The 144,179-nt window shown below is 45.9% G+C and overlaps 1 protein-coding gene and 1 non-coding gene across 3 annotated transcripts; one reads left to right on the top strand and one right to left on the bottom strand.

Moving 5' to 3' along the window:
- Positions 1-65,809: 65,809 nt before the first annotated feature.
- UBE2E3 (ubiquitin conjugating enzyme E2 E3) lies at positions 65,810-140,519 on the bottom strand. Of its 2 annotated transcripts, none has more exons than XM_029072553.2 (6): positions 140,431-140,519; positions 139,017-139,235; positions 137,095-137,145; positions 72,585-72,717; positions 68,726-68,873; positions 65,810-66,445 (listed from the first exon to the last, which is right to left on the bottom strand). In XM_029072553.2, exons 2-6 carry the CDS (start codon positions 139,208-139,210, stop codon positions 66,348-66,350), a joined length of 624 nt encoding a protein of 207 aa, XP_028928386.1. In that variant the 5' UTR covers positions 139,211-139,235; positions 140,431-140,519; the 3' UTR covers positions 65,810-66,347. The 2 variants fall into 2 exon arrangements, with proteins under 2 accessions (XP_028928386.1, XP_028928387.1); XM_029072554.2 differs by lacking the exon at positions 140,431-140,519 and adding an exon at positions 139,700-139,901.
- LOC114814436 lies at positions 91,147-91,284 on the top strand. The gene has a single exon (XR_003762234.1). It is a non-coding gene; the product is annotated as a small nucleolar RNA SNORA7 (small nucleolar RNA).
- Positions 140,520-144,179: the final 3,660 nt, after the last annotated feature.

The raw sequence follows: 144,179 nt of genomic DNA, 5'->3' as shown, positions 1-144,179 counted from the left end.
ACCTCTTTCGGTATTAATATACCAACAGGATGTTCAGACGGATTTGTTCTTCGTACATTTTAATCAGTTGGTAGAAATAAGCATTTGGATCCGTTCCAAGTGGAACATTGCCAAAAAGTCACTATAAATATTATCATCTTTGCATCCCTTATGACTTTGGACCTGACCTAAGGCTATTTTCACATATAACCATCTGCTTGAATTTTTGTTCAGCAAGTTGCCCATCTCCGAAGGATCATCCGTCTCACCAAGGACATATTTTCTACCCACCGTCTATCCTTGGCCGGTTTCAGTTCCCCTAGATTATTCTAGTTTGCGTTGAATTTCAGTGCTCTCAAGAGCACTCTCCAATTCCTCCTCTGTGTATTTTTTCTGCACTTGGGAAATTTTTCATATCGTCTCTTATCTTGCTTTTGCCAGCTTTTTAGATAATCGGGCACAATAGAGGGAAGGAAAAGAATATTGATTGAAATGCAGCTGAAACCATCTTAGTATGCATTTGTGTTTCAAATAAAAGCCACACATTTTCAGGATCTAGCATCCACCAGGGCGAAAGCAAATTAGCAGGACATTTTAAAACATTCTACTTGGGAGAGGAGCAGGAGAGAATGAGATTCTTTAGATCTACCAGACGTTTGGGCAAGGAGTCCCACGTCGGACAGGGACTGTGTCCCACCTGATTATCATGTATCTCCCCCAGTGTTTAGTACAGTGTTTGGCACATAGTAAGCCCTTAACAAATGGCGTAATTATCGTGTTTGTGCTCCATAAGGGGATATTCTCTCAGTGTTGAATAAATGAGGACTAAGAAGGTGGCGGTGATATTTGTGGTGCACTCTCAATACAGCCTGGAAGTCAGAGGACATGGGTTTTAATCCCCGCTCCGCCATATGTCTGCTGTGTGACCTTGGTTAAGTCATTTCACTTCTCTGTACCTCAGTTCCCTCATCTGCGTAAATGGGGATTAAGACTGTGAGCCCCATGTGGACCTGATTAATCATAATGTTGGTATTTATTAAGCGCTTACTATGTGCAGAACACTGTTCTAAGCGCTGGGGTAGATACAGGGTCATCAGGTTGTCCCATGTGAGGCTCCCAATTAATCCCCATTTTACAGATGAGGTAACTGAGGCACAGAGAAGTGAAGTGACTTGCCCACAGTCACACAGCTGACAAGTGGCAGAGCCGGGATTCGAACCCATCACCTCTGACTCCCAAGCCCGGGCTCTTTCCACTGAGCCATGCCGTTACCTTATACCTACCCCAGCACTTAGAACAGCACTTGGCATATAGTAAATCCTTAACAAATACCACAACTATTATCAATTATTATCACCCCACTGACATTTGTGGTGTCAACTGGCTTTTATTGGTTTCTAAACGGCAAATGCCTGGGATGAGGTTGAGGGGTGAGGGTTCAAAGTGGAAAAAGAAGCCTAATTTTGCATTTCAGAATGGTTAGGGTAATTTGGGGTGGGGGTGAGGCGTTGGAGGGAAAGCAGGGAAGAGAGCAGAACGGGGACAAGCTTGGCAAGAAGGAGGGTTGGAAATGGGGGGTCGTTGGAGGAAATCTGACCACCCCCTGGTTTCAGACCGACAACGTTTCGCGTCTCAATGGCAGACCAGTCCCGCCTCCCGGAGAATTCATTCGTTCCATCGTATTTATAACGTTGGTGTTTGTTAAGCGCTTACTATGTGCCGAGCACTGTTCTGAGAGCTGGATGGAGTGCTTGCTGTGTGCGAAGCTCTGCACTAAGCCTTGGGTGAGTACAATATAACAGCGAACAGAAACAATCCCGCCTACACGAACTCACGGTCTAGAGGCGGAGGCAGACATTAATATAAATAAGTCTAGAGATGAATATATAAATGAATAAATAAATTGTAGATACAAAGAGAATTCAGCCACTGTGGCTACTGCTTGCTTTCTCCTTGCTTCTTCCGTTTCCTTCTGTCAACCCTCCTCTGTTGGGGCTCCTGGGGCTGAGCTGGGGCTGAGCTGGGGTTGGGCTGGGCTAGGCTGGAGTCGGGTTGTGTTTGCGACTGGATCTGAGGCAAGCAGGCCTGGCATTGGATGATGATGATAAAGATAATAATAATTCTGGTATTTGTTAAGTGCATATTATGTGCCAGGCGCTGAAGTGCTGGGGTGGATAAAAGCTAATCAGGTTGGACACAGTCCCTGGCCCACATGAGGCTCACAGTCTTAATCTCCATTTTGCAGATGAGGGAACTGAGGCATAGAGAACTGAACTGACTTGCCCAAGGTCACACAGCAGACAAGTGGCCGAGCTGCGTTCAGCTGGCCTGGGGTTGGGCGTGGCCCAGAATAATAACTGTGGTATTTGTAAAGTGCTTACTGTGTTTCCGGCACTGTACTAAGCACTGGGGTGGATACAAGCTAATCAGGTTGGACACAGTCCCTTTCCCACACGAGGCTCACAATCTGAATCCCCATTTTTCAGATGAGGGAACTAAGTCACAGAGAACGGAAATGACTGGCACAAGGTCACAGAGCAGACAAGCGGCAGAGCCGGTTTGAGCTGGGCCAGGCCGGGGTTGGGTTGATTCGAACTGGGGTTGGGGTTATAGTTGTAGCTGGACCTGGGCTGCACTGGACACTGAGGCTGGGGTTGGTTTTCTAGTCTTTAGTGGGGAAGATGGACAGAAAGACGGGGATGTAGTTATTTAAAAGACTTAGATTTTTGTTCAGTGGGGATCACTCGCTTTGATCGGGACTCATTCACCTTTGGATTCTCTAAGTGGCCCCTTACACTGCCCGTTCCAAAAAAACATTCTATCCATTCCATAGCCACAGCAACGACAGAGCACCCTTACACGATATCAGTTTCAGTTCCAGTTGAACAGTCTGTGTTTGTTATGACGCTATTTTTTTATGGGATGTTTCTCTCAGTAAGAAAGTGGAAAAGCACGACATTTGTCAGGCCTGGGATCAGGAAGTGTGGGTAAAATACAAAAAGAGATGGAACCAAAGCTGCGTACTAGGCAACCGACTGTTTCCTCAGTCAATGAGTGGTATTTACTGTGTGCGGTGCGTTGTTCTAAGAGCTTGGGAAAGTACAATATAATAGAGTTTATAGTTATAGATTGTTTACTGTTATACTGCACTCTCCCAACCACTTAATACAGTGCTCTGCACGCAGTAAGCGTTCAATAAATATGATTGAGTGAATGAATGAATGCAATCCCTGTCCACAAGGAGTTTACAATCCATAGATTCTCAGAGACCTAATTATTTGGAATGCAGAGCGCTGAGTGGAGTTTGCATTCCCCTGCTTCCAAATTGCATTCAATTTTATTTAGTTTTCTTTTCATTCCTTAATTATGAGAATTACCAGCATCCTAGAACTCTTGAGTTTAACTGCAAATTTTAATTGGCTTTTTTTTTAATGTCAAGCCTAATAGGAGAACCACTGACCTGTATGAATCACAGAATCATAAATTTCCAACTAAATAGTCACTGAAGCCTGGGACTGGGGCAGAAAAATGCCCTCTTCCTTCCACAGACATCAATAACTCTAGCTTCCTGGCTCTGTTTCACCCTTCTGTGCTCAAAAATCTGTGCTCTAGGTTTTAATGAAGTGATTTTAGAATGGGGAAAAAATATTCGAAGTATTCTTGCCTTTCTGTTCTGAACTCATGAGAAGGAGTCAAAGAAAAATTGATTTTTATAATTGTTTTTCTGGTCCGAACCCATAAGAAGCAAAGCAAATATATTGTAATCATAATAATAATAATAATAATTGGGGTATTTTTTAAGCACATACCACATGCTCAGCACTTTGCTCAGGGCTGAGAGAGATAAAATCAGGCAATATTTACTGAGCCCTTATTGGCATTTAATGCAGGAGACAGGCAGACAACAATCATTTACAAATAGAGGATGTAGGAGGGAAAACAAGGAATAACAAATATGGCCAAATAATAATTGAATGTTTACATATATATTTCTAAGCTGGGGATCGTTTATACCCATAAGCGCTGAGGGTGGCTGTTGGGAACAGAGAAATCGGGAAAGACTTCCTGGAGGAGGTGAGATTTGAAGAAGGCTTTGAAAATAGGCGGTACTGGGGTCTGGCAGATTTGAAGGAGAAGGCAATCGCAAACAAGGGGAAAGGGGTTGGAGTCATTGGAGTCCCAGAGTGATATACTGTCAGGAGAGCTTGAGATAAATGAAGATGGCAAGCCAGAGAATAGCAGGTGAGAGAGGTCTCATCATATAAGATGGAGAAGGTTAGTGGAGACCACAGAAGCCAAAGGTTAGGAATCTCTATTTGATGCATGGGCAGTAACTAGTCTTTGGACGTATCCATCTGTGATTTATTTTCACGTCTGCCTCCCCCGCTAGACTGTGAAATCTCTGTGGACAGGGATCATCCGTACCTACTCCTTCTATCATACTTTCCCAAGCGTTTAGAAGTGCTCTGCACAGATTCAATGTTTAATAAGTACACTGATAAATCGATCGACGTGCCGATGAATAACGGTGGCTGAAAAAGAGGAACTGGGCAGTGGCGGATATAGTATAAACAGAATCGGGTAGAGGCTGGAGCCTGGGAAAGCAGTGAGGAGAATGGTCCAGCTGTCTAATCAAAAGATAATGACAGCTGGAATGGAGGGGGTGGCTACTGGGGCGGCTGAGAAGAAGGAGCGGATCTCGGAAATATCTTAGACAGAATAAAAAAGAAAACGGTAGGATCCAGCCTCTCGCTGAATCTGAGATCTGAAGGCAGGGAGGGGTAGAGGATGATATCGAGGGAGAAGTGAGGTCTCTATTTATTGTTTCGTCTAAAATACATCCTGTGTGGTCAAGTCTCCCTGACCTTTCCACTCTGAAAAAGAATTTGGCTGTGAGAATTTCTCTCACATCTTTCTGAGCCGAGACCAAACTAGAAAAGCGATGGATGCTTTTCGGCTCTCTCCTTTTTCTCTTCTAGTGTGAAAGCAACTAGTGGGAAGGGACAGTATCTGCCACGATCGATTGATCGATTCACTGATCGTGCCCGGTGGGCCCCTTTCCCATCGTTATCACCCACCGGCTCCTTGATTAGCTCATCGGTCACATCTCTCTATCGACAAACACTCAGTTCTGTCAGGATGCGGTTTCGAGAGACGGCAGGATTGGGAAATGAGCTTCCGACAATGAAACGGGATGCCAGACGGAATGATGGCGCAGATGCGAGGGTGGGTATGGGAATGAGGTTGGACACAGTGAGTGATCAGAGTTGAGCTTTCCTTAGCGAGAAAGAATTCAAGAATACATCTTCCAAGTTAAAGGAGGATTTGGCATAAAGGAAGAATCTTTTGATTATAATCCTCAAACTTGTATTTTCCCCCTGTGCTTAGTGTAATTGTAATAATAATAATAATTACATTTGTTAAGCTCTTACTCTGCGCCAAGCACTGTTCTAGATACGGGGGTAGATACCAGCTAATCAGGTTGGACACAGTCCCTGTCCCACATGGGGCTCACAGTTTTAATCCCAATTTTACAGATGAGGTAACTGAGGCCCAGAGAACTGAAGTGACTTGCCTAAAGTCACTTAAGCAGACAAGTGGCGGAGCCGGGATTAGAACCCATTTCCTCTAACCCCCAGGCCCGTGCTCTTTCCGCTAGACCACTTGGCTTCCCTGAACTGGCACATAAAATACACTTAATAAACACTACTGAATGAATGAATGAGCCTTTGGCATCCTTTGTAAAAGTCTTTTTAAGCTCCCTAATTTCCTCTTTGGCCATGACCTGCCGGTCTTTATAGGATTTTTGTCTTTTCACTCACAGTCCAGTGTAATGTAATGCCCATAAGAAAGGATCCAAGGAGGGCACTGGGAATTGCTTTTGTCTTGGTAAATGAACCTTCCTGTCTCATACTCTCAAATGTATGAGGGATGGCATCCAAAAATAATTTCCAGCTTGTAAAACGTGCTCCATTTCCAGCCATATTCACCACTGCCATTCCCCTAGCTTTCTAGAAATCAGACAGGGCTAGGAGCTAGAGAAGAAGGACCTGGGTTCTACTCCTGGCTCCAGCACTCATCCGTTGTGTGACCTTGGGTAAGTCATTTAACTTTACTGTGCCTCACTTCCCTCGTCTGTAAAATGGGGATTAAGACAGTGAACCCCATGTGGGACATCGATGGGGTCCAAACCGATTAGCTTGTATCTACTCCAGCACTTAGAAAAGTGCCTGACACAGAGTAAGTGGTTAACAAATACCATTTTAAAAAAAAATCAGAGAACCTGGGTTCAAAGTCTGGCTCCGCCACTTCTCTGCTGTATGCTCAAGGGGCAAGTCACTTCACTTCTCATCTAATAATAATAATAATAATGTTGGTATTTGTTAAGCGCTTACTATGTGCAGAGCACTGTTCTAAGCGCTGGGGTAGACACAAGGGAATCGGGTTGTCCCACGTGGGGCTCACAGTCTTAATCCCCATTTTACAGATGAGGGAACCGAGGCCCAGAGAAGTGAAGTGACTCGCCCACGGTCACACAGCTGCCGAGCGGCCGAGCCGGGATTCGAACCCATGATCCCTGCTCCAAAGCCCAGGCTCTTTCCACTGAGCCATGCTGCTTCTCTAAAGATTCTTCTAAAGATGCTTCTCATCTGTAAAATTATGATTAAAACGGCGAGCCATATTTGGGACAGGGACAATGTCTGACCTGATTAACTTGTATCTACCCCAGGGCTTAGAACAGTGCTTGAAAACTACCATCGCTATTTATTTATTTTTATTAGCCCTCCAAATGTATAAGGGCATCCTTACTAGACCTAAATCAGGCAGAAAGCTGTTGATTCTAAGAGAAACCATCAGATCAATCAATTATTCAATGGCATTTATTGAGCACTCCCTATGTGCAGAGCACTGTATTAATCACTTGGGAAGGTGCAGTATGAAAGAGTTGGTAATCACATCCCCTGATGACAATAAGTTATCTCAAATCTTGGCCCCAAGCAGCAATCTTACTGAATATATGTCCACTATCACCAGGCAAACCCCTCTCTGGATCGCACCTGGAGAGTTTCCAGTCCTCCACCAGTCCCGGCTAAGGGAGGGAGAGTCAAGCAGAAGCCTACCCATTCCATTCCTAGCTTGGCCGGTAGCTAGTGAGTCGAAGGCAATCTGTGTTTTGACTCACCTGCGTTGGGCAGAAGAGGCACCGGAGAGAGTCGAGGGCGGAGACCGGAGTTTACGGCAGGGGAGAAGGCAGCGGTGAACTTCTTCCCGATTTTGACCAAGAAAACTCTTTGGATACACGATCGGAACAACTGCAGACGGAGAGTAGGGCGTTCTGGGAGAGGTGCGTCCATGGAGTCGCTATGGGACGCCTCGACAGCATAAGACAAGACAGTCGCCAGGCTTAGATGGCATTGCCTTCAGGAAATACATTCTGACTCCCTCCTTCCTTTCAACTGAAAGTACTTTCCTTTGTTTCAAATCACTGTGAGGACTTAGAAACTGCAGGGCCTAGCGGAAAGAGAGGAGTCAGAGGACCTGGCTTCTAATCCTAGCTCCGCCGCTTGCCTGGGTGACCTGTGACTCATCTGTAAAATGAGAATTAAATCCTACTCTCTCCTATTTAGACTAGGAGCGTCATGTGAGGCAGGGATTGTGTCCAACCTGATTATCTTATACCCACACCACTACTTAGTACAGTGCCTGAGCCAGCGGGAGCTCTTTAACGAGTACTGTAATTATTAAAATAGAAACGGTGTGATCTGGTGGAAAGAGGTTGGGCCTGGGAGTTAGAGAACGTGAGTCTAGCCCCGGCACAGCCAATAGCCTCCTGTGTGATCCCGGACAAGTCACTTAACTTCTCTGTGCCTCACTTTCCCCTTCTGTGAAATGGAAATGCAATATCCGTTCTCCCTCTGGCTTAGACTGTGAAACCTACATAGGACAGGAACAGTGTCCAACATGATTATCTTGAATCTACCCCCGTGCTTGACAAATAATAAGTACCTAACAAATACCACAATATTTATTTCTATTATTGTGGAAAAAAAAGATGCTAAAAGAAACTAGCATTGGCCCCGTAATGAATTCTTGGGAGCTTTTTACAGTCTATTGTGAAGAGTAATGACATAATGATAATGTGCCCAAACCTATATTTTCTACTTGATAAACCAGCAATTATATGATTAGATGGTTGGCAAAACCTTAATTAAGCCCACAGTAGAGTCAGGATTGGGGATTTGCTTAAGTGAAATCCTGAAACCAATGTTCAGGCTGGGGGTGGACACTTTGAAAACAGACACCCTCCACAAATTTCATTACCGCTCGGATATTTCGTACATCAGTAGCTCCTCTTTCCTGCTCTCCTTGGGTGTTTATGCCCTTCTCAGTGACTTAGACTATGTCTGTGCCTGCTAATTTTTCGGTCTCTTCGTCTTGGGAGCCCCTACTCAAATTTGTTCCTGCCCTCAGAAAGAAAAGTTGCCCTCCTAAGCACAGTCAGCCTCATTTCTTATTTTATAAGAGTTTACCCTATGTCAAGTCCTGTTCTAAGTAATTGAGTAGATACAAGTTTATCAAATCAGTCAAAATCTGTGTCCCACACGGCAATCACTAAGTGGGAGGGAGAACGGGTATTGAATCCCCACTTTGCAGTTGAGGAAACTGAGGCACAGAGAAGTTAAGTAACTTGCCCAAAATCACGCAGTGAGCAAATGGTAGAGCCGAGATTAGAATCCTAGTCAACCAATCAATCAATCGTATTTAAGTGTTCACTGTGTGCAGAGCACTTTACTGAGCTCTTGGGAGAGTACGATATGCTCTCTGGTCCTCTGGCTCCCAGACCCCTGCTCTTTCCTCTAGACCCTCCTGCTTCCTTCTCCTTCCTTCCTTTCCATTCCTTCTCAAATATTGCATATTTACAGAAATTAAAAAAGGGCAAAGATGTGTTGGATTTGATCCTGTGGAAAATAAGGCATAACCAAGCCGCAAAAGAGGTCAAATCCGTGTGTTTAGGGTATAGTCATTCATGCAATAGTATTTATTGAGTGCTTACTATGGGCAGAGCACTGTACTAAGCTCTTGGAATGTACAAATCGGTAACAGAGGTAACAGTATATAGTATTTGGAGCCAGTGGTAGATCATCAAACATCTTCAAGCTTCAAATAATCCTAAAACACAGTCCCTTCTCTGGGATTTCGGTTTTCAAGATCAACATCTTTAACGGCATTTATCGGGGGTCTCGGCTACGCGGAGTACCGTACTAACATCTCAAACCAGATAACAGAAGTACGAGGCATGGACCTTTTTCTCGAAGACCTTAAAATTCTAAGCAGGAAATGAGTGGATGTGCATAAATTGCTGAAATTAAATTTTGCCAAAGGGTCTTCCACTACATTTTGGAGTCGTGCCTTAAATGAATGTAACCTACATATTTTTGATTCCACCGAGTCTTGTGAATATTCTTCAACATTATGATAAGTATAAATCAGTTATAGCTTAAAGAAATTCCAAAACAGCATCCTATATTTCTGGAAACATAAAAATGTGCTCTGATAAGAAGAAAATAAAAACAGATTCTAACCCCACCTCTGCCACTATGTGACCCACAAAGCTGAAGGATCCATGGGGAGGCCAAATGGATTTTGACTTGGCCCAATGCTCACCCCACAGCATTTAATGTCGGTATTTGTTAAGTGCTTACTATGTGCGCTGTTCTAAGCGCTGGGGGAGATACAGGGTCATCAGGTTGTCCCACATGAGGCTCACAGTCTTCATCCCCATTTTACAGATGAGGTAACTGAGGCACAGAGAAGTGAAGTGACTCGCCCACCGTCACACAGCTGACAAGCGGCGGAGCCGGGATTTGAACCCATGACCTCCGACTCCCAGGCCCGTGCTCTTTCCACTGAGCCACGCTGCACATTACCTTATTAAACTGTTGCTAACCCACTCTCTGCAGTGTGTTTTAATATCCGCACCCCTAAACCCCTTAGAGGAGCAGCAAAGCCTAGTGGATAGAGTACGGGCCTGGGGGTCAGAGGACCTGGGTTCTAATCCCACATGGCTGCAGTGTGACCTCCGGCAAGTCATTTGACTTCTCTGTGCCTCAGTTTCCTCTCCTGCAAAATAGAGATTCGATATCCATTCTCCCTCCTACTTACAAAGGAGAGGGACTGTGTCCGACCTGATAAATCTGTATCTAACCCAGTGCTTAGAACAGTGCTTGACACATAGAATGAGCTCAGCAAATGCCATTTAAAAAGGAGTCCAAAAAATTCTGATTTCTCCCCCAAAATAACAAAAGTGGTCCAAATTACCTCTCACCTGGTTTCCTGAATTTCTGCCCAACCTGTTGAATTTGGAAAGTTCAGAATTAACTCATCTGAATGATAAGCTTAACTGAGGCATCTCTATTGAAGAAAGCGCTGTTGCAAAGCCATAATATGATTTTTTTTTACTGGGGGGAGCATTTTTCCAATAATTTTTCTATCTAAGTGCTTACTATGTGGCTAGCACTGTATTGGGGCTGGGGTAGAGACAAAATAATCAGGTCCCACCTGGGGCTCACAGTCTAAGTAGGAAGAAGGACGGGATTTGAATCCCCATTTTGTAGATGAGGGAACTGAGGCACAGAGAATATAAGTGACTTACTCAAGGTCACACAGCATATAAGTGGTGGAGACAGAATAACAACCCAGGCTCAGTCTCTTTCCACAAGGCCACACTGCTTCCCCGACAATGGATACAGCAGGGTGCGGAGTGGGAAGACATAGTTAACAAATATCACCATTACTGTTACAATCATCTTTATTATTGTTACTATAACCCTGCAGTTGGTAGGCAAAAAGGAATTTGTTCTCTGAAAGAAATTCTGCAGATCAAAAATCATCAATGTGCTCACAAGGGAGTTAGATCAATTCACTTGAATGATCCGTAAAGTGTTATGGGAGGGAGAGTTGAGGAGTCACGGAGGATAAAGTTAAGGGTGTGATGCTTCGTTTTTAGGAATAATAATAATGTTGGTATTTGTTAAGCGCTTACTATGTGCAGAGCACCGTTCTAAGCGTTGGGGGAGATACAGGGTAATCAGGTTGTCCCACGTGAAGACTCACAGTCTTAATCCCCATTTTACGGATGAGAGAACTGAGGCACAGAGAAGTGAAGTGACTCGCCCACAGTCACACAGCTGACAAGTGGCAGAGCCGGGATTCGAACCCATGATCTCTGACTCCCAAGCCCGGGTTCTTGCCACCGAGCCACGCTGAAATGGATGTCAAGGAGGCCCACCATCAAACAGTGTCTCCAAACATCCAACTCCAGCTGCCGGGGCCTGAATTTTGGTCCTGACAGAACACCTGGAACAGATATAGAAAGGTATTATCTTCCCTTCCACCTTCTAGTCAGGAAGCAGTGTCTGTGGCCCACAGGAAAGGACAAGGCCCGGGAATCAGAAGTCCTGGGTTCTAATCCCAGTTTCCCCAGTTGCCTGCAGTGGGACCTTGAGCAAGTCAATTCATTTCACTGAACTTCAATTTTCTCATCTGTAAAACAGGGATTCAGTAGTGGGACAGGGACTGGGTCCAACCTGATTAGCTTATATCAACCCCAGCACTTACTACAGTGTCTGGCACATAATAATGTTGGTATTTGTTAAGCGCTTACTATGTGCGGAGCACTGTTCTAAGCGCTGAGGTAGACACAGGGGAATCAGGTTGTCCTACGTGAGGCTCACAGTCTTAATCCCCATTTTACAGATGAGGTAACTGAGGCCCAGAGAAGTGAAGTGACTTGCCCACAGTCACACAGCTGACAAGTGGCAGAGCGGGGATTCGAACTCACGACCTCCGACTCCAAAGCCGGGCCTCTTTCCACTGAGCCACGCTGCTTCTCTAGTAAGCACTTAACAAATATCATAAAAAAGGGATTCAGTGTGTGCTTAGAACAAGGCAAGCACTTAGCAAATACCATGATAATTATTATTGCCTTCTCACTCTTACTTAGACTGTGAGCCCCATGTGGGATAAGGATGGTGTCCAACCTGATCACCTTGTACTTAAATGAGCACTTAGGACAGTGTTTGGCACGTCGTAAGTACTTAAAAACACCTCACTGTTATTATTAGGGAAGCAGCGTGGCTCAGTGGAAAGAGCCCGGGCTTCGGAGTCAGAGGTCATGGGTTCGACTCCCGGCTCTGCCGCTTGTCAGCTGTGTGACTGTGAGCGAGTCACTTCACTTCTCTGTGCCTCAGTCACCTCATCTGTAACATGGGGATTAACTGTGAGCCTCACATGGGACGACCTGATGACCCTGCATCTACCCCAGCGCTTAGAACAGTGCTCTGCATATTCTAAGTGCTCAACAAATACCAACATTATTATTATTATTATTATTGATTCTATGCGGGGCTTCCTTTCAAAATTAAGAAAATAGATCCTCCTTTCTAGCGTTAAATGGCTATTGGTGTGGCAAGCGATTAGTACGGTGTTCTGCTGGCACAGTAAGCCCCCCAATAATACTACTGACCGAGCAAAGTAAAATTGGGTTGATCATTATGAGGATCAGGGGTGTTTGGGAATGTTTGATTCCATCGCTATTATTCTCGTCCGTCCGCTTCCCCCGATTAGACCGTAAGCCCGTCAAAGGGCGGGGACCGTCTCTATCTGTTACCGATTTGTACATTCCAAGCGCTTAGTACAGTGCTCTGCACATAGTAAGCGCTCAATAAATAGTACTGAATGAATGAATGAAGTCCCTGAACTCTTGCACTGGTGGGCGTGGAGTACTAGAGAGAGCACAGGCCTGGGAGTCATAAGATTCTCATCCCGGTTCCACCACTTCTTTGCCGTGGGACCTTGGGCAAGGCACTTCACTTCTCTGTGCCTCAATTGTCTCATCTGTAAAACGGGGATTGAGACTGTGAGCCCCGCGTGGGACAGGGACTGTGTCCCACTCGATTTGCTCCTATCCACTCCAGGGCTTAATATAGTATCTGGCTCATAGTAAGCGCTTAACAAATACCAGAATTAATAATGGTGGTATTTGTTAAGCGCTTACTATGTGCAAAGCACTGTTCTAAGTGCTGGGGGGATACAGGGTGATCAGATTGTCCCACGTGGGGCTCACAGTTTTAATCCCCATTTTACAGATGAGGTATTCATTCATTCATTCATTCAATAGTATTTATTGAGCACTTACTATGTGCAGAGCACTGTACTAAGCGCTTAGGATGAACAAGTCGGCAACAGATAGGGACAGTCCCTGCCGTTTGACGGGCTTACGGTCTAATCGGGGGAGACGGACAGACGAGAACAATGGCACTAAACAGCGTCAAGGGGAAGAACATCTCGTAAAAACCGATGGCGACTAAATAGAATCGAGGCGACGTACAATTCATTAACAAAATAAATAGGGTAACGAAAATATATACAGTCGAGCGGACGAGTACGGCGCTGTGGGGATGGGAAGGGAGAGGTGGAGGAGCAGAGGGAAAAGGGGAAAATGAGGCTTTAGCTGCGGAGAGGTAAAGGGGGGATGGCAGAGGGAGTAGAGGGGGAAGAGGAGCTCAGTCTGGGAACGCCTCTTGGAGGAGGTGATTTTTAAGTAAGGTTTTGAAGAGGGAAAGAGAATCGGTTTGGCGGAGGTGAGGAGGGAGGGCGTTCCGGGACCGCGGGAGGACGTGACCCGGGGGTCGACGGCGGGATGGGCGAGACCGAGGGACGGCGAGGAGGTGGGCGGCGGAGGAGCGGAGCGTGCGGGGTGGGCGGTAGAAAGAGAGAAGGGAGGAGAGGTAGGAAGGGGCAAGGTGATGGAGAGCCTCGAAGCCTAGAGTGAGGAGTTTTTGTTTGGAGCGGAGGTCGATAGGCAACCACTGGAGTTGTTTAAGAAGGGGAGTGACACGCCCAGATCGTTTCTGCGGGAAGATGAGCCGGGCGGCGGAGTGAAGAATAGACCGGAGCGGGGCGAGAGAGGAGGAAGGGAGGTCGGAGAGAAGGCTGACACGGTAGTCTAGCCGGGATATAACGAGAGCCCGTAATAGTAAGGTAGCCGTCTGGGTGGAGAGGAAAGGGCGGATCTTGGCGATATTGTAGAGGTGAAACCGGCAGGTCTTGGTAACGGATAGGAGGTATCTGAGGCCCAGAGAAGTTAAGTGACTTGGCCACAGTCACACAGCTGACAAGTGGCAGAGGCGGGAGTCGAACCCATGACCTCCGACTCCGAAGCCCGGGCTCTTTCCACTGAGCCACGCTGCTTCCCGTTATTATTAGGCCCGTTGAGGGAAGGGAATGTGTCTGTTATATCGTTATATTATACTTTCCCAAGCACTTAGTACAGTGCTGTGTACACGGAAAGCACTCGATCAATACGATCGACTGACAGAGCTTAGTGCCTGGCACATAGTAAGCGCTGAACAAATACCATTTTTAAAAAAAGAGCTGAAGGGAATTCTGTCTGGGGGTGGCTATGGAGTCTGGAGAGCCAGCTGCAACCTTCCTACATGACAGACCAAACTGCAGCTCCAAAGTCACCAACCGAACTACCCTTGGGGTGCTGCCAACAGACCAGATGCCGCCTCAATACGAATCTCTTCTCTACTTTGGCATCCGTGCCCAAGGAGTAAAGATGATATGCCCTCTAGCTAACACACCTGCAGGGCTCTTCACATCATTAAAGCAAATTTCACTGTGCCTACTCACCCATCCACCCACACAGACGCACACACACACCCAGCTCTGTCTCAAGACATTCCCAAAAGGACCCCAAAATGATGTTACTTTCCCCCTCTTCAAAGCCTTATTGATGGCAAATCTCCTCCGAGAGGCCTTCCCTGACTAAGCCCTCTTTTCCTCTTCTCCCATTCCCTTCTGCGACACCCTGACTTGCTCCCTTTATTCATCCCTCCACCCAGCCCCCCAGCACTTAATGTCCATATCTGTAATCTATTTATTTCTATTAATATCTGCTTCCCCTTCTAGACCATAAGCTGGCTGTGGGCAGGAACTGTGCGTGTTTACTGTTGTTTTGTACTCTCCCAAGAGCTTAGTGCAGTGCTCTGCACACAGTAAGTGCTCAATAAATACGACTGGATGAATTGAATATTTCCCAGCAATGGAGTTGCCTCATCTTTAGATGATGAAACAATCGAACGATACATCGGCTCTCCCGGAGATCAACGGTGTTTTCGTTCTTTCGTTGTTCGTTCAGATCAATTTTCTTAACGAGGGATTTTCAATGCGGGTTCACTCATTCAATTCAGTCATATTTATTAAGCTCTTACTGTTTTCAGGGTTAAGCTCGAGTGCTCCTAGCTGCCAGTAGCCCCGAGCAAGCTGCTGAGCTCAATCCCGTGGCTAGTTGAAGTGAGAAAGACTCTTCCGCCGATCAAGAAGCGGCACTCACTCTGGAGGCCTTCCCGGCTAGACAAAAGGGTGTAATTTCTGCATTACAATCAGGCCTACCCTCTGCGTGGATAATGCTGAGATTGCTCCGTGCCGAAATTACACCCCCTGTTCCTCTAGTGAAAGCTTGGAGGGGAGAGTGTGGGGACTAGGGGCTAGAGGATTGTCTCTGAAATCAGATTAGTTTTGTTATTTCCACTATGTGACACCTGGAAGGTACGTTTTAATCAAATTAGGCGATGGGGAGTGCTGGATGGCAGGGCTGGGGAATATTGGATTCCGCCGGGCTGTGAAGGAGGTCGAGTAGGGATGATGGCAAGGCAGAAGGGGAGATCTACAGCATGCCAAGCTAAGGAGCTGTTGGCTAGGATGGAGGATTTGGTCTTCCAGACTTCATTGTCGTGAGTCAGTTCCAAGATCCCCGGTCCTGTGGATCGCCTGTGATTTTATCCGCAGAGGCGAAGGAAACTCCAGAGTGAGACAAAGAGCACCCACGCCCATTAGCTATTTGAAAAACGTGCCAAAATGGGGCTGTGGCTTTAGTCTCCAAAGAAAAGCTATGTGGAGAAAGCATGTTTTTTGCAGAGCGCTCTGGGATAGGAAATCCAATCTGGGCCCTAACCTGCCCAGGACAGACTGTACCGAGGGTCTATGAGAAGCAGCGTTTCTTAGTGGACGGATAGTGGATAGTGGCTAGAGACCTGGGTTTTAATCCCGGCCCTGCCACGGGTCTGCTGTATGGCCTTAGGTGAGTCACTTCATTTTTCTGGGCTTCAGTTACCTCATCTGTAAAATGGGGATTAGGACTTCGAGCCCCATGTGGGCCAGGGATTGTGTCCAAACCGACGAACTTGTATCCCCCCTAGCACTTAGAACGGTCTTTAAGGCACATAGTAAGTGCTTAATGAGTACCACAATTATTAATTATTATTAGTAGTAGTCCCCAGCGGGTGGCTATGCTATCTCATGCTACCAGGGGTCCCTCTCTGGACCCTGTTCCGCCCCCAGAGAAGGACTTCAGCAGAAGCAGCAATGTGAGAGCTTCACTGCTTCCTATCCAACTTACCTCTGGGGACTAAAGCTCCAGATAGAAGCTGCCCCACCCCCGGACCACTGGGACTCCCGTGGGCCCCCGCTCAAGGCCAAGAAGGCCCCAGACACGGTCAGCGTGAGACCCGCTCAACTTTTAGAAACATCGGAAGTTCCCATTAGGCTGAGTCACAAGGACCCTGAAACCCTGCCGCCCCGTCATACTGACCATCGTTCTCGTGGTTTCTATTTTTCTTTTGTCTTTTCCCTTGCGTCTGTCGCCGACAACCACCCCACTTCCTTTTAGACCCTGAGCCCCTCAGGGATCAAGAACCAAGTCGAATTCTATTCTGTGAACTTCTTCCCCAGCATCTGGTACAGCGCTTTGCACAGAGTAGGCTCTTAGTGGATAACAGTCCTGCTAAGGCAATCTCTAAGTGACCGGTTACCCTCTTAGCCCCTTCACGAACACTCCACAGAACAATCGAATCAACTGTATTTACTGAGCGCCTGCTGTGTGTGCAGACCACTGTACTGAGTGCTTGGGAGAGAGTACCTTATAACCGAGTTGGTAGACACGTTGCCTGATCGCAACAAGCTTACGATCTAGAGAGGGACCAGGCTGTCCTTGGTTTCTTTTGAGAGCAGATGCTCTGGCCTGAAAGCAGGAAGCAGCTTTTTTCCTCACTGCCGCTACTGATCCCACCAAAAGAAAAAGGGATTTGTATCTTAGGCTCATTGTGGGCAAGCAGCGTGTCCACTAATTCGGTTATATTGTATTCTCCCAAGTGCTTAGTAGAGTGCTCTGCCCGTAATAAGCTCTCACTGATTGATTGATTGATTTAAAGGACTTTCGGAACACAGTAGAAGGGGTTACACGGAACCTGCCTCCCCCCTCCCCCCCCCCCCCGGAAGGTATCAGGATACCAGAATTCCCAAACTTCCCAACAGCTTCCACCAGCCAATGAAATGCAGTCCGAGGGAGGTAACGAACCGTCAAAATCATTGTTCGTCAGGGCCTGAACCACACCGTAGCCTAGGGGATCTCAAGCTCAGCAGCAATGAGTTTATAAAAGTAACTACTACTTTTACCCTGCATTGGTTTCCCCACCTAGAAACCCAGCGTTGACATTAAAAACAAAACAGAAATAAAAAAAAAAAACACACAGACAGGGAGGGAGCAACTACCCACCCAGGCTTTGAAAAGCTTTGACTACCCACAACTGCTTCCTGACTGAATCTTTGTTGTAGTTTATGCGATTAGCGGATCGGGGGTGGAAATTCCCCAACGATGTGTGGATTAAAAAGCCATCGGACTCCGATAAATATTCGATGGCTTGCAAATGCACTTTGGTCCCTCATCGAAGGCAATTTTAGGCTAAACCCAACCATCTTCCTAATTAGACCATCTTGGGGAGGGGAGAGGAGCACTGGAATTGAAGGTAAAGGACAGAGGACGAGGAGGTGGAGGTAAACATTTACAAAGCCAAAATCCAATCGACCAGGGATAGAGGTGTCAGCAATTTCTCTTTGGAAAAGTTCGTTACTAGAAGCGGGAAGACGGAACTGGCCAAAGAACTGCTGTTTTTTTTCAAAATTCACTGGTTGGAAAGAAAATCACTAAGTATCTTTTGACATTAGGTTATTAACTTATTGGCTATTCGTTGTATTTAAGGCCACCTTCGTGGCTCAGTGGAAAGAGACTGGGCTTCGGAGTCACAGTTCATGGGTTCGATTCCCGGCTCTGCCACTTGTCAGCTGTGTGACTGTGGGCGAGTCACTTCACTTCTCTGTGCCTCAGTTACCTCATCTGTAAAATGGGGATTAACTGTGAGCCTCACGTGGGACAATCTGATTACCCTGTATCTACCCCAGCGCTTAAAACAGTGCTCTGCCCATAGTAAGCGCTTAACAAATACCAACATTATTATTATTAGTAGTAGTTTGTTGTCTCGCCTACCCTATTTCTGACAGGCCACAAAATCTCACCTTCTCCAACAAGCCTTCCCGGATGAGTTTCCAACTTCCCAAGATATTGGGAAGCCCATTGGCAATCTCCAGCCCTTATAAACATATAAAGCCCATCCGTTAACACTTTTGTATATACATTTATTCAATTGTACATTTGATTATTTATCATGACAACTCTGTTTCTAAATATTTTTGTCTCCCTCCCCTGTTAGATTCTAAGTCCCTTGCGGACCATGTAACTTCTCTCTCTTGTACTTCCCAGGTGCTAGGTACAGGGCATTGTACTGAGTGAGCAGTCAATAAATACTAACAATCAGTGGTATCGATTGAGCAATTACCGTGTGCAGAGCACTGTACTAAGCACTTGGGAGAGTACAACACAACAGAGTCGATAGACAGGTTCTCTGCCCACAACTAGCTTACAATATTATTACTACTAATACTATTTCAAATGTTACTAGGGATCGCATCTTTTTTTCCCCCCATTAGACTCTCCCAAGACTGCTCTGTGGGCGGTAAATTGTTCAGTAAATAAGTGCTAGGGAATGATTTACCGAATGCATAACAATAATAATTATGGTACTTGTTAAGAGCTTACTATGTATGTGCCAAGCATTGTTTTAAGCACTGTGATAGACACAAGTTAATCTGGTTGGACACAGTCCCTGTCCCACATGGGACTCAGACGCTTAATCCCCATTTTACAGATGAGGTCACTGAGGTCAGAGAAGTGCAGTGACTTGTCCGAGGTCACACAGCAGCCAAGTGGCGGAGCCGGGATTAGAACCCAGTCCTTCTGACTCATTTTGACCTGAAACTGTCCCACTTTGTTTTCTGTAATTGTTCAAGATGCCATTTGTTCCTGAAAATTAATGAGTTCTAAATGCTATATCAGAAAAAAAAGAGAGAAAAATCACTTTCCCTGGAGTCATAGAAGATTATGGGTAGATTTTATATCTCACAAATCAAACAAATGTTTGGATAGTCAAATAACCCATGATGCGCTGTTATAACGCTCCCAATAGTATAATAATTTGTTTGTAATTTATTTTAATGAATAATTGAGGCCACCCAATTAATGAATAAACATATGCTGGAAGAAATCCTTAGTCTACTTGAACTCCTCTCGATTTCTACCAACAGAAGAAATCAGAGTTGAGATGTACTCTTGCAGTCATACTTTCTCATGCCACAGAAAATTTTTTCTCAAGAAATCTCTGACTTGTGTTAGAAGGGAATGGGTGAAGACAGCCTTGTGATCTGTGGGATTCTCATCATCATCAATCACATTTATTGAGCACCTACTGTGTGCGGAGCACTATACTAAGTGCTTGAGAGAGTGCACTATAACCGAGTAGGTAGAAACGTTTCCTGTCCAGAAGGATTTTACAGCCTAGAGGGAGAGACAGACGTGGATATAAATAAATCGTGGATATTGTACATAAGGCGGAGGGTGGAGTGAATAACAGAGTGAAATTCCAGGTTTAAGGGCAAGGCAGAAGGGAGTAGGAGAAAAGGAAAGGAGCTAAGCAGGGAAGCAGCATCACCTAATGGTTAGAGCATGGACCGGGGAGTCAGAAGGACCTACGTTCTAATCTGCGTTTCTCCACTTTCTGCTGTGTGACCTGGCACAAATCACTTTACTTCTCTGTGCCTCAGTTCCCTCATTTGTAAAATGGGGATTAAGACCGTGAGCCCCATGTGGGACAGGGACTGTGACCAACCCGATTAGTTTATATCGACCCTAGCGCTTAGAGCAGTGCCTGGTATATAGTAGGTGCTTGACAAATACCATAAAAAAAAAAATGAGGGCTTAGTCGGGGAAGGCCTCTGGGCTTAGTCAGTGTAGGCCTCAAGGGATACACCTTTGAACTTTTCCAGCTAAATTCAGTATTTCAATGTTGCAAAGAATTACGGTACTCTAACTTCCCCTGAATGACTTTTTGATCTCTCATTTGTTTCTCTTCCACCCAAGACAGCTTGAAATCGACAAGCTAGTCATTTCAATAACCTGAACTCTATGCCAGCTCAGTCTAATATTGTAATTGCAGTTACTTTCAGTCTTATTCAAAAGAATTAAGATTTGATTCTAGAAAATGAATCTTGTTAGCATTCCTCGCTCCAACACTGAAATCTCCAACAGTGAAATCTTGTGCTAAGCTTTGATTTTTACAGCCCTGTTACTGTATATTTAGTCATATGATGAAAGACAATCACATAAAACATTATTCTCCTAAGAGCTTAACAAATGGAAACGTTCGTTTTTTTTACTACCCAGGAAGGACATTTTCTGACTGAAATCTTGATCACAAGGAGGCAATGTTCCTTCCATCCAATACCTGCCTGCAAAATGTCACTAGCTGGCATTCATTCGTTCATTTATTCAATCGTATTTATTAGGCGCTTACTGTGTGCCGAGCACTGTACTAAGAGCTTGGGAAAGTACAATGCAGCAATAAAGCAAGAGCCTGTGCTTCACTGAAAAGCGGCAAAATAAGGTGGACGGGTCTAAGTTGGCAGATTTGAGAAGTAACAGGTAAATTACTGCACATTCGGTTCCAAAAAAGCAGTGTCATTGGCACGTTTGTAAACCAAAATTCAATAAAGTCAGTGGGCAGAATGAGAGGGGGTTTGGTGTGCAGGTTTCATGTTGGGCAGGACCACTGTCACTCTGACCAAACATGGGAGGACTTGGCTTTGATCAGGACCCTTGAGGGAGGAAACAGGCCTTCTGCGGAAATAAACGGTCTCGTGATGTTGGGTTGCGGGGAGGGGGTTTTGTGCTGGGGCTGGAGTTAGGCCAGAGAGCTGCGGCATCAAAGCGAGAAACGACGGACTGAAAAAACAGTAAAAACTCATGAAAAATCAAAGGAACATGCTGCGAACCCTGAGTTGTTATTGTTTGTGGACGGGCACAGAAAAGCCAGCAAGAAGGAAAAGTTATTGAAGATAATACTCGTGGTTTTGTTAGCATTTACTCTGTGCCCAACACTGTACTAAATACCGGGTTAGATACAAGCTAATCAGTTGGGACACTGTTCATGTCTCACTTGGGACTTCCAGTCTTAATCCCCATTTTGCAGATGAGGAAACTGAGGCACAGAAAAGTTAAGTGACTTGCCCAAGATCACACAACAGACAGTCAGGGGCCTCTGACTCCCAAGCCCCTACCGTTTCCACTGGGCCATGCTGCTCCTCCAGTAAGGACATTACCTAGCAAAATGCCCCCTGCCCCAAATAATTTCTGACCGGTGAGGCGTTGTCAGGAGCCCTGCCCCTCGGTTTCAGGTAGTAACGTTTTTAGCGGCGCGATCACCTCACCTCGACGAGCGGTGAAGAAGGGTAAACCGACCTACTCTCTGTGTCTCGATCTCATCTCTCTCCGTTCACCTCATGCTCAAACCCTCCCTCCTGGCCAGAACTCCCTCCCACTTCCTATCAGACACACCGCCACTCTCCAAAATCCTACTAAAATCTTATCTCTTCCAAGAAACCTTCCCTGACTAAGCTTTCACCTATTTACCCTATTTTCTCTCCCTTCTGCTTCACTTACGCACTCGAAGTCCACACCCCGCGAGCGCTTTGCTAGTCACCCTACACCCACACGTTTAGCTACCTATCCTGTCACCCTATTGCTTCCTTTATCTGTAATTCATTTCAAGCTCGTTGTGGGCAGGGAATGTGCCCGTTTATTGTGGTATTGTACGCTCCTAAGCGCTTAGTACAGTGTTCTGCACACAGCAAGCACTCAATAAATACGACGGAATAACTACGATTGAACTCAACTGTAAGCTCTTTGAGGGCAGAGTTCTTGTCTGCCACTTTGACTATACTGGACTCTCCTAAGCATTCAGTAAGTGCTCAGTCGATAATCCTGATTGATTGGTTGGTGACCTACCACTCCTGAAAATTAGTGTCCCCGTTTCCATGCTGGGATAACAATGTCCTTCCCCGGTTCCTTCTGGAAAATGGTGTTTGAGAAAGTATGACATCACAGAAAGTGATGTCAAACAACGGATGAGTTTAGAAATAAGGAAAGGCCCTTTAAACCAAATTTCTTATAAAGTACTTACATCCTGCTTACAAAGAAACCATTCGGTTGTCTTCCGGTTATCTTCAAAAGCATATCCAAACATACGTTATAATGTTTTCACCAAACTACAGTTTTCTACAAAGTTAAGCAGGGTCTTCTTAAGGAGAAATCTGAGGTTGTAAAATTAAAGATATCAGGCGCCACAGAAAATCGAAATAAGCAGCTTCCTTGTGGGCTCAATCGTGGTTCTAAACTAGGGCACATTTGCAATAAATATTGATTTCAGTCAGACTTTTCTTCAACAGGAGTAACAAACGGTATAACTTTGTGATTTACTACCCACTGGGAGATCTGCTGTGAGATAGTTCATGCAACTGTCAAACTGAATAGTTACAAAAGTTTAAAACTTTGAAAAATCACAGAAAATCGCTCGTTCTGGTGATTATTACTCACTAATGCTTTCTGTAAATGTTGACTAATACATGGCAATGAATTCAACTTTAAGATGAAATAATAAAATGGGAGTTCTCCGATCTACTTGTGTCACCTAATGCGGAGAGAACATTATTTCTGTAAGTATCCTTTCTTATTAGCCAATATTCTCCAATTCGGCATTTTTCACAGGAAATAGAAGTTGGCAGTGGACCAAAGTCTGACAACAAATCTCCAAAAATGGTCAAGAATCGAAACTACATTTCCTCAGTGATTAAAGTGAATCACCAAGGGAGACCGAGACATGGGCTGAGAGGCAGAGACCGCCTGCCCAAAACAGAGATACGAACAAAGGCAGAGGAGACAGTTACAGACATGGGAACCCAAACAGATAAATCAAGACTGAGGCAAGAAGAGATAGTCAGGTAGATTGTGACTGAAAAACAAAATTGGAGACTGAAAGATAGGGTGAGAAACCCAGAGGGCAACAAAGACAGGAGGTAGAGAGAAGGTGAAAATGAAAAGGACTAGGACAGGGAGAAGAGGAGACAAACGGAGAGCATGGACTGCCCTGGGATGCAGAAGGTCTTGGCACAAGCGAATATCATGATTATAAAAAGAATATCAGAACAAGCACTTAGCGAATATCATAATTATAAAAAGAAAAGCAGCAAGGCCTAGTGGAGAGATCACAGGCCTGGAAGGCGGAAGTAATTTAGCTGGTAATTTAGTAATTTAGCTGGTTTCTAATTACGGCTCTGCTATTTTTTTTTATCGGTATCTGTTAAGCGCTTACAATCTGCCAGGCACTATATAAACGCTGGGGTAGATCCGAGCTGATCGGGCCGGACACAGTATCCCACGTGGGGCTCCCAGGTTTTATCCCCATTTAAAGATGAAGTCACTGAGGCACAGAGGCATGAAGTGACTTACCCAAGCTCACCCAGCAGACGAGTGGCAGAGCCGGGATTAGAACCCACGTCCTCGCACTCCCAGGCCCGTGCTCTTTTCACTAGGCCAGTCTGTTTCTCACGCTTGCCTGCTGTGTGACCTTGGGCAAGTCACTGAACTGCTCTGTGACTCGATTTCTTCATCTGTAAAATGGGAATGCGATTCAACACCTGATCACTCCCTTACTTAGACTGTGAGCCCCATGTGGGACAGGGGCTGCGTCCAACCTGATTATCTCCTATCTACCCCACTGCTCAGAACAGTGCCTGGCACTTAGTAAGTGCTTAACAAATACCACACTTGGCTCAGTGGAAAGAGCCCAGGCTTGGGAGTCAGAGGTCGTGGGTTCGAATCCCCGCTCTGCCACTTGGCAGCTGTGTGACTGTGGGCAAGTCACTTCACTTCTCTGTGCCTCAGTTACCTCATCTGTAAAATGGGGATTGACTGGGAGCCTCACGTGGGACAACCCGATGACCCTGTATCTCCCCCAGCGCTTAGAACCGTGCTCTGCACATAGTAAGCGCTTTACAAATACCAACATTATTATTTTTATGCCGTTTGAACACAAAATGATCGTGTGCCCTTCACGCTGTGATGCCAGCCTCCTCATTGGTTGCGCCCAGTACCCCAGGGGCAACATGAGTGGCAGGCATAAAAGCGTGTGAATGACACTGCACAAACCACTGAGGTTCAGATCACATCTCTCACCCAGGCTCAAGACCTAAAGCAGCAGAATGGCTCAGTGGCTAGAACACGGTCCTGGGAGTCAGAAGGCCTTGGGTTCTAATCCCGGCCCTGCCACTCGTCTGCTGTGTGACCTTGGGCAAATCGCTTAACTTCTCTGGGACTCAGTTCCCTCCTCTGAACAGTGGGGATTGAGACTGTGAGCCCCATGTGGGACAGGGGCTGTGCCCGACCCAATTTGTTTGTACCCACACCAGCGCTTAGTATAGTGCCTGGTACATAGTAAGCACTTAAATTCTTTTCAATATCATTGTTATCATTATTAAGTCTCCTCCTCCGTTTATGCTGGGTGATTCCATCTCATTTTAAGTGTTATTAGAGAAACACTGACCTACCAACACCCAACTATTTCACTTTGGAAATCCACTGCGATGGTCAAAAAGATGTCATTTTTTGGCCGCTATGAGAAAATGCCCGATTCGTATTAATGAGAAGAAATTAGGCATGGCCTAGAGGAAAGAGACGGGTCTGGGAGTCAGAGGGCCTGGGTTCTAATCCCAACCACGCTACTTGCCTGCTCTGTGACCTTGTCACTTCACTTCTCTGTGCCTCAATTTCCTCAACTGGAAAATGGGGATTATCTGTTCTCCCTTCTACTTTGACTGTGAACCCCATGTGGGACAGGGACTGTGTCCACCCTGATTAACTGGTATTTAGCCCAGCGCTTAGAACAGTGCCTGACAAATAGTAAGCATTTAACAGATGCCATAATAATAATAATAATAATAACAGTACTTAGAAACAATGTCTCCAGCATCATTAAATATTGGTAGGCATTCCTTTTTTTTTTCCCAACAGGTTCTCTGTAACATAATGATAGCCTGAGTAATTTTTGAGCCTGGGCCTTGTTTTAAAGAGCAAAGACACTTTGTAAATCAGATAATAGGAGATTTTTTTGCAAAGAGGGTGCGCTAAACAAGATTAGTTTTTATTATAAAAAAGGTCTTTGTATGTACCGATTTGTGAAAAATTTCATCTGAATCCAGTGCCCGCCTTCCAACTATGTGTGTGTGGCTATTCTCTGCAGCTGTTGAAGGAGCTTTTTAATCCACCTACAATATTCTAAAAAGTAAAAAAAAATTCCCTTCAACTGGGTGACAATAAAATTAGTCAAAATCAAATTGAAACTCAATCTATCCGTGGTATTTACTGAGTGCTTACTGTATACAGAGCACTTCACTGAGCACTTGGAGAGTCTAAAAGTTGTAGCAGACATGATATATAGAATAATCAGGGATGGCTTAATTAAAAATGTAATTAAACAGGTTGGGCCCCAAAGGTTCAGTCAAGTGCTATAGCTAAGCTTCACAGTTCATGGGTTTTAGGGACATTTACTAGAAGTAACTAGTAGAAAGAGCAGGGGCCTGGGAGTCAGAAGACCTGGGTTCTAATCCTGATTCTGCTATTTGCTTGCCCTTTGACCTTGGGGAAATCACTTTGCTTCTCTGTGTGTCAGCTGGCTCAATTGCAAAATGAGGATTCGATACGGGGACTGACTTTTTTGGTCTGAACTGTTTAATTACCCATTTTCCACTCCATCTTTATTTTACCTTCAGCAAGTTTGAGCTAAAATTTACCACTTCCACAAAGCCAAACACTCATTACGGTACTTTTTGGGCAGGCAGAAGATGGTCGGGGCCCTTACCTATAAATTGCATCTTAAAAACTATTTCTTCACATTCATGTCTGTCTTCCCCTCTAGACTGTAAGATCACTGTGGGCAGGGAATATCGCTACCCCCTCTGTTATAGACTACTCTCCCTAACACTTTGTACAGTGCCTTGCACACAGTATTTACTCAGGAAATACCACTGATGATGTTGCAAAAGAGAAAACCGTTGTTTTGTAAATGAATTTAAGGGATTTTCTTCCCATTGGGTTCTAATGAACACATTCTGGCATCTTCTTCAGAGAAGAGGAAACGGCGAACAGCTTGACTCCTGCTCACTCAAGTGAACTCTTCCTAGGGCTGAGGCCTGAAGGAGACACAAAGCCTCCATCTGGGGAGAGCCACACATTTTATTGGTTTGAATTAGCATCTTAGCCTCCAAAGCAAGTGCTTCCCAAAGAGGAACCTGTTTCACAGATGAGGAAACTGAGGCACAGATAAGTCAAGCACTTACCCAAAGTCACACAGGAGGCAAGTGTCAGAGCAAGGATTAGAACCCAGGTCCTCTGGCTCCCAGCCCAGGGTTCTTTCCACGAGGCGACGTTGCCTTCTCGGCCCCTGTTGTTTTTTCTTTGTATCTGCTCTGCGAAACCTCATCACCATGACAACTCGGGGAATCTGACGGTTGCTTTGGGTGTAAACTAGAGAGAAAGCGATAGAGCGGTGGTGAGGAGAGTGGTTTCCTGTGGAGACAAGGTATTTTATGCAATTCAGAAATGCCATCCTCTGTGGGTACATTCCCGGTGCCCGATTCGGGTCACCTACGGGACTAAAACCGAGAAGTCAAAGGCAGTTCAGCACCGTGAAGACTTTCACCACATCTGCCACACAAAAGGGTTAAGGGATGGTCGTCTGACTCTGCTTAAGTGGGAATATTTTCCATCTTTCCCAGTTTGGTGACTTTTAAAGCCCCGAATGCAACAGGAGAAAGGAACAGAACCCTACTTGAAACGGCACGGAGAGTTAAATCAAACTTTAATCTACTTCCCCTTTAGGAAAGTTTTCTAGCGGCAGAGCTAACAAACGAGCCGAGCTCGTTCTGCCGTTCGGCCCCTCTTGAAAGGTTGGTATTACTGTCTGTGGAAAGGATCACGTCGCCAAATACGCTTGATGATCCAGAAAGTTCAATGCCATTTGAAAACCAGATTAGGAGCTCTGGTACCTGGGTCTGAATAGACCCGGTAGGCGGAAGGTCTGGAGTCTACGCGGCCCGGGATAGAACTGTAAGAAGCTCTTCACAGGCAGGGATCATTCTGTCTACCAACTCTGTCAGTCAGTTGTATTTATTGAGGGCTTAAGGTGTGCACAGCATTGTACTAAGCGCTTGGGAGAGCACAATACAACAACAAACAAATACATTCCCTGCCCATCGACGGGCTTACGGTCTAATCGGGGGTTTCCACCCCGCACTAGACTGTAACCCCGTTGAGACCGTCTCTATCTGTTGCCCATTTGTCCATTCCAAGAGCTTAGTACAGTGCTCTGCACATAGAAAGCGCTCAATAAATACTATCGAATGAAACAGAAATAATCTAAATCAATACGTTACAGAGATATGAATACATAAACGCTGTGGGGATAGGAGGGGAGATGAGTAAAGTCAGGGCCACGTAGAAGGGAGAGGAAGAGGAAAGGAGGGGCTTAGTCAGGGAAGACCTCTTGGAGGAGATGGGCCTTCGGTAAGAAGAGTGGGGAGAGTCATCGTCGTCTGTCGGAGATGAGGAGGGAGGGCGGTCCAGGCCAGAGGCAGGACGTGGGCGAGAGGTCGGGGCCGAGATGCATGAGATAGAAGCACCGTACTCTCCCAAGTGCTTAATTAGTAGGGTGATCTGCACACAGTGAGCGCTCGATGCATATCATTTATTGACTGACTGACAGCAGAAGCCCCGGAGAGACAAGCGGGGATTTCTGAGGAGCAGCTAAATTGCAGGCACAAAGTAGAGATGTTGAAAGTTCTAGGCGCAGCTGATGCAAGGGGAGGTTTCAGTGTGCTCCGGCACCTCTGTTATTTCCTGGATTCTGACAGAATGAGAAACAACGGCAAGTAGAGAAGCAGCATGGCCTAGTGGATAGAGCACGGACACGGCAGTCAGAAGTATCCGGGTTCTAATCCCGACTCCTCCGCTGGTCTGATGTATGGCTTAGGGAAAGTCATTTCACTTCTCTGTGCCTCAGTTACCTCATCTATAAAATGGGGATTAAGGCGTGGCTCAGTGGGGAGCAGCGTGGCTCAGTGGAAAAGAGCCTGGGCTCCGGAGTCAGAGGTCACGGGTTCGACTCCCGGCTGTGCCACTCGTCAGCTGTGTGACTGTGGGCGAGTCACTTAGCTACTCTGTGCCTCAGTTCCCTCATCTGTAAAATGGGGATTAACCGTGAGCCTCACGTGGGACAACCTGATGACCCCGTATCTCCCCCAGCGCTTAGAACAGTGCTCTGCACATAATAAGCGCTTAACAAATACCAACATTTTTTTTTTTGGATCCCTAAATGGTTCATGGACCGTGTTTGATTTGATTAGCTGGCACCTACCCCAGAGCTAACTATTTTTTTAATGCTATTTGTTCAACACTTCTGTCCCAGGCACTGTACTGGTTGAACGAGTCTGTGTCCCACTTGGGGCTCAAAGTCTTAATCCCCATTTTACAGATGAGGTAACTGAGACATAAAGAAGTTAAATGGCTTGCCCTAGGTCACACAGCAGACAAGTGGTGGAGCCAGGGTTAGAACACAGGTTTAACCATTCGTTTTTTTAATGGCATTTATTGAGCACTTACACTATTCTGAACCCTGGGGTGGGTAGAAGTAATTAGGTCATTTAGCCCACATGGGGCTCACAGTTTAAGTAGGAGGGAGAACAGTTATCCCCATGAGGCATTTGAGAAACATGAGGCACAGAGAAGTGAAGTGACTTGCCCAAGATCCCACAGCAGACCAGTGGCAGAACTGGGATTAGAACCCAGGCCCCTCTGACTCCCGAGCCCACGCTCTCTCCACCAGGCCACCCTGCTTCTCTTGGGAATGTCGAATCCTTCTAGACTGTAAGCTCGTTGTGGGCAGGGAATGCGTCTGTTTATTGTTATATGGCATTCAAGCATTCAATCATATTTATTGAGCCCGTGCTGTGTGTAGCAGCGCGGCTCAGTGGAAAGAGCCCCGGCTTTGGAGTCGGTGGTCATGGGTGCGAATCCCCGCTCTGCCACTTGGCAGCCGTGTGACTGTGGGCGAGTCACTTCACTTCTCGGTGCCTCAGTCACCTCATCTGTAAAATGGGGATGAAGACCGTGAGCCCCACGTGGGACAACCTGCTTCCCCTGTGTCTCCCCCAGCGCTTAGAACGGTGCTCGGCACATAGTAAGCGCTTAACAAATACCAACATTATTATTATTACTCAGCGTTTGGGAGAGCTCAATATAATAAAGATGGTAATAATAATAATAATGGCACTCTTAAGCGTTTACAGTGTGTCAAGCATTGTTCTAAGCGCTGAGGTAGATACGGGTTAATGAGGTTGAACACGGTCCCTGTCCCTCATGGGGCTCTCAGTCTTATCTCTATTTTATAGATGAGGTAACTAAGGCACAGAGAGGTTAAATGGCTTGCCCAAGGCCACACAGCAGACACGAGGCAGAGCCAGAATTATTATTAATAACAATGGTACTTGTTAAGTGCTTACTCTGTGCCAAGCCCTGCTCTAAGTACTGGGGTTGATACAAGATAAAAGATTTGGACATAGTCCCCGACCCACATGGCGTTCACTGTCTTAATCTCCACTTTCCAGATGAGGTAACTGAGGCACAGAGAAGTTCCAGGGCTTGGCCAAGATCACACAATAGACGAGCGGTGGAGCTAGAATTAGAACCCAGGACCTTCCGACTCCCAGACCCGTGCTCTATCCACTACCCCACGCTGCTTCTCTAACTATAGACATGTTCCCTGCCCACGGTGAGCTTACAGTCTAGATAATAATGATAATGTTGGTATTTGTTAAGCGCTTACTATGCGCAGAGCACTGTTCTAAGCGCTGGGGGAGATAAAGGGTCATCAGGCTGTCCCACCTGGGGCTCACGGTCTTCATCCCCGTTTTACAGATGAGGTAACCGAGGCACAGAGAAGTTAAGCGACTTGCCCACAGTCACACAGCTGAGAAGTGGCAGAGTGGGAATTGGAACCCACGACCTCTGACTCCCAAGCCCGGGCTCTTTCCACTGAGCCACGCTGCTTCTCTAGATGAGGAGACAGACGTTACTATCAATGAATAAATTACAGTTACGTACATAAGTGCCGTGGGGTTGTGGGTGCAAATCCAAGTAGAGGGATGAAACAGAAGGGAGTGGGAGAAGAGGAAATGAGGAGAAGGCCTCTGGGAGGAGATGGGCTTTTAAGAAGGCTTTGATGGTGGGGGGCATGATTATCGGGTGTGAAGAGGGAGGGCATTCTAGGCCAGAGGCAGGATGTGGGCGAGCAGTCAGCGGCGGGTGAGATAGACGCGATCGAGGCACGGCGAGTAGGGTGACATTAGAGGAGCAGATTGTGCGGGCCGGCTTGCAGGAGGAAATCAGGGAGGTAAACCTGGAAGGGACGAGGCGACTGAGCGCTTTAAGGAGAAGCCGAGACCACCCATTCATTCATTCAATAGCATTTATTGAGCGCTTACTGGGTGCAGAGCTCTGTACTGAGCGCTTGGAATGGACAGATCGGCAGCATGTCGAGAAGCCTCATTCGAACTCTGTCCCCCGTCTACCCAGATGTAACCAGGGTCTGGTTGGCGCGATGGGGTGTAGCCGGGCCTTCCCGCTGGATTAGAGGTGTGTTCCATTATCCCGCAATAGGTAAGAGCGCTCAGTACAACGCCCCAGGGCTTAGGTCAGTGTCTGGCACAGAGTGAGCACTTAAATACAATAATTATTACTAAATGAGGGCTATTTTGGTCGGGCATTTATGGACTGGTCTGATTCCGGCCCATAGGGCATCAGGCAATGCCAGGATTAGAAAAGATTTCCTTTTTGTGATTTACTTCTCTACAACTAATCATCATCATTTACTGTGGTCTTTGTTAACCGCTCGTTATATCAACGTTGGTATTTGTTAAGCGCTTACTGTGTGCCGAGCACTGTTCTGAGCGCTGGGGTAGATACGGGGTAATCGGGCTGTCCCACGTGAGGCCTCACAGTCTTAATCCCCATTTTACAGATGAGGTCACTGAGGCACAGAGAGGTTAAGTGACCTGCCCACAGTCACCCAGCTGACAAGTGGCAGAGCCGGGATTCGAACCTATGACCTCTGACTCCCAAGCCCGTGCTCTTTACTGTATGCCAGACGCTGTTCTGTGAGCCGGAGAAGATGATAATGATATTTGTTAAGCGCTTACTATGTGCAAAGCACCGTTCTAGGCGCTGGGGGGATACAAGGTGACCAGGTTGTCCCACGTGGGGCTCACAGTCTTCATCCCCATTTTACAGATGAGGGAACTGAGGCACGGAGAAGTGAAGTGACTTGCCCAGAGTCACCCGGCCGACAAGTGGCAGCGCCGGCATTAGAACCCATGACCTCTGACTCCCACGCCGCTTCTCAGTTTGGACACAGTCCCCGTTCCACACAGGGCTCACAGACGGGGTAACAGAGGCCCAGAGAACCGAAGTGACTTGTCCAGGGTCACACGGGAGACAAGTGGCAGAGCCGGGATTAAAACCCACGTCCTCTGACTCCCACTAAGCCGTTGCCGCTTCTCTACAAGAGCAACTTCACGAGCAAACTGGCGTTCGGAAACGCCTAACCTCTCAGTATCAAGGAGACACAAGAGACAAAACTCTCTCAAAGCAGCATGTGGTCTCCGAACTGAAATTTCGGAGTTTCATCTAAATCGGGGTGTGGCTTCAAACTCCTGGCAGGGGCTGGGACGCTAATCATTACCAAGTTCCCAGGCCATGTAAGCACAGAACTTCACGCTCCCGGTTTACTTCTCACATCCGTTTCCCGTTCTTTTAAAAATAAAAAAAAAAAAGGCCGACGACAGAATACGACTTTATAGAGGTATTGCAAAATTATTCCATTGCCGAGAGGTTGTGCTGCCCTTCATTCGCACCTCTAACAGGTGGTGTTTGAGGTTATAATTTGCACCTATTAAAGATCATTCAAGACCAGTTGTAACCAGTTAATAGTGGAAGGGGCTATAGTTCGGGAGCTGTCAAAATATGAAAATAATGAAGGAAGTCTATAAATCGTGCAGGGAGTGCTGTGTAAAGGTTGTTATGACAGGAGCGACTTGCGCTGCCTTGAAAGAACTTGGATCTCAGGGAAGGGCTTCGTTAGAGCAGACAAAATCAATCGATGGTATTTATTGAGCGCTTACTCTGTGCCAAGAACTGTACTAAACACTAGGGAGAGCACAACAGAGCTGGTAGACAAGTTCCCTGCCCACAATAATGTTGGTATTTGTGAAGCGCTTACTATGTGCGGAGCACTGTTCTAAGCGCTGGGGTAGACACAGGGGAATCAGGTCGTCCCACGAGGGGCTCACAGGCTTAATCCCCATTTTCCAGATGAGGTAACTGAGGCACAGAGAAGTTAAGTGACTCGCCCACAGTCACACAGCTGACAAGTGGCCGAGCCGGGATTCGAACCCATGACCTATGACTCCAAATCCCGTTCTCTTTCCACTGAGCCACGCTGCTTCACGATGAGCTTAGCCACAACGAGCTTAGAGTCTTCAGGGGGAGACAGATATTAATATAAGTGGATTTTACATATCAATTAGAATGAGTTTATTGCCTTGCAGGGATCTTTATGACGGAAGGGTTGTTTCACACTCTGTTAAGTGCTTAGTACAGCGCTCTGCACATAGAAAGTGCTCAATAAATACCATAGATGATAACGAGCTAATCAGCCAGTGGTATTTATTAAGTGCCTACTCCAGCAGAGCAATGTACTGAGCACTTGGTTAACCTAGTAAATAGATATGATTCCTGTCCTTAAGGAGCTTCCAGTGTGGCAGGGGGAAAAAAAAAATATTGTTCTTTCTTCATTGTCTTCCGGCCTCACCATCCGTGCCGGAGGACTTCCGTTTGCCTCCTGGTAACTTCAAACTACACTAAGAAAAAATGTTTTAAAGTACACTAGTGTCAGGGACACAGCCCGGCCTAGTGGAAAGAGCACGGTCAAAGAGTGTGTATTCTAATCCCAGCTCTGGCAGCTGCCTGCTCTGGGACCTTTGGCGAGTCACTTGGCTTCTCTGTGCCTCAGTTTCCTCATCGGTACAATGGGGAGTCAATACCCGCTCTCTCCTACTTAGATTGCGAACCCCACGTGTGTCAATCCCGAAGTTTCGTGAAGTGCTTCGCACACAGCATCCAGGCCCGTGATCTAGCCACTGGTCCCCACTGCTTCTCACGGCCTGGTAAGCTTAATAAATACCACGGATAATCATTATTATTATTTAGGGCTTTTGTGAACAAGTGACTGCAATTGGACTGGGTAGGGGTGAGCCAAAGAATCCCTTTCATTCATTCTATTCATTCAATCGTACTTACCGAGCACCTACTGTGTGCAGAGCACCGGATTAAGCGCTTGGAAAGTACAATTCAGCAACGAAGAGAGACGATCCCTGCTCGCATCGGGCTCACAGTCCTCAAGTGGGGAGACAGACATCAAAACAAGTAAACAGGCATGAGTAGCATCAATATAAATTAATAGAATTATAAATATGTACACATATACGCAAATGTTGTGGGGCGGGGTGGGGGGGTAGAGCAAAGGGAGCGAATCGAGGCAATGGGGAAAGGAGGGGGAGCTGAGGAGAAGCAGCGTGGCTCAGTGGAAAGAGCACGGGCTTTGGAGTCGGGGCTCATGAGTTCGAATCCCAGCTCTGCCACTCGTCGGCTGTGTGACTGGGGGCAAGTCACTTAACTTCTCTGTGCCTCAGTTCCCTCATCTGTAAAATGGGGATTAAGACTGTGAGCCCCACGTGGGACAACCTGATTCCCCTATGTCTACCCCAGCGCTTAGAACAGTGCTCGGCACATAGTAAGCGCTTAACAAATACCAACATTATTATTATTATTGAGCGCTTACTACGTGCAGAGCACTGTACTAAGCGCTTGGAATGAGCAAGTCGGCAACAGATAGAGACGGTCCCTGCCGTTCGACGGGCGCACGGTCTAATCGGGGGAGACGGACGGACGAGAACGATGGCGATAAATAGAGTCGAGGGGAAGAACATCTCGTAAAAACAGTGGCAACTAAACAGAATCGAGGCGACGTACATTTCGTTAACAAAATAAATAGGGTAATGACAAAATAAATAGGGTAATGGTACTCTTCCAAGCACTTAGTACAGTACCCTCCAAGTAGTAAATGTTAATCCGATTGATTGATTGCTCCGCACGTAATAAGTATTCAGTAAATACCATTGTTTGATTGCTTTGATTGCTTTACCCCAGTTCCCGGCACATAGTGAGCACCATTAAAAAAAGAAAAATCACAAAACCAGTATTAGAAACTGAGAAGCAACATGGTCTAGTGGATAGAACACCAAAGAAGGACCTGGGTCCTGCTCTGTGACCTTGGGCAAGTCACTTCGCTTCTCGGGGCCCCAGTTATCTCACTGGTAAAATAGGTAAGATTGTAAGCTCCACATGGGACAGGGACTTTGTCCAAACTGATTAGCTTGTTTCAGCGCTTAGTACAGTGCCGGGCACAAAGTAAGCACTAAACAAATACCATAAGAAAATGATGCATGAATTGAAGATAGTGCCTTTTTATCCCGGTTCTGCCCGTGTCCAACCCCGAATACCTTGTACCTACCTGGGCGCTTAGAAGAGTGCCTGGCACATAGTAAGGGCTTAACAAATGCCATAAAAAAAACCCTTTCCCCCAAGGTAACTAATCTTCAACTTGGACAGTACTAAAAACTTCAAAGCCTTATTGAAGGTACATCTGCTTCCAGAGGCCTTCCTTGACTAAGCCCCCCGTTTCCTCTTCTTCCACTCCCTTCTGCGTCTCCCTAACCTGCTTCCTTTTTTGACCACCCCCCAGCCCCATAGCAACTTATATGCATATCTGTAATTTATTTATTTATATTCATGTCTGTCTCCCCGTCCCTCTAGACTGTAAGCTCACTGTGGGCAGAAAATGTCTGTTTATTGTCGTATTGTACTCTCCCAAGTGCTCAATACAGTGCTCTGCAGACAGTAAGCACTTAATAAATACGATTGAAATTATGAAAATGAAATGAGGAAAAGACAGGCAACGATCCTAATGAAGCCATGGGGAATCGAACTAAACATCTGCCACCAACATTTCGGGTCTTCCTCTTAGTTTCTGAGCGAAGTCTGGCATTCTCTTTTCATGCCTCAGCTTCAGACCGGGCATGGAATTTGCTAGAACACTCCCGGCTTGGCTTTGTAACAAGACCCTCTTGTTCCACGAATGGCGTGGTCGGTTCGCTCGTGCGGTTCCCAGATACAAGGTGGCGAGAGTTGATACTCGGGAGTCGATGGAATCGATTCAAATTTTTCTCACCGCTGTCGGAGCCTCATTTTTATGCTCCGTGGAGAGCGGGATGCAAATTAATTATTTCTGACTGGATGAAGCTGGCTAAATACCAAAACGTTTTGTAATAAATTTTCTCACAATAAATGGGCACACGGCATCCGTCGTGGAGAATTGGGTGACAGATCTGGGCGCTGTGTCGAGTCCTGCCATGCCACCCATCTGCAAGAGGGAGGGCGCGATCGTGCCTCTTTATAGTTGCTGAATTCAATGTCGTTGCCCTGGACTTCCAAGTGGTCCATCAGGATGTTCCTCTGAAACGTGAGCAGTTCCTTTCCCACACGGAAGCTCCCTGAATGATAATTAGAGAAATATATCAGTAGTTTTAAATGGCAGGATAGCGGCAGCGTTGTCGGGGGTAGATAGAAGTCATACGACTTGCCCCAGGTCACACAGGAGACAAGTGGCGGAGCCAGACTTAGAACCCAGGTCCCCTGACTAGTGGGCCCAGCCTTCATCCAGGCCACTCTGGTTCCCTAACGACTTCTAGCTTCGTTTTCTGGGCCCAGTGCTTACAACCTTGGAACCAACCATGGTTCTAGTATCTAACATCAAGAATCCCAACAGTCCCAGCATTCGGTGTGTCACATTCCTTCCCTGCCCACTTCTAAGCACTTAGATCGGTACCCGGCACAAAGTGAGCGCTTAAGAGATACCATAAAAAACTTGGAGCACCATTAGCGGGTGCCATAACAAATGGCGACTCTAGGCTGTAAACTCGTAACGGGCAAGGGAACGTGATCGCTGATTCTGTTGTACTGCACTCTCCCACGCGCTTAATACATTGGTCTACACATATTAAGCTCTCGATAAATACCATCGGTTGGTTGATTGATCGAGGATTCCCTTTCATTTGGCCCATGGGTGACAACGTCTAGCTGCAAGGCGAGGAAGGGCGCCTGGAAATCCACATTTCCATTCACTCTCGTCTTTCCTTTCCCTGAGGTTTGACTCGCAAGTTCCCTTTCAGGCAGAAAAAGGACCTGAATCAAACGTAAACTCCATTAGCGTAATCTGCGATGGAACTCCCAGCACAGTGAATTTGAAACTTGGCCCAATTCACAAATTACTCTCCAGTGCCACTTTATAGATGATTGCTGAGAGTGATAATAAATCATTCTTACTCAAAATTCTTCACTGCCTCAATCATTCTTAGGAATAAGAGAGGGATCTTCAGTAGAGGCATTAACTCATTTTTTCATATCTACTCGCTCTACTCTAAGCTCCTGAGTGTTTAATACAGTGCTCTGCCCACAGTAAGAGCTCAGTAAATACCACTGATTGATTGTCTAACATGATCGTTATTCACGTATATTAATGCCTGTCTCCCCTTCTAGACTCGAGGCTTTTTGTGGGAAGGGTATTTATCTACCATATAGTTATACTGTATTCTCCCAAGCACTCAGTTCTGTGTTCTACCCACAATAAGCACTCAGTAAATACGATTGATCAATTGATTGAGTATTCCATATAACTGCAAGCTCCCATCCGGCCTGAAAGCTCGTTGCGGGCGGGGAATGTGCCTACCAACTCTGTTATACTATTGTACTCTCCCAAGCACTGAGTACAATGTTCTGTACACAGTAAGCACTCAATAAATATGATAGATTGATTGACTGACTGACTGGCTTAGTCCCCACAACTTCACAGGGACCCCGAAAGAAAACTTCCTAAGCTCCTGGATATCCCCAAGAGCTAATTAGCCTAACTAGCCGAAATTGGACAGAATCGCAGACAACTCGAGAAATGTTTTTAACCTTGGGTCACATCCTTAAATCCTAGAGGACTGCCAGTGCATGCAGAGCAGGCACTAATCTTTAAAACAAAAATCTGTATAGGTGGGTGTCCCTTCAGAGCCACTGTCCCATTGGATAAGCAGGATTTAACGAAAAGCACCGAAAAGATTGAATTGTAAAATAGAAGGTACCTAAGTGGGTGTCAGGAAGGTAGACGGTAGAGGAGAACATATACTCACTCTTTCAAATGTCGTGATGTAAAATTTCCTATATTGTCGCGGGGGCTTTATTTCCGGGAGAAAACATTAGGGTCGCTAACGCGCTGGAGGTGTCTGAAGCCCGAGTAACACTGACGATTTGTAACTCAAAATTACACATAACATTTAGCTCCATTTAAAATTACAGCACCAGGGGAAGTCAAGTCGCGTGGCATTTTCATTACACAGAGAGGTAAACAATAAATAATAAGCACTACATGAATATGAAATTAACAACACTATAATTGCCTTAACTCCTTGAACGGGAGCAGTTTGAAATCCTCAGATAAACACTGACTTAACCCTCTTTCTCACCTACGCCACTTGCTTTCATCAGACTCAGAAGACCTCCCAACTACCTGAATTAAAGAAAGTAACCAAAATAGGGAAATGCCTGTCCTGTCTCTGGAAAACTCTGACACAGAGAAGCCGAGGAACTTTCTTCTTGCACATCCCAGCGTGGGTGAATGAGCAAACGAGGAGGGCCAATGAAGAATTTCAAACGTCCCTCCTTTCAGGCCTTTATTATTTTGCACATTATAAGAGACTTAACTACTGTGCCAGCTCTTTAAGGACTCTCAGCTAGATAATCCATGTAGCGTCCTAGGGAAGTGCTACCTTCCTGCTGAGAGAAAGTTCAATCCTTCTCCCTGGCATAGCCCCCTGCTGACTTGTTGTATAACATTTATGCAGGAAACTGTTAAACCTCATTTCAAGGGGGCTTTTCTTCTGACAGACAGAAATCTCCTCTCCTGCTGCTGGCAGAGTGGTCCATTAATCTGGGTCTAAGCAAGGGTGGCCTAGTGGAAGGAGCCCGGACCTGGGATTCAGAGGACTTGGGTCTTAATCCCAGATCTGCCACTTGCTTGCTGCGAGACCTTGGGCAAGTCATTTCGCTTCTCTGTGCCTCAGTTTCCTCCACTGTAAAATGGGGATTCAATCCCTGTTCTCCCTCCTATTTAGACTGTGAGCCCCATGGGGGACAGGGACCGCGTCTGACCTGATCGGCATGTCGTGTTTTACTGTCAGAGAACGGTGCTCAACACATAGCACTTAACCAATGCCATAATTACTCATTCTTATTACAGTAGAGTTGGTAGACACGTTGCCACTTAACTTCCTCAACTGCAAAAATGGGGAATCGATACCTCTCTCCTTCCTACTTAGACGGTGAGGTTCACTTGGCGCAGGGACTGTGTAAGGTGGTGGTGGGCTGGGAATGTGTCTACCAACTCTGTTATACTATTTGGTACTCTCTCAAGCGCTTAGTATGGTGCTCTGTACACAGTAAGCAGCGTGGCTCAGTGGAAAGGGCCTGGGCTTTGGAGTCAGAGGTCATGGGTTCGGATCCCGGCTCTGCCACTTGTCAGCTGTGTGACTGTGGGCAAGTCACTGAACTTCTCTGAGCCTCAGTTCCCTCATCTGTCAAATGGGGATTAGCTGTGAGCCCCACGGGGGACAACCTGATGACCCTGTATCTACCCCAGCGCTTAGAACAGTGCTCTGCACATGGTAAGCGCATAACAAATACCACCATTATTATTAAATGTGATTGATTCTTATATGGCACCCTCCTGAGCGCTTAGTTCAGTGCTCTGCACATAGTAAAAGCTCAATAAATACCACCGATCGACTGATTGCCCAGATTAACTTGTGTCTACCCCAGTGCTTAGACCAGCGCTCGACACACACAGTAAGTGTGAAACGTATGCCGTTTAAAAAGAAAAAAAAGGCCCTGAATTTCACCTATCAGACAGGGCTTCTTCATTTCAATCAGTTTCTGAAACTGATTCATTCGATGAAAAGATGAGTGTTAAAGGATATAGTGAGGTAGCAGGAGTTTCCAAGAGGCCAGGGTTAAAAGGTCATCAAGTAACAGTCCTCTTCCTCATCGCCCAGGTCGATCTGTCTCGGTCACTTGGAGAGCCGGATCTGAGGATCTGTAAATGTGGGGTGATTCCCGCCTTTCCAAATAGAAAGGTCAAATCCTGCAAAGATCCAGCAGTGTTGGTTTGATACATTTACAACTCTCCCTGGACCAGAAGAGGGAACTATTACGATGCTGAAATCAAGTTAACCAAGTCAGCCCATTAGCCATTTAATAGAACTAAATTCTAGCCTCCCAGAGAGGAGATGAGAGACAGCGTCTCTCTACAAGTCTGAACTTCATCTGAACAAAATGGGTAAAGTTAGAGCCTGGAGCTTTTATGCCATTATGGGGAGGCTCTGTCAGCTGAGCACTGTAACCTAATTACTCTTGATGCGGCAAATCGACAAAACCACTACTGGTTATGACCTCTGCCAACAGCACTAAAGAGCCAGACAAATGAAGCTTAAGATATTATTAGTCGTTCTGCTGCAAAGTTCCAGGCCCGATATGACAGGACGTTGTGGCATGATTTAGACGTGGGGTCTCCAGATGGCATGCTGCAGTGGCTTGTGGCAAGGCTCACAGGGTTCTTGGCACATTTTCTCTGTCAAAATGAAAGTTTTCTAATTATGACGAGATAATGTGAAGAGATGCAAACTTAATCTCCTGAACAGAGGCCCATGTGGCGGTGGGGGGCAGGGGAGAGAACTCTAAGGTTGAGGACAGAGGTTCTGCTGCGAGGCCCAAATAGTTTACCTTTCCTCACACGACCAGAGAATCGGACAACGTCTGAAATGCTTCCATCATCCGAGGGATGGATTTAGTGACTGATTTTTCCTTAATGCCATTGGATTTATTTATTAATACTAACTACTATTGCACTTAGAAAAGTGCTTGACACAGAGGAAGTGCTTAAGAAATACTCTTAAAAAAAAAGATAATTGTAACAACGGTCTAAATCGTGAGGAAAATCAGGAAGACACACTGAAGTCACATAATAATAATAGTAATGGGATAATTGTAGTATTTGCGAAGCGCTTGCTATGTGTCAGGCACTGTACTAAGTGCTGGGATGGATACAAGCAAATCAGGTTGGAAGGAGTCCCTGTCTCTTAGAGGATAATAATATCAATAATAATAATCATAGTAATAACGGTAATACGAATTGTGACATTTCTTAAGCATTTACCATGTGCCAATCACTGAGTTGGGATAGAAACAACGTAAGCAGATCCCACAGAACCCTCACGCGAGAACTCGCAATCTAGGCGCTTTACAAGTGTGGCTATTTTCTTTTACGAATAAAAAAGCGGAGGAGAGGATTTTCTTCTTCCTTCTCCCCCAGCCCCCCTTCACACTCCTTCCAAGAAAGAGTTTTGAAGCCTCGAAATCTGCCTACTATTAAAGGTAGATCTTCAGACGTCATAAAACTTCATTAGGGAGGCTGAAGATGTTAAATAGCCATGGGGTTAAGAAGATAACACTTAATCTCACCCATCAGTGCTAGTAAAATTTAGGTACCGGATCTCCCAGCGTTACTAGAGCTGTGGAAATCGAGGGGAAAGGATTTTGAAATAACTAACCTCTCAAGGCAAGTCAATGAGTGCTTTGTTACATGGCTTCTTAAGATGGTAAACGTGTATTTACACCCTGAGAAACAGCCTGGAACAAAGATGGAAAATGGATGCACATCTATTGCCGAAAACCCATCAGGGATACTACATAAGGTGAATCAATCTTGGCTGTGACCAGAATGTGATCAGCAGTGCCAATGTAACACGAGAATTCCGTCAATTCAATTACCCCAAATTTCAGATTGATTTAAAATGCAAATGGTAACAATGAAAAAATGACTGATACTAGCAAAGCCCTTTTAATATTTATGTCATGTTCCTTTTTGACTTCACGGAATGAGGTTTGATTAATAAACACACACACAAAATAAAGTCAGGATCGTTATCCAGGCTGGATTCAAATGAAAGATTGCCGATTACTAAGTAAATTTAAAAGGTACCCCATGGGCAGAAAAGCTCACATGTACATCGTGGGCAGAGAATGTGTCTGTTTATTGTTACACTGTACTCTCCCAAGCGCTTAGTGCGGTGTGATTGAAAGAACGAATGAATGACTCTTTCGATACCTATCGTTTTCTCCTACCTGAAGTTGATTTTATTGTCTCTCTCTCCCAGGAGACTGTCCGCTCCTTACAGGGCAGAGATCAGGTCCATTAATTTGATTCTCCCAAGCAATTAGTCAATCTCTGCACTCAATAAATAATATCTATTGAATTGATTTTAAATACAAATGTTATTTTGATACTTTAAGTGGACACTTGACATTACAAGACATCTGGTCAGGGTACAGGGTGGTACCTGACATTTGAGGAGAAGCAGTGTTTCCTAGTGGGAAGAGCAGAGAAGCACAGAAGAGCGAGAAGACTTGGGGTTGAAATCCTGTGGGTCCAACACTTTGGGGAAATCACTCAACTTTTCTGGGCTACCATGGACTGCCTAAAAAAACAAACAAATGGGTTTTGGAGCAGATTAAGCCAAAGTGGGGTTTGGAAGGCTAAATGACTCGATTTAGATTAGCATATTTTGGACAAACCATCGGGAGGACTAATTCTCTGGAGAAGACATGGATGCTAAGAAGAGTCCAGGGAAAACGTGGAAGAGGCAGACCCGCAGCTAGATGGAAAGACGATAACGAAAGAACCATCAGCAAGGTTGATGGTTTCTCCAGGTTTCTCCAGGACATTCTGGAGAAAATCTACCCATGAGAGTGGCTATGAATCAGAAACGAGTCGACAGCAATTGATAATAACAATAAAATGGGGATTAAATACCTGTTCTCCCTTCTCCCTTAGACTCTGAGAGGGGAGGAACCGAGACGATCTACTTATCCTGTATTTCCCCAGGGGTTTAACACAGTGCTTGGCACATAGTAAGCACGCAACAAAAAACACCATCGTTATTATCAACCTCCAGCAGCCGCTTCCTGACATTTTCATCAAAAGTAGTTAAGGAAGAGTTGCTTTATAACTGAAGATTCAGCCCCAGTGAACAAAGTGGGATTATAAATCCCGAGTAGTCTCAACGACAACATTTTAAAGATCAGTAAATCAGAAAAACATATCAGCAAGCTCTTCGAAACAGCCTGAAACCTCCACGGATTCCTACGGAGAAGTTCACATTTCCAAGTGATGAGCATTTTTAAAAAGTCACAACGGCAACATAAAACGGCGTGTCACAGCTGTTGTAAAGCTCGACATCAGTTTTACGTAGGCTCAACTACTAAACACCAATCACAACGACATCCCCTAGGAAGCATTTATGGACTCCGGAGCATAGCAATTTTAAAATTAAGCAACAGAACTCAAGAAGTTTGCAGTCACCCGGGCAGAATACACCGGCTGCACTACCATCTAGTGGTTTAAAAGCTTTTAATCTGATCTGGTCAACGAGGAGACGTGTTTTCTTGTTCCAAGAAAACGGTAGGAAAATGTTCATTAACGGATCAATCGATCAGTCCTATTTCTTGATCGTGCAGAGCGCTGAACTAAGCGCCTGGGAGAGTCCGACGTAACCGAGCTCGTTAGACAAGTTCCCTGCCCACAGGGAATTTATTAATGCCTTAGTTTCCGAGAAACTAGTGATGCTAACACTGGACCCTCGGGTCATTATAGAAATTAGAACTATGCTACTATAGCGGAGATGCTGAGGATGAAGTCATTTCTACACAAAGATGTAAAGAGAGCAGAGCGTGTGAAATAGCATCTTCTACAAAGCGGTAGAGCAGTAAAATATTAGAGAAGTCAGTAAAAGCAAACTATGCGGGTCAGGAGAAGAAGGATTGTTTATCACCACTAAAAAATTTGGGAAAAGGAGACTTAATAATAATAATAATAATGGCATTTGTTAAGCACTTATTATGTGCCAGACTGTTCTAAGTGCTGGGGTAGATACAAGGTAATACAAGGACTTGTAAGGGACCTAAGAGAAAATAATAATGTTGGGATTTGTTAAGCGCTTACTACGTGCCGAGCACTGTTCTAAGCGCTGGGGTAGATACAGGGTCATCAGGTTGTCCCACGAGAGGCTCACAGTTAATCCCCATTTTACAAATGAGGGAACTGAGGCCCAGAGAAGTGAAGTGACTTGCCCACAGTCACACAGCTGACAAGTGGCAGAGCCGGGATTCGAACTCATGACCTCTGACTCACAAGCCCGTGCTCTTTCCACTGAGCCACGCTGCTTCTCTAAAAAAAAAGAGACCAAGGCTCAATAAATATCATTCATTGATTGATTTTTATGCTATTTGTTAATCTATCAGTGGTATTTATTGAGCACTTCCTGTGTGCCACTAGCATGGCTCAGTGGAAAGAGCCCGGGCTTCCGGGTCAGAGGTCATGGGTTCGACTTCCGGCTCTGCCACTTGTCACCTGTGTGACTGTGGGCAAGTCACTTCACTTCTCTGGGCCTCAGTGACCTCATCTGTAAAATGGGGATTAACTGTGAGCCTCACGTGGGATAACCTGATGAGCCTGTATCTCCCCCAGTGTTTAGAACAGTGCTCCGCCCATAGTAAGCGCTTAACAAATACCAACATTATTATCATTATTACTAAGCGCTGGGTTAGATACAAAAAGATTGGTTTGGACACCGTCTCTTTCCCACATAAGGCTCATGGTCTTAATCCCCATTTTACAGATGAGGTAATAAAAAGTAATAATTGTGATATTTATTACACAGACGCTGCGTGCTAAGCACTGGGGCAGATACAAGAGAATCAGGTCCCTATCCTAACATGGGGTTCACAATCTAAGAAAACCAAACGGCGTTGAATCCCTATTTTACACTTGAAGAAACTGAAGAACCGAGAAGCTAAATGAGTTGTCCAACTTTACCAAGCAAATAAGTGACAGATCCAGGATTAGAACCCAGATCCTCTGACTGGATTTCCAGACCAGCGCTCTAGAAGCAGCATGATCTATTGGAAACTGCACAGGCTTGGGAGTCAGAAGACCTGGGCTCTAATCCCAGCCCCGCCACTTTGTCATCTGTACGACCTGGGGCAAGTCGATTCTCTTCTCTGGACCTCAGTTCCCTCATCTGTAAAGTGGGGGTTGAGAAGCAGCATGGCTCAGTGGAAAGAGCACGGGCTTTGGAGTCAGAGGTCATGGGTTGGAACCCCAGCTCTGCCACTTGTCAGCTGTGTGACTGTGGGCAAGTCATTTAACTTCTCTGGGCTTCGGTTCCCTCATCTGTAAAATGGGGATTAAGACCGTGAGCCCCACGTGGGACAACCTGATTCCCCTGTGTCTACCCCAGCGCTTAGAACAGTGCTCGGCACATAGCAAAGCGCTTAACAAATACCAACATTATTATTATTAAGACTGTGAAACTCATGTGGGACAAGGACTATGTCCAGATTAATTATCTTGTATCTACCCCAGCCCTTAGAACAGTGCCTGGCGCATAGTAAGTGCTTAACAAATACCACAGTTACCATGATTATTATTTCCACTAGGCCACAGTTGAGGAAACAGCTTGAGGTGCCCCAAGTTAGGCTAGTTTGTCACTGTCATGACCTCCAAATGTCCATTGATTGCTACATTCTACTGTTTGAGATTGCGCTTCGCTGTGTAATTAAGTAATGTTTTCAGCACCCCGGCTCACATGTTCCCAGTTTCAACTGACCATACAGACTCTGCTTGGGTAATCAACCGTCCTCCACTCTCTTCCCAAGACCTGACCAGTGGTTCTGTGTTGCTGTGAACATTATAACAGGTGACACATTTACACTTTCCAAATGAAGGCATTGGGCATTTTTTACTAGTAAAATGTGAATTTGCCTCTGAGAGAAGCCCACCCTTCCACCAAAATGTGATTCAGATTTTCCATCTACCAAGTTCACAATATGAATTCCCACCTGATGGAGGTTCAAATATATATATATATATATTTACAGTATTTGTTACCTGCTTACCCCGAGCATGGCTCAGTGGAAAGAGCCTGGGCTTCGGAGTCAGAGGTCATGGGTTCGACTCCCGGCTCTGCCACTTGTCAGCTGTGTGACTATGGGCAAGTCACTTAACTTCTCTGTGCCTCAGTTACCTCATCTGTAAAATGGAGATTAACTGTAAGCCTCACGTGGGACAACCTGATTACCCTGTATCTACCCCAGCGCTTAGAACAGTGCTCTGCGCATAGTAAGCGCTTAACAAACGCCAACATTATTATTATTATTATGTGCCAGACACTGAACTAAGAGCTGGGGTAGCTACGGGCTAATCAGGTTGGGCACAATCCATGTCCCACCTGGAGCTTACAGTCTTAATCCCCATTTTCCAGATGAGGTAACTGAGGCACAGCAAAGTGACTTGCCAAAAGTCACAGAGCAGACAAGTGGAGGAGTTGCGATTAGAACCCAGGTCCTTCTGAGTGGCGGGTCGGGGCTCTATCCACTAGGCCATGCTGCTGTACCCCAGAGCAAGAAAGATCACAGCCCCACGCTGAAGAGCTACATATGGAACCCCCAAAATGGAGGAAGAAGGCAAGTGATCTAGACGATCCCAAAACCATTGATTCAATGGTCATTAATGGGTTACGGAGGACTTAACGTCGACCGCGTCGTTATCAACGGTAACAGTAATGATCACTGCGGTATTTGCTAAGCGCTTACTGTGAGCCGGGCACTGTACTTAGTGCTGGGGTGGATACAAGCGAATCAGGTTGGACAGAGTCCCTGTCCCACATGGGGCTCCCAGTCTCGATCCCCATTTTCCAGATGAGGTAACTGAGGCCCAGAGAAGTGAAGTGACTTCCCCTAGGTCATTAGTCACGAGTGAGCGCGTACCGTGTGCAGAGCATCGCGCCGAGTACAATACAACAAAGTGGGTAGGCACGTTCCCTACCCACGCAGACAAGCTTACAGTCTAGAGGGGGGCAGACATTCTTCCATGTAAATCCCTACCTCACTGTTATACCTGCTACTAGAAGTGGAGAGGCTGAAGAAGCAAAAGAAAGAGAGACCCAAATGTCACGTGTGGTGGAAGAAAGGAGTAAAATCCAGGAGTCATTTTAATGACGACGGGGTTAAGCTGCAGCCGCAGTGCGGCTGGTGGGATGGAAACGAGGTTCTCCCAAAAGATCTGAGTTGCCACAAGTTGGTGCAAGTAGATTCCGTGCTAGACCAAGACAGTCGGCCAGGAGAGAGCCGTCAGGCATTCTGCTTACCTAATGGAGACTCCCAAATCACACCCACGCCAAAATAAGCCCAGATCCGTATCTGCAGCTCACCGCTGCAGCAAACCAGCTTAATCGGAGCCCCAGAATGAAGAGTCGGGCTAAAATGAATCTGCTGAAATTGAGCAATCTCAGTCTCTCTCTTTTATCACAATCTGATTAGATTTTCCTGGGATTTTGTGTCCGTGGAGGAACTGCTGCCGGAAGATGTGTGGATTTTTTTCCCTGCCCGTTGTCTGGTTGACAAATCTTTCCCATTATTTAAAACTTGCCTGATCACGGGATCATCTTCTCTGCCTTGTGCAAGGAGGCACCCCCCCATCCCACCACTTGATAGCAAGCTTGAGAAGTAGGGTGGCCTAGTGGAGTTCGAAGAATGAGGTCCGTGACATTTAGGATTAGTCATTGCTCCGCTCTAAAGATAAAAGGAGCAATGGCATACCCGATCACATACATAAACACAGTAGATACACTATACCAGAAAAAAATGAAAAAAGTGTCAAAGGTTGCAATGATAAGCAAAAACACAGAGTTCTTAAGGAAAACCCTACTTAAAGCTCACCTCCTCCAAGAGGCCTTCCCAGACCGAGCTCCCCTTTTCCCTCTGCTCCCTCTACCCCCCCTTCACCTCTCCGTAGCTAAACCCTCCTTTCCCCCCTTTCCCTCTGCTCCTCCCCCTCTCCCTTCCCCTCCCCTCAGCGCTGCACTCGTCCGCTCGACTGTATATATTTTCATTACCCTATTCGTTTTGTTAATGAGATGTAAATCGCCTTGATTCTATTTATTTGCTATCGTTTTAATGAGATGTTCATCCCCTCGATTCTATTTATTGCCATCGTTCTCGTCTGTCCGTCTCCCCCGATTAGACCGTGAGCCCGTCAGAGGGCAGGGACTGTCGCTATCTGTTACCGATTTGTTACATTCCAAGCCTTTAGTACAGTGCTCTGCACATAGTAAGCGCTCAATAAATCCTACTGAATGAATGAAAATGCCAGGGTTAATATGCAGAAAAACCTTTTTAGAACATTCATTCATTCAGTAGGATTTATTGAGCGCTTACTGTGTGCAGAACACTGTACTAAGTGTTCGGGAGAGCACAAGAGAACAATAAACAGACACAGTCCCTCCCCACAATGAGCTTACGAAAGCAGTACGGAAAGTTAGAAAAAAAAAATTCTTACCACGACGCTGGTGGTCTCGTCAACCCCTCCTGCCAACACCCTTGAAGATTCCACCACCTGTTTAGGGATTTTTCCTTGTTTTGGAGGTGAGTTCGGGTTGGTTCCATCTCACTGCCAGCACTGTTCAAAACCCTTGATGTGCTTCTTAATTCTGACATCGGTCATTCCCGAACAGTATCCACGGGGGAAGTGGAAATGAACTTAGTACAAATTACTTGGGTCATAGGCAGCACCGGAAGTTCTTCTTCTGTTAGCGTGATCCGGAAACAGGCAATCAGACCAAGATTAATGAAGCGGCATGGCTTGATGAAGCAAAGTGGCCTAATGGAAAGAGCAAGGGCCCGGGAGGCAGAGGACCTGGGCTTGTATCCACCCCAGCGCTTAGTACAGTCCCTGGCACATAGGAAGCGCTTAACAAATACCACACATTATCATTATTATTATTCCAGCGCTTAGTTCAGTGCCTGGCACAAAGTAAGCGCGTAACAAATCCCATAATCATTATTCTAATCCCGGCTCCGCCACTTGTCTGCTGTGTGAATTTGGGCAAGTCACTTCACTTGTCTGTCTCTCAGTTCTCCTTTCTGTCAAAAGGGGATTAAAAGCCCCAAGTGGAACAGGGATTTATATCTATCTGGCACTTAGTACACTGCCTGACACATAGTAAGCATTTAACAAATACCATGAAAAAAAGGGCAGGGTAATACTCAAATCCCCAGGAGCACCACTTATTCACATCACCGACTGTCCCGTCAAGTATGCGTCAGGGCGTGGCTTCAGTGTATTAGCCAGGGACATCGATTTTCCTGGTGGCCACTCTCTTGGTTTGGAGGCAGGAGAAGACAAATGAAACTAGTATATCATGACAGGGTTGAAGACCTCTATCAGGGCACTTTTATCCCTTGCAAATCGGAGCGAGCAAGATTTGCTTCATGCAAGTTTTGAATTAGAACACAGTTAAGCCATAAAAATCAATAAGCACTTTAATCACCTGCTTAAGTTCTGAAATCATTAAAGTTCTTCTGGTAACACCATCGTCTTGCATTGCTTTCAAAGCAGACCCAGGGTAACGTTCTGAGAGGGGCACCGAAAGGCCTCCTGGTCATTCCCTCTGAAATCCTCCTGGAATTTGGGCCAAACCCCCCATTTGCACTGAAAATTCAAATTCAGGAACGGTCATGATAATAATAGTAATAATGTTGGTATTTGTTAAGCGCTTACTATGTGCAGAGCACTGTTCTAAGCACTGGGGTAGATAACAGGTTGTCCCACATGAGGCTCATAGCCTTAATCCCCATTTTACAGATGAGGTGACTGAGGCACAGAGAAGTTAAATGACTTGCCCAAGGTCACACAGCTGACAACATGAAATGTACACCAAAGGACAAATCATCAATTCATGAAGCCTAGGTACTAGTCTCGACTACGGGAGGGAGAGTCAAGCAGAGGCATTTGCATTCCATTTCTAGCTTGGGCAGTGGCTAGCGAATGGAAGGCCATCTGCTCCAAGTCAAAACTCAACCTGTGCCGGACAGCAGCGGCATGAGAGAGAGTCGAGGGTGGAGATTCAAGCTTACTGTGCAGAAGAAGGCGGTGGTAAACCCCTTCCATATTTTCGCCAAGAAAACTCTGTGGACACACTCCCAGAACGACTGCAGATGGAGGCGGGACGTTCTGGGAGAGATGTGTCCATGGCGTCGCTATAGGTTGGAGATGACTCGACAGCATAAGACAAGTCAGCCAGGGTAGATTACTTTCACCAATTTGACATTCCGTTCCACCTGAATCCGTTTTCCTTTTCCTAAGAGTCAAAATTGTTCCAAGTGGAGACAGGGCCAGGTTGGGCGAACACTCCATTTTTCATCTCGTACCTGCAGAATCTTTATTTCCTTTCAGATGTTGTCCTTGGACTTTCAGCTTCTTGAAGCAGTGGGGCCTAGTTGAAGACCCCAGGCCTGGTAGTCAGAGAATCTGGAATCTAGTCCCAGTTCTGCCTCTTGCCCGGCTGTGTGACCTTGGGCAAGTCACTTAACTTCTCTGTGCCTCAGTTCCTTATCTGTAAAATGGGGATTCAATCTGTGTTCTCTCAGTCTGTGAGCCCCACGTGGGACAGGGACTATGTCTGATCTGACTAATTTGTTTCTACCCAGTGCTTAGAATGGTGCATGACATATATTAAGCACTTAATTATTATTATTGTTGCTATTATTATTATTGTATCTACCCCGGAACTTAGAACGGTGCTTAGCACATGATAAGCACTTAGCAAATGCTAATATTAATAATAATAAGGGCAGTTGCTAATAGTGTGGATGACTAAGACTTTCTTGCTGAGCTGGAAAAAAGCACGAATTCTGAATTTCAAAAGACCCTAAAAGTGGGATGAAATTCATTTATTCAACAGTATTTTTGAGCGCTTACTATGTGCAGAGCACTGTACTAAGCTCTTGGAATGTACAAATCGGTACAGATAGAGACAGTCCCTGCCCTTTGACGGGCGCACGGTCTAATCGGGGGGAGGCAGACGGACGAGAACAATAGCAATAAATAGAATCGAGGGGATGAACATCTCATTAAAACAATAGCAACTAAATAGAATCAAGGCGATGTACATCTCATTAACAAAATAAATAGGGTAATGAAAATATATACAGTTGAGCGGACGAGTGCAGTGCTGAGGGGAGGGGAAGGGAGAGGGGGAGGAGCAGAGGGAAAGGGGGGAAGAGAGGGCTTAGCTGAAGAGAGGTGAAAGGGAGGTAGAGGGAGCAGAGGGAAAAGGGGAGCTCAGTCTGGGAAGGCCTCTTGGAGGAGGTAGAGTTTTGAAGAGGGGAAGAGAATGAGTTTGGCGGAGGTGAGGAGGGAGGGCGTTCCAGGACCGCGGGAGGACGTGGCCCAGGGGTCGACGGCGGGATAGGCGAGAACGGGGGACGGTGAGGAGGTGGGCGGCGGAGGAGCGGAGCGTGCGGGACGAAATGCTTTTCAACCCATCTATTCATTTCTTAGAGGCACTTCTGCAACCTCATTTCTTAATTACAGCAAAATGAAAGTGATCTGAGCTGCCTCACCAATTCTTCCCTCTGATTGGAGGGATTAGATTGTAAAATCTTTGAGGGCAGGGATTGGACTATGTCTACCAATTTATTCCCTTGCATTATACTCTCCCCAGAGCAAGAACTTAGTACAGTGCTCTGCACCCAGTAAGCGCTCAATAAATACCATTGATTAATTGGTTAGATCTCAACGACTGAACTTCCAAACCCTATACTTTCCCAAGAAGGAAACTCTGTTCTGGGAATCTGAAATGTCTAAGTCATCAGATCTGAGATGTTTAACTTTTTAAAAAAAAATACTCAGGATTATGACTTCGCATCTGCATCCGTGTATGTGTGTATATACATGCCCTTCTAATATTATTATTATTATTATGCTTGTTAAGCACTTCTGTGTGCCGAGCGTCGAAGGTTTGGGGTAGATAGAAGTTAATCAGGTCAGACTGAGTCCCTGTCCCACATGAGGCTTACTAAGTCTTGTCTGGCACATAGTAAGCGCTAAACAGATACCGTTACTTATTTTGTTGTTGTTGTTTTTCCACTGACCCTGGGTATTTAGCGAGAAGGTACACGATTTAATCTCAAGGTCAATCGCCTGGGACTCAGCTGACTTGGGTTCTAACAGCGAGTACAATCCCGCCAACCGAGATTAGGTATATTTGAGCATCTGATTGATGTCGCTCCTCCGCTCGTCTCATCATGCAATGGGACGAAATATCCTGGCCTAAGGCAACTCACGGAAATACTGAGGAGCGATGGGAGGGTGAAGGCGAAACTGGAAGCCGCGTCGTAACAATTCATCCTTCATAGCGTCCGAGTAAACACAGCCTGCATCGTTTGGGAGAAAGTAATAACTAAAATCGTTTTCCCGAGACAAGTCCTGCAAACATAAGCACCCCTTGAAGGAGACAAGTCTCCAGGGAGCTTATTGAACGATTTTCCTCAGTGACACACTGACATCTAGTGGAAATTTATTTTGCCGGGGGGATAGAGTACGCTCCCATTCTCAACGCCTCCCTTCCCCCGTACTGCGCAACCATTCGCTCGCTCCACAAGGCCTTCCTTTCGGTGGCCCGAAGACACCGAAACAGATCTTCTCCAGGGGCCTCGTAATGTAAAATAATGACTTAAATAAAACCTCCCGGCAACAAAATCCAGCAGGCCCCTCTCCTCGGTGTTCTGCGCTGGAATGCAGGGAGGTTGTGACCCTCTCAGAAAAGGACAATATGCAACAGGGAAACATGTGGTACAGGGTGGAAAACAGGAAATGCTTAGCCTCACAAAGTCCAGGTGATACTTTTGAAACAAAAGAAGTGAAATGATGGGCCAATCTATAAATTCGTTTCTTTTTTTTTCAGTGGCGTTTCCTAGGTGCTTACGATGTGTCGAACACTGTTTTAAGGGATACAAATAATTAGGAGATACAAATTAATTAGGTTGGACACAGTCCCTGTCCTGCAAAGGGCTCACGGTCTAAATAGGAGGGAGAACAGGAGAATTGAAGCAGCAAGGCTTAGTGGGTCGAGCATAGGCCTGGGAGTCAGAAGGGCCTGGGTTCTAATCCCGGCTCCACCGCTTGTCTGCTGTGTGACCTTGGGCAAATCACTCAACTTCTCTGGGCCTCAGTTACCTCATCTGTAATATGGAGATTAAGACTGAAAGTCCCATATGGGACAGAGACTGTGTCCAAGCCAATTTGCTTGTATCCACCCCAGCGCTTTAGTATAGTGCCTGACACATAGTAAGCGCTTTACAGATGCCACAATTATAAGTGCAGCAGACAACAACTCACAAGAAAAATGACAAGACTTTGCCCAAGGTCTCAAAGCAAGCGATTGGCAGAGCTGGGATTAGAACCCAGGTCCTCTGACTCCCAGGCCCGGGCTCTTTCCACTAGGCCCCGTTGCTTCTCAGAGGACAGATCAGGTCAAAAACAGCCTATTTTGGGCATGCCAAGAACAAGTCGAAGGTTAAGCAATGAATAGCAACCAAAAACATTGCAGCGGGAGACAGACAAGTATTTTTTTTGAACCCGCCAGAGGGTGATACCCAGGTTCTTTGTTTACTATTGTTTAGAACTATTTTGGAGGGTAAGCAGATTCCCCTAAATGAGGCCTCAACGGAACAAGAGATAAGCATGGCCTTGAATTTCGCTTTACGCAGGTGTATCGCAACCTCATTCAGGGCTAGGGGAATAACACCGTTGGTTGGGTGGGTTATTCGAAGGCATTTTGTGGAGAAGCAGCGTGGCACAGCGGCTGAACCACGGACCTGGGATTCAGAAGCTCCTGGGTTCTAATCCCAGATCTGTCACCTGTCTTCTCGGTGACTTTGGGCCAGTCACTTCACTTCTCTGTGCCTCAGTGACCTCATGTGTAAAATGGGGATTAAGACTGTGAGCCCCATGTGGGACAGGGACTGTGTCTGACCGGATTCTCTCGTATCTACCCCAGTGCTCAGAACAGTGCCTGGCACATAGTAAATTCTCACCAAATACCATTTAAAAAGCTTGTAAACGGAAGGATCTCCCTTTCGGCCCAGTCTCGCACCCCTGGATGTGAAAATGTGGCACCATCTGAAGTCCTGAGCAGAGCAAATCACACTCAGAAGACCATTGTGTCCAATAAAGTGTTTTAAACCACTCCACTGCAACCTTGAATGCCCATTCTTGACTAGAGATGTGGCTAGAAATGCTTTATGAAGGAAAATGAATGAAAATGCAAATACAGCCAAGTGCGATACGGTTATAAAGAATTTTGCCCAGAAAGAGAGTGAGGATTCTTGACCATATCGCGAACAGCTATTCTCAGCCGTGAGTACATTAAAGCACTGCCATTCTATGCCATTCTTACTCTGCCCAAAGTTGTGTTCAATAAATAGCACTGTTTAAATGTTGGACAACCTTTGAGGACATAACAGCTGCTACTGGCCACAGAACTGAACGACGTTCTAAGCACGGATTAAGTTCTAAAGTTTCTGCATCTGGTATATTGAAGAGCCCCTTTAAAAAAATGGTATTTGTTAGGCGCTCACTAAGTGCCAGGCACTGTACTAAACGTTGGGGTTTATATAAGTAGCTTGCACATTGTCCATGTCCCACGTGGGCTCACAGTCTTAATCCCCATTTTACAGATAAGGTAACTGAGCCACAGAGAAGTTAAGTGATTTGCCCAAGGTCACACAGCAGCAACTGGAAGGGTCGGTATTAGAACCCAGGTCCCGTGATTCCCAGACCCGTGCTCTTTCCACTAGACTACACTGCTTCTCTGCATTTACACAAATTCTTCTGGCATGTGCCTTCTGCCTTCAAATTTTAGGAACTTTAGAATCTGCTAAAGCCCAAGTTTGGGGGTCTACCTAGCCAAGGCAAAATTCACGTTTTGAATTTTGATGTCACGCCAGTTGGCACTGAGAGGAGTGATGGAAGCAGGGTGAAGAAAAATTCCATCAGCGGGATATTCCTGGAGTGCTGATGCCAGTCTTTCAAGGCTTTAGGTGCTACAGTGAACAATTGCACCGATGCAAGAGAAGAGGTCTGAGCTGCTGAGCTACAGACAATTAGCAATTCTCGCAATAAGTCTATCTGGATAGAATGCAGTACGCCGTTGGAGCGTGCGTTTGTGCAGGGCGAATTAAAAAGGCATGCTGGACTGGGGGAAGCAGCGTGGCTCAGTGGAAAGAGCCTGGGCTTCGGAGTCAGAGGTCATGGGTTCGACTCCCGGCCCTGCCACTTGTCAGCTGTGTGACTGTGGACGAGTCACTTAACTTCTCTGGGCCTCATTACCTCATCTGTAAAATGGGGATTGACTGTGAGCCTCACGTGGGACAACCTGATTACCCTGTATCACCCCCAGCGCTTAGAACAGTGCTCTGCACATAGTAAGCGCTTAACAAATACCAACATTATTATTATTATTACAGCTTTTCTTCAATCGATTGTATTTTTTGAGCACTTACAAATGTGCAGAGCACTGTACTAAACACTTGGGAGTGGAGTTTGTCAAGAACACCGTAGGAGAACATTTTAGAACTGAGCAAACATATCAGTCAAGAGTTTGAGTGTCTACTGAGTGTGGAATAATATTCGGAATACTTAGCAGACACAATCCCGGTCCTCAAAGAACTTATATCCTCATGAGGAAGACAGACATTAAAAGAATTACAGATGGAGTAGGTAATGGAAGATAAAGATATACTAGACAGTAGGCCATTATTATAGTATAAGGGCCCACTAGATTGAAAGCTCTTGGAGGGAAGGGTACTCTTTCAAGTGCTCAGTACAGTGCTCAGCACACCATAAGCACTCAATAAACGCCATCGATGGCTTGATTGAAAGGTTCATAGGTGCTACAGGGAGTTGGGAGTATCAAAGTAATTAAATGGTGCAGAAGTCCTGAAGTGGTACTTGGGAAATTACAGGGTGGAGATCAGGATTTAATCAGGGAAGGCTTCCAGGAGGAGGCCTTTTTTAAATGGTAATTGTTAAGCGCTTACTAGGTGCCAGGCACCGTTCTAAGCGCTGGGGTAGATACCAGTTAGGTTGGACGCGGTCCTTGCCCCACACTGGGCTCACATCTTAATCCCCATTTGACAGAAGAGGGAACTGAGGCACCGAGAAGTGGAGTGGATTGGATTGGGAGTGGATTGGGAGTGGAGCCCATCGTCATACGGCAAACAAGTGGCGGAACTGGGGTTAGAACCCAAGACCTCTGACTCCCAAGCCTGTGCTCTTGCCACTAGGCAACAGGGTTTCTCTAATTTCAGAAGGGCTTTGACGATGGGAAGGGCAGTGGTGTGGCTCAATGTGAAGGGGAAGGGAGTTTCAGGCAGAAGGGAGGGGGAGAGCAAGAGGTCGGCGGCAGAAGAGACAAAGATGAGGCATAGTGAGTAGCTTAGCTTGAGAGGAATAGAGTGTGAGCTGGGGTGGAGTGGAAAAACGGAGTGGGGAGGGGAGGTTTAAAGATCAAAACTCCTTCATTCCCGTTTCCTCTGCTGCTTCTCCAACAGGCTCCCGGTGCCCCTTTACTAACTTGGAATCAGGCTAGAGCTACTCGATGGACAAGTACTAAAGGAGGGAGAATAATAATTATGGTATTTGTTAAGCGCTTACTATGTACCAAGCACTGTTCTAAGCGCTGGGGTAGATACAAGGTAATCAGGTTGTCCCACGTGGCGCTCAGTCTTCATCCCCATTTTACAGATGAGGTAACTGAAGCTCAGAGAAGTTAAATGGCTTGCCCAACGTCACACAGCAGACAAGTGGCGGAGCCAGGATTAGAACCCGTATCCTCTGACTCCCAAGCCCATGCTCTTTCCACTAAGCCACACTGCTTCTCCAATGGGTCATTTAGCCCCATTTTACAGAGGAGGAAAACGAGGCCCAGAGGAGGTCAAGTTGCTTGCTCGTGATTAGAGCCGGGATTAGAATCCAGGTCTCCAGCGGTTCCAATTCTGTGCCCTTTCCACTGGACTTCACTGCCTCCCCGACTGCCACAAGGACAAATCCTTGGGAATTTTCCCAGTAGTCCAGTGGGCCAGATGAGAAATGGCAAGTTTTTAACACCTCAAAGAGCACAACCTCGCCCTGCATAAACCTTTCCCTGCCATGGGTATTTTATGTGATTATAAGAGTCCCAAACCCTTCACTCTCAATGGAAGAAATGAGCCAAGAAAAATTATGTAATGTTGGATCACTGAAGGACTGCATGTGTTTTTTAAACCGTACAATTCAAGAATCAATCATCAGAAGATAAAGTGTTTGAGACTGGCGTGATTCATCTTCTAGTCTATCCACCTAAGAACCGTTTCCGTGCTTCCGTTCCCGCAAGGACAAAAGGCAGCCGTATATTAAGACACTTATTCGATTATTCGTTTGCCTAATCTATAAAACTCTGAAGTACCACTGCTGATTGAAAGATGGTACTGTATAACATAATTACCCTTCATACTTTTTGCATCATTTATTTATACTCTGCCTTAATAAGAAGACAAACATTTCACCATGTTACGTGGGGGTCACGCTGTTAGAATTCTGACCAGGGACGCAACCTAAGGATAGATTCAATTTGTATAGGACTAACTACATTAGCCTCATCCATTAAGTTCAATTTAATTGGATATCTGCAACAGTAAAATTTAATTAGACTTAAATATGGCCCCAAAACATAGTCATATTTATACCGTCATTAACAAGGCACGTATAGAAAAATTAACGTCACCTCGAATATCTTTAAACGCCCTTAATACCACAGGATAAATAAAGCATCAATGCTTCTAGTACCTAGGGAATAAAGATTCACATCCTCCAATTTTCAATGCATGGTCCAGAGAACTCCTGATCACTTTAACCACTAGAATATTTTGCACAAACAAACAAGGATATAAACTAGCTCTCTACTAGACCAAGTCAATGGGAAGAAAGTCAGTGACATTTAACAATTTCACTTATTTCTATCTAGCCAATCAGTACTTTCCTCAGCATTTTACAAGAACGCCAATGTGTTCTCATGAGGTGACAGAATCTATAGAAGGTTATGATCATTAAAGAAAAAAAAAAATGGAGCATCGCAAGGCTCGCTATGGGCACGGAACACGTCTACCGTCTCTGTTATATTGACCTCTCCCAAGCACTCAGTACAGTGCTCTGCACGCGGTAAGCCGTCGATAAATACTATCGATCGATTGATTGATGTACGGCATATGTCCCCCCAAACTTTCCCATGTAAAGTAGCCTAGGGAAATAATAGAGTAGTTTGGCATTGGGGATAGAGCACGGGCCTGGGACATGGGTTCAAATCCCGACACCACCGCGTGTCTGCTGTATGACCTTGGGCAATTCGCTTCTCTGGGCCTCAGTTACCTTATCTGTATAATGGAGATTGAGACTGTGAACCCCACATGGGGCAGGGACTGTATCCAACCTGATTTCCTTGTAGCCACCCCAGCGCTTAGTACAGTGCCCGGCACAAAATAAGTGCTTAACATATACCACAATTAATAAAGAGGGCAGACAATAATTCACAAGAAAAATGACAGCAATTCCTTTTCGTTTTTTTAAAAAAAAACAAATTAAGCTTTTATTTTAGAGTCCCTTTAGAAATGTATGAAATAAAAATTGAGTCGATGTAAAAGCAATGGCAAGTTTAAACATGAAAGATGGAACCTTCCCATGCTCCCAAGAGAAAAATCGATAAATATGAGTGGGCGACGGGGATGACAAGAGTGATCCGGGAAGGGCTAGCTACTGGGTAGGAATTCTACAAATAAACACTCTTCTGGCTTCCGCTTCTGGCTTTAATCATTCTTGTCACAGAGCAGCTCCTTAGAGGTCATGAGCCTCCATCCCAATCCTTCATGAAGCCGGGAGCTAATGTTTCCTTTCTACAACGATTCCTCTCAACTAGTTCAATGAAAACAGAACGGTACACCAAAGAGTGTTAAACCAAGTATCATTTCCCAGAAGAAATAACGTGAGTCCATTGATACACTTCCAAGAGCCAAAAAAAGACCAAAACCAATAGAGACCTATTTTTAAAGTAATAAAAAATATAATAAAAGCTGTAAGATCAAATGTTAACGTAAATATACCGGCGTAAGATTTTTCCAAGTTCTCCAAGTGTTATCTCACACAGTCTATTCGGCAAAAGGTACTCTGTGCTAATCTACCATTGCTTTTATGCCAAAAGGAGAATAAACAGCATTTGAAAGGGTTTTTTAATTCCTGTATTCATGTCGGTTAAGGTATTTCATAGGCGGGGTAAGCGCCTAAGTGTGAAAAGAGAGAGGTGTTTGAACCAAGGTAAACTTGGCCTGGGTTGCGTAACCAGCCCGTCATTGCCAAACCTCTCAGAAAATTCAACAGGGCCACTGCAAAAGCGTCAAATGAAGCCCAGAATAACGAGGGATCCTAAAGCGATGATAACAGCGATGATATGAATAACTATGGAACACGTTAAGCACGTACTACGTCCCAAGCGCTGTTCTAAACACCGGGATAGATCCAAGTTAATCGGGTTGGACACAGTTCCTGTCCCACATGGGGCTCACACTCTTAATCCCCGTTTCACAGAGGAGGTAACTCAGGCCCAGAGAAGTAACTTGCCCAAGGTCACACGCCAGATACGTGGAAGAGGCAGGATTAGAAGCCAGTTGCTTCAGACTCCCAGGCCACTGCTCTATCCACTGAGCCACGCTGCTCGTCAATGCCGAAACGACGCAGTGAAATTTGAGGATCTCACGCTAAGACTCGGGGCGGGGAAACAGAGGAGCTCCGCGGGACTTGCAATTCGCTAAGAATTTTCTGGTCACTTGTGATCTTACGTTCTCTCCTTGTTTCCGTCTAATCGATTACTCCCCTTCCTTGTCCCTCAGAATCCGCGTGGGAAGCAGCGTGGCCTAGTAGATACAGCACAGGCCTGGGAGTCAGAAGGCAGTGGCTTCGAATCCCGACTCCACCGCGCGTCCGCTGTGTTGACTCCGGCAAGTCGCTTCGCTTCTCGGTGCCTCAAATCCCAACGGAGATTAAGACGGTCAGCCCTTTGTTCGCCAGGGACTGTGTCCAACCTCGGAGGATTAGAACAGTGCTTGGCAAATAGTAAGCGCTTAACAAATACCAAGATTATTCCGATCACTATTATATCTCTAGACCGTAAGCTCGTTGTGCGAAGGGAATGTGTCTGTTCATTGGTGTCCTGTACTCTCCCAAGAGTTTAGTACACAGCTTTGCACAGAGTAAGAGCTCAATAAATACGATTGAACGAACCAACTATCCACCTGGCCCGTACAACGCCCGGACATACGCGTCTCGGCCTCCTTTCCCGCCCCTTCGGGGAACTGAATTTGGACTGCAGTCACACGTGTTCAGCAGAGCTCCTTTCCCTCCTGTTCATCTCTACCCCACTTCACTTCTCTGTGCCTCAGTTCCCTCATCTGTAAAATGGGGATGAAGACTGTGAGCCCCACGTGGGACAACCTGATTCCCCTGTGTTTACCCCAGCGCTTAGAACAGTGCTCTGCACATAGTAAGCGCTTAACAAATACCAACATCATTATTATTATTATTACCCCGCTCCCTGTGCCTAGCAAAGGGTGACTCCGAATTCTGCATTACCTATGCAAATTAACTCCAATTCTTCTCTCTTAATTGCAAAGAATGTGAGCATTGATGGGAAACCCGGATGATCCTGCCGTGGCTGCGGACCAAAGGTTTAGAGTGGGCCCAGTAAATCAGAAGGAAAAATCTGAAATCTGAGGCCCCAAAACTCAAGGATCTGATTGAAAAATATGCTGGAAGAAATCCTCTTGTTGAAGAGGGAGAAAAGTGCTCTCCTTCATGGCTTAGTGAGGGGCAGTCACTTGACTTCTCTGCGCCTCATTTTCCTCATCCGTAAGAAGGAGATTCGATACCTATTCGCCCTTCTACTTAGACTGTAAGCCCCATGTGGGATAGGAACCTGATTAACTCACATCAACCCAGTGCTTGGCACATAGTAAGCACTTAACTCTTTTTTGAGAAGCAGCATAATCTAGTAGAAAGATCAGAGGCCTGGGAATCAGAAGGGCCTCTGCCACCTGTCTGCTGCATGACCTTGGGCAAGTCACTTCACTGCTCCATTCAGTGGAGATTAAGGCTTTGAGCCCCAAGTGAGACAGGGACCGTTTCCAACCTAACTTGCATCTACCCCAGTACGTAGAACAGTGCGTGGCATATAGTAAGCACTTAACAAGCACCGTTTTTTTTCAAGCTCCTGGACCACCGGTACATTACTGTTAAGGTCATTCTCTCAGTGGATTCTGTGGAAGCCTGAATTCACTTTTCAAACACACACAGTTCCCTCACCGGTCCAAATACGCCTGATTTAGCTTGCCAAATAAGTACTGCCCACTTGCCCACCCCAAATCCCGGCTCTGGCCGCTTGTCAGCTGGGTGACTGTGGGCAAGTCACTTTACTTCTCTGTGCCTCGGTTCCCTCATCCGTAAAATGGAGATTAACTGTGAGCCTCACGTGGGACGACCTGATCACCCTGTATCTACCCCAGCGCTTAGAACAGTGCTCTGCACACAGTAGGCGCTTAACGAATACCAACACCTTTTTTTATTTTTATAATACTTGTGGCATTTACTATGTGCTTACTATACGCCAAGCAAATCGGGTTGGACACAATCCCTATTCCACATAGGGCTTGCAGTCTTAATCCCCATTTTACAGATGAGGTTGCTGAGACACAGAGAAGTTTACAGTGACTTGCTCAGGGTCACACAGCACACAGGTGGCGGAGCCGGGACCAGAACCCAGATCCTTCTGCCTCTCAGGCACGTGCTTTATCCACTAGGCTACGCTGCTTCTCGCATCTTCGCTGCAGATGGCTGCTGATCCCCTTCCCAGGACCCCAGAATCCACCCACTTTCTCCTACTTCCTTCAGTGGTATTTACTGAGCGCTTACTTGTGTGCAGAGCCCTGTACTAAGCATTAGGCGAGTACTGAGCATGGGAGGACCAGCCACCCATCGAGACTGTTCTGCCTGCTTGGGGAAGGATACCAGTGGGGGAGGAGAAAGTCCCGCGTCTTGCACCATCCACCAAGGACATCCTTCATGAAGCAGGGAGGCTCAGGGGAAAGAGCCTGGGCTTCGGAGTCAGAGGTCACGAGTTCGACTCCCGGCTCTGCCACTCGTCAGCTGTGTGACTGTGGGCGAGTCACTTCACTTCTCTGGGCCTCAGTTACCTCATCTGGAAAATGGGGATTAACCGTGAGCCTCACGTGGGACAACCTGATTACCCTGTATCTGCCCCAGCGCTTAGAACTGTGCTGTGCACATAGTAAGCGCTAAACAAATACCAACATTATTATTATTACTCATGCCTATTGGCAGTTCCCATCGGTCCATATGTCGTGGCGACTTTCGGGTTCGAAGAGCAGATAATAATAACGTTGGTATTTGTTAAGCGCTTACTATGTGCAGGGCACTGTTCTAAGCGCTGGAGTAGACCCAGGGGAATCAGGTTGTCCCACGTGGGGCTCACAGTCTTAATCCCCATTTGACAGATGAGGTAACTGAGGCCCAGAGAAGTGACTTGCCCACAGTCACACAGCTGACGAGTGGCCGAGCCGGAATTCGAACTCATGACCTCTGACTCCGAAGCCCGTGCTCTTTCCACTGTGCCACGCTGCTTCCGGGGTTTGAACTGAGATAGATGAAATCTGGTCCAGGCAAGTCAGCGATGAGCCGCAGCTGTGACTAGCACCAAGTGATTCATCGGCAAAGTGGAAATTCAAACCCTGTCCTCCCCGCTATTTAGACCGTGAGCCCCATGTGGGGCAGGGACTGTGTCCAACCTCAATGACGTCTATCTACCCCATTGCTTAGAACGGGGCTTGGCAAATACTAAGAGCTTAACAGGTACCATTAATATTATCTACCCCAGCGCTTAGGACAGTGCTCAGAAAATGACCTTAATAAACGCTTAATGAACAGCCCAATTATTTTTAATATCATCGTTACCATTAGCACACTTCTTACCTGGTCTGGCAAAGATTTCTTAAATTGAAAGCTTCTTTATTCCATCCTTCCCCAGCACCAAGTAGGTGCTCAATAAATACTAATATTATTACTGAAAGTTACTCCAGCCTTAAAGGGCCTCGGTTGGCCTCAGGAAAGTGGCCAGAAAGTGGGATTTCCCCTGACTTCAATGCCGTAACATAATAAAAATATTAAGTGCGATATTTGTTAAGTGCTTACTGTTCTAAGCGCTGGAGTAGATTCCAGGCAATCAGGTTGGTCACGGTCCCCGTCCTACGTGGAGCTCACAGTCTCAATCCCCATTTTCCAGATGAGGTAACAGAGGCGCAGAGAAGTTAAGTGATTAGCTCAAGGTCCCACAGCAGGTACGTGGCAGAGCTGGAATTAGAAGCCACGTCTTCCGCCTCCCAGGTCTGAGCTCTTTCCACTAGGCCTCGCGGCTCGCACAAACCTTCCGTCAGGTTACCAACAGATTTGATAGCCTTAATTTCACTCTAATTCAGTTTCTCGTCTCAAAGTAGACACTGCTCTTACCTCCAAATTGGAGAGGCACTCAGGGATCATTTGAGAGTCAAGAATGAAGACCTAAGAGCAGCAGATTATCTGTTCCACTCCTGACATTTAAATAGAGCCTTAGTGTTTTTTCCTTCGCAGTAAAAAGGCCAGGAACTATGACAGAGTTACGACTACGTTACCTCCTTATAAGCCAAAATGCTCTCCTTCCAAGAACCACTTACTATATCATAAACTGGGAATTTTAAACCAAAGGATACGAATTCGTAGGAAGAAAGTGGAGTTTTTTTATGGTTTTGAAGTGCCTAACTATAGGCAAGGCAATTTACTAAGTCTAAGGTCGACAGGTTTGACAGTCGCTGTCTCAGACAGGGCTCACAGTCTTAATTCCCATTTTAGAGATGAGGTAACTGAGGCACAGAGAGGGTAAGTGACTTGCCCAATTTCACACAGGAGATAAATGGCAAAACCGGGATTAGAACCCAAGTTCACCACTCCCAGGTCTGTGATCTTTCCACGAGGTCTGCTTCCCCTGATAATCCAACAAAAACTAGGTCCTGAGTATTGGGAGGGAGACTCGGTTCAGCAGCGATGCCTTCCACATGACCCGATACAATATTCACACCATTCCGACAAATACACGTGGGAATTGTTGCTGAAAATCATTTAAGGCTTGAAATGGGATTTGAAAATCTAAGACTGCACTGAGCACGCTTCACTGCCTTATTGTCCCAAGCGCTTAGTACAGTGCTCTCCACACAGTAAGTGCTCGATAAGTGTGATTGATTGATTGATCAGTGCCACAGAGCCTTACTGTAGGAGAAAGTGAGTTCGGTCTCTAAGATCGTACTGTGAGGCAGTATGGTCTAGAGAAGAAAGAGATGTCATGGGTAGGGAAAGCGTCTGTCCTTTACTCTGTACTTTCCCAAGAGCTCAGTACAGTGCTCTGCTTGAGCCTGTAAGCGCTCAATGCGTACAACAGATCGAACCATGAAACCAGGGCCTAACAGTGTGTGCTCTTGGGCAAATCACTTCCTCTCTGAGCACTCATTTCCTCATTGGCAAAATGGAGACAACATTACCCGCACCTCCCAACGTACAGAGTTGTTTTTAATAATAATGGTATTTGTTAAGCGCTTACTGTGTGCCAAGTACTGTTCTAAGCGCTGGATAACGGATGGAGAGGCAGCCGGGCCTAGTGGAAAGAGCACGGGCCTGGGAACCGGAGGACCTGGATTCTAATCCCAGCTCTGCTACTCGCCTGCTGTGTGACTCGGGGCAAATCATTTAACTTTTCTCAGCCTCAGTTTCCTCTTCTGTCTACTGGGGATTCATTACCTGTTCTCGCCACCATTTAGAAGTGAGCTCCATGTAGGACAGGGACTGTATCCGATCTGATTCATTTGTCTCTACTCCAATGTTTAGTACAGCTTGGCCCAGTGGATACAGTATGGGTCTGGGAGTCAGGAGGACCTGGATTCTAATTCCAGCTCTGCCACTTTTCAGCTGTGTGACCTTGGGCAAGTCACTTCACTTCTCTACACCTCAGTAACCTCATCTGTAAAATGGGGATTCAAACTGTGAGCCCTATGTGGGACAAGAACTGTGTCCAACCTGCTACATCGTAAGTGCTTAACAAGTACTACGATGATTATTATTGTTATTATAACTACTACAGTGGTAATGGTGAGCAGTTAAATACCACCGTTATTCTCACTGTCATTATAAATGAGATCACTAATGTCAAAACTTTATGGAAAAATACCACAAATTAGAGTGGCAAAATATTTGATAAAAATGCAAGACTTGGAACAGGTGCGCAGTCAAGAGTAATTTATAGAGAACCCAGAACAGTTGACAGATGATATTGAGTTTCTGTCACAATTGACAGAAATGGATGGAAATTAGAGACGGGCAGGCGACGGGATCCAAATCACATCACTTAAAAACCCTGAACACCCCAAGACCAATTACATTTTCTCTAACCTACGATATCACCGCTTCCTAACCCGCTCGGGTCCAAAAATCAACTGCAAAGCAGCAGCATGGCGTAGCGGCTACAGTCCGGGCCTGGGAGCCAGAAGGTCATGGGTTCTAATCTTGGCTCCTCCACTTACCTGCTGTGTGACCTTGGGCAAGTCACTTCACTTCTCTATGCCTCAGTTACCTCATCTGTAAAACAAGGATTGAGACTGTGAGCCCCACACGTGGGACAGGGACTGCGTCCCACTCGATTTGCTGTATCCACCCCAGCGCTTACAGTTCTTGTCTGTCCGTCTCCCCCGATTAGACCGGAAGCCCGTCAAAGGGCAGGGACTGTCTCTGTTACCGATTTGTCCATTCCAAGCGCTTAGTACAGTGCTCTGCACATAGTAAGCGCTCAATAAATACTAGTGAACGAATACAGTGCCTGACACATAGTAAGCGCTGAACCAACACGACGCTTACTAATTACTATTATTATCGCCTTGCAGAAACAGTTGCTAAACTCATTCCGATCAGGGGAATCAAACCAGCACTCGGAGAGAGAGGTCTGCTGAAAGTTAAAAATCATTACTACATAATTGGACGCTTCGGGCTTGAATCGTGATCTTTATACGGGGCCATCCGAGATGCACTTTGTATCAATATTTAGCTCCCTTCGGTAGGTTCGGTTAAGTATTAAGACAAGGAAACTCCCCTTCCAGGAACATGTTTATTGTGTTTGAGATGATACATTAGGTGCTCTCTGAGCTACAAAGGGAAAAAGGAAATCCTTTCATTACAAACCGACGAAGGTAAAAGATAAAACGGTTCTCACAACAGCATGTATCACATAATCGGAAATAGATCTGGGTTGAATACAAATGACATAACTTCTAGCCATCTACAGCTACCTTAATAACTTCATACAGATAATGAGTTAGGCTAAAATGCACTATAATATTTGGTTGACTTCAGGAACAGTATCCTTAATACATCACAAAATACATTTTGATATCCCAAAGAAGCAAGACTTGCAAGTAGGCATTTTAAACATAACTAATCTACAGCTACAAAGTTCTACCCTTCATAGCATTTACCTTCCTGGGGAAGCACCCCAGTCTTCAAAGGACAAAAGCCGAGAGTAGAATCAGTATAACATATACACAGAAGTCCGTATTGTAAAGGCTATAAAGATCTGCCGCACAGGGTAAAGACGCCGTCTGCTTCCTCACGCTGCGCAAAAAGTTACGGGGTTTATGTCGCGTATCTCTTGGTCCACTGTCTGGCTATCCTGTCGTGTTCGGCTCTGTTGGTCAAATACTGAGTGGCTATGCTTCCGACCAGGGGATCAGCTGCGAAGGAGGGGGCGGAAAGAGGCATTAGAAGACGTTCTGATGAAAGCGCTCGCTGCGGGGGGGAATGCGGAATTCTGCTCGAAATGGAAACACGACTCAGCGGCCCCCTGATATAATAACTGCACAGATATCCCCTTTCAAACACAGTAACGATGACCACAAAATCAGGGGAAGATTCTCAAGACTCCAGTTTTTGAGACAAATTCAAATCGCCTTACCAAGAGGCCCAGGGAGGAGTGCGTACCGATTCTGATTTTTTTAAGCCGTGAGAAAAAAGCCCCTGACGCCCAAAAGCTCACTTTCCCACTTCTTTTCAATTTGGGAATCCTTTCCTACAAAAAGTACAGCAGTCAAATTCATTTCAGGCCTCACGCTAGATTCAATTTTCTAAGTGCACTTAACAACAACAACAAAAAAAACAGATCCTTCAACTCACATAGCTTTAAATTATATATTATAAATTACTTATTTACTCGAATTAATGCCTGTCTCCTCCTCTAGACTGTAAGCTCCTTAGGGGCACGGAGCGTGTCTGCTAGTTCTGTTGTACTGCACTCTTCCAAGCACTTAGTACGGTGCTCTGCACATAGTAAGCGCCCAATAAATGCAATTGATTGACTGAATCAAGAAAAATCTTCGACTCCATTTATCTTGACATTCCCCGTTGTTTAACACAGAGTTAGCTCTTTACAAATACTACAACTGTTTTTAGCAGTACTATCCGGCAAATTCAAATGCCACACGCCATAAAATGTTCCGAATATTACGTTGTATGATGACTTTTTCCTCTGAAAAGGACTGTAGGCTCAATGTGGACGTGGAAAGTGTCTGCAAACTCTGTTGTACCGTACTCTCCCAAGCAATTAATCCAGTGATCTGCACACAGTAAGTGCTCAATAATTATCACTGATTCAGAGATGAAAAGCATTCTCAAAGCTAGCCAGTGCTTCTCCGCTGTGCATCTAAAAGGAATACACATTTTTTCCAACACTGTCATCCAGCATTATTAATACTGTGCGTTGAACAGCAGCAACGTAACTTGGACTTCGTCGCATCAGCATCTTAGCATTTTTCCTCGGACTCACCTGTTCACTGTTTTGGTCTGAGTCCCCACTCATTCTTGCCAGCGAGAGAGGGTGAGGGGAACTCTGCTCGGGAGAAGGGGACAGCCATGGAGACCTGGCAGCGGGAATATTATTCCTCTATCCATTCCCGCTTCCCCGGGGCTCGGCTTAACACAGTTGGTTCAGGGAAGAGGAGCGACGCTTGCGAGGGAAGCTGCGGTTTCCCACGGTACTGCTCCCACAAGCGAAAGGTAGAAGAGGCTGATGGGAGGACCGGACTAATCTTGTCTTTCGATGTTAAGCCGGACAATATTCCTCCGGACACTTTCTTCAGGCAAAGGCGGGTGGGTGAAGGGTCGGGGGGAGGCTGTGGTGGGAGGGGGGACGGGTTCAAATTCTCTCCCACCTAGTCGTTCAGAGCAGCGAAGAGCTTCTACAATTCCACCCGGGGCGTGGATGTTCTCACCGTGCTGCTTCACTCACTGAACATGCTAACTTCCTCCCAAATCTATCTTCTAAACCATAAACTCACTGGGGGCAGGGAATGTGTCTATTTTATTGTTGTATTGTAGTCTCCCAAGTGCTCAGTACAGTGCTCTGTCCTATTAGCCCTCAACGGATGATGCTCTCTGTCGAGCCTAACATTTTTTTGAAAGGTGTTGGTTAAGTGCCTACTAATTCTACTATTAATAGCAACTGTGGTATTTGTTATGCACTTACTATGTACCAGGCACTGTACTAAACCCTGGGGTGGACACAAGCAAATCGGGTTGGACACAGTCCCTGTCCCACATGGGGCTCACAGTCTTAATCCCCATTTGCCAGAAGAGGTAACTGAGGCCCAGGGAAGTAAAGTGACCGGCCCAAGCTCACTAAGCAGACAAGTGGAGGAGACGACATTAGAACCCAGGTCCTTCTGACTCCCAGGCCCGAGCTCTATCCATCAGGCCGTGCTGCTGACTAGACTAGACTAGACTAAGCGCTCGGATAGACAGAAGCTAATCGGGTTCTAACCAGAAATGAATTCCCGGCTGCCTGTTGGCCCCTTTCCCTCCTCCAAATTTGTATTCTGAGCTTCTATCCTTCCAAGGAGATCTGGGGAGATCGAAGGGTTCAGTGCTCTGCACACGGTAAGCCCTTAATAAATACAACTGAATGAACCAAATGAATGAAAGTCCCGAAGTGTATTTTAGGATCATCGGAAGGTCCTTACCAGGGTTGCAATCTGTCAGGAGGGAACAGATAGACAGCAAGACTTTTGAGATCGTCAGAGCGGGACTCCAGTTGTCTTTCAGAATATCCAAACAGATGACTCCCTGACTGTTGATGTTGCAGTGATAGATTCTGGTTCGGAAAGTAACCTAGGCGTAACGGGGGGGAAAACAGGGTGTCATTTCTTGCGGCGATCAAATCTACATCCGACGGAAGGTTCAGCCGTTAATGAACCGGTTGTCTAAACAGAAATGGAGCACTTTTATTAATGGCAGGCATGCTTGCTACGCGTGATAGGAATTTTATCAGATCGTTGCCCAGACCAGCAATCGGTGAGCAATTCTGACTCAGGAAATACCCAATCGTTTATGCTGCTTGTTTGTGTGTGTGTTTGTGCGGGTCGGGGGTGGGAGGGAGGCTAGGAGGGGGATAAACCTCCAACCTTTTTCAGGACTAAGACAGCAGCTAGAATTCCACAACGCAAGAGATAACAGAGTGGCCTACTGTCCTTGCAAAAAGACGAAGCGGCACGGCCCGGTGGATAGAGCAAGGGCCTGGGAGTCAGAAGGATCTGGATTCTCATCCCAGCTCCGCCACTCGTCTGCCGTATGACCTTGGACAAGTCACTTCTTTGAGCCTCGGTTACCTCATCTGTAACAATTTAGGAAGCGAGACGGTGAACCCTACGTGGGACAGGGACTGTGTCCAACCTAATTATCCTGTATCTATCCCAGGGCTTACAACAGTGCCTGGCACATAGTAAGTACTTAACAAATTCCATTATTATTATTATTATTATGACGATGATGATCAACCTGGTTAGCCTGTATCTTCCCCAGTGCTTAGTACTGTGTATAGTGTAGTACAGCCCCGAGATGAATTATCCAGCAGGGAAAAATAAATCAGGGTGCGGGGAAATTGGGAATTTTAAGTAGCAGAAAATCTGAACCTTGAGTAAATTGCTTAAGAAATGCCTTTTTTTTTAAAAAAAGGATAGCATGCATTCTCCACTTCATTTATGCTGTGTGTGTTTGTGTGCCGAGACTGGGGGAGTGTAGAAGGTAGGACAAAGACAGCAACTAGAACTCCGCGAGGCAAGAGATGACAGAGTGGCAAACTGTCTCTGCAAAAAGATGCCTCCAAAGTTATAAGACCATGTGTCCTCCCCACCTGCCAGAACATGCTGATGAACAGCTTACGGAACATCATAAGAGACTGCAGAGAAAAGACTGCAGCGCTCAGCACAGTGCTAGGCCCATAGTAAGCACTCAATAAATACGACTGAATGAAGGAATGAACTGCACACGTGAGTTCAGACAAGAAGTTCATCCTAACTCAGAGAACCCAAACCTCAGTTACTGTCAAACCCCACCCGAGGAACCTCTTTCGCGAGCAGCAATCTTCGATGTTGTTCCTGCCCCTGTCTTAGCCACTCATTTCTTCGCAGAATATACTTCTATCCTCCAAAAACGAAACGGTAACAAAGGAACTTCCAAATAGTAAGAAGGCGACTACCTCCCTTTACTGTGATTTCCATCTGGTCTGCCCTTCTCGTTATGACTAGTGGAAACCGCGTCTTTCGATAGCCGCTCCCGCTTTTGGATGCCAGCCTGCTGGCACTGGCTCTGCTCCATAGCCTCTCTCTGTTCCACCCTTCTTACCCCTCCCTCTCTACTCTGCCAGGATCATGGCACTGGATTTGGGAGCCCTAAAAGCAGAAGGAGAGAGGGGGGCGTGGAGGAGGAAGAGTCCTTCAGCCGCCTCGAGTTTAGCAACCGGGGCTTTGCTTCAGAAGTGGTCGGGTATTTTTTTCTGGAGCAAGAGCCTGTGCATGTACCCACGTGTATGGTGAGCGTGTGGGTGTACGGAGAGATGTGTCAGTGAGTCTGCTTAGCACGTGGCTTTGCTCTTTTCCTCAGAGGAAAACCCTTTTGTTTTTAATAGTATTCGTTTGGCGCTTACTATGTGCCGGGCACCGAATTAAGTGCTGGGGGAGATAGGACCAGTCAGGTTGCACGCAATCGCTGTCCCACATGGTGCCCCCCAGTCTTAATCCCCATTTCCCAGAAGAGAGAACTGAGGAATAGAAAAGTGAAGTGACTTGGCCAAAGGTCATACAGTATGTGGCCAAGCTGGGAGGAGAACCGGGATCCTTCTGACTCCCAGGACCGGCGCTCTATCCACTAGGCCACGCTGCTTCTCCCTCCCTTCTCCATGGCCTATGCACTTGGGTCGGTATTTCTTAAGCAGCGTGGCCTCGTAGAAAGAGCCGGGGGCTGGGAGTCACAGCACCTGGGTTCTAATCCCAGCTTTGCCACATTTTGCTGTATGACCTTGGGCAAGTCGCTTCAATTCTCTGTGCCTCAGTTTCCTCATTCAATACCGGTTCTCCCGCCTAGACTGAGAGCCCTTTGTGGAACAGGAACGGTGCCCAACCTGATTATCTTACACCTATCTCAGTGCTTAGTACAGTACTCGGTACACAGTAAGCAATTAACAATTATAACAATTATTATTAGTATTCTCAACCCACCTCCAGACAAAAAGCGATTTTATTCCTATCTTTAGCCTCTCCTTTTGGCCTATCCAGAATTTATGTTAATATCAGTCTGACCAAGTAGAGTCTAACCAGCTTGAGAGCAGCGATAATGTCTACTGACTCTATCTGTATTAAACGCCTACAGGTGCTTAGTACAGAGCTCTGCCTAAACTGAATGCTTAATAAACATTACTCATCAACTGAACGAAAAAGATGCAGAGAAATAGACTTTCTGTTGCCTTGAGGTTGGGGGTCAGGACAGCAATCAATCGAGCAGTGGTATTTACGGAGCGCTTACCGTGTGCAAAGCACTTTACTAAGCGCTTGGGAGAGTACGATACAGGAGAAAGACAGTTGTCGACAAGTTCCCTGCTCGCCAGGAGTTGAGAGTCTAAAGGGGAGAGTGGGAGCTTTTAAACATCAGTTGTGGCATATCTGGAAAATCTCTAGTAGGCAAAGAACTTGGGCACAATTAAAGCTCCAAAACCAGGCCTATTCACTTCATAATATAGTGGATTTAACTATATTGTCTTCATTGTGGAATTTAGGTACATTCAGGGTTACTCATCTACTGCTTTAGCGATGCATTATTTACAGAGCAAATGGTATTTTTTTTTACCACTGACTGACTTATCTGGGAAAGAAAATATTTCCACGCTTTGAATACAGGAGTCACTGTTTTCACTGAAAGCAACTCAATTCGGTTTTTGCTATGAGATTGTCTTTTACACCGAAAGGAATTATCCTACTTGATTTATATCACTTCCGACTGGACTTCCTGTTTGCAGATCTAAGGTATCTTGCTAAGTGCTCAGGGCAGCGCTTTGCACATACTAATTGCTCAAAAGAGACCAGTTACTGAATGTATCAACATACAGTGGTCCGTTAAATACTTTTTATTCTTATAATGAACTGTAAACTCGGCTTCTTAAAATGCGAGCAGCCAGAATTCACAGCCAAGCAGTCACAGAGATACCAGCATCTTCAGAGATGCCACCATGGATCTTTATCCCAATCACAAATCCCTTTTTTTTTTTTACATATGTAATCAATAATTTTGGGAATTTCTGCTCCCGAAATTTCCTTCCCTTTACATGCCGATAAACAGATTATTTGTAAAATTACATTCCAAAGTTATAATTGATCCCGGAGTTTTGTTTCTGCAGAAATCTGGACAATTCAAACATTATTCAACGAGATAAAATCACCTTTTTTAAAAGCGATTAGATCGATAAAGCGTCGTAGTCACTAGCCACCTGAAGGGAATTGAGTATCAGTGTGCAAAAGGGAAAAGAAGAAACAAACTCATCTGTAGCCTTACCTTTGGTGGTTTAAATGGATAATCCGATGAAAACGTGATATCCAGAAAAAACACCCCTCCTTCATAGACGGAACCTGGGGGTCCCAGAATGGTTGACCTCCATTCATAAATATTATCTCCTTTAGGGCCAGCACTGTGGGAAAGAAATGAAAAATGACTCGCACAGCTATGAACAGCACATGGTGATCTACTGGTCTTAATGTCAACTCTTTGTATGTGCATACTTAGAGGGGGTACATAAATTAATTCTTTTCAAAAGCAATCAGCGCCAGTGGTGAGTTCGGTCACTATCTACCTCAGGGCCACCTCATCAGACAAATGCAACATCTACAAAAAGAAAGAAAATACAATTTGATTCTTTTATATCCTGTGGATATACTTCCTCGTGGGGGATTAGGGATCCTTTGGCTTTCATGAAGAACAGCATTTAAAAGAACAAGCGACCCCTTTCTGCTTCAATCCTCCAATCTTCCCCATTTTTTCGCTTTCTAGGAGGGAGAGGTGCATATAAAAATGTGAATTCAGGCCCACCGAGTAGAACCATTAACTTATTCATGCAATTTTGTACCGCCCCGAGATGAATTACCCGGCACGGAAAAATAAATCAGGGTGTGGGAAATGGGGAATTTTAAATAGCAGAAAATCTGAACCTTAAGAAGAGGGAGCGTGATGCCACAAAGTCAAGGTAGGGAGATTCCTACTGGGGTCATCACCGGCAGGCGGTCACGGGTCTCCCATTGAAGCGAGAAGCAACGTGGCCTAGTGGGTACAGCACGGGACTGAGGGTCAGGGGGACCTGGGTTCTAGTCCCAGCTCCGCCACTAGTATGCCTTGTGACCCTGGGCAAGTCGCTGGACTTCTCTGTGTCCCAGTTAGCTCATCTGCGAAATGGGGATGAAGACTGGGAGTCCCACGTGGGACAGGGACTGTGTCCAACCTGATTAGCTCGTATCTACCTCAGCACTTAGTACAAAACCTGGCACACGGTAAGCGTTTAACAAATACCACCAAAAAAAGATCAAAACACTCCCGATCCAAGTGAGAGTCCACGATGCCGTCACTCCCAGGCACTGAGCACTTCCGGGTTCCCGATGGTCTCCTTCGAGCCATATCCAACGAACTCTTTCCCAATCCTCCTTGGATTCTCAGCAGCCTTTGACATAGCGACTTCCTTCCTCCCGACATCCCTCGCTCCACACCCTTTGAGTTATCCTTCCCTGGTCTAATCAATCAATCAATCAATCAATCAGTGATATCCACTAAGTGCTCACTATGTGCAGAGCACTGAACCAAGAGAGTCGGTAGACACGTTCCCTGCCCACGATGAGCTTACAGTATACAGGTCCCAACTTGCTCATCATGGACAGGGAATGTGTCTACAGTGCTCTGCTCACAGCAAGCTCTCAATAAATGACTGACTGACTTGGAATCCAGGGTCTGTCTCTCCTTATTGCTGTATTGTACTTTCCAAGCACTTAGTACAGTGCTCTGCACACAGTAAGCGCTCAATAAATACGACCGAATGAACGAATCCCTGACCTTAGCCCACATTTCCCCTATCTCGTCCGCCTTCTGTACTGTTTGCAGTCGGAGCCGGACCCTTTAACAATAATGATAGTAATAATGATGTGGGCATTTGTTAAGCGCTTACCATGTGCAGACCACTGTTCTAAGCACTGGGGTAGACACAGGGGAATCAAGTTGTCCCACGTGGGGCTCACAGTCTTAATCCCCATTTTACAGATGAGGTAACTGAGGCCCAGAGAAGTGAAGTGACTCGCCCACAGTCACACAGCTGACAAGTGGCAGAGCCGGGATTCGAACCCATGATCTCTGACTCCAAAGCCCGTGCTCTTTCCACTGAGCCGCGCTGCTTCTCTAAGAAGAGAAGAGAAGCACCTCTTATTCACCCCACCTTCGGCCCCACAGTAAACCACTCCCTTCCCCTTCATAAATGACAGATGTTCACTCTCCCCCCATTCAAAGCCTTATTAAAATCACATCTCCTCCAAAGTGGCCTTCCCTAATTAAGTCCTCATTTCTCCTACTCCCTCTCCCTTCCGTAACATCCTTGCACTTGGATCTGTACCCTCTCCTCACCGCATCCTCAGCCCCACAGCACTCACGTACCTACTCATAATTTATTTTAAATGCCCGTCTCCCTCTCTAGACGGAAAGCTTCTTGTGGGCGGGGAACGTGTCTACCAACTCTTCTGTATCGTCCTCTCCCACGCTTAGTACGGTGTTCTGCCCACACTAAGCATTTAATAAATACCATCAATGATGACAAAATACGGTTGGTACACACAACCCTTGGAAACGTTCAGTCACTCATTCATTTAATTGTATTTATTGAGCACTTACTGGATGCAAAGCACTGTACAAAGCGATTGGAAAAGTACAATATAACAATAAACAGACACATTCCCTGCCCACAGTGAGCTTTCAGTCTAGATATCACTTATGAGCCATGAGACTCATCCTGAAACAGAGTGAGATTGTGTGTTTAAAAGTGAAATATTGGATATGAAGTTAGGAGCCGGGGGCTAAGAACCCAAAGGTCAGGGCTAAAATAGGATAAATGGGTTACTGCACATATGGGACCAACATTTCTCAATTCCCTTAGAAACACAGTGAAATTGCATGGGGAAAACCAGTAATTTGGCTTCTGCAAAAGCATATGAGCATATGCCTTAGAAATCCCTTTCAATAAATTGGATCAGACGATGGGAATCCAATTGCCAATCAAGCAATCCATGGTATCTGTAGGCCTACTGTGTGCACAGCACTGTATTAAGCGCTTGCCAGAGCAACCCATAATGGAGTAGATATCTAGAAGGATGTTGGGGAAGCAGCGTGGCTCCGTGGAAAGAGTCAGGGGTCATGGGTTCGAATCCCGGCTCTGCCACTTGGCAGCTGTGTGACTGTGGGCAAGTCACTTAACTTCTCTGGGCCTCGGTTACCTCATCTGTAAAATGGGGATTAACTGTGAGCCTCATTTGGAACAAGCTGATTACCCTGTATCTACCCCAGCGCTTAGAACAGTGCTCTGCACCTAGTAAGTGCTTAGAGAAGCAGCGTGGCTCAGCGGAAAGAGCCCGGGCTTGGAACGCAGAGGTCATGGGTTCTAATCCCGGCTCTACCACTTATGCGCTGTGGGAACTTGGGCAAGTCACTTAACTTCTCTGTGCCTCAGTTACCTCATCTGGAAAATGGGGATTAGACCTGTGAGCCCCAGGTGGGGCAATCTGATCACCTTGTGTCTACCCAGCGCTTAGAACAGTGTTCGGCACATAGTAAGCGCTTAACAAATACCAAATTATTATTATTACAGATTTGAAGTTCGTTACGGGCAGGGAACAGGTCTGCTAGTTCTGCTGTATTCTCCCAAGTTCTTAGTGCAGTGCTCTGAACATAGTAAACACTTGATAATCCCCATTTTACAGATGAGGTAACTGAGGCCCAGAGGTGAAGTGACTTGCCCAAGGGCACACAGCAGACAAGCGGAAGAGCTGGGATTAGAACCCATGACCTTTGACTCCCAGGCCCACGCTCTATCCACTACGCCACGTTGCTTCATTTTACGATGGTCTTACTCCACTCAACAGACACTATGCAGTAGCTGAGGCTAGATTAAAATTTCCTATTAATAATAATGTTGGTATTTATTAAGCGCTTACGATGTGCAGAGCACTGTTCTAAGCGCTGGGGTAAATACAGGGTAATCAGGTTGTCCCACGTGAGGCTCACAGTTAATCCCCATTTTACAGATGAGGTAACCGAGGCACAGAGAAGTGACTTGCCCACAGTCACACAGCTGACAAGTGGCAGAGCCGGGATTCGAGCCCATGACCTCTGACTCCCAACCGCGGGCTCTTTCCACTGAGCCACGCTGCTCTAAAACCAAGGTGATTCCTTTTAACTTACCGTATGAGTCTGTGCTAAATTTTAGAATAAATGCTTCTTCCAAGTTTGTGAAATAATGTCAAGCGCTTAGTACAGTGCTTTGCACACAGTAAGCACTCAATAAATATGACTGAACTGAATGGATGAATGTCACCTGCATTTCCGCTCTGTGATTCCGGTAGATTCCTTTTCATTCACACCTTTGGAAAACGAACTAGCGGCACTAAAACAGCCGGATCAATAATCATGCTAAAAGCCAATCTCGGCTTCTGAAATGTTTTAATTCATTCTTGACATTTGCCAGGCTTCTAATTAGGCTTACGTCACAGATCAAATTTCTAAAAAGGCTTTCAATTGAAGAATTTATTTAGCTAAATGATTATTTTACAGTTTGGACTCGGCATTAGGTTTCAGATATGCCACTTCCTTTCTTTCCTTCACCTAAGATGGCTAGATGAGATTCATTAAACTAACAGCTATCTGAAATGAGACGGATTTCAGACTCTAAATTAGTCACAATTCAGGGGAAGCAGAAAGCAAGGCCGGCGTCCCATTAATAATCCAGCACCGATTAGAAATCTGTCTAGATGATAAGCCTTTTGAGGGCTGAGAATAAAAGTTTTTCTTCCTTATGCAGTACTCTCCCAAGCCCTTCATACTCTGACCTGAACTCTGTGTTGCCCGACAAACACGCCGATTGACTGATCTAGGGAAAAATACATTTCCGAGACAGGTTCCGAAATTCACGAGGATGTGGCTGCAAAGAAAATGCCCAGAAATCTCAACGGCTTTTATAAAACTGTTCCGTCAGCCAACTGTATTCAGTGAGCGCTTCCTGCGTGCAGAACGCTGAACTCCGTGCTCAGGTGAGCACGACAGAACAAGAAGCAGACACATTCCCCGCCCGCAATGAGCTTACAGTCAAGAGGGAGAAGCAGCAGCGTGGCTCAGTGGAAAGAGCCCGGGCTTGGGAGTCAGAGGTCATGGGTTCGACTCCCGACCCTGCCCCTTCTCAGCTGTGTGGCTGTGGGCAGGTCACTTCACTTCTCTGTGCCTCAGTTCCCTCATCTGTAAAATGCGAGTGAAGACTGTGAGCCTCACGTGGGACAACCTCATTCCCTTGTATCTACCCCAGCGCTTAGAACAGTGCTCTGCACGTAGTAAGCGCTTGATAAATACCAACATTATTATTAAGAGGGGCTCAGTGGGCCTCACTGCTTTGATAAAGCAGAAGCTCAATAAATACCATCACTACACCTACTATTGCTTGGAGGTTCATAGGAGTTCCACCCCAGCTGCTCTTAGTCTAAACAGTCTCAAGCAAGAAGCAGATGAGAAACAAATTCAAATGTTAGGTTATCACATTAAAGCAACCACTCACCCTATCCCGCCTGGATTACGGCATCAGCCTCCTCGCTGACCTCCCAGCCTCCTGTCTCTCCGCACTCCAGTCCATACTTTACTCTGCTGCCCGGATCATTTTTCTTTAAAAACGTTCAGGACGTGTCTCACCACTCCTCAAAAAGGCTCCAGTGGTTGCCCGTCCACCTACCTCCGCATCAAACCGAAACTCCTCACCGTTGGCTTTGAAGCACTCGGTCACCTTGTTCCCTCCTCCCTCACCTTGCCAACTCTCCTACTACAGCCCAAGGTCACCCAGCAGACATGTGGCGGAGCCAGAATTAGAACCCAGGTCCTCTGACTCCCAGGCCCGTGCTCTATCCACTACGCTACGCTGCCTCTCGCCAGGAAAAAGAGGAAAAAGAAGTGTTAATGGGAAAATAAATGTATTTTTTTCAAAACATCCTTCATCAGATACTCCGACTGTGCATCCGTCCACCTGGGGTAGCTTCCAGAAAGCCAAGTGGAGTTGTGAGGAGAAACAAATGTGAAAAGCAAAAGTGATCATTTCCTGGGAAATAATATTACATGGAAAAAAACGAATATACTCGTACAAAAGCATTAAATACATAAACAAGTCACTACATTCCAGGAGTTAAACCCACTCAAGAGAAATGAACAAGAGTTAATAACAACTTACGGTATTCAAGCTTACACTAAATCTGGCTTTAAAATGTTGGCTTAGAAGATACTATTCTATTGTTTATATCAATCAATCGTAATGGACAGAAATAGAACCTGAAGTATTATCCTGAAATAACACCTCTCATCATCCTAAGTACTTCTGGGCAAGCCACATTTAAAATTATAATAATACATATATAGTAATGGAGTCTTCCAAAATGTGGGTATGTAAATCTCTTCTCTCTCTCTCTCTCTTTATATAAATATATATGTAAAATTCAGGAATGAGGCATGCATTTCACACTTCAATCATATTTATTGAGAGCTTATTGTGTGCAAAGCACTGTACTAAGCACTTGGGAGAGCACAATACTATTTTACTGCTGTCTGTGGTACCAACTGACACAACTTTAACAACGTCCTCTCTTGCACATAATAATCTATCCTTCCAAATAAGTAAAATTTCCACAATCCGGTGGCCTTCATTTTCGCCCATCACGCTAAGACTTTTCATATAACTTCTCCCTTTCCATGTGCCGTTTCTGACCAAGGAACATTTAGCTCCTCTTTAATCTACATAATAGTAATTATAATAAACTAAAACAACAATTGTTCTTGTTCTATGTTCCAAGCACTGTGTTTGAAGCAATGCATTAAGCACTGGTGTAGGTACAAAATAATCAAGTTGGACATAGTCCTCATCCCACATGGGGCTCACGGTCTAAGTTGGAGAGCGCAGGGAACGGGGCTGCCAGCTCCGTTATACTGCACATGCCCAAGCGCTTAGTACAGTTTTCTGCACACCGTAAACAATAAATAACACTGAATGCCTGGTTAAGCACTTACTATGTGCCAGACACGGTACTAACTGCTGAGATAGAAGGTTGGACACAGTCCATGTCTCACATAGGGCTCACAGCCTCAATTCCCATTTCATAGATGAGCTAACTGAGGGACAGAGAAGTGAAGTGACTTGCCCAAGGTCACAGCAGACAGGTGGCGGAGGGAGCATTAGAACCCAGGTCCTCTGACTCCCAGGCCCCTGTTCTTTCCTTAGGCCATGCTGGTTCCTTCCGTCTCCCTGTAATTCTTCCTCTTGGTTCCTTTGGATCAATTTACGTTTTCTTTCCTCCCTTCAATTTCCTAATGTTCTTGTGTGGCTCAGGGGAAAGAGCCTGGGCTTCGGAGTCTGAGGTCATGGGTTCGACTCCTGGCTCTGCCACTTGTCAGCTGTGTGACTTTGGGCAATTCACTTAACTTCTCTGTGCCTCAGTTACCTCATCTGTAAAATGAAGCAGCGTGGCTCAGTGGAAAGAGCACGGGCTTTGGAGTCAGGGCTCATGAGTTCGAATCCCAGCTCTGCCACTTGTCGGCTGTGTGACTGTGGGCAAGTCACTTAACTTCTCTGGGCCTCAGTTCCCTCATCTGTAAAATGGGGATTAAGATTGTGAGCCCCACGTGGGACAACCTGATTCCCCTATGTCTACCCCAGCGCTTAGAACAGTGCTCGGCACATAGTAAGCGCTTAACAAATACCAACATTATTATTATTATTATTATTAAAATGGGGAATTAACTGTGAGCCTCACATGGGACAACCTGATGACCCTGTATCTACCCCAGCGCTTAGAACAGTGCTCTGCACATAGTAAGCGCTTAACAAATACCAACATTATTAATGTTCTTCCCCCAAATTTTCCCATTTGTTTCCCCTGGGGCTACCATTAGCCCCTTCCCAAATCTCTTAATCTATTTTATTAAACTTAAAATCTCAGAACTCCTGGGTCCCTCTTAACCATGTGCAAATAAGGCAGTCATGTTTCTCAAACTTAATAACACTCTGCCCTCTTCCTGGTACCAGCTTCACAAGGTTATTTTTTAATGGCATTTGTTAAGCACTTATTATGTGCCAGGCACAGTTTTAAGAGCTGGGTTAGATATAAGATAATCGGGTTGAACTCAGACCACGTCCCAAGCAGCGCGGCTCAGTGGAAAGAGCCTGGGCTTCGGAGTCAGGGGTCATGGGTTCGACTCCCAGTACTGCCACTTGTCAGCTGTGTGACTGTGGGCAAGTCACTTCACTTCTCTGTGCCTCAGTTCCCTCATCTGTAAAATGGGGATTAACTGTGAGCCTCACGTGGGACAATCCGATTACCCTGTATCTACCCCAGTGCTTAGAACAGTGCTCTGCACATCGTAAGCGCTTAACAAATACCAACATTATTATTAATTCCCACTTTACAAGATGAGGTAACAAGCACAGACAAGTGAAGTGACTTGCCTAAGGTCACACAGCAGAAAAGTGGCCCGGGAAATTAGAACCCCGGCCTTAACTATGTCCAGACTCACAATTTGATTTATTTATATTAATGTCTGTCTCCCCCTCTAGACTGTAAGCTCCTAGTGGGCAGGGAACATGTCTACCAAATTTATTATACCGTACTCTCCCAGGTGCTCGAACAATGCACTTGCATCCTGAAAGTGCTCAATAAATACCACTGGATTGTTTACTGCTGAACATACTTTGCCCATGCAATTTTTACATTAAACAAGGGAATACCCGCAGAAAAAAATGGAACTCGGGCAAACCACACAATGAACTTCTCCCTTGGTTTTTGCAATCGATAACAATAGTTCTCATGGTCCGATTTTACTCTTTCCAAAGCAAAAAGAGGCAGAAGTACCGGATGTGATTACCCTTTAATACTGAGATGAATTGTAATCTTTTTTTAAAGAAGACTCTTTATACCTCCCCCTGCCACGTCTGACTCAACAAAATTCACTTTCTAGACTGACAAAACGATGTGGAGTATAGACAGCCTGTCAAAGTAGTTTGTACTTTTGTGGCAGCGTTCTTTTTTGTCCCATACAATCCTCAACTGTCATCATGAAGGGAACTGTCAATTGCTTCCAGAATACACTGGATCCATTCATGAACAAGAGGAACCAGAATGGTTTGCTAGAGGGTAAATTAAGTACATCCCTAACCAGGAGGATGGATGGAGGGGGACCCAGGAAGGCGATTATCATCACACTGTCCCCTTAAGCTTCTTGTTCCTACTGACAAACGCAGAGCCTTGAATTGAACAGAGAAGCAGTGCGATTTAGTGCGAACAGCAAAGGCCGGGGATTCCAAAGGACCTGAGTTCTAATCCCAGCTTCGCCGCTTGCCTATGTGACCTCAGGCAGGTCACTTGACTTCTCCGTGCCTCAGTTACCTCAATTTGTAAAATGGAGATTAAGACTATAAGCCCTATGTCGGATAGTGTAAATACTTAAAAAATACCACAATTACTAAATTGCCCATTTTCTCCTGCAGCCTGATTTTTAGCCCCCCAAATCTGCTGATTGATTTCTTTCAGAACCTGACCAGGTGATAAAGGCACAACTGTTTGACAGCCAGTAAGCAACGATCAAAATGTTCTCTATAAAGTATCCCCAGATGAGGGATTCGGGTTACAAAAGCCAAAGTTCCATTTGTAAAAGAAAGCTGAAGCTGTGAACACTTCCCATGTCGCTGAAGGATATTATTGTCAAGGGCCATAAGGAATCCCTCTCTTCTCCACAACAGCACCCACAGTTCAAATACTTGTGGAGTGTTCGCTTCATGTGATACACTTGAAAACACATGGTTAACGTACAAAGACCTTCCGTTAGCAAGTTTACAGCTACGCCGCCAAAAAAAAACTGCAGATTTCTCAATTAAATCTAGTAAAGTCTCTGTTACAAAGGGAAGGGGAAAAAATAACAGTTTATCTCTTGGTGCACAAAAGCTAGGCTCTCCTCTCCCACCCGCTCAGGACTACAGGTTACCAGCTAGGTTTAGATCCTCGGGGAGTCAGTCAATCGCATTTACTGAGCACTTACCGTGTGCAGAGCATTATACTAAGCACTTGGGAGAGTACAATATAACAGACACAACGCGCTTACGGTCTAGAGGGAGGTTCCGGGAGTCTTCGTAACTGCGAACATTTTACCCGGAGTTGGGAGGTGCCTAAATCTCACCTCTCTCCAATTTCTGTTTAACATACTTTACCGGGGCATTTAAATTGATTTGCATCGTTATTATCGCTGTCGTTTTGTGGCAAATGTTGAGCACTTACTTACTGGGGTAGATACAAGGTAACCAGCTTGGACCCAATCCTTGTCCCACTTGTCCCACAGTCTTCATCCCCCTTTTACAGAAGAGGTAACTGTGGCACAGGTCAATTAAGAGACTTGCCCAAGGACACACAGCAGACAAGGGGCGAAGGTGGAATTAGAACCCAGGTCCTTCTGACTCCCAGGCTCGTGCTCTAGCCACTAAGCCATGCTGCTTCCCTTTCCCAAGTGCGTAGTACAGTGTACTGCACACACTAAGCACTGAATAAATATGATTGATCAATCGGCAATTAGTATTACATCACTAACTTTTATCTTCTTTGCACTGTCTCATTCCCTCTGGCCTGCAAGAAAGACATTTTCCACACACTACCTCCAGCCGCCACTTTAAGTTCAATATGTCGAAAAAGGAATTTATCTTTACCACTCCAATCCTTTTCTCCACTTAACCTTCCCATCACCACCATTTTCCCAGTCGAGTTGGACACTGTCCCTGTCCCATGTATCCATTCATTCCTTCAATAGCATTTACTGAGCGCTTACTATAATAACGTTGGTATTTGTTAAGCGCTTACTATGTTCAGAGCACTGTTCTAAGCGCTGGGGTAGATACAGGGTAATCAGATTGTCCCACGTGAGGCTCACAGTCTTAATCCCCATTTTACAGATGAGGTAACTGAGGCCCAGAGAAGTTAAGTGACTTGCCCACAGCTGACAGGTGGCAGAGCTGGGATATGCAGAGCACTGTACTAAGCGCTTGGAATGTACAAATCAGCAACAGATCGAGACGGTCCCTGCCCACTGACGGGCTTACAGTCTAATCGGGGGAGACAGACAAAAACAATAGCAATAAAAAGAATCGAGGGGATGTTCATCTCATCAAAACAATAGCAATAAATAGAATCAAGGGGATGTACATCTCATTAACAAAATAAATAGGGTAATACAAATATATACAAATGAGCGGACGAGCACAGTGCTGAGGGAAGGGGAAGGGAGAGGTGGAGGAGCAGAGGGAAACGGGGGGAAGAGGGCTTAGCTGAGCGGAGGTGAAGCGGGGGTAGAGGGGCAGCAGAGGTAGCAGAGGGAAAAAGGGGCTCAAGGTCTCAATTCCCATTTTACGTATGAGGTATCTGAAGCCCAGAGAAGTTAAGTGACTTGCCCATGGTCACACAGCAGAAAAATGGCAGAGCCTGGATTAGAACCTACGACCTCCTGACTCTCAGGCCCGTGCTCTATCTACAATGCCATGCTGCATCATGCGTTCATTTGTTTTTATTGTGCGCTTACTGTGTGCAAATCACTGTGCTAAGCCCTTGTGACAGTACAACAGAGCAATACAACTGACACATTACCCGCCCATGACGATCAGAACCTGCTATGACCTTCAATTTTCCTTTTCTTAGATCTGAGCATTATTATTAGCGATAATACAAACAAGATCATTGATTCTGGCCTCGATTTGATCGTGTTAAAAAAAGACAAAGCTGTCTGTCGATCCTATTTATCGAGCGCTTACTGTGTGCGGAGCACTGTGCCAAGCGTTCGGGAGAGTCCGATACAACGGTGAACAGAGCAGAGTTCTGTGTGTTCCCCTATGTTCTGGTGGTTAGCAGAGCCTTCTGGAATGGCATTTTGATTAGATCCCTAGAAGGCTCTGAGGCTTGGAGACTTCTCTGGCCCAAGTCCAGGGTGTATTTTTTTTTCCCCCGGAATGAGCTGACCCACGCAGCAGAGTTCCCCAGAAGCCAGTTTAAAATAGCCGTGCTCCTCTGGCCGAATTACAGCACTGAAGAGGAAGTCCCCGCCCCCGGCATGACCAAGCCACAGGGATCCTGCAGAGGATAATAATAATAATTATGGTATCTGTTAAGCTCTTACTACATGCCAGGCACTCTTCTAAGCGCTGGACCGTTCTAAGCTCTGGATCTCTCCGGGAACCGAGAAGCAGCATGGCCGAGCGGCTACGGCACGGGCAAGGGAGTCAGAGGGACCTGGGTTCTAATTCTGACTCCGCCGCTCCTCCGCTGAGTGACCTTGGGCAAGTCACTTTACTTCTCTAGGCCTCCGCTACCTCATTTGTAAAATGGGGATTAAGAGTGCGAGCTCCATGTGAGACCTGGACTTTGTCCAGCCTGATTAGTTCGTATCTACCCCAGCGCCTGACATACAGTAAGCACTTTAATACCGTCATTATTATTATTATTAATTCTTGTGGTTTTTATTAAGCACTTACTCTGTGTCAAGCACAGCACTGAGTGCTGGGGTGGATCCAAGACAATCAGGTTGGACAAAGTCCAGGTCTTGCGAGTCTAACTAGGAGGAAGAACAGGAATTTAACCCCCATCTCATCTATCTCACCGCCAAACCCTCTCCTAGGTCCTTCCCCTAACCCAGAACCGCCGTCCTCCCCAAATATACGCCAGTCCACCGCTCTCTCCACCTTCTAAGCCTTATTAAGGTCACGTCTCCACCGAGAAGCCTTCCCTGATTAAGCCCTCTTTTCCCCACTCACTCTCCCTGCTGCTTCATCTCTGCAATTGTATCTGTGACCTTTGGACATCTGATACTCACCCCACCCTCAACCTCGTAACGCTTATGTACATATCTTTAAATGAAATACCATATGTTCTTTATATTAATGTCCATTTCCCCCTCTAGGCCGTAAACTCATTACGGGCCGGGAACGTGCCTACTAATTCTGTTGCACTGTATTCTCCCAAGTGCTTAGTACAGTGCTCTGCACATAGTAAGCAGTGTGGAGAAGCTGCGTGGCTCAGTGGAAAGAGCTTTGGAGTGAGAGGTCATGGGTTCGAATCCCGGCTCGGCCACTTGTCAGCTGTGTGACTGTGGGCAAGTCACTTCACTTCTCTGTGCCTCAGTGACCTCATCTGTAAAATGGGGATGAAGACCGTGAGCCCCACGTGGGACAACCTGATTCCCCTGTGTCTACCCCAGCGATTAGAACAGTGCTCTGCACATAGTAAGCGCTTAACAAATACCAACATGATTATTATCATTAAGCAGTGTGGTGTAGTGGATAAAGCACGGGCTTGGGAGTCAGAAGGTCATGGGTTCTGATCCCAGCTCTGCCACTTGGCTGCTGTGTGATCTTGGGCACGTCATTTCACTTCTCTGTGCCTCAGTTACCTCCTCTGTAAAAGGGGGATCGAGACTGTGAGCCCCATGTGGGACAGGGACTGTGTCCAACCCGATTTGCTTGTATCCACCCCATTGCTTAGTACAGTGCCTGGCACATTGTAAGCGCTTAACGAATACCATCATTATCGTTATTACTATAGCAAGTGCTCAGTAAGTACCATCGATCGATTAACTCCCATTTTACAGATGGAGAAAACTGACTGGTGAGTGGTGGTGTGGCATATTTGGAGGGGGAGGGAGTTCCAGGATAGGGGGAGGACGTGGGAAAGGAGTCGGCGGAGAGTTAGACGAGATCGGGGCCCGGTGAGTAAGCCGGAGAGAGAGGGCCGAGTGTGCGGGCTGGGCTGGAGTGGGAATACCACAGCCGATGGTAGCTGATAACCGGAAAAGGAAGACGCCAGATTTGAGCAAAAGAGTGATGGAAACGGTTGCTTTAAAGACTTGCTCAGGTCAAGGCTAGAAGCCATGGTCTGCGGGGACATCCTTGAAAAGAGTGGCGGGAGGCAGGAGAGCTATTTTGGGCTTCGTCAGGTCAAACGTAGCAGGGGTCATGCCTGGGTCGCCAGAGCAGGTGGCAGGAGGAGGATGACAGACGGGGAGAGAAAAAAACAGAAAAGCCAATTTTGATTGGCAGGACGTTCGGTCTAGCGATTAGCGAGCAGGTGGCCAGAGGGAACGACTCGACGCCGGCTCCGAAGCCGATTATTTGAATGGCGTTGGGCTGAACAGGGGCGAGAAAGGAAACAGAAGGTCTAAATGAAATCGCACACTGACACGCTTTCAACTTTGAATAAACTCTAGATGCTATTTTAGGGAGTACTGAAGTGTGAAGCACCGGGGGATGGAAACCGACGGGGAACGTTTCCTTACTTTCCTTACTTTTAGCGGCTTCGGTGTGAAGCATGGACCTGCAGGCTGTCAATCGATCAGTCAATCGATGGTATTGGTTGAGTGCTCGCTGTGTGGAGAGCACTTGGGAGAGTACAAGAGAAGAAGCGTGGCCTAGAGGACAGAGCACAGGCCTGGAAGTCAGAAGGACCTTCGTTCTAATCCCAGCTCTGTCACTTGTCTGCTGCGTGACCTTGGGCTAGTCGCTTCACTTCTCTGTGCCTCATCTGTAAAATGGGCATCGAAGACTGCGAGCCCTGTGTGGAAAAGGAACTGTGTTCAACCCGATTACCTTGTACCTAACCCCGGTGCTTAGAACTGTGCCTGGCACCTAGTAAGCACTTAACAAATACCACAATTATTACTACAATACCATAAAATTAGCAGACATGTTGCCTACTTACAGTCTAGAAGGGGAGAAGGGCGAAGTGGGCAAACTCTAGGCGCATTACGGGCAGGGAATATGTCTGTTTATTGTTGTAACATACTCTCCCAAGTGCTTAGTACAGTGCTCTGCACACAGTAAGCACTTAATAAATATGACTGAATTGAATAAAAGACAGCCGGTTGGTTAGAAATAAGGGTCATGGCTCCTGGAAACAAGAAGTCTATACTAAATGGTCTCCTGATGGAGTCAACTCAGAGTTAGGGATTTTCTTTTTTAACGGGGAATTCGAAGATGTTCCCTGCTCACGTGGAGGATACTTTATAATCCCAAAGCTTTTTATTCTTTAGTACAAATGTATGGGTTCTGCAGTGCATGCTACAACAAAAACACATACGACTTCGTTTTTCATGGATTTTCTTGCTACCTTGCATTTGAAACCATCGTCACTATAAGCCTAACTGAACATAGCACGATCATAAAATATTGATACCAGAGATATTAGAGGCAACAGACCTAATCTTCTAAAACACTGGGTTTTCTTGGCAAAGTCTGGGTTTAAAAAAACGCATAAAAACAAAACTTTTGCTGTACCATTCACAGCATCCAGCACCATACACACACGCTGGACCACTGGTTTCCTGTTTGCAAACACGTTCATGTCCTGCTAGAATCCTGTGATTTCCTGATAACGTTCTAAGTCAAATTTTGCTTTGGGATTAAGTAAAAATAAATAATGCATGGGAGTTCTAAAGACCACCTAACCAGATAGCAAACATCTTTGATAGGCTGCTCATTATTCTGCTTTCCCCAAGACAATCCAATATTCAGTTAGTCTGTTAATCAGGCTGTTCCGATATTAGGCCGGACCCCTTTCCGTCTGTTAGTTTGATTTTAAAGTAACAGGCTCCCACCGTCTCTGCTTCTGCTGCCCAGAGTTCACTGTGGGCAGAGAATATATCTGTTATCATATTGTACTCACCCAAGCGCTTAGTACAGTGCTCTGCACACACTAAGCGCTCAATAAATACGACTAAATGAATGAGTTCTGCAGCTCAGAATTGTAATTTACTCTGTCTCAGTGGTCAGTTTGGTGCATTGCCCACAGTATGCATTTAATAAATAATATTAATATTCCTATTATTACTACAGAAGCAGCTTCTGTGAGCAGTCATCGTTCCCCCTGTAAGTCCGTCAATGGGCAGGGACCCGTCTCTACCTGTTACCGATTTGTACATTCCAAGCGCTTAGTAAAGTGCTCTGCACATAGTAAGTGCTCAATAAATACTATTGAATGAATGGATTGCAAGCCCGGTGTGGGCAGGGATTGTCTCTCTTTTTTGCTGAATTGTACTTTCCAAGCGCTTAGTACAGTGCTCTGCACACACTAAGCACACAATACATATGACTGAATGAAAAGGGGACACAATTTTCCCTCTGCCAGAGCAAAGGGGAAGACTGGTAAGGAGACAAACTAAGATATGCAGATTTTTTTTTTTTTACGGCATTAGTTAAGCCTTTACTGTGTGCCAGACACTGTGCTAAGCCGTGGTGTAGATACAAGCTAATCAGGTTGGACACAGTCCATGTCCTACGTGGGACTCAAAAGCTGGGGAGAGGCATATCCTGGTACCCTTGTTAAGAGTCCTAATAGTTAAATCACAGCCCCCCGACCCGCTCTGACTTTTCGATTTGGTTTTTCGATGAGGGAAACAACCTGCAGCCATCCCTCTTTATAACGTTCTTCCTTTGGCACTTTTGGGCAATAGAAACTGTTGAATTTTACGGCAGGAGTTTCTCGCAGCGTCTCACTTCAAGATAGCTCTCGCTTTGGACACGCAAGTGCTCTGAGCAAGATGCGTGTGTTCTAGGCGACGGCTGTTACTGTGGACCAGCCACACCGTTCCTGGTGCTTTAAAGGACACGAGAGAACCAGCGTGGCCTAGTGGAAAGAGCCAGAGGAACTGGGTTCTAATCCCGGCTCCGCCACTCGCCTGCCGTGTGACCTCGGGCAAGTCGCTTCGCTTCTCTGGGCCTCGGTTTCCTCAACTGTACAATGGGGATTCGACACCTATTCTCCCTCCTATTCAGTCTGTGAGCCCCATGTGGGACAGGGACTGTGTCTGACCTGATTACCTTGTGTCCGTCTACCCCAGCGCTTAGAACGGTGTTTGACACATAGTAAGTGCTTAAATATCATAAACAAATATTATCCTTCAAATAAATACAGTCCAGTGCATCCTGCTAATGTTGAGAAAACACATTAGAAGTTATTGACTGGCACTTAAACTAGTTGTTTTTAAACATCTGGACTCGGTGAATGTCAATTTCATGTATATAGGCTTAGAGTATGGTGAGGACTCTTTAAATTTATTTGTACATATTAGCATTTAATTGTTTAAATTCACATTTCATTTTTGGTCTACATTTACACTGCTATTTCATCATCTAAGTTAATAGCGTCAACTAAATTTATTGTGTTTTTTAATCACTTAAAGAAATATTCACATTGTCTCCATCAAATTTCGGGATCTTGGGAATGCATTAATGCATTTTACATGCTACCCTGAGGAAAACTGTATTTTATTAAGGGCTCTTTGGCTTAACACACAATTTTCATGGAACCAATTAAGAGCACTCACCGGAGCTTTTCAGTACTATATAGTCAAATCTGATTAATTCAGACACTACTAATCTGGAATTCAGCTCAGAATCTACCTTCTGCCTTATTCTCTGCTTGATCTGAAGTATTCTCTATCTCGGTCTGACTTGTCAGACTGATACTTTATCAAAAATGTCAAAATAAAATTCTGTTCTTTAAAAGTAAGGCAGTGGAGAGGTAGGCATTACAGATACAATCAATTAGTGAAGACCTAACTGGGGAGGTTTCCACTGTGTATTTAGTGAAAAATCTATACTGAGGAAATAATTTTAAATGCCGTTTCACTCCAGTATTGGGGAGATGGCAGAAGGTTTCCTTGAATATGATTACCCAGGATGAAGAGTGGGCACTTTTAAACAAAATCCAACAGGAACAGAAGAAATCACTTTGCAAAAGCCTTCTTTAGCACGGACATATTGCCTACCACCGAGAAAATAAAACCATACCCCACAACCATCCATGTGCTCAAATTGCCCTCCCTGGTACCCACAAGGCAGCTCTTGCTAAACAGGAAATAAAAGTAAAAGAGCCAAGTAAGAGCCTTCATTTTGAAACTGAGACGATCAGTATCGGGGGAGTTATTTCCTTAATGCTGCCACCGAGAAAGAGCAGGGCCAACAGAAACAAAATCTCTTTAGTCAGAGATGAATGGCTGAGCCATAATGGCCACCTGAGGTCAAGCGGCGATCAGGCATTCTCACTGTTTCATCTACCAACTGGAAACCGATAACTCCTAAATCCACTTCACCATCTCCCCCACCTCTCTCTTCTCTGTAATTTCACCACTCCTCTTGCCTCCCGAAAATCTTTACATGGATGCCTGCCTGGTACTTCTACCTTAGCCTATTCCTAATTTAAGCCTTCATCTTCCTTTCATATCTTCTCCTCTTAACTCTCCCACTGCTGTTGACACCATAACCATCCTCTCCAACTCTCATGCTCAGAACCTTGGCATTATCCTTGGCGGTTCTCTCTCTTCCTACCACCTCGATGCTCAAGTCTTTCACCAAACGCTGTCACTTCTTCACAATGTTTCCAGAATCCGCCCTATTCTCTCCGTCTAAACTGCCACCGGGCTGGGCCCATAATCCAACTCAACTACTCAATCAGAGTCCCTGCAGAATACCTTTCTTTTTTTATATGGTACTTACCATGTGCCAGGAACTGTACTAAGTGCTGGGGTAGATATGAGGTAATCAGGTTGGACACGGTCCGTGTGCCACCTGGGGCTCATAGTCAATCCCCATTTTACACATGAGGTAACTGAGGCAAGTTAAATGACTTGCTCAAGTCCTCAACTCTTCTCCTTGAGGCAGCAGGAAGCAACCAAGTAGGCACAACAGCATCTTTACTTATTAGGATATTTTCCCCGTCCATTTCTTACCAACTGAACAAAAGGATCATTTAGATTTCCAGGACACCATCTCCACGGGCACCTCTCAGGCACACCCCTGGAGAGTTTCCAGTACTCTTCCAGTCTCGACTCTGGGATAGAGAGTCAAGCAGAGGTATATCCATTCCATTCCTAGCTTGGCCAGTGGCTGGCGAGTGGAAGGCCATCTGCTACAAGTCAAAACTCCCCTATGCTGGGCAGCAGTGGCATGGGAGAGAGTCGAGGGAGGAGGCTCAGGTTTACTGCGCGGAAGGAGGCGATGGTAAACGGCTTCCGGATTTTTGCCAAGAAAACTCTGCGGATACACTACCAGAACGACTCCAGATGGAGGTAGGGCGTTCTGGGAGAGATGTGTCCATGGTGTCGACAGTATAAGACAACAACAACAATCCCCTTGGAAAGGTCGAAATGAGTCAATCAATCGATGGTATTTATTATCGCTTACTGTTGCAGAACACCGTACTAAATGCCTGAGACAGTACGATACAAGAGAGTTGGTAGATACAGTCCCTGCCCACAATGAGAAGCAGCGTGGCTCAGTGGAAAGAGCACGGGCTTTGGAGTCAGAGGTCATGAGTTCGAATCCCAGCTCTGCCACTTGTCAGCTGGGTGACTGTGGGCAAGTCACTTCACTTCTCTGGGCCTCAGTTACCTCATCTGCAAAATGGGGATGAAGACTGTGAGCCCCACGTGGGACAACCTGATTCCCCTGTGTCTACCCCAGCGCTTGGAACAGTGCTCTGCACATAGTAAGCGCTTCACAAATACCAACATTATTATTATTATTATGACCCTACAGTCTAGAAACAGCAACAATGGCCATGCCACCCGCGTCCTCTTCAAAGCCTTATCGAAGGCATTTATTCATTCAATCGCATTTATTGAGAGCTTACTGTGTGCAAAGCACTGTACTAAGCGTTTGGGAGAATACAACAGACACATTCCCTGCCCACAACGAGCTCACAGTCTAGAGGGACATCTCTTCCAAGAGGCCTTCCTTGAATAAGCCCTCTTGTTCTTTTCTTCAACTCCCTTTTGTACCATCCTGACTTGCTCCCTTTATTCATCCCCCATCCCAGCCCCACAGAACTTACATAGATGTCTGTCTCCCCCGTCTAGACTGTAAATTTACTGTGGGTGGGAAATGTGTCTGTTATATTGTACTCTCCCAAGCGCTTAGAACACTGCTCTGCACACAGAAAGTGCTCAATAAATACGACAATGAATGAAGAGGTGTGTTCTTTCTGAGTGCTTAGCATGGGGCTCTGCACACAGCTTAATAACTAGAGGTCTGGACCATTCCCCGCCAGGGATAATTCTACTCAGCCGGGACATAAACGGAGGTATTGCCTCCTTTCAGGTTTCTGAATGATGATGATACTGATAATTATGGTATTTGTTAAGTGCTTACTATGTGCCAAGCACTCTTCTAAGAAAGTGGTCATTTTACAAATCTTTATAAAACTAACGGTTGTCCAGAAGCAGTGCCAGACGGGAAGTACTGCCTGATACTGGCAATAGTAGGAATTGTACCTAGCAACGGAGATGGATTTGGGTCCGACTTTTCTTTGCTTGATGGTTGTTCTTGAAGGAGCAAGGAGGAGAAGGGATTTTATCTTAAATGATGAATTCTTGGGGGGGAAAGGTGTGCCAAAGAAGTAGGCAGACACCATTGCCTCTGGGCTAATAAGGCCCTGAAACTCTGGGAAACTGTCAGCTTGAATGACGGAGAAGTAGGTGAGGACAGGAGGAGGGCTATATATATGGCTTGTAATCGCGGTGCAGCTACATGTCTGCTGTGTGACCTTGGGTAAGTCACTTCTCTTCTCTTGGACTCAGTTACCTCATCTGGAAAATGGGGATTAAGAGTGCGAGCCCCATGTGGGACAGGAACTTTGTCCAACCTGCTATAAAGTAGTATTTGGTGCCAACCGCACATCACTTCCAGCCTTGGCTTCCAGTCGAACAGGAAGGGACTTTGACAGTTCCCTTTTTTGTGTCTTCCTCATAGCCCCTCTCCAGGGAAGGATTTAGAAGGAGCAGAAAAAAGAGCTATACAAAGATGTACTGAGAACTGAGGGATAATGAGAAGGCATAAGGAGTGGGAATACAAGACAAAAAAAATCCTCAGTAGAAATTCATTCCACTTTTATAACCAAATAAAAACCGCTGGCAATTTCAGTTTGAAGAAATGCCAGGATCTTTGACCAAAATGGACCTCTTTAGCTGAGCCAAAGTATTCTTCTTCAGCTGAGAAAATTCTTCCAACACTTTACTTACAAAAAAAAATTTGAGGTTTACACAACTCATTTTCCCATGAGCCATGATAAGACTTTAAGAGCTTCAAAATTAGGCTAAAGAAGATCTTTAATATTAGATAAGGCCATGAGCATTAAAAAGAGTTAGATTGAAGGCTCACAATTTTTCCTTCGAGGAATTCCTGACAGGATTTCTCTCTCCTTAATGGACCTTACGCCTCTCTAGTTCGTTGCCACAGATTTTAACAGAGGCTTTGGTTCCCAGGCCCCATTTGAAAATGAGCACTATATCTTGCCCCTAATATTTGCTAAAGTCTAGTCAGAAAACCAGGGTAAGGTGTTGAGGCAGGGGTGGTTCTGCTTTGGGCTACGTTCTGATTTCATTCAAAAGGTCAACTTTACTCTATTACCAACCTAGAAGACTGGGAAGCAGCATGGTCTAGTGGATAAGAGCAAGGGCCTGAAAATCTGAAGGATCAAGGTACAAGCTCCGCCGCTTGTCTGCTATGTGGCCTTGAACATTTCACTCCTCTGAGCCTCAGTTCCCTCGCCTGTAAAACGGCGAAGAAGATTGTGAGCCCCATGTGGGATTGAAGTGTATCTAATCCGATTATCTACCCTACAGTTTAGAAGAGTGCTTGGCACATAGTAAGCACTTGACAAATACCACAATCTTCGTCAAGGGAATAACTCCTGATGGGAAATGACCATGTCTGCCACTCTGTTGTATTGTACTTTCCCAAGTTCTTAATACTGTGCTCTGAACACAGTACACACTCAATAAATGCCATTGAGTGAATGATTGATTAAAAGAGGCCAACCCTGTGATGTTTTGTAAACAACTTGAGGTCCTAGAATCAAACTGTTGCTCAAGCTGCTGGTCTTTCCTACGACTTTTTTTTTGTTTTTAGTCAGGAGCTGTCAGAGGCTTAACTGTTATAATTGCCTCTAATTTAGAGAGAATATCCCTTTAGTAACCTATGGTTTCTTTAATGAAAAGTTGAATTCCTTCAGGTTTCACTTAAATGTCACCAAGGTTTGAGGTCATGCTCGGCTATTGCTTGAGACAGCATCATTTATATACGTAAACAAATTCAGAGAAAATCTTGTTCTTCTTAAACCTGAATCTGCTCTTTGTGTCCTATTTTGAAAATTACTTGCATCAATTTTAACCATCTTGAGATTAGTGTTCACCTCGAAAAATGAAAAAAATTGTACATCAGAGAGGTTACGATGAGCAACTGCCCTTTTTATGATTAAGATTATAACATAGACTGTCACAAGTGATTAAGTGTAGCTAATAAATGTGGGATCTTTCCAGATAGTTTATTAATGGTCGATAAAATTGTTAAAGATTTCATGAAATTTCCACAGTGGCCCCATATTTCAAGCAAACCTATGGCAGACTCAGCATCATACAGCAGCAGTTACTTAAACCGGGCGAACAATATCATTTAGCAAGATTTGGTGCTATCTTGAAATGTAAACTTTAAAATTAAAAAGGCCAGCCTTTCATTCTATATCTCTAGCCAGCAAACTCCTACCAGCACAACCAATAATAAAGATAAAAGTTGACAGTTCTGCAGAACTAAATTCAATGCAGTTTGGATCCTTAGTTCAAAAGACAAGTTGAAAATAACACCAATAGTGATCATTCCAACTTGAGCTCTCAGGCAAAAGCAGTATTTTTGAAATATCAATGACCATTTATCTTCTTTCATTTGCAGCAAAATTAAAGCAAGCATTTTGAGCCTGTCTTCACTAGATCACAGCGGTTACAATCATAGAAAAGACATGGTTCTAATGTGATGACGAGAATACCAATAAGCATAAGAATTATGGCATTTGTTAAGTGCTTACTATGTGCAAGCACTCTTCTAAGTGCTGGGGTATATGCAAAGTATTCAGGTAGGACACAGTCCCTGGGAAACACGCAGAAATTAAGTGTCCGGTCCAAAGTCACAGAACAGATACGTGGCAGAGCCGGGATTGGAACTCGTGTCTTCTGACTCCCAGGCCCATGCTCTTTCCACTAGACCATATTGAAAGCCTTACTAAAATCGCATCTCCACCAAGAGGTCTTCTCCAACTAAGCCCTCATTTCCCTTACTCCCTCTCCCTTCTGCATCACTTACATACTTGAATCCCTTTAAACATTTGCTATTCACCCCTCCCTCAGCCCCAGAGCACGTATGTACATAAGCGTGGCTCAGTGGAAAAGAGCCTGGGCTTCGGAGTCAGAGGTCATGAGTTCGACTCCCGGCTCTGCCACTTGTCAGCTGTGTGACTGGGGGCAAGTCACTTCACTTCTCTGTGCCTCAGTTCCCTCATCTGTAAAATGGGGATTAACTGTGAGCCTCACGTGGGACAACCTGATTACCCTGTATCTCCCCCAGCGCTTAGAACAGTGCTCGGCACATAGTAAGCGCTTAACAAATACCAACATTATTATTGTTATTATTATTATTTCTTTGAATTTATTTATTTACATTAGTGGCTGTCTACCCCTCTAGATTGTAAGCTCCCAGTGGGTAATAATAATAACGATGGTATTTGTCAAGCGCTTACTATGTGCAGAGCACTGTTCTAAGCACTGGGGTAGATACAGCGTAATCGGGTTGTCTCACGTGAGGCGCACAGTTAATCCCCATTTTACAGATGAGGTAACTGAGGCACCGAGAAGTTAAGTGACCTGCCCACAGTCACACAGCTGACAAGTGGCAGAGCCGGGATTCGTACCCATGACCTCTGACTCCCAAGCCCAGGCTCTTTCCACTGAGCCACGCTGCTTCTCATAATGTAGGAGACATTTCTACAATTCTGTGGTATCGTACCCTCCCAGGCACGTTAGGACAGTGCTCTGCAGCACACAGTAAGTGCTCAATAAATACCGTTGATTGATTTAGCTGAAATCAATGACCCCTGACCACCCCAGAAACTATTCATTAGGTCCATATTACACCAAGCAAGACCACCCCCTCCCCAGTCAATAAATCAGTGATATTTATTTAGCACTTACTGTATGCATACCACTGTATTCAGAGCACTGTACTATTCACTTGAGAGAGTACAGCAGACTGGGTAGGTATAACCGCTACCCACATGGTACTTATAATCTAGCAGGCAAGGTCAAACTTAAAAAATAAATTACAGGAAAAGAACAGAGCACCTTGGGAAAGCCACTTTCCTTCTCTGGGCCTCAGTTCCCTCATCTATAAAATGGGGATTAAGACTATGAGCCCCATGTGGGACAGGGACTGTTTCCACTCAAATAACCTGGTATCTACCCCAGTGCTTAAAACAGTGCTGGGCACAGAGTAAGCGATTAACAAATACCAGCACTGTTAAAAGGATATGTATTAAGAGCTGTGAAGATGATGAACACCGGCATACCTAGGGGGGTTGGACTCCTCTAAGTACAAGGGGTGACGCAGAAGGAAGGGAAAATAGGTTTGGGAGGAGGGGGGATAATCCGGGAAGGCTTCCTGGAGGAGATAAGCTTTTGGTAATGGTCTGTCGGCTAGAAGAGGAAAGAGAGCAAAGGGTCAGACTCTGGTGAAGGGTATCTTCACGTTACATTAATTCTAATCTCCTTACAGTCTTCAAGGAAATGACTGAATGGAATTTCAGCATGAAGGACTTCAAGGAGGGGAAAGAGAGTTTAGATCAAAGCTGATATTATCGCTACAATCCAAAGCTACCTTCTGCTCAATGTCTAAAAATGACTCTCGGAGATGATCAACTCAGAAAAGGCTGAAGAGGGGCAAGTTCAAATGTTAGCTTCCACCTAACGGTTCCTTGATTACTCTTAGAAAGGGTTCCTGTGGGCTGGGCAACTCGGCAAGCGTTTACATTAGCCGCTCTGCCCCTCTCGAATACAAATATACGATTGAAAGAACCGGAAGAGAGGGGAGGATGAAGGATGAGATGTCTTTCCACCTCCGATGAAACACGGAGATGAAGATAACAGTTATCTGCCCCTAATGGTGACCATTAAATGTCCACCAAAATGATGCATTCACTGCTCAATAGGGCATCAAGACATCTTTCTTCCACCGGTATCATTAATCTTCAGAACAAACTTGCGAGGGGTGGCGGCACTGTTTGCCAGATAAATTTGAGATAGACAAAGTAACTTCTAATGGTTCTCTTGCGGCGTGTTTCATTGCGGTTCTGATGTCATCCACCACATCTGACAACTAACTGGAGGATTTGATTCCACTGCTTCCTGTTTGGAGGCAGAGAAGGTACCGGTACCAGTCCGAGTTCGAGCGGAAGGAGAACATTTGCGCTGAAATCGGCCCGCAGTCCGCCTGACGGACAGCTGATGTCCTGACAAAGCAGTTCCTGCCTGGGCTCCTCCAAGAAGCCTTCCCTAAACTCTCACTTCCTCTTCTCCCAATCCCTTCTGCATCACACTGATTTGCTCCCGTTATTCACCCCTCCCTCAGCCCCACAGCACATATGTCCATAACCCTAATTTGTTTATTTATATGAACGTAAGTCTTCCCTTCTAGACTGTGAGTTTCTTGTGGGCAGGGAGTGTGTCTACCAACTCTGTTATACTCTCCTCTCCCAAGTACTGAAGCAGTGTGGCTCAGTGGAAAAGAGACTCACTTCCCTGGGCCTCAGTTCCCTCATCTGTAAAATGGGATTGTGAGCCCCAAGTAGGACAACCTGATGACCCTGTATCTGCCCCAGCGCTTAGAACAGTGCTCGGCACATAGTAAGCGCTTAATACCAACATTATTATTACAGTGCTCAGCACAAAGGAAGCGTTCAATATTTATGAGGGAGGCTGTGAACTGGACGGAGTTTCCACGGCGGTGGGACTGTACCTGTCATACTGCATAATGTACCTTCCCAAGTGTTCAGTAAAAATAATAACAATAATGAGAGTGATGGTATTTGTCTAGAGTCTAGGCAGTCTAGAAGGGGAGGCACCCATTAATATAAAGAAATAGATGAAATTATGGATCTGTACATAAGCGCTACGGGGCTGAGGCACGGGTGAATAAAGGGTGCAAATCCAAGTGCCAATCCTGGGGAGGAATGGAGTCAGAAGGCGAGAGAGAGAAGTTTATAAAAAGACCAGGGCCAAGATGTAAGGATCAGATCCTGCCTGTTCACCCACAGGGCTGTTCGGCAGAGTAAACTGTCTAACGAAGACCCACAGATAGCACGAGCTGTAGCTTCTACCGAGAGAAGGGGTGTAGAGTTTCGGGAGCAGTGAGAATCCCTGAGCCGATGTGAACAAGCGCAAGATCGTGGACAGTATCATCTTAATAATCATAATAATAACGATGATGGTATTGGCAGCGTGGCTCAGCGGAGAGAGCCCGGGCTTGGGAGTCAGAGGTCATGAGTTTGAATCCCAGCTCTGCCACTTGTCAGCTGTGTGACTTTGGGCAAGTCACTTAACTTCTCTGTGCCTCAGTTCCCTCAACTGTAAAATGGGGATTAACTGTGAGCCTCACGGGGGACAACCTGATTACCCTGTATCTCCCCCAGCGCTTAGAACAGTGCTCGGCACATAGTAAGCGCTTAACGAATACCAACATTATTATTAAGTGCTCACTATGTGCCAGGCACTGAACTAAGGACTGGGGTGGATACAAGCAAATGGGGTTGGACACAGTCCCTGTCCCATGTGAGGCTCCTAGTCTCAATCCCCATTTTCCAAATGAGGTAACTGAGGCCTAGAGAAGTGAAGTGACTTCCCCGAGATCACCCAGCAGACAAGTGGCGCAGGCAGGATTAGAACCCATGACCTTCTGAGTCCCAGGTCCATGTTCTATCCACTACATCCTGCGTTCTCGCATCTGACTTGAGGCTCCATGGCACAACTACAGCCATTCAGGGTCCCTCTTACCCGCCCACACGCCGACACACCGAGGGAGAGGTCGCTGGCTACGGAAAAGAGACGCTTTGTTTAACGGATGTTTACGGCTTGGAAGCCAGACCGTCCTTTAGTGTTCGCGTACGGGTGTGTGCCTGTGTCCCTTAAATTTTGCTTCTGACGAAGAGGAGTTCACTGGCTTCTTGTCGAACTGCACGGTTTCGAGCCAAGCAGTGAGGCGGGCTGATAAGATCGTCTCGGAAAAATTTAGAGGGTTTCGTTCAGTCGGAACATTTTCAGTAGTTCACGGACTGCTTCGTCTGGATTATCTATCGTCTCTGATTGTGAAAGCGGGGTATGTCTCTCTCTCATACACACACACACACACACATAAATACCACCACCACCTTCTTAAAACTGAATGTGCACGTGTGTTTTGCCGAAATGAAAATATTCACCCATATGCGTCCACCAACTGCCTGGAACTTTCTCTTCCTCCAAATGTGCCAAGCCAGGGCTCTCCCCAGTTTCAAAGCCCCCTAAAAACCCTTCCTCCTCCAGGAAGACTTCCCTGATTAATTCCCTAAACCACGCCGCAATAATCCGACAGCCTCTTAAAGTAAGCCTCGGTACAGTGCTCTGCACATAGGAAGGGCTCACCAAATACCCTTGATTTACTCTACCGACGCCTAGCGCTTAAATATAGATATAATTAATTACTTATTCATCTATTTCTTCCGGCATTTTGCTTAATTACTAATAAGCAGCATGGCCAAATGAGAAGAGCACGGGCATGGGAGTCAGTGGACCTGGGTTCTAATCCCATCTCTCCCATTTGCCTGCTGTGTGACTGTGGGCAAGTCGCTTGACCTCTCTGGGTTTCAATTACGTCAGCTGTAAAATGGAGATTTTACATTAGAGTTGTCCCTCACTCTTAGGCCGTGAAACCCACGTGGGCCGGCCACTGCTTATAGTTTACGCCAGTGCTTACTGCTTTGCACATAGAGCTTATTAATAATAATAGCATTTATTGCACATAGTGAGTGCTTGTTATTACAAGTAATAATAATGGTATTTGTCAAACACTTACTATGTGCCAAGCACTGGGGTAGATAAACGATAATCAGGTCCCACATGGGTCTCACAGTCTAAGTAGGAGGTAGATCAAGTACTGAATACTCAGATAAGGGAACTGAGGCTCAGAGAAGTGATGTGACTTGCCCAAGGTCACACAGCAGACGAGTGGCAGAGCTGGGATTAGAAGACAGGTCCTCTGACTCCCTGGTCTGTGTTCTTTCCATTAGACCATGCTGCTTCCCAAGGTTTCCTTGGATTGAAGGAAGTTGTATCTGAGCTCACCGGGGTTATTTATCTGATTTGTCGGCAAATATCTTCACAAACACAGCTCAATCCATCCACAGAGGTTTCATTCGAATTTGGGATTTGAATCAATCTCTGTATTGTCTGTGCGCTTGGATCTGTAGCCTCCGGGCATTTGATATTCACCCCACCATCAGGCCCATAAATAATCTGTAAATTATTTATATTAATGCTTGCCTCGCCGTCTAGACTGTGAACTCCTTGTGGGCAGGGTATTCATTCATTCAGTAGTATTTAGTGAGCGCTTACTATGTGCAGAGCACTGTACTAAGCGCTTGGAATGTACAAATCGCTAACAGATTGAGACAGTCCTGTCCTTTGACGGGCTTACAGTCTTTGCCTACCAACTCTGTGGTATCGTTATCTTCCAAGTGCAAAAGTACAGTGCTCTGCGCACGGTAAACGCTCAAGAAATACCACCGATTGATCGATTTGAAAAAGCATTTCCAATCCTCGCTGTGGCTGAATGGGCAGGGACTTTTGACCACTCTGGGCACGGTGGATGACTTTCAAAGGAATGTTAAATCCAGTCTGATAGAGGAAAGGTATTTCAGCAGAACCAACCGAATTCCTCGTGTGTTCCACGTGGACATCAACATTCGCTTAGTGCACACACGCACGCACACACACACAGACACACCACAAACGAAACCATGTTGGCACAAACAATCACGGGAACACTCTGATCCACTTTATCTCTAGACGGAATCTAAACGGCTGAATATCTCCCGAACTACGCCTCCATCCCAAAAGCTCCAGTCTACTTCTTTTTCGGTTTATTATGTCTTCCAAACAGCCGGATGTAAAACTGTAAATTGTACTTTCCACGTACGTTTACTCCTGCGATTTTTAATGGTCCAGAGACCTAAAAACTGTGGCAGTTATAAGAGAGATTTTCCCAAAGTCTTCGGCTTTGGGGTTGTTTCTAAGACAACCAGCGACAACAGCGATGGACGCGAATAAGCTGCCGTAACTCTCTGCGCCACAACTACAGACGAAGAAGCTCCTGAAACAGATCACTCTCCAGTCCTGTCATTTTGCCCAATTAGAAATCTCTTTTAGACCCCCGTTTTCCTGGAGAGATGGATAAATACAGAGGTTCAGGGCCAAGGACTACAAGATCATTAGATACGGCCGTATTAAACTTTTTTATCGACGTGGACATACATCAAGTCGGTGGGGTATGTGACAAAGCTGGAGTATGATGGATTTGGGCATAGGCACCGAAGAAACTGCGAAATACGAATTTCAGACGTATTCTCCAGGGACAGAGCCTTGTTTTCCCCCTTCTTAACTGTTCTGGTTCCTAGAACTCTACAGTATTTTTATTATACTCTCAAGTGCTTACACACAGAAAGCACTTAATAAATATCACTGATTGTCTGAGAAAAAAAGAAATCCAATCCAACAGAGGGGGAAAAAAACCATATGTCAATAAATCAGAGAAGCCGCAAGGCCTAATGGAAAGAGCACGGGTCTGGGAGTCAGAGGACCTGGGTTCTAATCCTTGTTCGGTCAATGGTGGCTCTGCCGACTGCCTGTAGTGTGATCTTGGGCAAGTCACTTCACTTATCTGTGCCTCCATGTAAAACTGTGTTCGACCTAAATGACTTGTACCTATTCCAGCACTTAGAACAGTGTCTGACGCACAGTAAGTCCTTCACAAATACCACAAAACAAGATCCGTGCGATCTCGGCCAGTCTCATGTCTCTGGGCCTCAGTTTCCTCATCTGTAAAATGGGGATACGGCCTCCCGCGCTCCAAGTGGAGGGCGCACGTTGCGAGGACAAAAATGAAATAAGTGAGGGGAAAAATCAGTATCTGACACCATGGCCAACTCTCTGGCTTCAGGGGAAACCCTGGAAAAAACAAATCCAAAATCCGGACCAATCCAGGGCCAGGTTCGGGCCTCCCTGGGGGATTCTGGAGGGGGTGGGGAGGGGAGAGTGGGGTTAAGACTGGAAGTTGGGGGTACCGTCACACAGCTGAGATGCCGCTAACTTACATGAGTGACAGTTTCCATACTGTTTGAGAGTGTAGTCTTGAGCTGAGGAGGAGGTCTCCCCTGAATAGGGGAACATTGCAGATACAGAGTCCGACTTCCACTGCGAGGTGTGTCTGGGCTCTCTGATGGGGGAACATGAAAGTTCCAACATTTCAATCAATATTATTAACTGAACGCTTACTATGGACCCAGAGAAAGAGCGTGGCTCAGTGCAAAGAGCCCGGGCTTGGGAGTCAGAGGTCATGGGTTCAAACCCCGGCTCTGCCACTTGTCAGCTGTGTGACTGTGGGCGAGTCACTTAACTCCTCTGTGCCTCAGTTACCTCATCTGTAGAATGAGGATTAACTGTGAGCCTCACGTGGGACAACCTGATTACCCTGTATCTACCCCAGCACTTAGAACAGTGCTCTGCACAGAGTAAGCGCATAACAAATACCAACATTATTATGCAGACACATGTGCTAAGTGGTCCCTGTACCATCAGAGACCAGTCCCCTGCGTCACTGAGAAGCAGCGTGGCGTAGTGGTAGAGATCGAGCCTTCGAGTCAGAAGGTTATGGAGCTCTAATCCCTGCTTCCCCACTTGTCTGCTGTGTGACCTTGGGCAAGTCACTTCACTTCTCTGGGCCTCAGTTCCCTCATCTGGAAAATGGGGATGGAGATTTTGAGCCCCTCTGGGACAGCGACTGTGACCACCCCAATCTGCTCGTACCCACACCAGGGCTTAGTACAAAGCCTGGAACATAGTAAACACTTAACAAATACCATCATTATTACTATTCTCATCCACTGTGTTTTCTTTACTTCGCTACTCTCCTATTCCAACCCAACCCACACATTTCGCTCCTCTAAGGCCAGCCTTCTCACTGTATCTCAATCTCATCTACCTCGCAACCAACCTATCGCCCACATCCTGCCTCTGGCCTGGAAACATTCTCCCGACAATGACTCTCCCCTCTTCAAAGTGTTATTGAAGGCCCATCTCCTCTAAGAGGCCTTCCCTAACTAAGCCCCCCTTTCCTCTTCTCCCACTCCTGCCTCACCCTGACGTGCTCCCTTTATCCATCCCCCCTCCCAGCCCCACGGCACTTATGTCCATATATCTGCCATATTATTTACTTATTCACTTTATGATTTACTTATATTAATATCTGTCTCCCCCTCTTTTTTGTAAGCTGGCTGTGGGTGGTTAATGTGTGTTATACTGCTATACTATACTCTCTCAAGCGTTTGGTACAGTGCTCCCCACACAGTAAGCATTCAATAAATACAACTGAATGCATGAATGACCTGCACACAGTAAGTGCTCAATAAAAACGATTGACTGACTGACTTTACTTCTCAGTTGATTAGCGAGAACAGGAGGCAACAAGAAAAGATGTATTTGGGGGGTGTTTTTTGGTTATTGTCTGCTCGCCTGATAATATTGAACATTCAGAAACAGATTCTCAAAATGCTCAACTGTCTAGTTCCTAATTGATTCATCCCGGCTTCTACAGAAAATATGTTCTCCCCCATGGCCTCTACTGGAAAGAATTGGCATGCTTGGCACACGGTCAGGGCTCGATAAATACTACTGATCGATCGACTGATCTTTCAGGAAAACTCTCTATTCAGGATCTAAATAAAATAACTTTAGGTTTCATCAGCAGGTTCAAGACCATGAAGATAAAATGTCACTTCACATTAATACGCAATGCCTCCCAGCGATTATGGAAGAAGATAAAACGCATTACCTTGAACTCAGTTACAATGATAAATGAAATTTTGGCATTATGCTTTTAACCCAAAAAGAGGCAGTGTGACAGTTTTCGAGATAGACCTCCTGACCTGGATGTCACCTTCACTGATTAAAAAAAGATGAGCCCGTGTAAAATCCTTCACTGTCCAACCGTTTTACGAATCAAGTGTGAAAAGAATAATGAATTCAATTTAAAACATTATAAAAATTTGACCTCCCTCGCACGAAAAGGCTACTAAATGATTTCAAACATGGCAAGCCAATGGAGAACTAGGGTATGGAATAAGAGAACAGTAAATCCAGCTAAGAGATGGCTGAAATATTTATTTCCAATCAAGGGTATATTAAAATAAAAGAATACCCACATGAGTTATAATTAGTCGGTATACACAGGGCACGTTCTTAAAAATCAAACAAAATTTGAGGCCTTTTATTTCAATTACAGCCTCTCAGCGCTCGCAAAGACAGGCTATAGAAGCCTCCAGACGGAAGCAGCACCATGGCCTTAAGATCAATTGTTTTTCCGCCAACTGTAGCAAAAGACTTTTGCGTAGAGATTGATGGGGCCGCGAGCTGGGGAAATCTAATTGACAGGTGGGAAACCATGTCTCTTTCTTGCTTTTTTCTCTCGCACATTTTGTTTACGAATAGTGGAGATGAAGAAATCAAATGCCATATGTCCATGAACAGGAAACTGGAAAAAAAGGGGACAACTGTTTCTAAATAAGGAACAATTTTCAGCCCTAATCACTTGCTTCTCCTAAAAGCTGTTAAAAGACCTAGTTGCTCCTTCTTCTGGAGAGGTCGCTCCTGTGAGAGAGTGGGCAACCCCATAAATAAAGGACTCACGTGACCCAATCAATCAATTCCATTTGTTGAGCGCTTACTCTGTGCAGCGTACTGTACAGGCGATTGGGAAAGTACAATTTAACAGATTTGGCAGGCGTCACCCCTGCCCACGAGGAGTTTATAATCTATAGGAAACCTTCCGAACTTTCCCAGAGATATTAGGATGCATCTTACATTGGGTGAGCCAGGGCAAGTGTCGGGGGGCTGACAACTCCCTCCCACCGCATTTGCCTTTCTTCCCCTGGGCCTAATAAGGGACTGTTTTCAATCCAGCAGCGGATAGGAGACTGTCCAGTGTCGGTATTTCCAGGGCAATACAGTGGTATTATCATTATTATTACTGTTGTTGCATTTATTAAGTTCTTACTTGGAGAAGCAGCGTGGCTCAGTGGAAAGAGCCCGGGCTTGGGAGTCAGAGGTCATGAGTTCGAATCCCAGCTCTGCCACTTGTCAGCTGTGTGACTGTGGGCAAGTCACTTAACTTCTCTGTGCCTCAGTTACCTCATCTGTAAATGGGGATTAACTGTGAGCCTCACGTGGGACAACCCGATTACCTTGCATCTACCCCAGCGCTGAGAACAGTGTTCGGCACATAGTAAGCGCTTAACAAATACCAACATTATTATTACTATTTGACGAACATGCCTGTAAACGCTAGGGTAGATTTGAGTTTCCCCTTTAGACTGTAGTAACTCCTTGTGGGCAGGGACTGTGTCTAGCAACTTTTTTTATTTACTTATTTTTTAAAATGGTAACTGTTAGCACTTATTATGTGCCAGGCACTATGCTAAGCACAGGGGTATATACAAGATAATTAGGTTGGACACTGTCCATGTCCCAAATGGGGCTCACAGTTTTACTTTTACAGATGAGGTAACTGAGGCACAGAAGTGACGTGGCTTTCCCAAGGTCACAGAGCAGACAAGTGGCAGAACTGGCATTAAAACCACGGTCCGTTGACTCCCGGGTCTGTGTTCTTTCAATTAGGCCAAACTGCTCCTCGATCAATCAATCAATGGTATTTATTGAGTCCTTACTGCCTGATTAGCACTGTCCTAAGCACTTGGGAAAATATAATTAAGCTCCAATACCGTGTCAAGGGTGGTCAGCCTGGGAGCGCTCCCGATTCACTTTCCTACCAAATCTGTGGGGGCTTGGCTTTGTTGTTTCTGTTTCCCACCCTTTCAGGAAATCTTAGGTGTCAATCAGTCATATATACTGAGCGCTACTATTTGCAGTGCACTGTTCTAAGTACTGGGGAGAATAATAATAATAATGTTGGTATTTGTTAAGCGCTTACTATGTGCGGAGCACTGTTCTGAGCGCTGGGGGAGATACAGGGTAATCAGGTTGTCCCACATGAGGCTCACAGTCTTCATCCCCATTTTACAGATGAGGGAACTGGGGGACAGAAGTCAAGTGACTTGCCCAGAATCACACAGCTGACAAGTGGCAGATCGGGTCTCGAACCCATGACCTCTGACTCTCAAGCCCGGGCTCTTTCCACCGAGCCACAGGCCGCAAGCTCGGTATGGACAAGAACGCATCTGCCATTTCTGTTGCACTACGCTCTCCCAGGCGCTTAGTACAGTCCTTTTCACAGAGTAGCTAGCGCTCAGTATATATAAATGATTAGTGGGCAAATTCCCTGGCCGTGACGAGCTTACAGGCCTTCACCAAACTCCTTCCCACCCTGTTCTTAGATTGAGGACTTTTAAAAATCCAGGAACCTTGTCTAATTCTCTTTTCTATTACTTTTTCCCCAGTCCATATCACAGTGCTTTGCACACAGTAGCCGCCAAATAGATACTATTACTACCTAATGGATGCTGTCCTTAGAGTTCTTGGGAGGGCTGGGGTATTTAATGGTATTTGTTTAGCACTTACTAGGTGCCCGACACTGTTCTAATCCTAGGATAGATACGACGTTATCCGGTTGGACACAGTCCCTGTCCCACACGGGGCTCACAGTCTTAATCCCCATTTTACAGACAAGGAAACTGAGGCACTGAGAAGTGAAGTGAGTTGCCCAAGGTCACAGAGCAGACAAGTGGCAGAGTCGGGATTAGAACGCAGGACCTCTCGACTCCCAGGCCCGTGCTCTAACCACTAGGCCATGGGTGTCTGTATCCTGCATATGTACCTGTGGTATTGCTGTACTTTCCCAATAATAATAATAATGTTGGTATTTGTTAAGCGCTTACTATGTGCAGGGCATATTCTAAGCGCTGGGGTATACAAGGTAATCAGGTTGTCCCACATGAGGCTCACAATCATCATCCCCATTTTACAGATGAGGTAACTGAGGCCCAGAGAAGTGAAGTGACTTGCCCACAGTCACACAGCTGACAAGTGGCAGAGCTGGGATTCGAACCCATGACTTCTGGGTCCCAAACCCAAGCTCTTTCCACTGAGCCACGCTGCTTCTCTCAGTATAGCACTCTGCACACAGTAAGCGCTCAATCAATAAGATTGATTAATTGACCGATCGATGCAGACTCTCTCCCCTCAAAACTATCACCCTCACCGACTTTGAGTTCGGAATGCTCCCTCCCCTCCCTTTCACCCAACTTCTTCACAAATATTCGGTTAAATTCGACATCGGGAGTCTGGAATTTTTTCATGTGGACGTGCCAAAGAAAATAAAATCTTTGAGCAGTTGGTTTGCAAAGGAGCTGATCAAAAATTTAAATAGAAGCATGGTGGGAGGAGGAGGAGAGAGCGGACAAGAGGGGGAAAGAGAAAGAAAGAGCGAGAGAGAAAGAGAAAGAGAAAATGAATAGGCAAATTCCTGTTTCCTTTGGGATGGGGGAAGGGTGACCGCCGGGCTGTTGGTCCTTTTCACTCCTCCTCATCCTGCCTTCTCAGTCAAACCATCACTGATATTTTTTGAGCGCTTACCGTGCGCAGAAGACTGTACCACCTAACTGCTTGGTAAAGTGCAATAAACCAGTTGGTAGACACGTTCCCCGCCCTTTAGGAGTTCCTTATGGGAAGCAGGACGACGTAGTGGAGAGAGCACGGGCCTGAGAGTCAGAAGGTCACGGGTTCTAATCCTGGCTCAGCCACTTGTGTGCTGTGTGGCCCTGGGCAAGCCACTTCACTTCTCTGTGCCTCAGTTACCGTTATCTGTAAAATGGGGATTAAGACTGTGAGCCCTTTGCGGGACAGGGACTGTGTCCAATCTGATTTGCTTGTATCCACCACAGCGCTTTGTATAGTGCGTGGCACGTAGAAAGGCCTCAGTTTCCTCATATGCAAAATGGGGATTCAATATCTGTCCTTCCTCTTACTAAAACCGTGGGACAGGAATGCGTCCGACTTGTCTCTAACCCGGTGTTTACTGCAGTGCTTGGAACATAATGAGTGCTTAACAAATATCACTATCCTCTACTAAATGGACTAATCAAGCAATCGTAATTACTGAGCGCTTACTATGTGCTTAGTAAATCATATTTACTAAGCGCTTGGGAGAGTACCACATGACACATTCCCTGCCCATAATGAGCGGACAGTCTAGAGGATGAGTTGGCAACCTTGAAAGGTTACCCGTAAAGCAAAATTCCCATATTGAAATAATCCTTTCCCCCCAGACCTCGTTTTCATAATCGGAGATACGATTCTGCGTGTGTGGGGGTGAGAAGGAGAGAAGGAGAAAGGGATAAAGGGCGGGATTAGACTTCTCAGACTGAAGATTTTCAAGCCGTTATCACTGTCTCTGAGCGCCTCAGTCTCACATCATCTGCAACAGCTTAAAAGCCCGGGGTCTGTGTGGTCTAATTCCACCCCTGGGTCTTCATTCTAGTAGGGAACTTATCACATGAGCCACGGCAGGGAGATCAATAGCTTCCATGGGTTCTGATCCGTTCAATTCCATTTGGGAGCAGGAATCCCAGAGGGGTAATGCGAGGGGTAACCCCCAAAAGTGGAGAAAACTCCATGGTCGACAAGAACCTTACCTCCCGTCGACCTTAACGCTCCAAGAACACAATCGGGAGGCTGATAATGAACTCCTTCCCTAATTTAGAAGTTACAATGGAGACAGCTTCCATAATTTGGCCAAGACAACCGCAAAAGGGAAAACAATAGCCCATCACTGTTTTGTTTTTAACATCTGAGTATTACGCTCAAGGAAGGCGCGCTGAGTTATTCTGGAGGAAATAGCAAAGTTTTCAGTTTCACAACAGAGGACATCAATTTATGCAGGAGACACAGTTACACTCGATCCCTGGAAGCATTAGCCCATCGTACTTTTGAGTGACTGCAAGGGGGGAAAAAAATCAACAATACCTCTGAGCGAGTCAAAACAAATATTTAGAAAAAAAGGTACAAATAGCTACCATTTGCTACATTTAGTGCAGTTGCGAATACTGAGGGAACCAAAGGGGCCCACACTTCAGAAATCTAATGATTCTGAGTTTGAGTTCCAGATTGATCAGAGCTCCCTACTTTTTCTTCATTCTGTAGCAGTTTTTGAAGAAGGGCTAAAATTGGTCCTTTAATCAATCAAGGAGTCGTATTTACCGACTGTTTACTGTGTGCAGAGAGGGCACTACTAAACGTAGAGTTGGTAGACACATTTCTTTTTTCCTTTTTTTTTCCAAAGCAGCATGGTCTAGTGGATAAAACACGAGACTGGGAGTCAGAAGGACCTAGATTCTAATCCTGGCCCAGTGTGTCACTTTGGTCAAGTCACTTCACTTCTCTGTGCCTCAGGTACCTCAGGCACAGAGGGGATTATATTTGAGGCCCAAAAGGGACAGGGCATGTGTCCAACCTGATTAGCTTCTATCTACCCCAGCGCTTAGAACACTGCCCGACATACAAAAAGCACTGAACCAACATCCTGCACACAAGGAACTTACGTTCACCCACCAAGAGCAGGAAAGACCAAACAGGGTAAAGAAAAGAACCAGCATTCCCCCGTCCCCAGCCTGGGGCTGGGTCCACAGGTGTCCAGGAAAAGACACATGGAGAAGCCAGCTCGGAGCAACGCCGTGGGTCCAGAAGGGCAGCATTTTGGGCTTACCCCAGGGATTCCCTGGGATAAGAGAAGTCAGACAGTTCATCGTATTTATTGAGCGCTTACTGTGGGCAGAGAGCACTGTACTAAGCTCTTGGGAGAATGCGATACAACAATAATAATAATGGTATTTGTTAAGCGCTTTCATTTATTCAATAGTATTTATTGAGCGCTTACTATGTGCAGAGCACTGTACTAGGCACTTGGAGTGTGAAATTTGGGAACAGACAGAGACAATCCCCGCCCAATAACGGGCTCACAGTCTAAACGGGGGAGACAGACAGCAAAGCTAAACAGAACAAAACAAGCAGTCTGGCGCAGAACTCATCAAGATAAATAGAATCATAGAGATATACACATCATTAACAAAATAAGCAGGGTAATAATAATATATACAAATATGCACAGTGCTGAGGGGAGGGGAAGGGGAAAAGCAGAATGCGGGAGAGGGGGCAATGGGGAGGGGAGGAGGAGCAGAGGGAAAAGGAGGGGCTCAGTCTGGGAAGGCCTCCTGGAGGAGGTGAGCTCTCAGTAGGGCTTTGAAGAGCTTATTATGTGCCAAGCACTGTTCTAAGCACTGGCGTAGATAAAAGGTAATCAGGTTGTCCCGCGGGGGATTTACAGTCTTAATCCCCATTTTACAGATAGGGAACTGAAGCACAAAGAAGTTAAGTGGCTTGCCCAAGGTCACACAGCAGACAAGTGGTGGAGACGGGATTAGAACACACGACCTCTGACTTCCGAGCCTGCACTCTCGCCACTAGGCCAAGTCGAGTTGGACACGATCCCTGTCCCAAGTGGGGCTCACGGTCCCAATCCCTGTTTTACAGATTAGGCAACTAAGGCCCAGAGAATAACAACGGCGATGATGATGAGGGTATCGGTTAAGTGCTTACTAAGTGCCAGGCACCGTTCTAAGCACTCCGGTAGATACAAGATAAAAGATTTGGGCACAGTCCCTGTCCCACATAGGGTTCACAGTCTTAATCCCCATTTTACAGATGAGGGAACTGAGGCACAGAAAAGTTAGATGACTTGCCCCAGGTCACACAGCAGACAAGGGGCAGAGCCGGGATTAGAACCCATGACCCTCTGACTCCCAAGCCCACGCTCTAGCCACTATTGCCACGCTATTTCGTCAATAAACAGACACATGCCCTGCCCGCAACGAGTTTACAGTCTAGAGGGAAGCAGCATGGCCTAGCGGAAAGAGCAGAGGGCCTGCAAGGCGGAGGACCTGTGTTCGGATCCTGGCTCCACCACGAGCCTGCTGCGTGACCCTGGGCAAATCGCTTCGCTTCTCTGGGCTTCGGTTACCACATCTGCAAAATGAGGATTCAATACCTGTTTTCCTTTCTACCTAGATCGTGAGGCCTGTGTGGGACTGGGATTGTGTCCAACCTGATTATCCTGTATCTTCCCCATTGTTTAGATCAGCGCCTGACACATAATAAGGGTTAACAAATGCTATTATTATTATTATTATTCCCACCACTCACTTATAACAGAAGTTCCACTTTCCGCCTGGCCCCATTCTCTGTGGCCAAGTCGGCTCTAGTGAAGTGGAGAATTGAGTCAATTATCCAGATAAAGCAAGCTAAATAAAAACGCATTTGTTTGAAATGCAAAGCAAACATTATTTTTGGCTTCTATTGCCTGAGTAATTGCCTCAATTCGCCTCTTCCTTTGGATAGGGTAGCTGAGACCGGGGATTCTGTGACCATTTTTGCCTAAAGTACATTTTAATGATTATACCTACTTTCTAATTCCTATTTTGTATGTGCTCTTTTATATTTTAGTTTATTTCCCCCCCAAAAAAAACCAGATTGCCAGGCATCCAAGAGACAATTTAGTAAGAGATATAAATCAATTCATTAAGGAACCATTGGCATCTAGACTGTAAGCTCCTTATGGGCAGGGAATGTATGCTGATTACTATATTGTACTAGCCCAAGCACTTAGACTCAATAAATATGAGTGTGCTTGCTCAATAAATATGACTGAATGTACTTAACGAGGGCATATTCATTCATTCAATCGTATTTATCAACCACCGCACAAAACAAAAACTTCTCACTCTAGGCTTCAAGGCTGTCCATCACTTTGCCCCCTCCTACCTCTCCTCCCTTCTCTCTTTCCACTGCCCACCCCGCACACACCGCTCCTCTGCGGCCCACCTCCTCACCGTCCCCCGTTCTCGCCTATCCCGCCGTCGACCCCTGGGCCACGTCCTCCCGCGGACCTAGAACGCCCTCCCTCCTCACCTCCGCCAAACTCATTATCTTCCCCTCTTCAAAACCCTCCTTAGAGCTCACCTCCTCCAAGAGGCCTTCCCAGACTGAGCTCCCCTTTTCCCTCTGCTCCCTCTACCTCCCCTTCACCTCTCTTCAGCTAAGCCCTCTCTTCCCCCCTTTCCCTCTGCTCCTCCCCCTCTCCCTTCCCCCTCCCCTCAGCACTGTACTCGTCCGCTCAACTGTATATATTTTCATCACCCTATTTATTTTGTTAATGAGATGTACATCGCCTTGATTCTATTTATTTGCTATTGTTTTAAGGAGATGTTCATCCCCTCGATTCTATTTCTTGCTACTGTTCTTGTCTCCGATTAGATTGTAAGCCCGTCAAAGGGCAGGGACTGTCTCTATCTGTTATCGATTTGTACACTCCAAGCGCTTAGTACAGTGCTCTGCACATAAGCGCTCAATAAATACTATTGAATGAATGAATTAAGCGCTTACTGTGTGCACAGCACCTTACTAAGCACTCGGGAAAGTACAGTACAGCAAATGTATGTAGAGCATTGTATGATCGTTTACTTTGGGAGACGGTTCAAAAGAGTTGGTAGACTTTTCCCTGCCCATAATAAGCTTACAGTCTAGAGCCCGGGAGAGACATTAAAATAAATTATGGATATACAAAATGCCGTGAGGCCGAGAGTGGGGTAAATAACAACAGCTTAAGGGGCATCAATATGAGGACACGGATAAAGCAGAAGAGAGACGGAATAGGGGAAGTATTTAGTTGGGGAAGGGCATTTGGAAGATGTGTGGTTTTTAAAAGGTTTTGAAGGTGAGAAGAGTGGAGGTCCACTGGATATGAGGAAGAGGGAGTCCCAGGCCAGAGGCGGGACGCAGGCAAAGGGTGGGTGGAGATAGGTCGTTGAGGGTAGGGATCGTCACCGTTTATTGTTGTATTGTTTTTCCCAAACGCTCAGTACAGTGTTCTGCACACAGTAAGTGCTTAAAAGATACTACTGAATGAATTAATTGAGCAACAGAGAGTACGTTGGCATTAGAGGAGTCAAAGATGGACAATAAGTCATTTGACATACTTTATTCATCTGTCCACTAATAGCCAACTCCCAAAGCAACAAGCCAAACAACAAAATGCATCCCCTTAAAAAGAGTTTATATCTTATTTGTATCCCAAGTTTGTAAGGTTTCAAGGAAGCTACACTGTTGGCTCGTCCCTCTATATTCTAAGCTTGTCAGGAACTGAGATTGTGTTGGCTACATTGTTGGGTGGAACTGTCCCAAGTGCTTAGTATAGTGCTCTGCACACAATAAGCACTCAAAATACAATTGATCGATTGAGGGATGGAATATGAAAGAAGAAGGAACGCCAGAATTACAAAAGTGGAACTCCCGACGGGAAGAAGTATCTATAGATCTATTAAAAAGACTCAAATTCACACTTGAGTCTTTAATTTACACTGGAAACATTTTCTTCATAAAATAGAATTGATTCCTTCAGTCACTTTATTGAGCGCTTACTGTGTGCAAAGCACTGTACTTTGCGCTTGAATAATCTATTTTAAGACCTGATATACAGCAAACACTGGGCTAAAATTATACCACTGACAAAAGGCCAGGAAGATACAAAGGTCCTGGCTGTCACTGGCTATACAATACACAATATATGGCAATTTGGGCAGCCAAAAGGGAATACATTAAATAAACCATGAAGTATTACAGAGATCCTTTAATAAAAAGCAGAGGGATTCTGAAACACTTCAAAAAACAACTGTCTGCTGAATCTGTCCTACAAAATAAGGTAGGAGGCAGATGCATATTCTGAGGGCCAGGAAGTGGAGCAGACAGGGTCAGAAGAGGAGGTGGAAAGAGCCCGGGGCCTCAGAGTCAGAGGACCTGGGTTCTAATCCTAACTCTTCCACTTGCCTGCTGTGTGACCTTGGGCAAGACCCTTCTCTTCTTTGGGCTTCAGTTGGTTCATCTGTAAAATAGGGATTCAATGCCTGTTACAGTCTCGAAAACGTAAGTTCGTTGTGGACAGGGAATAAGTCAGTTTATTGTTATATTGTACTCTCCCGAGTTTTAAGTACAATGTTTTGCACACAGTAAGCGCTCAATAAATGAGGCTGAATGAATTAATGAAAATTCTCCCTCCTACTTCTCCATGTAGGACAAGGATTTGTGAATGACCTGATTATCTTTCACCTGTTCCAGCGCCTAGTACAATACTTGGCTCAGAGGAAGTGCTTAACAAATAACACAGTTATTATTCCTTACACTGTCCCATGAGGGACAGGCACTGTCTTTGAGCTGCTGATATTACAGCTACCTTAACACTTAGTACATTAGTAGAACAGATACTAAATCCTCATTTTACAGGTGAAAAAACTGAGGCCAGAAAAGTCAAGTGACTTGCCCAAGTCACACACCAGGCAAGTGGAAAAGCCAGGATTAGAACCCAGGTCACTCATTCAACGGTATTTACTGAGTGCTTACTTGTGTGCTGAGCACTTTACTAAGCGCTTGGGTGAGTAGAAAACAGAGTTAGTAGACGCATTTCCAACCCACAAAGAGCTTGCAAAGGAGAGGGGAGACATACCAGCAGCCACATGTCTCTGTGTGACCCTGGCCAAGTCACTTTACTTTTCTGAGCCTCAGTTATCTCATCTGTACAATGGCGATTAAGACTGTGAGCCCCCTGTGGAACAGAGAGTGTGGTCATCCTGATTGACGGTGTATCTACCCCAGCGCTTAGAACAGTGCTTGGCACATAGTAAGTGCTTAATAGGTACAACGATTATTATTATTACCAGAACTGTACATGGCTAGCTCTTTCACCTACATCTTGGAGAGGCCTTTATTTCAAACCAGACAACTGGAATGAGGAGTCTCTGAGAAGTAACTAGAATCATAACAAAACATTTGAAAATTCCTCTATCCCAAGGTGTTAAAACATGGCTAAGTCCAACCCCTCTTTAGCTGAGGGAACAAATGCCAGCAGAGCGTTTATTAGCCCCTCTTCTGACAGACCCCTTTTTAATAATACCCTATTTATTTTGTTAATGAAATGTACATTGCCTTGATTCTATTTAGTTGCCACTGTTTTTATGAGATGTTCTTCCCCTTGACTCTATTTATTGCCACTGTTCTTGTCTGTCTTCCCCCGATTAGACTGTAAGCCCGTCAAAGGGCAAGGGACTGTCTCTATCTGTTGCCGACTTGTTCATTCCAAGCGCTTAGTACAGTGCTCTGCACATAGTAAGCGCTCAATAAATACTATTGAATGAATGAATAATAATAATAATGTTGGTATTTGTTAAGCACTTACTATGTGCAGAGCACTGTTCTAAGTGCTGGGGTAGATCCAGGGTAATCAGATTGTCCCACGTGAGGCTCACAATCTTCATCCCCATTTTACAGATGAGGGAACTGAGGCACAGAGAAGTTAAGTGACTTGCCCACAGTCACACAGCTGACAAGTGGCGGAGCCGGGGGTCGAACCCATGACTTCTGACTCCAAAGCCCAGGCTCTTTCCACTGAGCCACGCTGCTGCTTTTTCGGATAGACTGTAAACCCCTTTGAAGGCAGGGATCGTGCCTGCTGATTAAATTGTACTGTACTCTCCCAAACGCTTAGAACAGTGATCTCCATATGGTAATCTCTCAATATGAGTGATTGCATATAGGATTGTATATCACATCCAGGCCCCTGAGGTAGCTAACCTTTGACCCAAATAGCTCCACACATCATCGCAAATGACTTTACACATACGAATGGCTGACGATACAAAAATTACGAGTTCGGAAGGGGATTTCATTATTTAAAAAAAATAAAAATTAAGCAGACATACGAGCCACGGCAACCAGACAGAAAAGAAAGATTTGTGAAGTTTCACACACGAATTGACTGCTCCACAGTAGCAGGCTTCCTCACTTCAAGGTTCTTTTGAACAACTCAGAGGGAAAGTAACAAGCATATAAACTGAACACTACTCCTGATTTCATTTTAATATTAAACAGATTTAAAAACTTGCTTTAATTGGGCTTCATCATGCTTTCATGCTGAGACAATACACAATTCCCTTCTGGATAATGTTCCTAAAAAGGAGATACACAGCACAAATTCAACTTTCACAGCTCCACTGCTGTTGGTTTACTGACTAACCCCATACAATAATAAACTCACCGGTATCTCATCTTTAAGATCAAAGTTAACCAGTTGTAAATACCCCTTTTGAAAACAGGCCCCAATGGATGATTCCCTCCTTAAATTGTAATATTTGTTAAGTGGTTCCTGTGTGTCGAGCACTCTCCTAAGTGCGGGGGTAGATATGATATAATCAGGTCTCTCGTGGGACTCACAGCCGGAGAGAGAACAGGTACTGAATACCCATTTGCAGATGAGGAAAGTGAGGCACAGAGGAAGTGAAGTGACTTGCCCCAGGTCCCACAGCAGGTAAGCGGTGGGGCCGGATTAGAAGCCAGGACCTCCGACTCCCACGCCCCCGCTGCTTCCACTAGGCCAGGCTGCTTCTCAATTAAATGAAATTAAATCCAGGAAATCATTTCAATGGTCTTTCAGAAAAGGGGGCGAAATAGCTCTGAATTCATCCATTCTGAAAACCACACTAGAAAGTTTACTTCAGAACCCTTTTGTGAACACTCTAAAATTCTTCCCAAAGATAATCGATGTATCTATGCTTCTCTCTAATCATAGATCTAAGATAGTGATATTTGATAGGCACCTATGTATCAAGCACTGTACTAGGCACTGGGGTAGATACTAGGTAAATCAGTTGGAACTCACAATCTAAGGGGGAGAGAGAACGGGGATTGAATCCCCATCCTGCAGATGAGAAAACCTAGATAGAGAGAAGTCAAGTGACTTGCCCAAGGTAACGCATCAGACGAGTGTGGGAAACAGCAAGGACTGATGGAAAGAACACAAGCCTATGAGTCTGAGGACCTGGGCTCTAATCCCGGTTCTGCTGCTTCTTTTCTGGGTGACCTTGGGAAAGTTTCTGGGCCTCAGTTACCTCATCTGCACACCGGCGGTTAAAGATTAAGACTGTGAGCCCCATGTGGGGCATCGACTATGTCCAACTTGAATAGCTTGTATCTATTCCAGCACTTGCCTGACATACAGTCAGCACTCTGGCACACAGTAAGCGCTTAACATATACCATTACAAAAAAAAAGTGGCAATGCCAGGATTAGAACCCAGGCCTTCTGACTCCCAGACCTAGATTCTTTCCACTAGGGCAATGCTGCTTCTCTCTCTAGGACAGAGCACTAGTCATTAGGCAGTCAATCATATATACTGAGCACATACTGTGTGCAGAACACTGTACTAAGTACTTGGGAGAGTACAATTTAACAATATAACAGACACATTCCCTGCCCACACAACCTTACAGTCTAGAGAGGAAGACACACGTGAATATAAAGCAATTAATTACGGATATGTACAAAAGTGCGGTGGGGCTGAGGTGGGGAGTGAATAAAGGGAGCAAATCAGGGTGATGCAGAAGGGAATAGGCGAAAAGGCTTAATCAGGGAAGGCCTCTTGGAGGAGATGTGCCTTCAGTAAGGCTTTAAGTGTGGGGGCGGGAGGGGGGAGTAATTGTTCATTCATTCATGGTATTTATTGAGCACTTACTATGCGCAGAGCACTGTACTAAGTGCTTGGAATGGACAAATCGGTAACAGAGACAGTCCTTGCCCTTTGACGGGCTTACACTCTAATTGGGGGAGAGGGACAAACAAGAACAATAGCAATTGTCTGTTGGATATGCCTAGGGAAGGCATTCCAGGATGTGGGCGAGAAGTCAGCAGTGACACAGATGACACTGAGGTACAGACAGTACATTTGCAACAGAGGAGCGAAGTCACAGAGAGAAGGAGAAGCCAGCCATTGATGGCCAATCAACGGTGTAAAAAAAGCGCTCACCTTAGTGACAGGAAGTGCCATCACCTGGGACAATCATTACATCGAGTGGATTCTTAGGATTTCTCAGCCATCAACCTCAGGTTGCGAGCCATTTGAACCTCCTTTTAGCACAGGTAGTCTCCCAGCTGGGCTCTGTAAATTGATTTTTTGAAGGCTTGCTACCTTTTTCCTTCAACCGCCTACGCTTTCAGCTGAAGCAACTGTAAAAAGAGGGCCTGTAACCTTAACTTAATCCCGCCTCCACCACTTGTCTGCTGTGTGATCTTAGGCAAGCCACTTCACTTCTCTGGGCCTCAGTTATCTCATCTGCAAAATGGAGAATGAGGCTGTGAGCCCCATGTGGGACAGGGACTGTGTTCAACCTGATTTGCCTGTACATCCACTCCAGCACTCAGTACAGCAGCTGGCACACAGTAAGTGCTTAAAAACCACAGTCGTCATCATTATTATCGTTATTATTAACTGCTCGTGGGACAGAGAGATGTTCTTGCTCAGTAGGTGTATCTCAAACTCTCTCAGTTGGTTTTGGAGAGACACAGGCAGCAGGATACACATGCATGAAGCAGCTCAGACTTTCTTCAAAAGAACCCAACAACAAAATAAAAATACAAAACCCCAAAGCATCACAGAGAGAGGAAAGATCAGATTCCCTCCAGGGCAGGGAATGGGTTTTCTAAATCCCACTGTATTCTCTCAAGCATACAATGCAGTGCTTCATGCATAGCAGCTGTCCAATAAATACTAGCCATTGATTCCAGCCATCTATTCCTGCAGCCAGTCTGACCTTCCAGAGCCCAATGATCAATCAGTCCATCGTATTTACTGAGCCCTTACTGTGTGCAGAGCACTGTACTTAGTGCTTGGGAAAGTATAATACAACAATAAACGGCGACATTCCCTGCCCACAACGAGCTCCCAGTCTCGAGTGGGGGTGCCAGTCATCACGGCAAATAAATAAAGTCATAGATATGTACATAGGTGCTTTGGGGCTGTGGGTGGGGGGGGAGAACAAAGGAATAAATAAAATCATTAAATCAGTAAATCCATCATTTATTGAGTACTTTCTATGAACTCGGGTTGATACAACATAAGCAGAAGCTCATTGTGGGCAGGGAATGTATTTATCAACTTTGATGAATTGGAGTCTCCCAAAACAACCCAGGCCTTAAGTCCCGCGTACATATTTGCTGTTTGATCAAAATGCAAGATGTTGCCTTTCAGTGTGATTGGCAATTTCACTTTGAGTTAAAATGGAAACCAAACGAGCACAGACAGAATGCGAACAGCAGCCTGAATTTTTACCCAACTTCCAAAGATGACGGAGCAGAAACAGAGTTTGGTTAACCCCATCCACACTGTAAAACGTGTTTGCAAAATAATGAACTCTTTCACGTCTATTTTTATCCTCTCACAAAATACAAAGTTCCCATTAAAAATCGAGAATTCAATCAAGAGAATCAAAGTTCTTTTTAAAATAAGAACTATCTGCTCACCCTCATATTGCCCATTTTTTGTTGAAGAACCCTTCCCTTCCCTAATGCCATATCACACATCTGGAAGTGTATGGGAGAAATCTTTTCTTTCTTCAGTGGGATCTCTTAAGAGGGAATGGAAACCTAAAATGTAGCCTCCTTTAAAACTGTCACAACTGAATGCCCTTGAAATGCACTGACCCCAATCCTCTGTTTGCCTAACCAAGCCAAAAAAAGAGAATTTATCTTGTAGTAACTGTCCCACACATCATGATGTCACACTAAATTACAGATGTCTCCATCTGGAATTTTACAATACATAAATTGAGAAATCTATTGTAAACCATGGACACCTGGGAAATATAACCCTAATCTGTGGTTAACTCTTGGGTGTCCTTGAAAACAATGGATGCTCAACTTGACCTACTACAAGCAAATATTCACACTACGACCCCATTCATTTTTTAAAAAGTGAGGAAGATTTTATGAGTCAAAAACCACTGCAGCCCTCAGGAAGGGAACATAGAATGTTTACAAAAAGTCAAGGTTGTGTAAGGTAAATATAGAAGGATCCTGATGGCTTATAAATAAAATAAAATGAAATTGAATTCACGTTTCCCCTGGGACTTTCACTCAAACCAGAAAAAATGTGGAACTTTCCTTTCAAAAAGCAATTTTCAAACTGAAGATGCTTTTATTTTTCCCCGAGGCAAAGTGAAAGCTAAACAGAATGACAGAGTGTATTTGCTCTGGGACAGTGAAATTGCAAAGAAATTTCAGAATGGCATTAATGATACATGTGATCAAAACTCCTCAGCCGAAAGCAGGATAGCCTGGAACTGCGGTGCTGAAGCACCCAAATTTCCTGGAGTTCAAAGTGAGACAAGGGATGAGGCTGACCCTTTCACAGAATATCGTCGACGAGCGGAATTGGGGGAAAGGGTGAAGAAGCAGCGTGGCCTAGTGGAAACAACCCGGTTCTGGGAGTCGGAGGACCTGCGTTCTAATCCCGGATCCGCCAATTGCCTGATCTGCGACCTTGGGCAAGTCACTTAGTTTCTCTGTGCCTCGGTGACTTCATCTGTAAAATGGGGATTCAATACCTGTCCTCCCTCCTACTTAGACTGTACGGAACCTGGACTCTAGCCAACGTGATTACCTTATAGGTGAGCCAGTGCTTAGTACAGTGCTTGGCACATAATAAGAGCTTAGCAAATACCATAAGAGGCAAGCAAAGGGCACGAAAGGGAGACAGAGAGAGAGAAGAGGGAAGTGGAAACCAACATGTAATACACTCCTAAATTATCCCCACCCTCCCACCCAGCCAAGTACACACTGCTAACCCAGCAGGTCACGGTCTCTCCTATGTAGACTACCTACCCGCTAGTCAGTGAATTGTATTTGAGTGCTTACTACGTGCAGACACTGTACTAAGCGCTTGGGAGAGTACAGTGTAACAATATAACAGACGCATTCCCTGCCCACTATGAGCTCAGTCTATAGGACACGCTAATAGTCTTACTCGGAGCCGACTTAGTGAGTCCATGTGGGACAGGGACTATGTAAAACCTGAATATCTTGTACCTACCCCAGCACTTAGCGTAGTCCTTGGCATCAAGTAAAGGCTTAACGAATGCTATTGTTGATGTTACTATTACTATTATTATTATCACTGATATGAAATGGCCGGTCACATTAAGGAAACAAATCCAGAAACCACTGTTCTTAAACCTCCCGAAAGGCTTACTAATAACAAAAAGGCTGGGTCAGGTGCCCAGAAACGGAAATATTCAAATAATTGAACACATGACTCTCATCATTGCTTCCAGATTCCTCCAGAACAACTAATGCTTTTCATTCACTCATTCAATCATATTTATTGAGTGTTTACTGCGTGCAGGGCATTGTACTAAGTACTTGGGAGAGTTCAATATAATAACAGACACACATCCCCTGCCCATAATGAGCTTCTAATCTAGAGGGTGAGACAAACATTAATGTGACTAAATTGAGGCTGAGAGGGGGTGATGAATGAAGGGAGCACGTCGGGGCGATGCAGAAGGGAGAGGGAGAAGAAGAAAAGAGGGCTTAGTCAGGGAATGTTTCTTGGAGGAGATGTGTCCTCAAAAAGGCTTTGAACGGAGGGGAGAGTAACTGCCTGTTGGCTTTGAGGAGGGAGGGCATTCTAAGCCAGAGGTAGGATGTGGGTGAGAGGGAGGCTGTGAGAAAGACGAGATGGAGGTACAGTGAGAAGGTTAGCACTAGAGGAGTGAAGTGTGCGGGCTGGGTTGTAGTAGGAGAGTAATGAGATGAGGTAGGAGGGGGGCAAAGCGATCATTATCCCTCTGGCAGCGATGAGTGTTGGAAGCAGCAGATGACTACTGGGCACTGTTATAAGACCTAAAGAGGGGAAAAAGTCGAAAGCACGGCCTCGAGGAAAGCACATGGGCCTGGGAGTCAGATGACTTGGGTTCTAATCGCGGCTCCGTCATCTGTCTCCTGTGTGACCCTGGGCAAATCACTCCACCTCCCTGGCCCTCAGTTCCCTCATCTGTAAAATGGGGATTAAGACTGTGAGCTCTGTGTGGGTCAGGGACTGTGTCCAACCTGATTACCCCGTACTTATCCGGGTGCTTAGCACAGTGCCTGGTACATAGAAAACGCTAAACAAATACCATTAAAAAAAAGCACGGGAGTTCGGAGTTCCAGGTTCTGATTCCAGCTCTGTTAAGGGCCTGCTGCGCAACATCGGGAACATCACTTAAACTCTCTGGGCCTCAGTTTCCTCAAATGTAAAACGGGAAAAAAACGTCGGCTCTCCCTCCCTCTTCGATTGAGGGGTTCCACGTCAGGACTGGGAGTATGTTCAATATTGTTATCTTGGACCTACTCCAGTGCTTAGTGCAGTGCTTTAGCCCACATAATTAATGCCATTATTACTGGACAACACAGCAACTTTAATAATGTCCCCAACCTCAACTCCAACTTTCATTTTATTTCTAAATCACACAAGGCTCTGAAATGATTTTCCCTACTCTAAAATGAACCACGCAGGCCTGCCCTGACTTTCAGACTGTAATATACATATCTTTCGATTATACCTTATAAGTTATCTGTTCACATTAATGTCTGCCTCCCCGACTAGACTGTAAGCTCACTGTTATATTGTACTCTGTCCAGTGCTTAGTACAATGTTCTGCACACCGTAAGGGCTCAGTAAATAACACTGATGATTATTAGGGCTGTTTTATAGTGCGTTTTAAAGAGAACTAAACCACACACTAAAATCTGAGAACTACTAGAGAATTACAAATCTGGAAATAAAAGGCTTAGGCAAGGTACGTGTGAGAACAACCTATGAGGAGTTATAAATCTGGAAATAAAGGCTTCCTACAGTAGGCAGGAGGAATAATAACAATAATTTTAAGTGCTTATTTTGTGCCACGTACTCTACTGAGCGCTGGCGTAGATACAAGATAATCAGGTCTCACATGGGGCATACAGTCTAAATAAGTATTTAATCCCCATTCTGCAGATGAGGGAACTGAAGCACAGAGAAGGTAAGTGACTTGCCCAAGGTCACACGGCAGGCAAGTGACAAGCCAAGATTAATAATAATAACAATAATAATAATAATAATGTTGGTATTTGTTAAGCGCTTACTATGTGCAGAGCACTGTTCTAAGCGCTGGGGTAGACACAGGGGAATCAGGTTGTCCCATGTGGGGCTCACAGTCTTACTCTCCATTTTACAGATGAGGGAACTGAGGCACAGAGAAGTTAAGTGACTTGCCCACGGTCACACAGCTGAAAAGTGGCGGAGCTGGGATTCGAACTCATGACCTCGGACTCCGAAGCCCATGCTCTTTCCACTGAGCCATGCTGCTTCTTAACACTGTTGGTATTTGTTAAGCGCTTACTATGTGCAGAGCACTGTTCTAAGTGCTGGGGTAGATTCAGGATAATCAGGCTGTCCCACATGAGGCTCACAGTCTTAATCCCCATTTTACAGATGAGGATTAGAACTCAGCTCCTCCGACGGCCAGTCCCACAAATATATAAATATTGCTGGGGGAACAACAGGAAAAAAGGGTTATTCGACCATGCATCGAAAGATCAGGAGATCAGGACAACGAAAGGATGTCTTGCTCTAAACTCCCGCTAATGTACAGCAACAACACAAACAGGAGCATCAGGGAGAAGCAGCGAGGCTTAGCGGAAAGAGCCCGGGCTTGGGAGTCAGAGGTCGTGGGTTCTAATCCCAGCTCCACCACATGTCAGCTGTGTGACTTTGGGCAAGTCATTTAACTTCTCTGTGCCTCAGTTACCTCATCTGTAAAATGGAGAGTAAAACTGTGAGCCCCACATGGGACAACCTGATTACCTTGCGTCGCCCCCAGCGCTTAGAAGAGTGCTTGGCACATAGTAAGAGCTTAACAGATATCATTATTTATTATTATTTATTATTTAATTTGAGCCCTGGACTCTAACTTATATCTGCGGAAAATAACACACACATCTGGCTTCAACACGGTAATAATGATTAAGTAAATTACTCAGCTAACGTTTTACACAATACACAAAGGATCCCAGGAGAGGGGGCAAAAATTGGAGGTTGTAATGAAATCAACTGAAAAACCTAGTTTCATTCCATGAGTGGGGGGGAAAGGGCATTCAATCAAGGAATCCGTGATCACCGTCTATAAAAAGACTTCACATTAAGCAAATAAAAATAATTAGTCACTGCACGTGAGCCCAAGGAACAATGATTTTGAGATAAGGACAGAAAAATCTCGGTTAGTCATCAGGGAATATTCTTAACCAAACAGGGAATAAGGGGATAAAACAAGCAAAGACTGGGCTACCGTCAATTACCACCTCTGCCAAAGAATCAGTGAGAATAATCCACATTATCTGACCGGTGAAATCTTTCTTGCCCTCTTATCTACAGCAATTCCATTCAATTAATTGGAAGCGCCACTTTATTTCATCCCAACATCCCCAAGGTTGAGCTTGAACTGGCAGCCAGTTTAAAAGAACTGGTCATTGTCAATGAACTTTGAAATACTCCATCGCGTTTTTTTGTATGTTTTTTGATATTGCTTAAGCAATTAGTATACGCCAGGTGCTGTACTAAGCGCTGGGGTAGATACAAGCCAGTCAGGTTTGGTACAGTCCATGCCCCGCATGGGGCTCACAATCTTAATCCCCATTTTTCAGATGAGATACCTGAGGCCCAGAAAAATGAAGTGACTTGTCCAAGGTCACACACCAGACAAGTGGTGGAGCCAGAATTAGAACCCAGGTCCTTCTGACTCCCAGGCCCGTGCTCTAGCCACTAAACCATGCCGATTGCTCCTTTATGCTCCACGAGCCAAGATTATTCATTCATTCAATCATATTTATTAAGCACTTACTGTGTGCACAGCACTGTACTAAGCATTTGGGAAAGTACCATACAATAAGCAGCGACAATCCCTGCCCCCAACAACTTCACAGTCTACACTGACCAATCATGAAATAATAATAATAATCATACTGATAATTGTGGTATTTGTGAAGTGTTTACTAAGGGCCAGACACTGTACTAGCGCTGGGGTGGATAAAAGCAAATTGGGATGTACACAGTCCCCTTTCCCCTATGGGGCTCAGGGTCTTCATCTCCATTTAACCTGAGGCCCAGAGAAGTGAAATGACTCGGCTAAAGGCCCCACAGCAGACAAGTGGCAGAGACAGGATTAGAGAACCCAGGCCCACGCTCTATCCACTAGACCACACAATTGGGAAGAAGTCATTCCGGCCACAATCCCTAGGAGAAAGAAAAGTGCCGGTACAGAAGAGGGGGATGATTTTGCAGAGATGGGAGGCCTAGCCCGGGCTGATAAACTAGCCACGGTCAGTGAGCAGTGACCCACTATAGCAGGTGGCCAGGGCAGTCCCTGACTGAGGCTCAGCTTCTAGACTGAAGCATTCGCACGCATACACACATATCCTATAACAAGGCAATGCCCTCTGACACACGTGGGGTAGAGGAACCAAAGCAAACTTTGCTTTGGAGTGAGACGCAAGAAACGTGCCCCAAATAGACACCGAGAAGACAAATATCAACCTCAGCTGACTCTAAGACCACAGAATACCTCCGGAGATCCGGTCCACACTTTGCTCTGCTGCTGCCTGGATCGCTTTTCTAAAATGCTTTGCTCACATCTCCTCTAGACTGTAAGCTCACTGTGGGTAGGGGATTTGTCTACCAACTCAGTTGAATGAACTCTCCCAGGCACTTAGAACAGTGCTCTGCACACAGTGAAGGCTCCATAAATATCATTAATATGATCTCCCCATTACTCCAACGTCTGCAGGGGTTACCCTGTTTTCCTTATTATTAATAATAACAATTGCAATTGTGTTATTTGTGCACTGCTTATTATGTGCCAAGCAATGTAGATAAAAGATAGTCAGGCCCACAATCTAAGTGTGTGGAAAAACATGTCCCGAGCCCCCATTTAACAGATGGGGAAACTAAAGTGCCGAGAAATTAAGTGACTTTCCCAAGGCTCTAATCCCATTCCTTCTACTTGCCAGCTGTCTGACCTTCGATAAATCACTTAACTTCTCTGGGCCTTGGTTACCTCATCTCTAAATGGGTGGAGAAGCGGAGATGGGAGGTGATGAGTGGGGTTGTCACCTTCTGGTGGCCAGGCTCGAAGAAGACAGAGCAAAGATGGGAATGTGAACCAGCCCGACTGATGATTAGATCAATGAAAGGGGAGCTTTCAATAAACAAAGACAGAACAGCCAATTTGAATCAAGAACCTTCAAAATTAGGGTTCACCTTCCACTAGTATAAGAGAAAGTCACAATTAAGTTACCAGCAGAAAGCCTTGAGCCAACTGAATGTCTGACTCTTCAATCAATTAATTCACGGTATTTATTGAGCACTTACTATTTGCAGAGCACCGCATTACGCGCTTGGGCGAGTACAAGTGCTCAGCACAGTCCTCTGTACACAGTAAGTGCTCAGTAAATGGAAATGAATGAATGAATGACTCTGGAAGAGGAACATGACAACAGCAAAGTGACGGTTTATTTGAAATCTATAAACACAAGCATTCTCTATCCACTGATTCATTTATATGTATTTACCTCCATCAATCAATCATAGTTACTGAGCATTTACTATGTGCAGAGCACTGTACTGAGTTCTTGGGAGAGTACAATATGACACGTTCCCTGCCCACAACAAGCCCTCCATACTTTGTAAAATTCTTTATAACTATTTTCATATTCATGGGAAAAAAAAGTCTTCGAGGAATGATACTATGGTACTCTCTTCTTCTGGGCTGACTTTGGTGGAAAAAAAGAAAAGAAAAATGAAAAAGAAAGTTTAGGTTTAATTTTAGGGCGAGTTTTCCTGTGTTTTTCCCAAGCAGTGCGTTTACTTTAAATTTAAAAGAAAAAGTGAAAGCTTTGTTAGGCAAATCTGATCACACATGTAAGGCTGCCTGATGATTAATACTGCGCTTTAAGTGATAATTTCCATTTCAAGGGAATATTTATATTGGAGAATGCCGAGAACAAACCACTACAGCTGATGAATATGTACTTACCGAACATTAGAATTCTGCTGAATAGCAGCATTACTATTTCAGGATTTTACAGAACAGCAAACTAAGAAAACAGGAATTTTGATATGAGACCTAACAGTACACTCTCCAAAGTCAGGCCATTAACTTCATTCAGTGGTATTTACTGAGCACTTTCTGGGTGCAGATCACATTATACTAAGCGCTTGGGAGAGTACAATGCAACAGAGTTGGTAGGCATGTTCACCGTCCAAGGGGAGTTTACAGTCTAGCGGGGAAGACGGACACTGAAGTGAATTATAGATATGTACGTAAGTGTTGTGGGGCTGAGGGTTGGGTTAATAAAGGGTGAAGATCCAGGTGCATAGGTGATGCGGAAGGGAGAGGGAAGAGGGGAAATGAAAGCTTAGTCGGGGAAGGCCCCTTGGAGGAGGTATACTTTTAGTAAGGCTTTGAAGGTGGCGAGAGCGGTCGTCTGTCATACGAAGAGGGAAGGCGTCACGGCAGTGAGATTCAGATAACTTCCCTAATGATGGCGATGTGAATGGGTGCTGTAAGGTGCAGCAAATTATAAAAACTATAACTTAGCTCACACAACAAAACTGACCACTTGGTAAAAACCACATAGCAGCGTGGCCGAGTGGAAAGAGCACGGGCCTGGGAATAATTGGATTTGGGGTCTAATCCCAGCTCTGCCACTTGCCTGCTGTGTGACCTAGGGCAAGTCACTTCACTTCTCTGGGCCTAAGTAACCACATCTGTAAAATGGGGATTAAGACTGTGAGCCCTATGTGGGACAGAGACTATGTCCCAACTGATTAGCTTGTATCCGCCCAGTACCTAGTACAGTGTCCGGCACCGAAAAAGCGCTTAAGTACCACAAAAAAAAGTTGTCCTTAAGCAATTATTTGGCTTATTATAACTAGTACCTCATATAAGATTTGATAGCAGAGGACATCAAAAATAACCCAAACTTAGGGCAGCAAGACTTTTTTGTCAAATAAGGAATGAAAACGTGTAAGACAGCCAATCCCAGACACAAAATGTTTACACAGAAAAAGCTCAAAATAAACAACTCCTGAACAGCCCCTAAAGTAAACCTGCTTAGAAACAAAATAACGCTTTGGCTCTCACTTCCCAGAGGGGTCCGTTCAGAAAAATACCTTCGGAGGTTTGCCCTTGTACTCTGACGTGAGTACAAATAGATGGCGAGGCAGGTGCTGAAATGAGAATGTTATCCTAAAGCAGAAGAATTGTGTGGCTGCAAAGGATCAAAATTCAACTACTAGCTTAGCCTTTGAGGGGCAATTCAGGAAGAGAACAAATTTCCCCCATCTCCAATGACACATGCCCATTCCATGTGCTGCCACTCTGAGTTAACAGTTGTGGCATTTGTGAAGCGCTTACCATGTGCCAGGCGCTAAGAACTGGAGTAGATACAAGATAATAGGGTAGGACAAAGTCCCTGTCCCACACAGCGCTCACAGTTTTAATCCCCATTTTACAGATGAGGGAATTAAGGCACAGAAAAGTGAAGTGACCTGCCCAAGGTCACACAGCAGACGAGCGGCAGAGCCGGGACTAGAACCCAGGTCCGTCTGACTCCCAGACTCGTGCTCTATCCCCTAGGCCATGCTGAATGGCTGGGAAACGGCAGTCTGCTTGCTTGCACGGCCCCCTCCGCAAAACCACGCGCTCTTCGTAAAGGTTCTGCCACCGCTCCCTAACTGTGTCCCGAATGCCCCTGAAAGATTCTGGTTAGTCCTACCCCAAAGCTTTAACCACGTCTTTCCGGTCGCATCCACCCGCTCTACACACTGGAAAGAAAGGGTCAAGAGGGGAGGATGGATGCAAGTTACAGACAGATGCCATCCTCCCTCACCAATGAATCAATCAGTGGTATTTATTCATTCATTCAATAGTATTTACTGAGCGCTTACTATGTGCAGACCACTGTACTAAGCACTTGGAATGTACAAATCGGTAACAGATAGAGACAGTCCTCGCCCTTTGACGGGCTTACATTTATGGAGTGCTTACTGTGTGACGAGCACCGTGCTCCTTGGAAGAGTCCAATACAAAAGAGTTGTGAGACATGATCCTGCCCTCAAGGAGGTTGCAATCTAGTGGGGGAGATGGACAGTAAAATACATTACAGGCAGGGGAAGCTGCCAACAGTCTACTAGCATTTTCTATGTTCATTCATTCAATCGTATTTATGGAGCGTTTACCGTGTGCAGAGCACTGTACTAAGCGCTTGGGAGAGCACAATACAACAATAAACATTCACATTCCCACAACGAACTTTGAGTCAGTCTAGAGTGGGGGAGATAGACATCAATACAAATAAATAAAATTACAGATAAGGACAGTAGTGCTGTGGGGATGGGAGCGGGGAAGAGCAAAGGATGCAAATAAGGGTGATGCAAAAGGGAGTGGAAGATGAGGAAAAGTGGGGCTTAGTCTGGGAAGGCCTCTTGGAGGAGATGGGCGTTCACTAAAGCTTTGAAGCCTGGGAGAGAAATTGTCTGTCGGATTGGAGGAGGGAGGGCGTCTCAGGCCAGAGGCAGGACGTGGCTAGGGGTCGGAGACGAGACAGGCGAGATGGAGGCACACTGAGAAGATTAGCACTAGAGGAACGAAGCGTGTGGGCTGGGTTGTAGACGGAGCGAAGCGAAGTGAGGTAGAAGGGGACCAGGTGGTGGGGTGTTTTAAAGACAGTGGTGAGGAGTTTTTGTTTGATGCGGAGGTGGACGAGCAACCACTGGGGTAGACACAAGTTAATCAGGTTGGACACGGTCCGTGTCCCACATGGGGCTCACAGTCTAAGTAGGAGGGAGTAAGATTTAACCCCCATTTTACAGATGAGAGAACTGTGGCACAGAAGTGAAGTGACTTGCCCACGGTCACACAGCAGACAAGTGGCAGAGCCGGGATTAGAACCCTGGCCCTCTGACCCCCCACCCCCGTGCTCTTTCCACTAGGGCACACTGCTTCTCTAAGCAAATCACTAGGATCTCGGAAGCAAATTCATCTTAGACCCCCTCCACCCCGCAAAATTTTTACAGAGAGAAATGAGAAACAGTACAAAAGCAAAATGAAATATGTATCCTCCCAAAGGGGCTTCTGTGCTTTGAAAATAGTTATCAAAACCATACACATTTCTTTTGAAAAAATATCAAATTGGAACACAAAAGGGAAGTAAAAATGTAGAATTCTCGAGAGAATCCTTGTTTACATCAGATAGATATATAACCTGTTAGCTTCACTTCGGACACTGGCAGCTCAAATAACGATTCCAATCTGATGAGAAAAGTTCGTTTGAATTACTTCACGGAGTGTTTCATTTGGGTCCTCTAAGGGAAAATTAACAGTATTTGAAGCCATCTGTTTAATGTCTTTCAACTTAACGCAGCAATAAATTGATACTCTGAACAAAATTTACGCTGTCAAACGACTAGCAGTCACTGTACACTGGGGTCACAATCTGTAAAAACCGGACAGAGTGTTATATCGAAAGGGTGAGGTTAGGTTTGAGGCCTCTCTAGACCTCACTTGTACCTTCACAACCCAAGAGACCACGTGAAGCAGCAGCTAATTTTCCTAAACCCCAATCGACCAAGCTCGCCCCAGGCTTCAGGAAGTTCAACAGAGTCCATCTGTGCCCAGTTAGCCTCGACTCAGCGATGACTGTGAAAATTGTGGTATCTGTTAAGTGTTTACTATGTGCCAGGCACTGTACTAAGTGTTAAGGTAGATGCAAGCTAATCAGGTTGGACACAGTCCCTGTCCCACATGGGGTTCACAGTCTTGATCCCCATTTTCAGTTGAGAGAAAGTGAGGCACAGAAAGTTAAATGTGCTGTATGGCCTCGGGCAGATCGCTTCACTTCTCTAGGCCTCAGTTACCTCATCTGTAAATGGGGATGAAGGCCGTGAGCCCCATGTGGGACGCGGACTGTGTCCAGCCTGGTTAGCGTGTGTCTACCCAGGGCTTAGTACAGTGACTGGCCCAACAGTAAGCGTTTAACAAATTAAAAAAAAGGAAGACGGAAAAAACGGTGTCTAGCCCAAGGTCACCCCGCAGATAAGTGGCAGAGCTGGAATAAGAATCCAGGTCCTCTGACACCGAGGGCCGTGCTCTTTCCACTAGAAAACGCTGTTAAAACAGAGGAGAAGAGCGTGCAGGCTGGGTTGTTATGGTAGGGGAGCATGCTTAGGGTAGAGAAGCAGCGTGGCTCAGTGGAAAGAGCACGGGCTTTGAAGTCAGAGGTCATGGGTTCAAATCCCTGCTCGGCCACATGTCAGCTGTGTGACTTTGGGCAAGTCACTTAACTTCTCGGTGCCTCAGTTACCTCATCTGTCAAATGGGGACTAAGATTGTGAGCCCCACGTGGGACAACCTGATTCCCCTGTGTCTACCCCAGCGCTTAGAACAGTGCTCGGCACATAGTAAGCGCTTAACAAATACCAACATTATTATTAACAGCAGGGAGGACTGGCTGAATCCCTTAAAACCGACAGCAAGGAGTTTCCGCTCGATGCGGAAACTAGACCGTCGGCTCATCTCTAGACTGCAAGCTCGTTATGAACGGAGAACGTGTCCGCTAATTCTGTCGTATTATCCTCTCCCAAGCGCTCAGTACAGCGCTCTGCACATAGGAGCATTTGATAAATGCCACTGATTGATGGATGCAGTTCGGGAACGCAGAATTCTCCTCAAATGCTGAGAGTCCTGAAATCCCATCCAAGCCCACTTGAGAGTCCTTGAAGAGCTTAGTACAGTGCTCTGCACCCAATAAGCACTCAATAAATACGACTGAACCAAAGTGAACTTGGAACCACAGCTGAACAGACCTCGCATATGATTCTAACAAGTCGCCTGAACCCCGGCACAATGCAAACCACTGCAATCCCCCACTCCCGGTAGACTTTCCTAGAATTTCCATCAACCTACTAAGGATAATGAATGCAAACTGATCGAAACACGAAGGTAATGTAATTCTGAAACACTCCCAGACAAAGCATGGTAAAAAAAAATTTTAGAACAGCTGAATAGATATGGATCCTGGCAGGAAGTCCTTGGGTAAGGGATGAGAGGTCTGTATTTAAAATGATCTAGATACAATTTATTGTGAGAAAGATCTCTACGGGCTTCTCGGCGTATAAAACACGATGTATTTCGGTCAGTCGAGTGTGATTAGTGGGATAACTATCCTTCCAAATATTTTTCAATTCTTAATGAAATATTTGTTAAGCGCTTACTATGTGCCAATCACTGTACTAAGCGCTGGGGTAGGTACAAGATAATCAGGTTGGACAAAGTCCATGTCCCAAGTGGGGCTCACAGACTTAATCCCCATTTTACAGATGAGGTAGCACAGAGATGCAAAGTGATTCGCCTAAGGTCATACGGCAGACAAGTGGTGGAGGAGGAATTACAACCCAGATCCCGCCGATTCCCCGGTCCAAGCTCTAACCACGGCACCATTCTGCTTCTCCATGCTACATTACCGTCCCCTTTCACTGTCTTTCCACCGACAGCCCAAATTTTCATTAAGCCCTTACTATGTGCCTACTACCTCTAGTGATCTCTTGGGAGTCAGAGATCATGGGTTCGAATCCCAGCTCTGCCACTTGTCAGCTGTGTGACTGTGGGCAAGTCACTTAACTTCTCTGGGCCTCAGTTCCCTCATCTGTAAAAGGAGGATGAAGACTGTGAGCCTCACCTGGGACAACCTGATTACGCTGTATCTACCCCAACCCTTAGAACAGTGCTCTGCACATAGTAAGCGCTTAACAAATACCAACATTATTATTATTATTATTATTAATAAACGGACCGAGTCAGGGCGACGCAGAAGAGAGTGGGAGAAGAGCAAGGAGGGCTTAGACAGGGAAGGCCTCTTGGAGGAGATATGCCTTCAAGAATAACTCCGCAATGTGTCTTGGGAGAGGGGGAAAGTAATTGTCGGATTTGAAGAGGGAGGGCGTTCCAGGCCAGAGGCAGGACGTGGGCGAGAGGTCAGTGACAGGACAGAAGAGAGAGAGGTACAGTGAGACGATGCATTAGAAGAGCGAAGTTTGGGGGCTTGGTTGTAGTAGGACAATAGCGCGGTGAGGTAGGAGGGGCAAGGTGATTGAGAGCTTTAAAGCCGACGGAAAGGAGTTTCTGTTTGATATGGAGGTGGATGGGCCAACCACTAGAGGTTCTGGAGGAGTGGGGAATCGTGGCCTGAACATTTTTGTGGACAAATGATCCAGACAGCAGGGTGAAGTATGGACTGGAGTGGGGAGAGACTTGAAGTTGAGAGGACAGCAAGGAGGCCGATACAGTAATCAAGGTGGAATGTGATACGATAAGGCGGGACACTGATCATCTCTAGAATCCGACAGACCGAGTTCATTGGAGCCCAAACGCAATTAATACCGTGGTATGTATTAGTAATCTGATTCAAAATTTGATAACTTAAGAACAGACTGATTGGTTAAAACATTACAGTCCTGAGTTACTCGGGGCTGTGCGACGGTGGATCGTCAGATAACTCTGGCTGAAACAATTTAGGGGTGGAAAGAAGAAAGTTAAGAGCCATTTCCAGGTGTTCTAACACTGTGAACCAGGAGAAATATACCTCAACTCGATTCTCCATCCTGCACAGGGGGAGGAGGTAAGAAACCCCTGCCCCGTCTCAGGAGGGTTACCTCTGAAAAATTTAGAGGGGATGTTTCTACCTCTGTAAAGTAAGGGTTCACACCTGTCATAATCCCACATCCTCCCTCTGGTCTCCAGACCAGGACTCCCCCCTCCACATTGTGAAAGTCTTCTGAAAATCACCTCTCCCTCAAGAGGCCTCCCCCAATTACACCCTCTTTTCCCCTACTCTGCATCACCTCTGCACTTGGATCTGTACTCTTTTAGCATTTGATATCCACCCACCTTCCGCTTCACAGCACTTATATGGGGATCCGTAATTTTTTTTAATAATACTGTCTGTCTCCCCACTCTAGACTGTAAGCTCCTTGTGGGCAGGGACCGTGTCTCCCAACTCTGTTGTACTATTCACGTTTAGTAAGGTGCCCTGCACACAATAAGCGCTCAATAAATATCCTTGACTGACCGATCCTGGAGCAGGGGCTCCCCTGCGTCCACATCATTTCTTTGAGCTGGTCAATCATATTTATTGAACACTTACGGTGGGCAGAACACCGTCCTAAGCACTTGAGAGAGTACACTGTAACAATTTAACAGCAGCACTCTCTGCCCAAAACAAGCTTATAGTCTAGAGGAAGAGACAGACATTAACAAATAACATATATTCTATCCAAAGTCAATCAATACGGGGTTGGAGTTGGGGGGAAAAAAACTCTCATTCTGCTGGAGATAGATGCTGAAAATCTTGTAAGCCCACACAAAGTCTGCCACAATGTTATGCTTCCGAAGGACAAAAAGTACTGCAAAGTTACACCTGCCAACCATGCATACGTGCTTCAAATTGACAGAACTCTCACTGACAATTTAATATTTTGCACAAAAGTAAAACAGTGAAACTTCAGGGTTATGAAACTTTGCCCAATATTGAAAACTCTCCATTCAGAAGCTCCAGCAAGAATGTGAACAGGAGTGAAAATACTTTCCCTCTCATACTTGGTTATTCAGACAATATCAGGAGGTACTGAATCCCGGGAGACAACAAAGTATTTCACATAGTATAATTTCCCCCCATAAGAGACCCCCATTCTTAGTGTCACCAAGAGGTGAATTTATTAAAAGAAAAGCAAAATACAATAGACTCATTTCACGTGCTCTACGTCAGTGAAGGGAAAACTTTCTTAGACACCTGATCAAGTCTCTGATCTACCCTGTACCTCCGACTCCAGAGGATAGGCAACCTGCTCTGTTCTTCAGCCATGAACACAATTCCTTTCGCTGGAGTGCAATCAAAAGCAAAATAGGCACATCATCTTTGCCACCAAGATCTATCCTTTAAGAGAAAACCCACAGAAACGTCTACTAAAGCTTTGCATTTCATAAAAAGATTCAGACCCATTCTTATATAATAAACCTTACTGTGGTTTTAGACATGCTCTCTGGATTAAATCGGAGGACAGGAAATTTAATAACTTAGACGACAACCAGTTACACTGCTCAGAAAAATGGGGTTAATTTACGATACTGCATCCAACTCTAGAAGCATGTGCTGGTGCCATGCTCGAAACACACACGAAACGCTGACGTGAACAGGTTTACACACCCTTAGTCCAGAACCAACAGGATTCTCAAAAGGCCCGAAACCAATTCTGGAAAGATGAACCCATCTGAGTAGTTTGAAAAGCTCATTTGAAATATCGGCTACAATTCTCGCTTAGTGGGAAATATCACAGTACACTTGAAACATCAATTACTCCTTACAAAGCTAAAATTTAATTTGCTCAACCCTACACGGGTGAAGTCGATTGAAGATACACCCAGTTGCGAGGGTAGAAAAGGGAATAGCTTTAACCTGCCTTTTGAAACTTGACCACAATGCTACTTCCTCTAATTTACACACTAAGTACACTTTCCCTTGGTGATCTAATTTTTGAGGAGGGAGGAGGAGGTATTCAGAGGTAAGTTAGCAACCGATCCCAATTATCTGAAGAGGCAGCGCATGTGTTTGACACCTCTAAAATGGAATTATTCCATATGGTCTGAGCTACAGGTTTCAGCGGGTAAACAAGCATCAACATATCAACAGAGTAAACGATTCAAACACATCATTGTCAAACTAGAAAAACTGCTAAAGACAAACCCTCTTAAGTGTAAACACAGACAGGGAGACAATTGTACAAAGGGGATATCCAAGGGTGAGCAATTCTAGAAACCAAAACAAATAATTAAGCTAGAGTACGCAATTCCAGCAAAACATGAAAAGCAAGAAAACAGTTCTCAGCAAGCTGGGCTTGAAAGAGCTGGGTTCTAGACGAGCATCTCACAATTGAATGTTCTTAATCATCCCTGAAATGAAGCTTTCCCACTGTCAAATACTGCACAATTTCCTATTTTCAGTACACATAATTTCAGTCAACAAAAAACCCCTCAGATAATTGGTAATTTTCTTAAAATCCAAATAAACCCCACAATACACTCTCCTCAGTCAACCGCTAAATCTATCGGCTTGTCACATACAATTGTCTTTAGAACACACGGTGTAACACTACGAGTCGGAAAAGCTTGTGCTTTCTCCTTCACCAGGATAAAAAGTAACTCAACTCCATAGTCATCTCGAAAGATCGGTTCAGATTTCATACCTGCATTAACTCTCAAGCAGTTTGATAGCACTTAGAAGTTTTGGGCTGCGCCAATTCACTTTCAGAGAGGTGGGTGCCCTGTTCCCTCTGTCCAGAACAAGAGTGCACAAAACTGGACTCCGCTGGATAGAGAAACCAACAAAATCCTCTATCACGACCGCACGATCCATTCCATCGCATAGGTTCCCCTGCAGCTCAGTTTACCTCAGACCACTTTGGTTTCATAGTAAACCAGCTGGCCAAAAAAAAAAAAGGAAAAAGAAACTGCTCGCCTTTTCTGCTGAGCAAACATCCAGCCCCATTACTGAGCTCTCAACCCTGTCCCCAATTTAAAAAGCAGCTACATACCTGCAGTTAGGAGGAGGATCAAGGGTTATTTCAGCTAGTTCCTTCTGAATTCTGTTGGTGGAATGAGAAGAGACGCAAAGCATGAGATGGTCTATAGAATAAATCAGGGAATTACACTGCCCTCTACCTCCACGCAGTTAAATGCAAGATTGGCTTTGCCTTCAGTAATGCTTAACATGGCTGCTTCCTCTTTTGTTCTGAGCCATAACACAAATCCCATAACTGAAACTTTGCAGCTTTTCTCCTAACTTGCCCTTGCACGTCAAAAGGGCATTTACGGCGGCTCGGGAAAGTCACCTCTCCCGAGCACCCAGCGAGCTGAGGAAATCCCATTTCAGCAGCCTTTTGACCAGGAAAGTTCTCTTTGCAAGCTTATATGCAAATGAGACGAGGAAGGAGGGGAGACCCTGGAACGTTTGACAGTGACTTTAAACCTCTTTTATGGGGGCGGAACGAACAGGCGACTGTCCCAGCGACAAGACACACTTTTGACGGGATCTGATGTCCCTGGGTACTTTTTCAAGTTAAAAAACGAAACTCCACACACACCATTATGTCACTGGGACAGTCCTAAAGGAGTTTGACTCCTGCTCACTTCGCTCCATCTGCCCTCCTCAGTCATGTGTATTTTCCCTAAGTGTGTCACGTGAAACTTTAAATTCGGAGACATTTGGCTTTTAAAGTTTTCCTTTTGGGTTTTATTAACCACATCAGGCCTCGGAGAATAAACGTCCTCGGAACATTAGGCTGGTTTAATGCTACCTCTTCCATTAGAACTTGGGCGAGTCGCTTTAACTTTTCCGCGCCCGAATTTCCTCATCTGTGAAATGGAGATCTGATCCTACTCGGATCGGGACGTAGAGAGCGCTTAACGAGTACCATTTAAAACAAAACAACAGACCGCAACGCAATCCTTTCATTTGAGCGGCACGTTTTAACGATCCCAGGTACTACCCAAATTTAAAAAGTGAGAACCCGATGAAGAAAATGATTCGAAGGGCCTTTCAAAACTCCGGGCGGGCTCCTTGAGATGGCTACTCAACGAGCACGACGACGCTACCGTCATCGAATTTCAATACCGTCTAAGGTACGTGCATGTTTGGGTAGCGGTCCTTGGCTTTTCCATAACGTAACTTCCATTGGGGCACTTGGTAAGTAATTTTTCTGTTCTTCGAAAGTCACACATCTATCAAGCGGGAGAAAACCACATGTCCCTCAGCGTACTCTACGAAACACAACTGAACACGCAAAGGAAGCGGAGATGCTCACAACGGACACGGATGTGACAAAGTGTCCTTTGAACTGTTCCTCTTCAGGTTGGAAGTAACTTATGGAAGGAAGCAACTTCTCAATGGGAGGGAAAAGCAGGACGAGGAGGATTGGCTTTAACCGTAAGCCAACGATCAAAGCTTCTCTCTCGTCAGGATAGGGCTACGATGATCGTTTTTTGCAGAGCTCAAAAGTCGGGTTTGATATCAGGTGGGGTCATTCCACAAGGGTCTCTGGAGCTTTGGATAATTAAGGGTTACCGCCAATCTCCATAACGACTTATCACCCTGAGGATGAACAGAAATCAGAAGTGCCGCCAGGTAAACGCCCCCAAACCTTCCACCGTGGGGGCAAGCGAATGATCTTCCGCAAGCTCATCTTAAAGAAAGAAATCCGGGAACGACACGCTTCCAATCCACCTCTGCACAAGGACCACCCCGCTCAAGCTCACCCTCGACTTAAGTTTTCCGGGCAGGAGTCGTGGGTTTTAAAGCACGACGACCGATCTGACCGGGCACGAGCGCGGCGGGTCAACTTAAAAAGCAACGTCCTCGTGAATCTCTCAAACCCGTACAAGGCAAAGGATCAGATCTACCGAAAACACTCTCTATAACGGTGTTCCGCTACCGTTCCCTCGAACGTATCATCGTTACCTTTTAGCGCTAGTGGACAACTTAGCGGTGGTTTTGCTGGAGAGTTTGGTGTTTTTCTTCTGCTGGGTTGCAGAAGGCTTTCTTTCTTCTTGTTCTTCGGGTTCGGGTACTCCCGGGTCCCTCTGATCTGCATCTGAACTACCACTGCTGGTGCTTGGACTCTCATCGTCTGACCTCTGTCTATCACTGGACATCTTGGAAAAGTTCTTCCTCGGGACACTTCGAGGGGAGAGAGGAGAGAAAGAAAGTTATGGCCGAAGAACCACCCGCCTGTGCCACGCTCCCTTCTCCGGGAGACTTCGAATATCGGAGCCAATTCCCATTTAATGCCAGATCCGTCTTCCCTGCGAGGTCACTGGGGGGGTGAGCGCCAGAATTCCAACACCGGGCCATCTACGGGGCTGCCGAAGTTGGAAAACCCACTCGCATTTTTCCTGCCCTTGGACAATTGATAGATTGTCTACTTTCTTCGAAGGCGTGAGGCGGATCTGCCAGGAATCTCGGTCGATGAGCATTAATAACATATGACACATTGTAAATAACAGACCTCGCCGAAAACGTTAAAAAGTCACTAATACCCTCTAAATATTTACACTCGCAGAGCAGTTACATCGATCAGGGCTACCAGATCCCCTTCCTGGGAAAGAGGGGAGGGGAGGAAAATAGCAGGTCCTGCTCATTACCTCTGGGCCGCCTTAAAGTGACAATTCTCTCCTCGCCTTTGAGCTTTCCAGCCCTGTACTTTTAAAATGCAACTCCCATGCAGCCTTAGTCATTTGCACGATCAGCAGCAGAGATCCATTCGGCTACCAGGGCGCTGCTCTCCAGCAAAAAGCCAAATTCCAACTGCACCTCCTTGATCAGTTTGGATATCACAGACCGACATCTTGACCCACCCCCCCCCCCCCCCCAAAAAAAATAAAAGGAACAAAGCCCAAATAGACCGTGCAACCACCAGATTAAAAAAAAAAAAAGGGAGCCAGCCGAGGCTTGGAGTCGGAAATTGCAGCAAGGGCTGGGGAAGCGGCGGCGCTGAAAATGCAGTTGGGGGGGGGGGGGTATTTTTTTTTCCAGCCCCCTTTGTGGGGAGGGACGGGGCGAGGGTTTGTTATGGTAGGAGGCAGCGCTCCAATATCAGCATGGTGTGTGTGCACCAAGTGATGCGTGAAGTCAGTCCTGGCTCCTGGAGACCGTCAGGCGAGCGCTGCAAACAAGAACAAAGCTCCCCGAGCCCCCTCCCCACCCCCTCCTACCCCACCGACCAACCCCAGCTCGCCCCGGCGGCTGCTGCAGCTCTTGCAGCTCTTGCAGCCGCTGCTGCTCCTGCAGCTGAGCTCCTGCAAGAGCGGCAGCTGCAAAGCGACCTCCCCCCCCCCCGCCCCCCGCGCCGATCCAGCTTTTATTTTTTTTTTACCTTCGCCGCCGTCCTGTCCCGCTTCCACGCCGCTAAGATGTGGGGGAGGGAATGAAAAAAAATCCTTCCTTAAGGAAATGGAAGCAGCCCCGGGGGGGGGGGGGAAGGGGGGGGAAAGGGGGGGTGGGAAGGGAGGAAAAAAAAAAAAAAAAAAAGCACCAGAGGAGGCTCTGGCCGGGGAGCGTGGAACGGTGCAAGTCGGAGGGGGTTGTGCAGTTCCGCGCTCTGGCCGGAGGGTGGCGCCGCGGGGCGAGTTGGAGGGAGGGGGGGGGCGCGCGCGACGGGCGCGCGCCGCGTCCGCCGCCCGAGCCGAGGGGTCCGAGCGAGCCGGCGGGGGGGGGGGGGGGAGGGAGGTGCGCGCGCAGCCGGCCCAAGCCCGGCTCGCTCCCGGAGCGGGGCGCGCGCCCTCCCCTCCCCCCCCCTTGGGGGGCGCACGTGCCCGCCCCCGCGCGCCAAGGACAAAGGGAGGCGAGGCCCATGGCCGCCCCCAAGCCTCCCTGCCCTTCTCCTCTTGGTCAGGGACAGAGCCCGGCGGCCCCCGAGGGCCCAGGACCGGCCCCCTGCCAGGCCCCGGATGTGGCCCAGTGGTCAGAGCCAGGGCCTGCTTCCCCCCCCCCCCCACCCTCCATCACCAGTCCGCCCCAGCTCACCCTGGCAAAGTCCCTTCCCTCCCCTGAAGCCCCTGCCCTCAGTGCGAAAATGGGGATTTCGAGTGGGAGCCCCCGTGCGGGACAAATCTCATTTGCTCGTAGCCGCCCCACCGCTTAGGGCAGGGTTTGGCACGGAGTAAGCACTGAAACACCAGAGTTGCACTCCTCTGGGCCTCCGAGACCTCATCTGGAAAATGGGATTTCGAGTGGGAAACCCCATGCGGGACAGGGATTGGGTCCGATCCGATTTGCTTGTAGCCACCTCACCGCTTAGGGCAGTGTCTGGCACGGAGTAAGCACTTAAACACCACAGTTGCACCCCTCTGGGCCTCCGTGACCTCATCTGGAAAATGGGATTTCGAGTGGGAGCCCCATGCGGGACAGGGATTGGGTCCGATCCGATTTGCTTGTACCCACCCCACCGCTTAGGGCAGTGTCTGGCACGGAGTAAGCACTTAAACACCACAGTTGCACCCCTCTGGGCCTCCGTGACCTCATCTAGAAAATGGGATTTCGAGTGGGAGCCCCATGCGGGACAGGGATTGGGTCCGATCTGATTTGCTTGTAGCCACCCCACCGCTTAGGGCAGTGTCTGGCACGGAGTAAGCACTTAAACACCACAGTTGCACCCCTCTGGGCCTCCGTGACCTCATCTGGAAAATGGGATTTCGAGTGGGAGCCCCATGCGGGACAGGGATTGGGTCCGATCCGATTTGCTTGTACCCACCCCACCGCTTAGGGCAGTGTCTGGCACGGAGTAAGCACTTAAACACCACAGTTGCACCCCTCTGGGCCTCTGACCTCATCTGGAAAATGGGATTTAGAGTGGGAGCCCCATGCGGGACAGGGATTGGGTCCGATCTGATTTGCTTGTACCCACCCCATCGCTTAGGGCAGGGTCTGGCACGTAGTGAGCACTTAAATACCACTCGTCTGGGCCTCTGACCTCATCTGGAAAATGGGGATTTAGAGTGGGAGCCCCATGCGGGACAGGGATTGGGTCCAATCTGATTTGCTTGTAGGCACCCCACTGCTTAGTGCAGCGCCTGGCACATAGTAAGCACTTAAATACCACACTAGCACTCCTCTGGGCCACTGACCTCATCTGGAAAATGGGCATGAAGACTGAGCCCCATGCGGGACAGGGATTGGGTCCGATCCGATTTGCTTGTACCCACCCCACTGCTTAGTACAGTGCCTGGCACATAATAAACACTTAACAAATACCACAATATGACTCCTCTGGGCCTCAATGACCTCATCTGGCAAATGGGCATGAAGGCCGTGAGCCCCATGTGGAACAGAGACTGTCCAACCAGATTTGCTTGTATCCACCCCCCCACTGCTTAGTACAGCACCTGGCACATAGTAAGCACTTGGCCGATACCACAGGACCACTCTTCTGGGCCTCAGTGACCCTGTCTGGCAAATGGGGATTAAGGCCGTCAGCCCCATGCGGAACAGGGACTTTGTCCAACCCGATTTGCTTGTATCCACCCCAGTGATTAGTACGGTCCCCGGCACGTAGTAAGCACTTGACAATACCACAGATAAATACTACAAGACCACTCCTCGGGGCCTCAGTGACCTCATCTGGAAAATGGGGATTAAGACTGCGAGCCCCACGTGAGGCAGGGACTTTGTCAAGCCGCTTGGCCTCGTGGACAGATGATGAGCCTGGGAGGCAGAAGGACCTGGGTTCTAATCCTGGTTCTGCCACGTGTCTATTGTGTGACCTTGGGCAAATCACAACTTCTATGTGCCTCACTTCTCTCATCTGGAAAATGGGGCTTAAGACTACGAGCCTCCTGAGGGACAGGGACCGTGTCCAACCTAATTATCTTATAGCTACCCAGAATTTAGTACGGTGCCTGGAATATAGTAAGTTCTTCACAAATACCATTTATAAAACAACCAAAAAAAGACCCAAAACCACTCCTTGGTGCTTCAGTTCCCTCATCTGTAAAATGGGGATTAAGACTGTGAGCCCTATGCAGGACAGAGGACTGCGTCGAGCAGTGTGGCCTACCGGATAGAGCGTGGGCCTGGGAGTAGAAGGACCTGGGTCCCAATCCCAACTCTACCACTTGTCTGCTGTGTAATTTTGAGCAAGTCACTTCACTCCCCCGGGCCTCGGTTCCCTCATCCGTAAAATGGTGACTAAGACGGTGAGCCCCATGAGAGACAGGGACTGGATCCAACCCGATTAACTTGTATTTATCCCAGCACTTATTACAGTGCCTGGTACATAGTAAGCACTTAACAAATGCCATTTTTAAAAAAACAAAGAGGCGACTGATGAGGTCCTGGAAGCCGAGAGCCTGGGGGACCGGGAGATCCTGCTTTTCCCGAAGCACATGTTGGGGTGGGCCAGGAATACAAGGGGCGGGGGCTCTGTGCTGCTGCCCTTCAGCCACAAACCTCCTCAGTGGTGGACGACCGCCAGGGGCTCGGTTTCTGGGTCTCTGAAAGAAATTAAAAGAGAAAAAAAGAATTTAAATGTCTCGCCAGTGGTGGAAAGGGGAGCGACCAGGAGGGTTTTCTGCTGGATGTTTGATACCCCCACGGCAACCAAGCCCCCCTGCCACGGGGTTCTGGGCCAGAACCGGTTCCGCCTTCTGCCGCAGGTCCGGATTCTCTGGACCCAGGATTCCCCAACCCCATGTACATCGGGACCCACAAATACAGATGGATTTGACTTGGCCCAGTGCTCGCCCCGCAGCACTTATGTATATAACCTTATTAAGCTGTTGCTAACCCCCTACCTGCAATGCGTTTTAATATCCGCAACCCTAAACCCCTAAGAGGAGCACGGTGACCTATGGATAGAGCACAGGCCTGAGAGCCAGAGACCTGGATTCTAATCCCAGCTCCGCCACTTGGCTGCTGTGTGACCTTGGGCAAATCACTTGACTTCTCTGTGCCTCAGTTCCCTCATCTGTAAAATGGGGATTCACTATCTGTTCTCCCTCCTACATATCCTGTGAGCCCTGTGTGGGACAGGCGCCGCATCTGATCTGATTGTCTTGTCTTCCCCACCGCTTAGAACAGTGCTTGACACATAGTAAGTGCAAAACAGATGTGATAACTATTACTATT

The sequence above is a fragment of the Ornithorhynchus anatinus genome, chromosome 9 (genome assembly GCF_004115215.2).
Source record: "Ornithorhynchus anatinus isolate Pmale09 chromosome 9, mOrnAna1.pri.v4, whole genome shotgun sequence".
Lineage (NCBI taxonomy): Eukaryota > Metazoa > Chordata > Mammalia > Monotremata > Ornithorhynchidae > Ornithorhynchus > Ornithorhynchus anatinus.
Note: the sequence above shows the minus strand (reverse complement) of the source record. Positions and strands in the feature narration are given on the sequence as shown.

Coding starts and splice junctions, on each gene's coding strand:
- UBE2E3 (XM_029072553.2), bottom strand. CDS start 139,210: ATGTCCAGTGATAGACAGAGGTCAGACGATGAGAGTCCAAGCACCAGC. Junction 137,146..139,016: donor TTGTCCACTAGCGCTAAAAG/GTAACGATGATA, acceptor TTCCACCAACAG/AATTCAGAAGGAACTAGCTG. Junction 66,446..68,725: donor CCTGACAGATTGCAACCCTG/GTAAGGACCTTC, acceptor CCTCCTTCGCAG/CTGATCCCCTGGTCGGAAGC.